This window comes from Eschrichtius robustus, chromosome 11 (genome assembly GCF_028021215.1).
Source record: "Eschrichtius robustus isolate mEscRob2 chromosome 11, mEscRob2.pri, whole genome shotgun sequence".
In the NCBI taxonomy this organism is placed as follows: domain Eukaryota; kingdom Metazoa; phylum Chordata; class Mammalia; order Artiodactyla; family Eschrichtiidae; genus Eschrichtius; species Eschrichtius robustus.
In genome coordinates this window covers 3,823,867-3,968,045 of record NC_090834.1, presented here as the reverse complement: position 1 = coordinate 3,968,045, position 144,179 = coordinate 3,823,867, and positions in this window count along the sequence as shown.

Sequence of the window (144,179 nt, the reverse complement as noted above, 5' to 3'; positions counted from 1 at the left end):
GTTACAGCCACAGCCATGGGTCCATGTCCCGGGTCCTGAGGGGACAGCCAAGTTCAAGCCTGACCTTGGCTGAAGTCCTAACAGTCCTTCAGCCCCACCCTAGACATCTTGGGCTTCCTTCCCTCTCTGGGAGGCATCCAAAGAGTCCTAGAGATGAGTGCTTTTCTTTGCCTTTTTCTCTGTTTGCCCAGGTGAGTACTGCTCTCTCTGACAAGCCGTAGTGCAGCTTAGGACTCACACCTTCCTGCGAAAGAGGGTGGGAATTGGGGGGTGGACACAGCTCTAGGGGCTGAGCCAGCTTCCTCTGCAGCCCATAGGCCAGCCGGGCCTCTTCTTTCCAGTCTATGAGTGCAGGAAGCACTCATAGACATTCCGTGTCCCCTTTGCTGGGGGTTGGGCCCAGCAGGTGGCATTTGAGTGACACCTGCTGTGGAGACCAGTGTGGCCCGTGGTGGACGGGAGCCACAAACACAACCACCTTGGGACTGGGAATAGGAGTCCCTGACTCCCGTCTTGGCTTTGTCATTGATGAGCTGTGTGATTTTTTGGGCCGAAGTATAATTTAAGGTGGCCTCTGCCCATTGTTTAGAATTTTTATTTTATTTTAAAAACGTTCTTTCTGACTTTTTTAGACATAGGCTTTAAAAAAAATCACGGATCACTCTTGCACATACATAAAAAAGGAAAATATGAGTGAAATAAACAGATTAAAGTGTTCTTAAAATGTCCTCATATTCCTGAGTTGCTTTTTGGCTTAGGCATTAAAAACCCCATTTTCCCACACAGTTGTCCTGAGTGCGAGGTAAGGATGTGATGGGAACCTTCGCTGATGGTTGTGATCTTGGGTGGCCTTGGCCCGCAGTGGCTTGAAGCAGGATTTCGGTTCCCGGCCAGAGATTGAGGTCGGGCCGCGGCAGTGAGAGTGCTGAATCCCAGCCACTAGACCAGTGACCAGTGACAAGGCCCTGGCCCTTCGGCTTTGCAGAAATGAATTCCCACAAAGACGGAAAGTAGTGAAACAACTGAAGTGTTTATTAGGAGGAAAAATAGTACGTGTGGATAGACACATGGGTGGACTCAGAGAGAGTCGTGCCCTCGTGGCAGTTTAAATCACTTATATGGGGAATTTCTTCTGTGTTTCCTTTGGCCAATCTTGCTTTGCCTGGTTCTGAGTCCGTATTTGGTTTATCTCAGGGTCCTCCCATGTGTACGCCCATCTCTTAGCCAAGATGGATTCCATCGAAGAGCCTTATGGGTAGGTTGACATCACTCCCCTTTTGACCTCCAAGGAGCTTTTCTGTGCATGTATAGTCAGTCAGGAAGGTCTCCTTGACTTCAAGAATGGGAAATATGTGGTCCCTGTCTCTTATCTGGGCAGGGCTCAGCCTCTCCTGTCTTCATCTTGGAGTATCTGCCCACAGGGGACAAGCTCCAGCTGCTCATCCTGGGGTCCATCTATCTCCTGCCTCAGTTGAAGGTTGATGGTATGGTGACAAGGAAGGCACCCAGGAATGCCCAAATTCTGCCTCCCTAATCACACTCCCAGCAAGCCTTCTAAGAGTCCTAAGGCACTACATACCCAGGGAGCAGTGGTTGAACAGGAAAACAAGTGTCACTTGGCTGTCAGTCCTGATAACTCTCATCAAACTAAGAACTCTGATCAAAGGTCCTTAGAGCCCAGGTCATGGGAAGCCTAATGAAGGCCTTTGCTTTGGCTTTAAGTCCCAGTTTGGGACTAGCCTGGGAAGTGGGGGTTAATGGGGGAGACTGGGGCCATCTCTAAGGTTTAACTGTCCATTTTGCACGAGGAGGTTCTTCCTGAAATCCTTCTGGTTTTCTTGTTTCTTTATCGAAGGGTAGCTCAGAGCACCATATATAGCCACGGGCTCTGGGGCCAGGTCCACACTCTGGACTGGCATGTGTGCCAACTGTTGGGCCAGACGCAAGAGCTTGAATCTCAGTCATGAGGCTGGGTCACACAGCCGGGAGAAGACACCTGAAAGGGAGTCAGTGGTTCTGTGGAGCTCCATTGTTTTCTGGAAGAGGCAGGCTGTTCAGTGTTAATAGCCACATTCTTCTTGCAGACAAGAGAACCTTTGGTGGGATGATTCACTGCCCCTCCCAACCTTGCCTTCCCTTATCACTTCACAGGATGCTGCACAGACAGAAGGTATTTAAACCTGTGGGCTTGGACCCGTTGGTTTTCTCCTCCCTCCTAGATAACCAGTTCTCTTTCCTTTTCACTATGGGACTAAGCAGGGAAGTGGGAGGAGGTTGGTATTAGTGATGGGAAATGATCCTTTCCCCCACATCAAGAAAATAATCAAACTTCATATCCCTAAGTGGCCTTGAGGAACCGTGGCTAAAGTTTCTTGCTCAATTCCCAGGAAGAGCTGAGAAACTACTTAAGACAAGCATGGGGTGATCCTAGTCGTCTGTGCTTTCCAAGCAAGTAGAGTGGATTGGGACACCCTGTGAAGCCAAACAGATATGAGTATGGATGTGTTTCAAAGTGGTTACAACCATGGGTTTGGAGCCACAGAGAGCTGGTTTTGACTTCTGGCCCTGCTACTTACTCTGTGAGATTGGGCTCTTAGCTCTCTCTAAACCTCAGTTCCCGTCTCTAGAAGTGGATGGCAACAATGCCCACCTTATGTGTGCAGTGACGCTCTTAGCCCAGTGCCTGGCACCCCCTAACAGTCAATAAATGATAGCTGTTATTATTACCTAGGGCGGGAAGGAGCCGATGACTCAGCACAGAACTAGCCATTTAGCATAGAAATTCCTCTTATAGTCCATTGCCTTCCCTACCACCATCCCCGCCCCCCCGCCCCCAGCACAATCTACTAATGTCTGTAAAATCTTGGCACAGTGCGATGTCTTGCCTTAAATGATGTAATGAAGGAGCCACTGCCGGGGTGTGGTGAGATGTAGTGAATGTGTGAAGATGTGGTCCCAAGTCAGGGGATGAGGATGAGTTTACTAATTCTTTCGTCACTAGATTATTATGACAGTCCCATCAGCCAGTGAAATGTATCATTGCCATGGTCCAGTTTTCTTCTAGTTTCTGGATAAAGATGTTAAGTCTTTGGTTTTTAAAGCTCCCCAGCACCTTCCCATCTCTAATTGAAAACAATAATTATAGAATGATGTTTCCAGAAATACCATCAGGAACTGAATGCTGATTTCTGTGTAAGAGCCCATCTGTAAAGGGGAATATTCTGGGACTTTATTAAACTCTTGTCATTAGGATGCTAGCATTAAAGTTACGGGTGGCTGCAAGCAGCTTTAAGGGTAAGGAAAACAATAAGAAGCCTTTCAGTGCCAAATAGCAGGTCTTTTCTAGGTAAATAGAGTCCGCTCCTAAGGAATAGTTCAACCAGCTAAGAATCTGGAAATCCACATTGTGGCCATTCATCACAGTTGAATTCCAACTTAATTCAGAAGTAGTTCAGGCTGAGTGAGAGACTGAGGCACCTTATTTCAAAGTTCTCCCTTCATTGCTCAGCTGAAGAGCCAGACCAAAAAGATTTGAAGATAAGGAAAAGTGAGACTCCAAGAAGGGTTGAACAGTTCTTTATCAGAAAGTCACAGAGTGTTGGCTCTGGGAAGAATCTCAGAGATGGGCTAGTATCCTGATCCAAAGCATTCATTTTACAGATGTAGACTCAGGTGTACACGGGTGGAGTGCTTAAGATCACTGGAGACCAGAGTCCAGATTTCCTGGTTGCTGATCCTGGTTCCTCTTCTTCCAGAAATCATTGTCACCTGTTTGTGGGTTGCTTGCTGGGTATGAGGGTATGGAGGTTCTAAGACACCTCCCGTTACACCATAGTACCGTGCAGTCAGATAAACAAGGTATGTTCACATGAAGTAGTAATAGTATTTGAGGCTTGTGTGATAGGCACCATCAGTGTGATGGGAGTTGAGGCAGAAGAGGAGAGATTTTTTTCATTTCTGATGGGCCAGGGAAGCTTTCAGAGAAGGTAGGATTTCAGGAGGGTCATAAAGAATGTGTGTGATTTGGATGAGAGGAGAGGAAGGCCATTCTAAGTAGGACAAAGACATGTTCAGAGGAGAAAAGTTAGGACAGTAAAAGGAATATTTACGAGTCAGAGGCAGTTTGGCTGAAGTGATCATTTTCCTGGGATCACAGGTGTTATAATTGGAAGATGTGCCAGAGATCCTGAGACCCAATTCCCTCATTTTACCGGTGAGAGTATTAGGTCCAGAAAGTTAAAGTGGCTTGGCCAAGGTTACATGGCTATGAAGAGCAGACGGGGGGTTACAACCCTGGCCCATGACTTCTTATCCAGTACGTTTCCCACTACACCCTGCTGACCTAGGGCAGTGATAACAGAGAGACAGAAAGACCACAGAGGACCTCGCAGGAGACACAAGACATTTGTGAATTAAGCACTGAAACCTTTGAATGTTTTTGAACTGGGCAGTTAACCCGTGGTCAGAGTGATGAGCTGGGGGTGGCATGCAGGATGGATGGGAGGGATTGAAAGGAGAGGCACAGAGAGAGTGACCAATTAAAGACGCCCAGACCTAGACCAGCTATGAAATAACACGAACTGAGGTGGTAGCAGGAGAGAAGATAAAGAGGGGAGGATGACTGTGAGAGAGATTAAGCCATTGGCTATGGGAGAGTCAGGGAACAGGAGAGGATGGAGTCAAAGGCCACTCTGCAAGTTCAGGGTTGACCAGTTGTCTGTGGAAGAAACCACCTTACACTTTCCCCTTAGCTCTTCACTCACTTATTCATTCTTTCAACCAATGTTTTTGAGCCTGTGGAAGGCATTCCATGTTCACCCCAGCCAGCAACCCACTGAACGTGATGCTTTTGTTGTTTTCTTGGGATCTGCCCCCTTGAACTCTTCTTGGTCAGAGTTTTTGGAGAGAACCGAGGCTGAGTCAGGAGAACAGCTTGGTTATTGAAAAGAAAAGAACCTGATTGTCTGGGAGGGTGTTGAAAAGCCAGCAAGATTTCAAACGGGAGGAGGATCAAAATGTCCTGGGAAGCGGGGAGGCGGGCCCTGTGCACACAGAAGCTCCTGGTCTTAGGGAGAATAAAAAATGCCAGTGTGATGTCAACGAAGGGACTCTTGTGCACTCAATAGCTGCCTATAGGGGTGGTGAACACACTTGGTCCTGGGGCCAGGCTGGGGTGGCTCTAGGCACGGGCTGCTGCCTCCCCGGAGAGTGGAAGGGCCTGTGTCTACCATCAGAATGGGGGCAGGTGCTGAGGGCTTCTTACGTCAAAGGGGGACCCCAAGACCACAGCTTTAGAAGACGGATTGCTGCTGAAGGCAGAGTCTGTGCTTTCCTCCCCATTCGCTCTCTCTCTCGGTGATTCGTACCCCCACCTGATCTTTGGATGCCTTTAATGACTATGCTTTGTCTTTCTCCCCTTGGCAGTTGTGGCTGTTTTTATCCCGAAGGTTTAGTCTTACCAACTGGACTCTTGAACAAATATGACAAATAGGTCAAAACACATGGACCAACTAACAGATTGGTTGTAGCTGTATTGAGATGCCTTCTCTCCTGTACCTGGGCCAAGTACAACAGTTCTAGGCAGACTTTGAAATGATTTAACTTATTTAACTTATTTTTATTTCTGTCTCCTAATAATACCAAGTGAAAATAGGGTGGAAGGAGGTCCATAAAATAGGTTGGGGAAACACGGTCAAAACCTCCAAGTCAAATAGCTTCCCATTCACCTTCCAAAATGCACGATTGCTGTGAATGTCCTCTGGTTGCCTCTTGTACCCTCTGAGGTCAGGGTGGTTTGGGTTTACAGAGACATGCTCTGGAACCTTTGCTCCGCTGCTTTCTAGTGTGTGAATCTGGTAAATTACACTGAGTATCTCTGGACTTTGGTCTTCCTCTGTAACATCGGTACGATCCCTACTTTGCATAGTGTTAGCAGCACAGTTTAGCAAGTCTCTAGCTAAGAGGAGGTGTGGATTAGGATTAGATCTGGGTGAGACCAGCTCAGAGTTTAGGACCTGGTGTTCAATTCATACTGGTATCTCAGAGTTATTTCCTATGTGGGATGCTGGGATCAGAGAAGATGGATCTCAAATGTGATCATCAGGAAAGAGGTGCCTGTGATGGGGGCTGCCATGCCCGAGTTCATCCTGAAGGTCAGCTCCCTAGATACCATGGACAGATGCCCATTTAGACGTGATTATAGGAAGCCCGAGGGCCGGGCAGTGAGTGGTTAGGGGAGTCGTGTCCCGGCACGGAACACTCGGTGACTTGTGCGAGCTGCAGGCTGAGTCGGGAATGCAACCCAGGTGTCCTGACTCCCCACCCCCTTCCCCACCTAATGATAAGGCCCCGTCCCTCTCCCTGTATCCGGGGTTGGACATGTCGGGAGCCAAGAGAGTGACCTCAGGGCGTCCGGTGAGCTCACTCTGCTGCTCTGGTCTGGATGTGGAGAAGTGCTATCGGAGCTCCTAGGGAAGGGCTTTGCACCCTGGTTTTCTCAGAGGCCAGTGGTGGGAAAAGGTCCTTCCCTGGAGACTAGAAGGACTTAGTGAACTTTGAGAAGGCTCCAGAGGCCTGGGCAACAAGGGCCACTGAAGCATTGAAGGGAAGGGAGAGAATGATTGATGAGGGAAACCTAAATGAGAGAACTTGCTGGCTTGACCTCAGCACCAACTGAGGGGCGTGGGAGAACATTCTGCAAATATTTCAGAGGCATCGGTGCCAGAGAACTCAGTGGCTGAACCTGGATGCAAGGGAAGGGAGGGAGCGTAGGGCTAAGTCTGTCAAGGAAATCTTTCCCAGAGCCGTCAGGAGGCAGGCCGCCTCCTCAGGGACCCCGTCTGTGTGGGCATCTCCCCATGGCACAGGGTTTAAGGGCTTGCAGGTTCCAGGATACAGACCACAGGGGCCAGGGAAATAGGCCCAGATCACTTTTCCTGTAGAGAAACTGGGCAGAAAGCATAAAGCAAGACAGGAAGTGGGGCTTCCCTGGTGGCGCAGTGGTTAAGAATCCGCCTGCCAATGCAGGGGACACAGGTTTGAGCCCTGGTCTGAGAAGATCCCACATGCCGCGGAGCAAATAAGCCCGTGCGCCACAACTACTGAGCCTGCACTCTAGAACCCGTGAGCCACAACTACTGAGCCCACGTGCCACAACTACTGAAAGCCCGCGCTCCTAGAGCCCGTGCTCTACAACAAGAAAAGCCACCACAGTGGGAAGACCGCGCACTGCAGTGAAGAGTAGCCCCCACTCGCCGCAACTAGACAAACACCGCGCGCAGCAACGAAGACCAAACAGAGCCATTTAAAAAAAAAAAAAAGACAGGAAGTGAGAACAAGGTAGATGGGAGAGCCTTGTCTTTCTCTCTCTGTCCTCTTCTAATCGGTTTTCTGGGGATCCGTGTTATCTGTGTCAGTTGTGGCCTCTTCCCCCTTCCCCAGGGCCCCTCCCTGTACCATCTTCCTAGCCTAGGCCTCCCCAGCCTTCACAGGCAAGTTCAATCTCCACCTTCTTCAGGAAGCCCATCCCAGCCTCAAATACTGTCATTATGCACCCTCCACCCTTGAAGAGCCACAATACTAAAGGTTCTGAGATGTCCTATGGTAAAGAAATATTTTGGAATTTGTTTATCCTAGTAATTCTTCAATCTGTTTGATCACAAAATTCTGGTTTTAGGCAACTATATTACATGCTGGCTTAGAGGTTTCCTCCTGGTGAGGAAGTCATGTACATATGACTGGCTCCCTCAATCACATCCTAAGAGCTTCAGTGGCGAAGACCACACGTGCTGCTTCCTTTGCAACTCGCATAGCACATATATCAGATCCTAGGTGCCCACAACATTTGGGCTTAATTAAAAAGGAAGAGGAACATCAGAAACCAAATGAAAAAACAAATGACAAAACTGGGGAAAATTTGCAATAAACGTAGGAAGGAATGATATCTTGAACAGAGAGAAATTTTTGACAATAAGAAAAGCAGTGAATGCTGCAATAGAAATGGGAAAGAAATCATGAACATTCAAATCACAGAAGAAGAAATACACAGAACTTATATACATTCGGATAAGTATTTAACCTCACAGTGATAAAAAATATGAAATAAAAAAATGAAGTGCCATCTTATCAATTAAGCTGGCAAAAAAGAAAGGGTTGGGTAGTGAGGATATAGGGAAATAAGCACTCTTTTACACTACTGGCTTTTTTTTTTTTTAATTTATTTATTATTTATTATTTATTTTTGGCTGTGTTGGGTCTTTGTTTCTGTGCGAGGGCTTTCTCTAGTTGTGGCAAGCGGGGGCCACTCTTCATCGCGGTGCGCGGGCCTCTCACTATCGCGGCCTCTCCTGTTGTGGAGCACAGGCTCCAGACGTGCAGGCTCAGTAGTTGTGGCTCACGGGCCTAGTTGCTCCGCGGCATGTGGGATCTTCCCAGACCAGGGCTTGAACCCGTGTCCCCTGCATTGGCAGGCAGATTCTCAACCACTGCGCCACCAGGGAAGCCCACTACTGGCTTTTTAAAAAAGCAGTAACTTTTTTTTCAAGGATGTGCTAAAAAATAGTAATTTTCACATCACAAACCATTTATCAAAAACGTGTTATTTCTGGCTGTGTAATATTCCATAATATGGAGTGTAAAAATTCATTTGGCTGCCATTTTGACTGGGCATTTAAGTTATTTCCAAGGGTTTGTCTGATCTTAGATTACTTCCTTAGCATCAGATTTTAATAATGTGCTAGTTATATACTGCTATGTACCAAATCACCCCAAAACTAACAAAATATTAAATAGTTCAAAACAACAATTATAATTAAATCTGGTTTCTGTGGGTTAAGAGTTTGAACAGGGTACAGTGGGGCAGCTTGTCTCTGTTCCATGATTTCTGGAACCTCATCTGGAAGCCTGGAGGCCTGGGTCTGAATCACTCCCATGTCTGGCATTGATGCTTCAATGGGGCTGTCAGCTGGGGCCCCTCCATGTAGCTTCCTCGTGTGGCCTGGGCTTCCTCACAACATGGCGGTGGGGATCCGAGGGCAAATAAGAAGGGTATGGTATTAGTTTCCCCTTGCTGCTGTAACAAGTTACCACAGACTTAGTGGCTCAAACCAACACAAATTAATTTTCCTATTGTTCTGGCAGTCAGAAGTCTGGAATGACTCTTACCTGTCTGAGGTCAAGGTGTTGACAGGGAGGTGCTTCTTTTGGAGGCTCCAGGGGAGAATTCATTTCCTGGTCTTTTCCGGCATCTCAAGCTGCATTTCTTGCATTCTCTGGCTTGCGGCCCCTTCCTTCACCTTCAGAGCCGGCCGCAGAGCACTTTGCTTCAGTGTCACATTGCCTTCTTCATCTTGGTCAAACCTCCCTCTGCCTCCCTCATGTACAGACAGTAGTGACTGCATTCAGGGCTCACCCAGGTAATCCAGGGAAACCTCTCATCTCAAGATCTTTGACTTAATCACATCCACGACATCTCGTTTGCCTTATAAGGTAGAATTCACAGAATGGTGGTTGGCAGAGGCTGGGGGGTGGGAAACAGGGAGAGGTTGGTCAAAGGGTACAAACTTTCAGTTACGAGATGAATAAGTGCTGGGGATCTAATGTACAGCATGGTGACTATAGCCACGAATACTGTGCTGTACACTTGAAATTTTCTAAGAGAATAAACCTTAAGTATTCTCACTAACAAAGAAACAAAGGGTGATTATGTGAGGTGATGGATATGTTAATGAATATGATTTTGCTGATCATTGCACAATGAATGTGTATATCAAATCATCACATTGTACACTTTAAATATATTACAATTTTATTTGTCAGTTCTACCTCAAAAAAGCTGAACAAAAAGGTAGCATTCACAGGTTCGATGGACTTGGATCTGCACAACTCTGGGGGCGCATTTTCAGCCTACTGCAGTGACTGAGGGTTTTCTTTCTCTTTTAGCTGGGTTTAGGGGAAGCCGTACAGTGGCATGGTGGGAGCTGCCGGTGGAGCTGGGGCACTGGGGCACTGGGGCAGCTGTGGTGGGTGGCGTGGAATCTGGGTTACTTGCACACGCAGCTTACTCATGCCCTCTGGTCCTGCTCAAGCTCAGTCCCTGAAATGCCCTTTCTGGTTTAGGGGGATTGTCGCTGGGAGCATCAGTGTTGTGACTTGGTAGGTCTGACGGAGCACAGCTTATAACGGGCAGCGCTGAGTGTGTGGTCACTTGGTGTCCTGTGGTCAAGCATCCTGTCTCTCCCAGGGCCCAGTCATATGCTAATGACTGTGCTTGAATGATTTATAAATCCCTGCTGGAGACAGCATAGACTTACTTCAGAATCCCGAAGGACTGAGTGGTGATTTTCCCACCAAGCTCACTGTAATATCTATTATGCTGAATCTTTTCCCAACGCTGCCACTAGCAACACCACAAGGTCTGCCAGATAAAATGGCCCAAGTGTCAAGGCTATTAGCACCATGGCTTGGACCTGCTGCAGAGAACTTTCCTGCTCTGGAACCCCCTCAAGGCTGCCAGCTTCCCATGTCATCCAGTATAAGGAGAAGGACAGCATTTCTAGATGTGGAATGTGTTGTGTTAAGAACCCAAGGAAGGGACTTCCCTGGTGGCGCAGTGGTTAAGAATCCGCCTGCCCATGCAGGGGACACGGGTTTGAGCCTTGGTCCTGGAAGATCCCACATTGCCGCGGAGCAGCTAAGCCTGTGCGCCACTACTACTGAGCCTGCGCTCTAGAGCCCGCGAGCCACAACTACTGAGCCCATGTGCCACAACTACCGAAGCCCGCGAGCCTAGAGCCCGTGCTCTGCAACAAGAGAAGCCACCACAATGAGAAGCCCGTGCACCTCAACAAAGAGTAGCCCCCGCTCACCGCAACTAGAGAAAGCCCGTGTGCAGCAACAAAGATCCAACACAGCCAAAAAAATTAAAAATAAATAAATAAATTTAAAAAAATCTATTAAAAAAAAAAAAAAAAAAGAACCCAAGGAAACCTACCAGGCACTGAGCATCCTTCTTTGTGGTGGGGATGCAAGATGCAGCAGTGCATCTTTTACTGTGGAAGGATATCCTGGATGCTTCTTACTCTTGTACCCTAAACACTTAATTGAAGTGACTGATCCGTGGATCCTCATAGGTTTTATAAACCACCCCTGGAGCGCATGTGTCTTCCCCGTGCCTCTTGCCTCGTCTTCCCAGCAAGCATGAGGTTGCTGATGTAGTGGGTCAGTGTGATACCCTGTGGGCTGTCTAGGCAGTCAGATCTCTCTGGGTTATATTGTGACAGAGGGTGGGCGAGTTCACTCAGCCCTGTGGAGAATCTGTAAAGGAATATTGTTTTCCGCCGCACACAAGTGCAAACTGTTTCTGATTCTCTTTATTATTTATTTATCTATAAGTTTATTTATTTATCTATTTTTTGGCTGTATTGGGTCTTCGTTGCTGCGCGCGGGTTTTCTCTAGTTGCGGTGAGCGGGGTCTACTCTTGGTTGCGGTGCGTGGGCTTCTCATTGCGGTGGCTTCTCGTTGTGGAGCATGCGCTCTAGGTGCATGGGCTTCAGTAGTTGTGGCACACGGGCTCAGTAGTTGTGGCTCGCGGGCTCCAGAGCACAGGCCTCAGTAGCTGTGGCACATGGGCTTAGTTGCTCCACGGCATGTGGGATCTTCCTGGACCAGGGCTCAAACCCATGTCCCCTGCATTGGCAGGCGGATTCTTAACCAGTGCACCACCAGGGAAGTCCTTGATTCTCTTTTTAAAATTGGAATGGAAAAGAATGCATTTGCACAAGCAGTGGTCACATACCCTGAGGTCTTGTTAATCTGCTCCAGCAATAGTGTCACTTTGGACACAGCAGCTGCAATGGCAGTTCCTACACATTTAGGCCTGTGGTGGTTTATAGACACTCTCCGTAGCTTGTTGGTTTCTGCAGGGACCAGACTAATGAATTAAATGAAATATTATAGGGATCAAAGACCCAGCATCTTGTGGGTCATTAATGCTGACACTCATCCTGCCGTCCCCCCAGGGACATGATACTTTGGCTGTGATTCAAAGGTTCCCAATGAGCTTTTCCAACTCTGATAGCTCCTATCCCGTGAGCCAGGGATCCAGCGTGAGGGTTACTCCATCGGCCCAGTATCCCAGCTCCAGTGACATCCTCGGGGACTGTGCGCAGCAAGTCTGTGGACACAGGGCCTCTGCGAGCTGTACCTCAGCCAGGCCTGCATTTGTGACCTGGCTCCAGAGGCCTCATTCTAACAGGGGAGCCATTATGATGCTTTGGGTCTCTGGCTATTGAGGGTCCACTAGGACCCTCTGTTCAACAGTCCTGGAGAATTCTGGTTCTTTCCTTTCCCTTATATACGATCACCTGAGCAAATGGCAGTAAGACCCTTTGGGGAACCACAGGGTATGTATTTGCCGTGGAGTTGCAGGGTCCTTCCTCCTGGGAATCTAGCCATCTCTCCGGTCAGTGGTTCCAGGCAGCTGTGGAGCGAGTGATCCTGCAAAGGATTGTGTTTCTTATTTGAGGTGACCGTCTGCCTTCAGCCTCTTGCTCCTCCAGTGGTGACTTTTTGGGATTATAGATATTCAGCAGCACCCTTGTTGCCTCTGTTTCTTGGGAGCTTTGTCATTCCTGTGGGTATGAAGAAGTCCAGCTTTGTGACCGCCTTTCCCAATGTCAAATTCAACTGGAAATCCTATGTTTGCTAAATCCAGCAATCCCGGCCCCTCTAATCTTCTTAGTGATCGGTGGCCTGGGGAAGAATGGCCTTTGGGTTCTCTAGGGACGGACGTGATGCCTTAGCAGGGCTTCTGCCTCGCAGTCTGTATTGTGCACCCCAGCACGCCCACTCCCCCAGCCTCTTCTTGCCTCCCTGTGCTGTCTGCCAGAGCAGCTGGGGCATTTCCGTTCGCTGAGTGGCCGTTGCTTTCCCCTGGTCTTAGGAGCCATCCCAGCAGCTGTTTGCCCCATTCCCTGTGGTCCTTTCGAGGGTGTAAAATCCATTAATCAGAGAGAGTGCCCTGAGGTCAGTCAGTGTCTGCTTACCTGGTCTTACATCCTGGTCACTTTGTTTTTGTTTTGGTCTGTCCCAGTGTACTGATAGGAACATACCAATAATCCAATATTCTTTCATTTTTCCTTTTAAAAAAATTGGGGTATAGTTGATTTACAGTATTATACAGTACTAGTTTCAGGTGCACAACATAGCGATTAAAATTTTTGTAGCTGCGTCCTGGCTACTTTGATCTAGTGCCTTCAAGCTCAAGCCCAGGAGTGATCCCACGGGGCCTGCTGGCACGGGCATGCTGATTCTTCCACTTCCTCCGGTGGGTAGTTTCTTTCCTTCCCTCTTGGACACGGCGTATGTGACGTGTCTGTCAGAGTCACAGAGCTGAACTTAACTCTAGTTACTGTTCCAGCACCCAGGAGAGGGGATGGGGTCAGCTTCGAAGGGGGCAGCTCTTGCCTCGTGGGGAGAAGGAGGGCCCGGGAGCACCGTCCATCGCTGAAGTGCTAGCTGTCTGTAGGGAAGGCTGGGCCACCGCTGCAAGGCCCGAGGCTCTGGAAGGACGGGAGGTCTGCAGGGTCTACATCTTCCATCAGGACGTCCCTGGTTTTTCAGGGTCCCACGTTTTGCCCACCAGGGATCTCCCTTTTGCAGAAGAGACCCACTGGCTGAGTATTGCAATGCTTCTGGAGCTCCGTGTTTCTGGAGCTCTGTGACTCTAACAGACACTGAGCCTGTCACTTAGCTGCGTCTGTTTGTACACTGCAGGGGACAAGGTCCTCACTGGGGGCTCCCTCGATGGCCCCCTAGCTCACACACATAGCCATTAAATGTTAGTGGCCCTGGTGTCCGTCCTGTTGCAGAGCAACGTTGTAACGTAGCAGTAATTAGCCAACTCTGCTGTCTTTGTAGGCATTATCCCGCCCATATTTCAAAAATGCCACAGCGCTCCTCTCTACTGGGACGTTCCCTAGGGCACCACTGGTGGAATCTTTAGCGATGTGGGCCATCATCTTGCGCTAGACACCATCTGTGCCTCATCTACCAAAAAGGATGGTGGTGGTGGGGTCCAGTGCCCAATCCTTATCTTCTTCTTCTTGGACCACTCCTGGGGCTACTTGTGTGAGCAGTGTCCTCAGAGAAGCAGATGCCAGTAAGGATGAGAAAAAATGGGGAGGGGGCTGGGGGAGCTGGGGGAGGCTGGGGGAGCAGTCAGCCTGTAGTATCGGTCTGTCCCTGGGTGAAGGTGGAGGAAAGAGGGGAAGGTTGGTGGAAGCATCTCAGTCTGCAGTAAAGTTCTGAGAGAGACCCCAGGGGAGTGTTCAAGCCGAGGTGGCTTGTCAGAGGTGCCCTGTGTCTTCTAGTTGCTGGCCTGCTGAGAATCCCTGCCATTTGCTGGGAACAGCCAGTGGGACGTGTAGCCTCAGAGTGACAGTAGGGATGGAGTTCAGAGGCTGGTAGCTGGTGCTGTCAGCCAGTTAGTCTCCTACCACTGGGGGCATGAGAGGGGCGTTTCCATGGTTCCCACAGGGACCATGTCCTTATGATCCCTGGACTCCAGATCAGAGGCTGAATTAGCACCACCTTCATTATTGTAGAGGTTCTGACAGAGGCTGTTATACCCTTGCCTTGGTCTTTATCCTGAGCTCCCCATGCTATATTGGCCGCTTCCTATATTTGGTCTGTGCTGTGATTTAATCTGTTATAGGCTATATTTTAATTTGAGAAATTTTACTGGGTAGAGAGACTGGAGATAAGTTGTTTTGTTTATATTCTTTCTAAAATCTGAGTGCAGATTGATCAGTTATTTCAAAGTTTTCCTCTTTTTATAATATCATGTAGCGCTAAAGAAGTCAATGCATGTTTTCAACATGCTGCCCAAGTTCACACGTTCATTATATATATTTTCAATCTCCAAGTTACTGCTGGATGTAATTTTACCAAATATTTCACCGCCGTATAACACAAGTTGCCATTTTCTTAGCCTCCACCTACTGTCCAGTTTCAAAGCCCAATGCCATATATTTTAGCTTTTTGTTGCAGCAGAATCCCATTTCTATGCCAGTAAATATCAATTTCTATGTCATTAAATTATTGTTTCAGTAATAGTCCATAACAATCAATCAACAACATCGTATACAACAATGAGGCTTGATTGAGCTCATGCCTCTCTGAGTTAGCAGACACAGCCTGGACCCTGTTGGGGCAGCTCTACTCCATGGGTCTCTCATCCTTGTGGGACCAGCAGGCCAGCTTGGAAGGTTCTTTCCAAGGTGAGGGCAGAAGCACAGAACAGGTTCAGTTGTATAAGTGCTTCTTTTGTCCTTGGTTACTTTGCACTTGCAAACCTCCCATTGGTCAAAAGCCCGGGGGCAAGGATGCATCCTCTGCTCCTGGAGATGAAGAGAGGAGAGAATGTTTCTGAACAATGATCTCTTTGACCACAGGTCTTTACTCTATCTTTGTTGCAAACCATGTTTCCATTTTATTGTTTGGAGGTCAATTTTGCTTTCAAGGATCTTTGAAGTCAAAGAAGTTAAAAGTTTTCCTGGAACCAGAAGGCTAATTTTTGTAAACACTTGTGGGGCTACTTTCAAGTCTCTATGAATAGTCTAAGATTGAAGATAAAGAGGTGGTCTGAGAAGAATAGGTTCCTTGTTGGAATTCCACCCATGTTCCCTTTGTATCTTAGGACTCCAGGGGAAGCCCTCAAAAACTCTAGAACTCTCCTCAGCCACTGACCCCAGGAACAGATAGACAAGAGCTTTCCTTCTGGTACACGATGACTTTCTTTTTTTTTTTTTCCAGTTATCATTTATTGACCAGTGACTGTGTCAAATGCTGTGTTAAATGCTTCAAATGTGGTATCTCACAGGATCATCATAGTGCCATGAGGTTGGCATTCTTATTACCCTTATTATAATCTCTTCCGGATGTGTAAGTGATATGCCTTAAATCTCACAGCAAAGTAAAAGGGATTTGAACTTGAAAGTTTCTGCTCTGACTCCAAAGTCAGTGCTTCTAACCTTTTAATCTGAATCCTGCTCCTGTCTCCTCTTCCATCAAAACAGAGACATCTCTACTGCCCAAGAGGCTCTTAAGATCCCAATGAAACCAACAGAAACTGCTGACTCGGCAGAATTTAACTATAGACCACTGTCAGAGGTGTAAATGGTGCTGGGAGGTTAGCCTCGCATTGAGTGTCGCCATGAGAAAGTACAGCTTGCTGAAGGTTGGTTGCCAAGTACCGCTCTGTGCCCTGGTCTGTGTTGAGGAAGCCGCAGGGGCTGTGCAGAGGAAGTCAGCCCCTCCCTGCCAGATGCTCCTTTTCCTCTCTTCCTAACAGTAAATGCTGCTTCAGGAGGCTCTGCATTGTAGGGCGGGGGCCGGGGGTCAAGGGAGGAGGGGTGGTGAAGGATTTATTGTCCAGTGAACAAAAGGCCAAGGGACTCCCTTTTGGAAGTTTCGTTTGGGGTCTCAGGCCATCGATACAGAGCAACTCAAGCAGAAACCCCACGACCACCGTGTTCTGGAAATTTGCTCTAAGCTGTCTTCCTCTTTCCTCCATAATCCCTGCCCCACTCGGCTGCCCACTGCCCAGCTCAGCACCTCTGGCCGGCCTTCGTCTCGGCAGTAAACTTTCTAGCTCCATCTCCGAGGGAGTTGTCTTCATTTCAGGGTTGGAAGCTCCTCACCTTCAAATTACACAGTCAGTTTCTCGAGAAGAATGAGATAATGGACCTGAAAGTGCTGTAACAGGAAAAAGGAGAAGAATGAAGTAGAAACCAAAGTGTCGCCCCCCTCAAGCCCCATGTCCAGTGTGCAGTTAAAAGAAATAGAGAGAGCTGGATTGGCCAGAAAAAGTACAGGTGTTTGGGGGGAAGGGGGCAGGAAGGGAAATCTCTAACTTAGAAGTGGCCCTTCCTGTAGGGACAGATTAACTGGGGACCATGGGAATCTGAGCTTAAAATCCCTGAGAGCTGACAGCAGCTCATGATAGCAAGCCCAGGGCCTCACAGCTTCCTGACATGGAAACTCAGGTACAGAAACATCTCAAAGATTTAGAAGTTTACCTAGATCAACCCTCTCCTGCTCCCCAGTTCTCTCTCCAGCTCATGCTTGGTTCTCTTTGACAGCTCAGCTTGTCTTCTGCCCTCTGGTTGGAAACATCCAATCATGCTAAACTCCCTCTGTTCTGAAACAGAGCTTTCTCTCCTTGGGCAGGTCTGTTTTCTCTCCTTGGGCAGGTGATGGTGTTTTACCTTCACCACCCTTCCTGATCCACTATGCTCTGGAATTGGAGTTACAGCATTGTGAGCAGGGTTTGGAGGTAAAGGATGTGCTGAGGGTCTGGGAAATAAGGAAGAGAGGATTTACAGCATTTCCCTGTGCAGAGAGAGTAAGAGGCAGACGAGGCTGGAGAGGTACTGGGAGGAGGTGCTCACCGGCTGCAGTCAGCTGGATGTGCTCTGAGCCCCGGACTGATGCACGAGACGCAGGCATCCCAACCGCCCTCTTAGTAAATGGCAACCCCCCAGCAAGAGGCTGAATTTCCCCACATGAGGGTTTACAAGATCTTGCCTTGGCTCTGGAACACAGTTATTCCCAAAGCTCAGAAAGTCAGAAAATGATGGAGTAGCAGGGAGACAAAGAGTGGGGCAGTGGGAGAAAGAGAAAGAGGGAAAGAGGGAGAAATCCACAAAGACAGGAAGTGACCCTGAGAGACAGAGCATAACAAAGGGAGGGGCAGTGAGTGTGGACAGACAGGGAGAAAAGCGTGAAGTGTTAGAGGGTAGAGGACAGAGGAAGAGAAACTCGGTGACTGCAAGGCTGCCCAGGGCAGCAGCATCTGTGATGCACCCTCGTGGCTTCTTCTGGGCGACCTGACTCCTCCAGGACCAGGTCTCCAGGCTGCGGAGCTCAGCGGGCAGGGCAGAGGGAGGCGGGGGCTGTGTTTGGAGGGCTGTGGACGCTTCTGATCTGTCTGACCTGGTCCCTGAGCACCCCAGGAAAATGGGCGCTGGCTGGGGAAGGGGGGTCTGGGCAGAACCGCTGAGCACTGTCACCACCTGGCCTCCTGCTGCTGTCAGAGAGGCTGACGGGAGTAAAAGGTGGGCCCCCGCCCCCCCAGCTGGAGCCCCTCAGCGGCCATCCGGACAGCCCTGAAGCCAGGCAGCGGGCGGTCCCACCAGGGACCTGGGAGGGGAGGGGAGGGGCACAGGTGCACACGTGCAGGTGGCTCCAGTGCTTGCCACATCTGGATCCACTTATGAGATGAGAGGAGAGACACTCCAGGCTCGCCGCCCCTCCTCTTAGGGCTTGGGAAAATAGACTGGGGTGGGCTAGGGGTTACGGCCCAGGGTGGCTGGGAATTGGGCCTGGTGTGGGCTTTGTGTTTTCATTTTCATCAGTGAAACGTGTTTGCAGAAAACCTTTCTGAACTCTGAAGAGCTATTTGTTATTACCCCGTCCTCACCACAAGCCCTGGGGAACGTGGTCCCCAGCATAAAGAAGAGGAGGCAAGGGCAGGGGTGGGTCACAGGGTCATGCAGGAAGACTCCACGTCCGGGGCTCTGTCCATCTTGGTGTATTAGCAGCGGCTCTCCTGAAGGCCTGGGATGGTGTTAGTTCTGGACATTGCTAGCTGGGGGAGTGGGCAGGACGTGGCTTTCACTCTCCTTAGGTGCACAACCTCAAAGTTGAGTTATGTTTCGTTCGGCGGACAGTCCGAGGACCTCAAGCCCGAGAGGCAGCGTCTCAGATAATGCTGAGATACTGTTCCGAAGAGGCGAGGGGGGAGTCGGGATATATATTAGGGGTTTTTGCGACAGAAGACCAGGTAGTGGGAACATCAGAAGATTACTGTTAATCAAAGAAAACCAGACATCTCAAGTTAATGAAGTTAGCACTTTTCTATGTATGGGACGATGCAAAGTCTGGGCTCACTGACATCATTCCTTTGATGTGCACCTCGGCTATCTGGGGCCAGTATCCTGCGTTTTCACATCCTGAGTCACTTCAGGTGCACTGTTGTCAGGGGTGGCTGCAGCAGTTGACTGCTAGATAGTGGGCATCCTGTCCCGTACTGAGTTTCCTCAGGGCTCACCTGGGGAGGCTGTAATGTGATGGCTTGATGGCTGCAACGTCTTTGTTTACTGATATGGCAGCAGTATTTTAGTTCACAGAGGTCTACCTGCATTACCTGTGGAGCTGCATGGAGTAAAGGGAAAAAAACATTCACTCTCTTTGTTTCCCACCCCCAGGGTAAAGGCACCAGCTGCTAAGCATACGTCTAGCGTGTGACTCTTGCCAGGGCTCACATACCTAGGAAGGTACACTCTGGGCCCAGTAAAAAATCAGAGATGGTCTGCCTCTCACAGGAAACCCTGGGGTAGGGGAGAAACAACTGGATACCAATATATTGCACATTGCAGGGTGCAGTGGAGGGGACCTTGACGTCTTCCAGTAATCCCAGACCCTCCCCTGCCCAACACGGCCCGCCTCAGTCAGAACCCAAGGAACTTGGGTTGGTAGGATCCAAATTTAACCCTGCAAGTTTTTATTTTGTGCAAGCGTGTAAAGTTTGCTGCAGGAGGTTGAAACTGAGCAAACTAGTTCCGTCTCACAGTCGAGTTGGTGGGCCAAGACCAGCACTCCTGGACCCGCAGTAACAGGAGTGCACATGCACAGAGAGGAAGGAGCAGACACGGTGCTGTGTGAGATCAGAGGAGGGAGGCGGTCCCTCTGGAGAGTGAGAAATCAGGGAAAGCTTCTCGGGAGAGGTGGCAAGCAGGGGGCCATTTCAGATCTACGTGGAGCTTCACAGTTTGTAAGACTTTTGCATGCATTACTTTGATATACAATGTTACGGTAACAAATGTTGGTGAAGTGGAGGAGCAAGCAATAGCCTGCTGCTGAAAGCATAAATGGAGCATAAATGCGTGTAATGTACTGGGAAGCAACCTGACACCATCAGATTTCAAAATTGTAGGAATTTACGCTGCAGACACACTTGACACATACGGGCAGATGGGCGTGAACAAGAGACCCACTCTCACAATGTTCGTAGTAGCCAAAGACTGAAAGCAACCCAAGTGTTCATCCCTAGAGATCAGATTGTGAATTACAGGACATCCAAGTCGTGGAACCCCGTGCCGCCGTCAGAAAGAATAAGGTAGCTCCGTACGTGTTGTCGTGAAAACAATCTCTAAAATGTAATTTTAAGTAAGACGTAAAGCAAGGCAAGGAGTGGAATGTACAATATATTCTCATTTGTGTAACAGTTGGGCACGTGTTTATGGAGGAACAGGAAATTTCCAGAAGGACACACAAAAAGCTGTTAACAGTGGTTATTTCTGGGGAAGTAGGGTGAGGGTCTGGAGTGGGAGATGAACTGTGAAAGCATTTTCAGTGGTTGTGAAACGGATCGTATAGTTAGAAGGGTACACTGAACGTATGTGCTATCTGAAAAGTCATTACAAAACAGGGCAGACTGAAGGCATTTTGTGTAATAAATTCTTGTACTCAGAATTTAATAGCATTTGCATATAGTAATATGTCACTTTTCCTGTTTAAAACAACCTCTGTGAGGCAGACAAAAGTATCTTTTCCCGTCCCAGCTTCTCAGGACTGGCAGGGGCTGGGTGCTTGGTGGGAAGGCCTGGCAGTCTGCGGAGGCTGGAGGAGGTGGGGCAGGAGCCCCGAGCCAGGTGCTGAGCTGGGGTTGCCAGGCCAGGTCTGGAGTTTGTTAGCTTCCGAGGACTTATCCAGGGTTTTGGGGAGTGACACCATCCAAGACTTAACAAGGAGGAACTAAAATCGAGTTGACATGTACACACTGCTGTATATGAAATAGGTAACCAACAGGACCTACTGCAGAGCACAGGGAACTCTACTCAACACTCTGTACTGACCTATATGGGAAAAGAAATTGAAAAAGAACACATACGCATACATGTATGTGTACAACTGAATCACTTTGCTGGACACCTAAAACTAACACAACATTGTCCATCAACTCTACTCCAATATAAAATAAAAATTAAAAGAAAAATCAAACGCTCCGATGGCCAGCAGGTCCATCAGCCAAGCAGAGTAGCCCAGTTGAGGTCGGGGGGGAGGGGCTGGTTTTCCCGGCTGGACTCCAAGAGCAGCGAGGGCGGCACCTGCTGACCCTGCGGGGGGCGTCCTGTCCCCATTTTACAGACGAGGAGACTGAGTCCCACGGGGAGCAGGCCACACGGCTGGTACTTGGCAGGGTGCGGGGATCGGACTCCACGTTGCCTGGTTACAAAGCCCGTGCAGCCCTCTCTGCGTCCCGTTTTACTCTCTCTTTGTGTGACGCCCGCTAGTGGTCTGGTGGCCTTGCCTGCCAATTACTCTGGGAGCTGGTGACGCTGGCCCCGCCTCCGAGACGGGTGTGGAGGGGATGCCAAGGTGGATACACGTGACTCTGGAGGCCCCCGGGCCCTCTGGTCCCTTCACCTGCCCTCCGTCCGTCATGGGGCCTCCCCGTGCGTGAGGAAACTGCAGCGTCGAGAGTGAGTGGAAGCTTCCCCGAGCACGGCCCGGGGGGCGTGTGGGCTCGGGAGTCAGAGCCCTGGGCCTCCCTTTGCTCCTCTCTAACCTCGTGGGCCTCTGAGCGGCGTTGCGCGTGCCCAGCTTTGCTGGGTGTCTGCACGCAGCTTCTGAGGCACGGAAGGCGCTGATGGCGGTGCTCCCTTCCTGCCTCCGCGGATCACACCAGTTTTATTTTTCAGTCTGGCACATCCCACTGATGAGCGCCATTTCCTGATGTCTGACACAGACTCCAGAGCAAGATTTGGCTAGAATCCTAAAAAAAAAAAAAAAAAAAAAAAAAAGAGGAAAGAAAGAAAAAGAAAAAGAGGAAGGGAGAAAGAAGGAAAGAGGGAGAGAGAGAGAAAGAAAAAAAAAGAAAGAAAAGAAAGAAAAGGAGAGAGAGAAAAGAAGGAAGGAAGGACGGAAAGAAGGAAAGAAAGAGAGAAACAGTAGATGCTGCAGGGTGGCCTGGGTTCTGGACCGTGACCCCTGGATTTGTACAAAGGCACGAGGGATGCCAGCCATCCTCCGGATACTGCAGAACTGGTGAGGAGCGGGGCCATTTTCACAGTCTCGATTCGGCTGTGTGCTGGCCGGGATGGCGGTCGGGTTTGGTCACAGGGCCTTATTTGTTTTGGTGGAGCCACAGGCTGTGACAGAGGCCTGCAGGGCCGCCTTCCTTCTCTGGGAGTTTGGTGGGAAGCACCAACGTAATAATCCTGATTTATGTCTCTAGCCAACCCCCAAGCACAGCTCCAGCCCTGACAGAAGTAATTCTCCCTTGAACAGAAACGGGTGGGAAAAGGGCCAGTTTGCGCCTGTGCTGTACATTCTTCTCCTTGACAGGACGGGGCTCCAGGAATATTTCACCTTCATAATCTTGGCCACAGTCGGGGGTTTGCGAAGCTGTCTAAATCCAGTTTATCAGCAGGAATAAATGCCCTCAGACTTAAAAAGTGGGAAGCTGAACTTGGCTCCGTTGGGCTAATGATTTATGGAGAAACGGAGAGCTGGGAATGGAGGAGGTGATGGGGGGCGGGGGGAGACAAGGTCTGTGGGGCTCCACTCACAGCCTCTAGAAGCAGCGGCGTGTCCTGTAACGAGAGATCGGGTTCCAAGATATATTTCCTCCCGTGAAGGATACGGCGTCTGGCACCCGTCACGTGGTAGGGACAGAGGAACTCCGTAGGGATGCAGCTGCCTTTGGGGTGCTTGGGAGGTGTGGGATGGACCCGAATTGGGCCCAGGGCTGGGTCTGCGAGAGCTGTGGCCTTGAGGTGTGCGTCCTGTCCCTGTGGGACCCGCTGCACCTGGGTTCCCTTGTCCGCATCCTCCTGCAGCTCCTGAAACTCCATTGTCTCCATAAATCATCTCAGACTGATGTCCCTATGGAGTGTCCTCTCCCTCTACAAGGACCACTCCAGGACCTTATGTGGCCCAGCCAAATCAATGGTTTTCCTCCTTGTACATTTTGCCATGTGTTCTGTCTCTGTGACATCTGTGAGGTGACCCCCAACTTCGTGCAGGTAGAATCTCAAAGAATAAGCAGTGTGCTTGACACAGTGGGATCTGGGGTCAGGCTGCCTGGGCTGGCATCTCAGCTGTGCTACTTAATAGATGTGTAATTTGGGTGAGTTTTCCCCATGCCTCAGTTTTCTCATCTGTAATATGCGGACAGTAATCGTGCAAGTAAACCCATTATTGAGAGAATGAAATTGAACCATAACTTAGCTCAGTATCTAGCACGTGGTTTTCGTTCATTACACGGTCTCATCAGAGTGATTGGTGATGGAGATGGTGATGATGGTGATGATGATGGTGATGGTGGTGATGGGGAGGATGGGGAGGATGGTGGGGAGGATGATGGTGATGTGATGGTGATGATAAGACAAGCAGGGCTTTACAGTCACTAAAAAATACTGTGAACAAATGACTGTTTTAAACTGCAAACCTTTTTGCAGGTTCTGTAACTAAGCTGTCTTTTGCTTTTTTGTAGTTTTTGATAATCAGCACCGGAGTCTCCTCTCAGCTCCTCCATGGGCACAGCGCAGTGAAAAGAGCATGAGCTTTGGACTCACACGGGCCCGGCACAGAACCGTAATCATGGATAGTAATCCCTCTGAGCCTCAGTTTCCTCATCTATGAAATGGGAGCAGTGATGGCAGCTTCACACAAGTGTGGGCGGAGGGGTTGAGACGACCCGTACAGCCCACTGACCACAGCAGAGCATGGTGAGCGCCCACCTACTAGTTTCTTTTTCCCTCCCTTGCTCCATAGGTTCTAGGCTTCATCTGTCTAAATCCTCTTTCTCTCTCAAGATTTGTTTGAGACCTGCCTGCTCCATAGATTCTCCCCCAGATAACTGGACAAATCCCCTGTCCTTAATACATTTACAGCTTCACGTCACTGAGTTGGAGATGCCAGGTCACTTTGACCTGCTGGGCTGGAACGCCATTGCTTTGGGTTTTGTAATCCTGAGGCTGATTCCCTTGGACTCAGAGAATTTGCCCAGAAAATGTAGATGTAACTTGCTTCCCAGCTAGAAGGAAGACTCTTCGAAGGTGGTTTTCTGTCTCACCCGCAATTGTGGATCTCACTCCTAGCACAAAGCCTGACAAATAGTGGACCCCAGTATGTGACTGTGGAGTGAAGGAAGGAACGCATGACGCTCTAGAGAGGCAGGGAGACCCTTTACAGTTCAGAGAGGCCTCCCTCGCCACTCTGGGGGAAGCTCTTACCCAGCACCAGCTGTGTGGTTATGTCAGAGGGGCTCAGGCCTCCAGTGTGGCTCTGCAAACAAGGGGAAAAAACCAAGAGCTTTCTGATTAGCCTGCTCTGTTTGGATTGGCATCAGGTTTTCAGTTGGAATGAGAGCCTCGGACGTGAATATCGGAGTCATTCCATACGAGAGGAAGGCTTGTTGGCTCAGCCTCCAACTTTGATGTGGAGCATATGGGCCTGGGGGGGGGCGACCTCAAGACAGGAGGGGGGAAGGGCACAGAGGGACCGCTCGCGTTTGGAACTTCCCAGGTCCTTCCCCGGTCATTCCCATCGGCCGGGAGTTCTAACTTGCCCGGCGTGGTCAGGGGTCAGGAATAGCAGGTTCTAACCTGGGCTCTGTTGCTAGCCAGCTGTGTGACCTTAGGCCAGTCACTTTACCTCTCTGGGCTTCAGTTTCCCCATCTGTAAAATGACAGGGTAGATTAGATGATCCCTTCTCATTGTTCTATGACGTTTTTTTGTTAGTCTGCATTTTGTCACATCCTGGCCAGGAAGCACTGACATTTCTGATGTATGTTGAAGAGTTGGGGGAATTGGGAGGAGATACTGAGAAATGGAGATGTAAAACACACCCTGAAATGGAACCCAAGGCTCCTTTCCCCGGTCCTTGGCACTGTAACTACCTTCCCCTCTGCTTTTGCCTGTCCTCTACCGGCCCCCAAAGATGAGCCTCGTGGGAGATGCCGCAGGTGTGGGGGAAGCGCTGGACGTCCCTTAACCTGCGAGCCTTGGTTTTCTCATCTGTGTGGAGACACTGCCGCCACCTCCTCTACTTGGGGGCGGTGAGGTTGGAGCAAAGTTGAATGCGTGCTGAGCCTTGGAACGTGTCAAGCACCACGTAAACATGAGGAGTGGCGATTGTGGCATAGAGCTGGCCCCACTGGGAAAAACAGGGTGAACGTCCCTCTGCAGGCGGCCCCTTTCTTCCTCGAAGATGCTTCTGCTGCTCTCGGTCAATGGCCTGCCGTGTTCGGTTTTCCCTGCCCCTTTGAAGCAGAAACGCTGCCGTCTGAGTCTTTATTTCTCTGCACGCTTTCCCACTGGTGCAGAAAACGCATTTTCCATGTGATTTGGCTTACCTGGCTTATCGTGTGTGACAGCATCTCCAGGTCTTAGAAGAGGAGCACTTTTCTCTCAATCCCTGGGGCAGATGCCAGGGACATCTGGGGTCAGTTTGATGCTCTCCTTCATGACCCGGGCAGAGCTGGGTGTACAGAGGTAAGGGCACTGCTCCTGTGTTTTGGTTTCACCACGTGTTAGTTGAGCGTTGGACGGAACCTCAGGTAACATAGCCCAGCTCCCCTCTTGGACCTGAGAGTGAGGGTCTGGCCTGAAGTCATCAATCGGGCTAGTTTAAAAGGCGCAGGGACCAGGACTCAGTCTCTGGACCACTTCTAGTGCTCTTTCTAGGGTACTACATAGATTCCTTTCTTCTTCTTTCACTCACTCCCCATCCCTCCCCAGTCCTCCCTTCACCTTTGTCCTTTTGCTCTCTTCTCCGGAGCCCATTTGCTGTAACTCTCAGAATGGAAAAGTTTTCTGAGTTTCTGGGGCAGGCAGGCTGCTTGGTAGGGTTGGGTGACCCCAAAGCAGCTGGGGCGTGTTCTCAGGGTGTCACATCACTGGGGAGCATCCAGGGCATCTGTTCACTACATCAGCTTCTTCCCAGAAATCCTGGGGATGCAGCAGCCGGAGATCCCACCCGCAAGCCCCACGGCTGAGGGGTCAGAGACACGCCCTGTGAACTGGGTTCTGTGGTGCAGGTGCCCCCGTCCCCCGCCCCCTCCCTCACTGACGTGGAAGGAGGGCTGGTGTGTGTTGAACGCCTGCAACACAAGTGTGGGCCAAGGTCTCCCCCCCACCTGCACCCTTACCCACCCCTGCCATCTCGCCTCCATTCGGGGCATCCCGTCTACTTGGCAGCCGTCTCCAGGGTCACCCAGATAGCGCCAGCCCAAGTTCAAGAGCCCCTTGCGGCCCAATACTGCGTTGGCTTGTAAGGGGAGCTCACCCTGGGTAGATTTCACCCTCTGGCAACAGCTGACTCTGTGTATTCAGATGAGAACAATTTTCTTCCCCTTGCACTTTCAACAAGTTCAACCTCAAGGCACCACCCCCCCCCCCCACCCCCGCAACCCCGCCCCGCTCTGCTGCCCCAAACAATAAAAGGCAGAAGGAGAAGGTACAGGGTGGGGAGACCATCTGCGCTAATTGAGCTGTCTGCTGAGCCCGGGTTTCCTGGATCTGGGCTGTCTCAGGGCCCAAATGGGCCAGTTTGCGGCTAATGGGAAAGGGAGCTGTTTTATTTCCTAATCACTCTTAGAGATAACTGCTCAGTGCATGGGGGAGACGCCTCCGCAGGAGAAGCTGACTGGCAGCCCCGTCGCCATCCTTCCTCCGGGGCTGGGCTGGAGCTGGCTCAGCAGGAAAGCCGGCGGGGCTGGGGAGCATCCTGATGGCCTCAGTGCTGTGTCTGTGATGTGTGACGTACCAAAACAAACAAGTCGGGATGCAGGGTCCAGGCACAGCCTGGCGCTAGGCTGGAGCCCTCACCTGGGCACAGCTCCCTGTTGTTCTCTTACCTCTACACTCCCAGCCAGTGACCACCCTGGAGAGGGGCGATTGGCTCAGAGCCCCTCCCCATGGAGGAGAGGGCTGGAGTGTCACTGCCTTTGGCCTTCCGTGGTCCAGACTTTCACGTGAAAAGACAAGTGTGCGGTGGGTGTTGCTCTGATTGGACCTGGCCACTCTTTGGTGTTGAGGTCACGTGAGCGCAGGGCTGGCAAGCTGGGCTCGTTTCATCCCGGGACGTGACGGCCTGGGATCCGATCAGGTTTGGGAGGCTGAAGGGAGGGCAGATGCGGAGGCAGCACGAAAGCCAACCTCACTGTCATTTGAGAACATTTTCTTCTCCCCAGCTTGGCGTTCAAGGCCCTCGGCTCTCTCCCTGCTTGTCCTGCCAACCTGGTGTCCTTCTCCTTGTCCTGCCCCCAGCCCTCACCCACGTTCATCATTCCACGAACGTTCCCGGGACTCCAGGACGCCTTTGCTGTCACCGTGCCTTCTGCTGCCACTGTCCTTCCCTCATGTCCAAACCACAACCATAAACTGAGACCTTGGTTATACTCCATTTCTTTCCCGACTCCTCGTATGCCCCTCTGAGCGATTCCTCTGGACCTTCTTTATCCCGCCGTTAGAGCGCCGAGGACGGTTATGTCTGTTGCTCATGAAGGGTCCTGTCTCTCTCTAGCTGGGTTGAGCTCCCTGAGAGAGAGATTTCCTGTTTCCTCACGGCTGTGTCCCCAGCTGGGCTGGCACAGGGCCCTGTGAGTAGGTGTGAGATCATTGCCGGGAGGGATGAGCCCTCCTGAAGCGTGCATCACCATACATTTGCATAGAGCGTGCAGCGCGTGCACGTAGCGCGCCGTAAAGATGGAGTTCCTGCTCTCGGTAGCTCTTAGCCTTGTTGAAGGATAGATGATTTGCAATGCTGCGTTAATTTCTGCTGTATAGCAAAGTGATTCAGTTAGACAGATATATAATTCTTTTTTATATGCTCTTCCATTATGTTTTGTCATAGGATATTGAATATATTTCCCTGTGCTCTACAGTAGGACCTTGTTGTTGATCCATCCTATATATGCTAGCTTGCATCTGCTAACCCCAGATTCCCCTATCTCTTTCTTATTTTCTAGATGAAGAGACTAAGGTCCCAACAGGTGACTTGCTGATAGTCATGTAAGCAGTTAATGGCACAGTGAGATCTGCTCACTCTGGTCACCTTGTCTTGTGGTTTCTGGAGAAGGCTTTTCTATCAAAGCTCCTGGGGTTTCCAGGGATAGTTCTGGATTCCCCCACCTTGCCTTGTCTGTCTCACCTGCCGCGTTCTAGTTTGAAAATCCTGGGAAGCCTGCTCTAGACCACTCTACGCCAAATCCTGGAGGGGAACCAACTTAAACTCAAAACAACACTTGCACTGGAACCCCAGGTCCTTAGGCCCTTCCATAAGCACTGCTGGATTCCTAGCTCTGTCTCCTGGGGCATGACCTTGCAATGGATTTTAGATTGTAGTTGATGGGAAGAAAAAAGAAAATTGAAATGAAAACTAAATGAGAATAGCATATAGAAACTTGGGGAGGGCAGATCTGGGAGCTGGGACCCTGGGTTCTAAAAGGAGAGAGATGTTCTTCCCGTGAGCAAGTCATCTGCAGGCTTCCAATGAGTCTCTTGTAGGGACAGGGACTCCTATGTCCCCAGACTCCCTCCACTAAGAAAAGGAGAAGGTTCTGGACTGGAGCTTTCTCCAGGTGTTGGGCTGATCGAGTTGGGCTCAGGCTCAGGGCTGGTGAACGAGGCATCTGAGAACAACCGGCAAGTCCTCAGAACCTCTTTGGCAACTAGATTTAGGAACCCGTTGGGGTGAAGGGGAGAGACGCAAATATTCCCCTTCCTCCCTGACTCAACAACCTTCATGAGCCTCATTTTCAAGCTCTGAAAAGAAGTGATTTCTAACTGTCTTTTCCTTGTCCAGGGCTCTTTGGAGAAAATAAGACAAACAGGGTTAGAAGGAGGGCAGCCCAGCCAGGCGGGTGTCCCAGCTGGGGATGTGCCCAGGATGAGCCTGGGCACCGGTCTTATGGGTACCCTCGTCCCAGTGGGCCTGGGCCAGCCCAGGTTTTCTCTCCTCCGCTGGAAGGTGATGGGGGGAACCGGAGGCCTGGGGGCGTTCTTGGGTGCTGCCCCCAGCCTCTGCTTTCTCCCTTTCTCTGAAAAATGTGTGTTGTATTATTTGACCGGAGAGAACATCCTTTGAAGAGACTGTGAAACCCAAAGAAAGTCTTTTGTTTGCCATCCAGGGACCTTCTTTGAGGGCTCCAGCCACAGGGGTCAGAGCTGGCCAGAGGCCCGAGGGCAGTCTTCCTTGAGTCTCAGATGTGAGCTGTGGCTTCCAGGTAGGGGCCGAGATTTGGATTTGCCTTGTCCCCACGTGGCTTTTGGCTGCAGGGCTCAGGGAATCCTACTGCCAGGAGGGACTCACTTCCACAATCTGTCTGGCTCAAGGCCTGATGGCGCCGTCCAAGCAACCGTGGCCTGTGGACCACAGAAATGGTTGGATGTTGTGGTGTGGGCCCTGTTCAATCAGAAGCGTCACCAGTGAGAAGAGTTTGGAGCATTTCTCCGTTGCACAAGTCCACCTTGAATTTTGCCTTGCCCTACCCACGGTTTCTCGGTCACTAGTGTTTATTCCCACTCTCTCTGTGCTCAGAAAAGAAACTCTTAGGTCTATTAGCTACTTGAAGTGGGACAGGATTTCGGGGATACCTGAGGCTCAGAGGTCAGGAGAAGGAATGGAGAAGGAAGTCTTAAGACTTGTGTTACTTTGTGCAGTCAGACAGACGTTGAAGAAACTGTCATGTCCTGATTTTTCCAATTGCTATGACGCACAAACTCTCTTCTTAATCATTTTTTTTTTTTTTTTTGGACTGTGTGTTTACTTCGGGCCCTGGATCCTTTGCCTGGATTTCTTTAGATTGGCTGTGGAAACCAAAGCCCAGGGAAATTAGTGCTATTATTTCTAAAGCCTGCCATGGACTTGTTTTCTGACCTTAGAGACAGCTGAGAGAGCCTCTCTCCCTACATCTTGAATCACGCTGTGTTACCCGAGGGGAATCAGATTGGCTACTTTTTCTAAGATCTCTACCTATCAGGAAGAGAAGCAAGTGGGCTAGATTCTGCAGGGCTTCAAAAGGCCAAACCGGGAATAAGAAAACTCAGCTGGGTCCAGAGCCGGCAAAGGTGATGAGTTGTGAGGTGTCATTGGAACCAGGCGAGTTGGAGTCCCTGGAGATTTTCCTGAGGGCATTGTGTCCCCAAATTCCACCTTTTGCCTCATCTGAGAGGGTCTGGCTTGGCAGAATGATTTTCCAGGAGTGAAATTCCCTCTTCCTTTTTACCCTTCTCCCTTCAACTTAAAACCTTGTCTCTACTCCACTGATTTCTCCAGGTTTTCCATTTTAGAAACAGGGCCTGTTAAGCATAAGAAAACCAAACGTCTGCTGGTTGTCATGTGTGCTTCCAGAAATAGTGCTCAGCTGCCATTTAAGATCTCAAAGTCAGAATTGCCAAGCAAGCATCTGAAGTGGGCTCGAGGAGTGGGGTGATTTGCAGTGGCCTGGTGGCTATTCGACTCCACACATGGACCACATGTTCCTTGGGTAGTTGGACTGTCTCTTTCTCTGGGTCCCTCTGGCTAGTCTGCAGCTCAGCAGCCCCCAGAGGATACAGAGAAAGATTTGGCCCTTAACTGACCAGAGATTAGCCACCATTAACTGCAAGACAGTTAGGGGTCTGGTGTAGCCCAGAGGTCAAGAGCAAGTGCTGTGTAGCCAGACCCACCTCTACGCTTCCTTGCTGTGTGACCTCGGGCAAGTTATTCAAAGAAGGTCCCTGGCGGGTGTCCCAGCTGGGGATGTGCCCAGGATGAGCCTGGGCAACGGTCTGTTGGGTACCGGTCTGTTGGGTACCCTCGTCCCAGTGGGCCTGGGCCAGCCCAGGTTTTCTGGCCAGCCCAGTTACTCAAAGAAGGTCCCTGGATGGCAAATAAAAGACTTTCTTTGGGCTTCACAGTCTCTTCAATAACTAAAGCCTCATGCATGAGTGGGGATAATAATATGTGCCTTATAAGGTTGCTGTAATGATTAAATAACATCGAGGAGATGCTTAGCAGAGTCCTGGCTGAGAGTAAGCACTCAATACACGGTCGCTATTAGCAGATGTAAATTTACCTGTGGTGACGCTCCTTTCCTGGTGTGTACAAATCTCCCAATGTGATGAGCAAGAGCTGGCTTGCTTGTCCGGGTCACCCACTAGGCTGTGAACTTCTTATTCTGTTCAGTGCATTTCCTTGGAACCTAGGAGATGCTCTCTGTTTGTTGAATAAGTTAAAGAATGAACTGCTTCAGTAGGTTGGGAGAGAGACAACTCCTAGGGTGAATGTCTAAGTGCTTCTTTGGAGAGGACAGGATAATGTGACCTGCCGAGACCCCCCCAGCACCAATTTGCTTAGAGTCTCCGGCAGCTGGAGATAATGCTGAGACCAAGAATTCGCCCAGGAATGGGGGTCTCGGGGAGCCTTGTGGTTTCCTTTCTGCCCCTAACTCAGGAAGGCCCTTTCACTGCAGTGCAGACACTCCCAGGCCCCTCATTCCACACCAAGCTTGGGGTCACCGTTCACATTAAAGTCCCCCGTGGATGGTGCCGGTGGAGCTGTGCCCTGCGTGGCCGAGTGGCTGTACGTGGCCGCCCTGGACGCTCCCAGCGTTGAGAACAACCTAGATTCCTTGACACTAGGACTTGCCTTCCAAAGGATGATTCACTTTCAGTGACCTGAAAGAAATGAGGGAGGTAGAAAGAATAAAGGTAGTTGCAATAGCTCCTCTGGAGATAGGACTGCAGGGCCATGGGGGAGGGGGGAGGGCACGGCGAGGGTTCCATGTCCTGGAGCCGGCTCGCGGGGTCACAAGACCTGACGGAGGGCATCTCTTCCCCACTCCGTGGTGAGAGCGTTTACACCACGGAAAGCGGCACACGACAGCTGGTTGTTACATATGCACAGCGCACCCCTGATTTCGGCTGAAGGCCAAGGACGTCCGTAAGAAGCAGGAGAGAGGATGGCGAGGAGGGTAGAAGGAGATCCGGGGTGTGTGTCAGCCTCCCGGGCAAACACCAGTGGGAAAACGGAGTTTCCCTAGCGGGATGCAGTTTGAAAAGAGCTCACAGGCCCAGCCCGCTGAGAGCAGTTGTCTTTTCAGTTTGAGCGCTGTGATAGCACGGCAGTTTGGCAATAACTCTTTCTGGGGCCGACCCTGCCTTGACAGATGGGGGATGCCTTGGGCCCGAGGCAACTGGACTTTCCCAGGAAACAAAGGTGGTGGAGAAAAAGGTGGGAGCAGCCAGTGCTGCAGCAGCCCAGCCCCTGGGTCCACACGACTGCCCCCGGCCTCCGTGCGGGTCCTGCTTGGTGCCGTCACCTCCCCGTCTTAAGTGCTGGGAGCTCTCCCCAACAGGTAAGACCCACATAATAATCTAAATTTCAGTTTCACTCAGCAGTGCCTGACATGCAGTGGACATGCTAAAAAGAAAGAAAAAAACCCTAATATGGATGGATGGAGGGTTTGAGTATGCTCTGAACTGTTTGCTTATGTATATTATCTCACTTATTGGGTTGGCCAAAAGGCCATAAGATGTTATGTTATGGAAAAACCAGAACGAACCTTTTGGCCAACCCAAATTGTAAGCCTAAGAGCCCTGAGAATCGAGCACTGTGATTCTATTCCCATCATAGCAAAGAGGCCCTGAGACACAGGGACCCCCCCTGCCTAGGGAGGGACAGACCCACGATGCCAGCACAGCCCCCGTTTTTACCTGCTGTGCTGGACACGTGGTTGGGATTTGAACACATGTAGAGGAGAGAGAGGCAGATACAGTGTGACCTGTGTTACCTGTGCTGTCTCTGATTGGTCCTGGCTCTGAGGCTTCATTTTATCTGGGGGGCTCTGACACCCCCTGGCACAGTCAGGCCCACTGTAACACCCCACTCTCCTCCTGGGGGTTTTAAAAAATGTCCACTGGTTCTGTGCTCTGGCCCCCAGATCTCTTTCTGCCTCTCATCTTCCATTTGTTCATTCAGCCGCTTGTTAAAGCCAGCTTATTCCTGGGAAAGGTATACCGTGTGTGTGTGTGTGTGTGTGTGTGTGTGTGTGTGTGTGTGTGTGTGTGTGTGTGTGTGTGTGTGTGTGTGTGTGTGTGTGTGTGTAATAACAATAAGAAACCCAACTCCTAAGCCACAGGTTTCACTCTGCTGCTTGTTAATTTTAACAAGGCAGCCGGAGGTTTGGGCTGAGAGCTTGCTTTTGTATCAGCCACAGCTTTTCCTCCCCCTGGATTTCCTGTGTGTAGTTTCTGAGGTAAAGAGTCGTGGTAGAGGCGAGCCTGAATCGCTCCAAACTAACAGCAGCAGCTCTCAAGACCTGGGCAAAGGGAGCCTCACACGGGGCCAACCTTGGTCCTTCAACATAAGAACCTTTTATAGCACACTGGTTCTGGGCCGGGGCTTGGCTCAGCATGGGAGACACAGCACAGATGGAGACGATCAGGTCTCCGAGAAGCACAGTCTAGTGGTGAGGGTTAGCCGTGCCCGAAGGGTTATTACAAAACCCTGCACGATGCTCCGGCAGTGGCACAGGCTGAGGCTGGAATGCAAAGGAAAGAGCAGATTCTGGACCTGCAGTCTTCTTGGAGGAAGTCAGATTTGAATTGGCCTTTGAGAGGTAGGCAGGTGCTTTTATTTGTTGTTTTAGTTTTGCCTTTTACAAGCAGGGAACAGCCCGTTGAGTGAAGGCCCAGAGGTGAGCAGCTGTGGAAGCAGTGACCACCCCTGGGGAGATGAGATGAGAGTGCAGGTGAGGGTGAAGGCAAGGTGAGGAAGACCCCTGGGAGCCAGGTCGTGGGGACCACGTAAGGTCATATAAGGAGTCTGGATTTTTTTTTAGGCAAATGATGGTCACTATGGACTATCATGTGTTGGAGGAACATGACCAGAACTGTGCTCTAGAAAGACACCTGGTAAGTGGTCCTCTGGGTCCGGAGGTGGGGGTCGTCACTTAGGAGGCTGTTGGGATGCACACAAGGAGGAGTGAGTGCCGAGCGGATGGAGAGGAGGGATTGGGCGCAGGAGACGACTCGGGGGGAGGCCAGGAGCTGCTGACGGTCACTCTGACGTCTTGAACTCAGGTGATGTTGACGTTAACAGACAACAGAGATGAGGAGCCAAGGAAGGAAGGGGAGGGGGCTTTCTGAGGTTGAGTTCGAGTTCAGCTGGTAAATCGCTGAAGCTACAGATGCTGCAGATCCAACTGCCAGCTACAGGTGCGGTCAGGATACTGGCTTTGGGTTTCTCCGCATGGAGGTGAAGCAGAAATTCTAAAAGAGGAAGATGATCTTCGAAGGCAACACAGGTGGGGTGATTAGAGGGTGAGGAAGGGAATCAGGAGAGTTTAGGGCTCCAAAGCCGAGGCTAGGAGAGCCTTTGAGAAAGGGAGGGGGTCCGTGTGCTAGGGGCTGCAGACAGGTAGGGATGAGAGGTGGGAAGACTTTGCCATTAGGAAGACACTGCTGACAACCTGGGGAGAGAAGATTCAGGAGGGTGGCAGCCTCGGAAGTCACAGCATGGAGGCTTGGGTGGAAGGTTCGGAGGTGTTGCCTACACAGTATTCATTCATTAGTGCATTCATCATAAATCCTCTGAGTGCCTGGTGTGCTCCAGGCGCTGAAGTAAGTAAGCACCAGGGCTACCGCAGGCAACAAGCAAGATGGAGACATTTTCTTTCTTCCATAGAGCTTGCAACTCAATAGAGTAAGCCCCCTGCATACGAACCTTCAAGTTGCGACCTTTCAAAGATGCGAACGTGCGTTCGCATGTCCAATTAGATGAGTTAGTTCACGTGTCTGGTGTACATTGTCACGTGCGTGCATCCTCTACAAGTGGTTGTGCTTTTGTGTACTTTACTGTATGGTACTGTACAGAGTACAGTATCTTTATTTCAAGCCCAGGATGTCTGGAAGCAAGCATAAAAGCAGCGGTGATGTAGCTGGTACTACTGTACTTCTCAAGGTACTGTCCTGTAAGATTAAAAATGTTTTCTTTAGTTTTCGTGTTTGTTTGTTTTTTTATGTATTATTTGTGTGAAAAGCATTATAAACCTTTTACAGTACAGTACTATATAGCCGATTGTGTTAGTTGGGTACCTAGGCTAACTTTATTGGACTTACAAACAAACTGGACTTGCAAACGCGCTCTCAGAACGGAAGTCGTTTGTATGTAGGGGACTTACTGTAGAGGAAATAAGCATTAAACCCAGAATTACTAAGAGGTTATTTAATTGTATTATGACCTCTTAGTCTGAGGATCAGGAAAGGCTTCTCTGAGGAAGTGCCATGGAAACTGAGACCAAGGCGGAGTTAGTCAGGCAAAAGAGGGGGGTGGGGGGAGTGGAGGGAAGGGGAGGAGGGGGCAGAGCAGAGGGCCCAGAGAAGAAAGGGGCTTGGTGAGAGGGAGGGACGAAGGGGAGATCCCTGGGGCTCCCTGAACAGGAGGGTGTGGCTTCCTTTGGAAGTTTGTCAGTGGAGCCAAGACAGATAATGAGCGTCTTGAGGGGCAGAGGTCTACGCGAAGCTGTGGTGGTGATGAGGGAAAGTCAGGGTGGTAGGCGGACCAGAATGGGAGACTCTGCTGCTGGTCTCCAAGGAGCAAACACGGAACTTTCCGTGGAGGGGGCCGCGTGGCGGGGACTTCCTGGGGCCCCCAGGACCTGAAGGCAGCCTCAGGATGACAGCCAGTGAGAAGCGGGGGCCCCGTCATGCGTCTGCAAGGAAGCCACCTCTGCCCACAACCTAAATGAGTGGCATTAGATTCTTCCCAAGTCGAGCCTCCCAGTGAGAATGCAGCCTCCATCGCCTCCTCCTGAGACCCTGAGCTGAGCCCGAAGCCCTGATGCCCGAAGGCTGTGGGGTAATAAAAGGGTGTTGTCTTGTGTGGCCAGGGGTGTAGTAATTTGCTACCCAGCAATAGAACACTAATACGCTCAGTATCTTAAGGCTGAGGTGTTGGAGGCTGTGGGCATGGAGTCGTAGAGGACGTGAGAATAAAATGTTGAGAGCATTGGGAAGGGCTGCCAGCTCTGTGTCTGGGTAGAAAGGTCATGGAGGAGGGCAGGTAAAGAGAGGATGGAGGGAGAGAACTAGGCGAGGAGGAAGACGGGAGTCTCTGATTCTCAGAGACATTCCTGTATAGACTTATTTTATCTTTTCCCCGTTTCCCTTCCATTGAGAGTGTCCTCTGCTCTGAGACGTCCCCTCCTCCCTCCTCACCGTTAGGCTCTTCCCCAGTGACTTAACGTGAGATGCTGAGCTAACTAGGGCCTGGTTGGGGCAACGCTGATAATCATTTAAAAAAATGTTTTCCTTATTTTTCTTTCCTCTGAAAATATTATTTACGTGAAAGTGAATTAAATATCTCAAGTCTATTTTAATAAATTTTAAGTTAAAAACTATAATTCACCCAGAATTCTACCATTTTAACCTATTTACTGGTGTTATTTTTTGGGTGGTTCTTTCCAGCCTCTTGACACACAAGTATACCTGTACATAGTTGTGATCACAGTTACATAGAAAGCTGAAATTATTATTTATATTTTGTGATTGCAAGACTTACACACGCTCCTTAAACGTGTACATATAATGTTGAATTTTCCCTTACCGTAGACATTCTTCCATGTTTTTTCATAATTTTTCTCGTTATTTTATGGCTAATAGTCTATAGAATTGAAATAATTTACTTTAATATTTGTAGGTTGCTGTGGTTGTTAAATTTTCTAGATTATGCTTTAAAACCACCTTTATGCAAATAACTTCTTTTGAGAAAAAAATTTAGGATAAACTCTTATAAGTGAAGTTACTGAGTCAAAGGTAAAAAACATTTTTATGGCACTAGATGTATATATACCCATTAAAAAAAAACGTCTAAAAGTAATTGAAGTACTGTTCTTCCTTGTATCACAGAGTAAGCAGTTATCTGAGATAATTCCCTTAGGACTTAGCCCTATGACTGGGTAGTGATTTAGGAAGGTGACCCTCTTAGGGCATAGGGGTCTAATTCCCACAGATCACCCATCCGTCAACCTATCCCTTCCCTGTATCCACCCATCTACCCACTCACTTATCCACCTACCTATCCGTCCCTCCATCCTTCCATCCCTCCTTCCCCAGTAAGCATCCCCTCTTAGCCCGGCACAGTGCTCCTGCTGTTATTAAGGGAAAGTGATTAGGGTTACTCCTGTCTTCCATACATAACTCTGTCTGAAGTTTTTCTGACTTCCTTCCCCTTCTCTGGTTTGCCTTTGATGTTCACTTAATCAATCTTCTGGGTTTAAAAGTTTTGGCAGAAAGAAAACCTTGGCCCATCTTATGTGCCTCCCTCCTCATCCTTATAAGGACACTTCTGCTCATGCTCCAGACAAGTAGTGAAGATAGAATAGTATTGTTTCCACCTTAAAAAAACAGCTCCTGCCTTTCACAGGAAGAGAACGTTAATCCGTGCTGGTGATATGGTCCTTTCCCTGATGCCAGGCCTGCCAAGAAATATGACACAGTAATCTTATTAAAACAAGGCGTATTGTTTTCCACAGTGTGAAGAAAATTAAAGGGAGGCCATTAACTCAATGGTTCTTAGGAGGATTTTGAGATTCTTCCTTTAGGTTTTACACCCCACATACTTCTGTTTTTCTTAAATTTCGCTGTGGTAGGTTGGGCAGTATCTCTGCAGAGCTTTGGAAAGGACGTGAGGAGAAACAGAAGACATGGACGGTGCAGCCAGACCGGGGGGTGGACCTTCCCTCCCTCCCTGCCCTCTTCCTTCCTCTCATCCCTCTTTCCCTCATTCCTTCCTTCCCTCCTTTACAGCATTCCTGAGCCGAGCCATAGGAATGAAATTACTTACATCAGCAAGTCTCCTGTTCATTCTCAAGCATTCTGGGCTTCTATATCTGTGTGTGTAAAGCCCGGCTCTTCCATCATTCAGAGGAGGAAATGATTAGGTTTGTTTCTCGGGAGCCTTCTCCCTCTTCTAGTGACCAGCGAATACTTTCTGACAGAACCTGCTTTGGTTCCCGTCAGTCTTCCCTACCGGAAAATGACTCTGTCTGAAATGAAATGCATTATGTGTCCAGCGCTGTGTGACCTGCCACCGTCCACGCTAAATGTGTCCATTTTTAACTAGACCCCCGCGTTTCTTTGAAATGATTATTTATCCTTCCCCAACTTCCCTTGTCCATTTGCTCTCCTCCCTCTCGGTGTTTTTCTTCCATGCTTTTCCTTGCAGCCTAACATTTTCAGTCTTAACCGAGCTCCTGGGTTGTCTTCGTTTAGGTGAAGCCTCTCTGAGGACACTTTTTCCTCCATTGACTTTTTCTGTAGTGTTTCTCTTTTAGGTAATCCTGGCTTTATGCAGAAAATCAGTCAATAGATATGTACTTGGTGTGTATGTGCAGGACACTGGTGGGTGTCTTGGAGGAAAGAAGAAACTTGGTTCTGTCCACAAGGAGCTTGCAGAGTATTTGGGGAGAGGACCTGGGCAGTAGGAAAGCTTCCCGCCAAATCCCCCAAACGAGCCAAAACCAAAAAACCAACAACCCTACGGTTTGGTGTATTCCTGTGAAGACTTCTCTTCACAGCTCTTCCTCCACTGAGCTCGTCCTTCCCTACGTGGGAGTTCTCCTCGAGGGCAGGGAGTCCTCTCTATAGGCCCACTTAGCTCTGGTCATTCACCCCGAAGAGCCTTTACTGAAGCCCTTCTGTTTGTCAGTGCTGTGTTACGCCGGATACTGGTGCACAGCTGCTGGTCAAGCCAGGCAGCTGAGCTGTCACAGGATTTCAGGAGAAGGAAGAGGTCACTTTGGGTTGGGGTGGACGACAGGGTGGGCATTAAGAACGTGAGCATTGGGTGCATGGGCAGGGGGGCCCACAGAGGCTTTCCAGGTGGGAGAAGCAGGGCTAACAGGAACACAGGCGCTGGGTGGTGTTAACGCAGGTCCTGGGGGGAGTGGGGAGGACGGTCTGGTTAACGTGGAGAGTTTCTGTCTGCGGCAGATCAGGTGGGGGAGGACGGCTTTTGTGCTGGGGAAGGGCCGTGGCTGCTCGGCCAGCCATGCTCCGTCGCCCAGCTTCCCACCTGCTTGTCGGCACTTTCTGTTGCTTCCTGGCCCCTTCTGTCCTTTTTCCTCTGATGGACTGGGGCTGGGTTTCTGCAGGCATATCAGATTGCAAGTTCTAATATCATGTTTGGATACTGTGCACCGCTGTGCTCTTAATGCAAACATCTGGCTTACCTCAGCGTAAACCTGTCTGCTCTTGAGGGCCCCTGTGCCTCCGTGTTTACAGAAGGCTCTCGACTGCTTTACATATTTACAACTCTCAGCTTCAGTTCTCACACAGAGAAGCCCAGTCACAGATATCTCTCAGAGAGAACTCATAAAATCATGTCATGTGAGGGCTAGATGGGGTTTTAGAGCTCAGACCTCCTCGTTGCGTGGGTGATGCCACCAAGGCCCACAGAGGGTGGTTGTTTATCCAGGTCCATGCTGCCAACTTGCTTAGTCATCACTTATGTGCCTATTGTTCATGTATTTAGTAAAACATTGAAGAAGTGCCTATAAAGGCCACATGCTGAAGCAAATGTGAATAAACCATGAGGAACAGACTTGAGGAACTCACATTCTAGTGGGACAGACTTAGGAAGAGATCATTACAAACCCGTGATAAGTGCTATAATAGTGAAATGAGCAACGGGGGGAGGAAAGGGTTAGCTTTGTCTTGGCACACCAGGGAAGACATCACGGAAGGGATGTCTTTATTTTTGTTATTCATTTATTTTTTTTTTATTGGGGTATAGTTGCTTTGCAATGTTGTGTTAGTTTCTGCTGTACAGTGAAGTGAATCAGCTATACGTATATACATATATCCCCTCTCTTTTGGATTTCCTTCCCATTAGGTCACCACAGAGTATTGAGTAGAGTTCCCTGTGCTATACAGCGGGTTCTCATTAGTCATCTGTTTTCGGAAGGGATGTCTTTAGAACTGGACCTCGAGAGATGAGGAAGGGGTCACCGGGCAGAGATGAAGCAAGGACACCCCAGGCAGGGGGGAAGAACAAAATCAGCCGAAAATCATGGAAGGGGATGAGTTGCCCTGGTCATGATAGGGTACACTGTGGCTTGAGGGTGGGAGACACGGCCACCGAGCAAGGTAGGGGTCAGATTGTGAAGGGCTGGCGGGCGTGTGGTCCTTGCTAAGGTAGCACTGAGCTGGTGAAGGTCTTTCATCAGGAACTGGTCTGATTTGACTTTTTTTCTTTAGTACAATACCATCTATGATATTGTGGCAGAGGACGTGGAGTGTGAGAGACTGATGGTAGAGAAACGAATCAGAGGATTGATACTTAAAGTCAATCCTGATGTGGTCCTGACTTTGTTTGGTGGTAACAGATTTGCAGACGGTGGACCTGATTTGGGCGATGTGTCTAAGTGGAAAGGACAGGAGTTGGTAACCAAATGGATCTGGGGGATGAGAAGGAAGGGAGAGAGGAGGGTGGCAGAAGTTTTTAGTTTGATGGGCCGGCCATTCATGATGGAAGCATGTCATTAGCTGAAGGGATGCAGAAGGATGGGTGGATATGGGTGGGGAGTGAAGGGGGACATGCAGTGGCTGAGTTGGTTACATGCTTCCAGGAAGAGAGGGGCAGTGGGGGCTGGAGATTTGGGTCTTGGCATTTAGATCTGGGTGTTATCACATCACAAGTAGATGTGTCAGGGCTGTAACCCAACGTGAAATTGACGGATTCCCGGTTCCAAAGTCTAATCCAATCACCAGGCTGCTCATCCTCCCTTTCTCTATCCATGTCCCAGTTCTTGTTTGAATCTGACTGGAGTGAAGGGAGTTGACTAAGTGGCCTCTCTCACTCCAGTCAAGACCAAGGAATCTCTGTTGTGTGTCTTTTCTCCCCGCCCCCCCGCCCCCGAGTCATTTCCCAGGACTGATGGCACCTCAGGACTCCAGGGGAGGGCCTGTCAGATGGAGTTTATCTATTTAATGAAAAGGACTTAATAGTTTGGTTTTGTTTCCCCTGGTTCTTTATTTTTCTTTCTACCTCCCTCTCCTTCCCTGGGCTTTGCAGGGGAGGGAATGGGTCAGCAGCTTGGCCAAAACATTCTTGAGTATTTAATTCTTCAGCTGTTTTACAAGCCTGCCTGGTTTATGTAGCTAATCTCTCTCGTGCTTGTCCCTAGAGGAGTGTGAGTGTGTGTGTGTGTGTGTGTGTGTGTGTGTGTTGGTTGATGCAGGAGGCGGGGTATGGCCGTGGGGCCCTATTCAGTCAAGAGGCCTGAAAGCATCATAAAGTCTGGGGTGCCTGCCTGTGCTCAGCTCTTCTGTCCTCGTCCACTGGGTCCGGGTTTCTGTGCATACGCTCCTCCCGCCTTCTTGTTCAGTCTGGGGAGCTTGGTGAAGTTGTTTGTTTCAAGGTTTGCTGTGAGGTCTGAAGACTCTGCAAAGATATAGAGAGACCCGACCCCAGGGTTTGGCTGTCTGTGGGCATCCCTGTGTCCAGAGCCGACAGTGAATAGCCACTTGCTTAGTCACTCCCAGGCTGTCTCTTTCTTCCTTAGAATGACACTGACCACTAGGGAGTTTTCTGCTGACCCAAGTCTCCCACTCCCTACTGCCCTTCTTTTGCAAGAACTGTGACCAGCTCTCACATGCAGCATGCTCTGAATTCCCGAGTCCAGAGACAGCCCTCCCAGCCAGCCTATCAAGCTAATATTAATTGGAACTTTTATAAAGGGCTCCCGATCAAGGAGTGGAGGACACGGTGCGACAGCAGGGGAACGGGCTTGGGAATCAGAAAAATGCAGGTGGTGGTGTGGTGGTGTCTTCACTGTAGCAGGCCTGTTTCTCCCTGGCAGAAAACGAGATGACTCCGTGATTCTGAAGTTTCCCAGATGCCTTGGATTTCATCTTAGGAAAGTATGTACATTCCTGATGGATGGGCAGTGGGAAAAGAATAGTTTTTGATGCTTCTTATATGCTAGGTCTTCTGTGAATGCTCATAGACATCATCTCACTAAATGTGACAAATCGTTGAGAAATAGACATTACTATTATTATTATTATCATAATTATTATTGTTATTTACATTGTACATATGAAGAAACTGAGGGTCAGATGATGTGTCCAAGGTGGTTCTGCTAAGAAGTGCAGGGCCGAGCTGGGTTTCTTAGACCCCACACTGTAGTACTGCATGATTTTTATGGCATTTTCTCCTACACTCACATATCGGATTCCCTCCATAAAAATGTGTGGCCAGGCTAAGTATGATTATCCCCATTTGACAAATGAGGAAACTGTGGCTAAGAAAGGTTAAGTACTTGGCCAGAGCCGCAGGGCTAATTAGGAGTAGAGGCACTCTTAGATCTTGATCTGATTCTTAGTCCAGACTTTTCCTGCCTACTCTAAACTGCCTACTCTTTCTTGTCACTGCTGTACTCAGTCTTATTCCCGGGTCTTGTTTTTTGAAGTCTGAAAAATTCCCCTGTATTAATCTCCAAATTTAAAGTGTAACTTAAAGAGTCCCAGGGAAAACAAATCAATTGAAGTGCTTTCCGTTAAGGCTACAAAATCCACCCCAGAATTAATGGGACAGTTATTGTTTATAAAATGCTAACTTGATTAAAAACATATTTGTTGAGGATTAGCAAGTCTGTAATAGCTATAAATCTCCTTCATGGTGATTAAAATCTTAAAGTATGTTTCCAATAACAATGCAATTATTATATGATAATTGCCTGAGTAAAATAGAACTAAATGCATATTTGGTGAGTATAGATTTCAGTCTTTAACACACGGTGAGCGTGGGATTGTGGGGTTGGGACAATAGGAACAACAAAGGTCTCTTTAAAAGAAGAGAGTGAATGGGAATATGAGACAAGTAGGCAAGGCCCCCCAACCTCCTACCCTCTGTGCCCCAGACCTGCCTGGGCCTTGTTGACTTTTCACATGGTGTCCATGCCAAGTGTTTTCACTGCATTTCCAGAGGTACCTAAAGTATTTCCTGGGCGTGAGTCAAGGAGGAAGAAGCAAGGGGGCAGGGCCAGCAGACTGGGCTGTGCGGCCAGCCCAGGTGGCTTGTCATCCCTTGCCCTGCCCCAGCCAACTCTTTGAGCTGCTGTTGGAATGGTATAAATAAAAGGAATTACATAATAGTATCATTTTGTGGGAACAAGGTTTAACAACCACCATAGAACTGTTGGGATTCCAGTGACAAGAGTTTTGCTGTCACTGTGATCTTAGGGGACATTATTTATCATACACTGAGATGGAATCGATGGCATATTAAGCTATTCGACAGATGGCGTTTCCTATACCAGATGTGACCATGTGGTCTTAATCATGCACTCTCATATGTCAGGCCTTACATTATTTATTCATTCATTCACCCATTAAACACGTATTTATTGAGTGCTCATTAATTGTCAGGCACTGGTAGGCATTATAAGTGAATATACATGAGGGATAGAATAAGCCACACTCTGCCGATGTGATTTTAGGGTGTGGGGAAAAGTTCTGGACTAAACTGTCCCATTACTTTTTATTTCATTTATTCAACAAATATTTATTGAAATCTTCTTAAATACTAGGAATGAATCTAGATGCCAGGTCTATGGCAGGGAGCAAAACAAATTCTTGTCCTCATTGGGGATACCTTCTTGATGCCTGAAATTAGTTTATAGAGGATAAAATGTTCCGTTGCACAATAAGGAAGAAGCCTTGAAAAGGTCTTCATGTTAGAAAGAGAAAAGTAAAACTATCTCGATTTGCAGATGACATGATCTTGTGTATAGATAATCCTAAAATATGCACAAAAAACTATTAGAGCTCATAAAAGAATTCAGCAAAGTTGCAGGATACAAGATCAAAATACAGATATCTATTATATTTTAATACACTAGCAATGAATGATCCAAAAATAAAGTTAAGAAAACAATTCCATTTACAGAAGCATCAAAAAATAATAAAATACTTAGGGATAAACTTAACAAAAGCAGAGTAAGACTTGTACATTGAAAACTATGAAGCATTATTGAAAGAAATTAAATAGTACCTAAGTAAATGGAAAGATACCTTGCATTTATGGATTGGAAGACTTAATATTGCTAGGATGGCAATAGTTCCCAAATTGGTCTTCAGCTTTAATGCAATCCCTATAAAAATCTCAGCTGCCTTTTTTTGTTTGCAGAGATTGACAAGTTCCTAAAATTCATATATAAATGCAGGAGACCCAGAATAGCCCAATCTTGCAAAAGAAGGAAAAAGTTGGAATATTCATACTTCTCAATTTCAAAACTTATGACAACGTTTCAGTTATGAAGATTATATGGTACTGGCATAAGGAGAGATATATAGATCAAAGGATAGAATTGAGAATCCAGAAATAAACCGTTACATTTATGGTCAATTGATCAAGACAATTGAATGGGGAATGAATAGTCTTTTCAACAAACAGTGCTGAGGCATTTGAATATCCACATGCAAAAGAATGAATTTGGACCCCTACCTCACATCATATACTCACATCATTAACTAAAACTGGATCATAGACCGAAACGTTAAGACCTAAAACTGTAAAACTCTTAGAGAAAACATAGTCATTTTGGATCAGACTGTGGTTCCTTATATATGACACCAAAAGCACAAGCAACCAAAGGGAAAAAAAATAAATTGTACTTCATCAAAATTACAAACTTTTGTGTTTCAAAAGTCACAATCAAGAAAGTGAAAAGACAACCCACAGAATGTAGAATATATTTGCAAATCATATATTTAATAAGGATCTGGTGTCCATAATAAAAAAAAAAAACACCTTACAACTCAACAGTGAAAAAGACAATCAGCCTAATTAAAAAATGAGCAAAGGATTTGAATAGACATTTCCCTAAAGAAGATATATAACTGGCCAATAAGCACAGGAAAAAATGTTCAACATCATTAGTTATTAGGGAAATGGAAATCAAAACCACAGTGAGGTACCATTTCACACCCACCAGGGTGGCTATTAGAAAAGTAATGGACAATTACAAGTGTTGATGAGGATGTAGAGACAGTGGAACCCTCATATCTTTCTGGTGAGATTGTAAACTGGTGCAGCCACTTTGGGAAACAGTTCGTCAGTTCCTCAAAAAGCTAAACATAGAGTTATCATATAATCCAACAATTCCACTCCTAGGTATAGAGCCAAGAGAATTGAAGACATGTATCCACACAAAAATGTGTACACAAATGTTCATATCAGCCTCATTCATAATAGCCCCAAATAGGAACAACTCAAATATTCAAAAATTGACGAATGGATAATAAACTCTGGTATATCCATACAATGAAATATTATTCAGCCATAAAAAGGAACAAACTACTGATCCGTGCTACAACATGGATAACTTTGACAACATTATGCTCAGTGACAGAAGCCAGACACAAAAGATCTCTTATTGTATGATTCCATTTATATGAAATGTCTGGAAAAGGCAAATCCATAGAGACAGAAAGTTAATCAGTGGTTGTTAGGAGTTGGGGGAAGGAGAGATTGAAGAATGACTGCTAATGTTTATGGGTAAGGGGTTTCTTTCTGGGGTAATGAAAATATTCTGGAATTAGATTGTTGTTACAGTTGTACAGTTTTGTGAATACACAACCACTGAACTGTACACTCTAAAAGGGTGAATTCTATGATACGTGAATTGTATCTTAATAAAAAGTGTGAGAAAAAATTCAAAAGACTTGAAATGCAAACACTCCTAAGAGAAGCTGTAAATGACTGATTTTTTTTATCTATTGCAGTATCTGGTACACAGTAGGTGTTCAACATATATTTGTTGAATAAATGAATGAAAAATCAAGTTTTTTCCCCTAGGAATCAGGTTTTGATGAGAGAAGAGACAAAAGGCAAAGAGCAACTTGAGGGAACTACAATACAAAGCAGGGGTGGGTGGGTGTGGCTGGAGAACAGTAGCTAAGACATTTCATCTTTTCATAATTTCGCCTGGGCCTGGGGCTGTCTCTGTCTGCTCCTATAGCCTCCCTTCTCTGACCTGGTTTGGTTTTGCCCCTCCCCTCCCAGGGTATCCCTAGTGCCTGTTACGTAATAGGATCTCAAGGAAGACTTGTTTAATAAACAAATGATTGAAACTTCAGGAGCTTGTTCTAGCCTCCTTGGTCGTTTTGGGGAGAGTTGGGGCTTGAGAGAAGTTGCAGTTCTTTGGAGAGAAAGCCAGGTTCACCTTTTGCAGCAGGATCCTCTTACTGGACAGAAAACTAAGCCCTGGCCCCTCGGCCCTCTGCACAGCTGTGTGCAAGGCTTGGAATCCCGTTCCTCATTCCCAGGCGACGTGGCCTGGAGCTAAGCCAGGCCGTCGGAGGGAAGGGATATTCCGGAACAGCAGATCCTGCAGTTATCGGAGGACTTGACCTGACTTAGTGGTGGGGAAAGCCGTGGTGGGTTCAGTCCTTTCTCTAAGCTGTGCAGCTGAGAGAATTGGCCAGCAGTTACTGTGAGGGCTTTGCGGACGTGTTCATAGTTCGCTAAGGACTGTACTCGGTCGACAGTACACGTGTTACACGGATGGCTTCGTACATCTGTGTTGTTAAAGAAAGTATGAATTGTACAAAACACACATTTATGTGTATGAGAGAAGCGTGTATTCATTTAACGAATACTTCCTTACATACCTTAAAGAATACCATTAAGAAACAAATTCATTAGAATAATGTAAGAAGGACAGGACCAATTTTTCGTCCTGCTCTGTGACTAAGTGTGGGTCTTTGGACACGTGACCTTACCTCTCTGGCTCCCATGTCCTCATCTGCAGAAATTCAATGTTTCGTTCCTAGCTCTTGAGTCTGCCTTTTTCTGCTTACGTGCCAGAGGTGATAAGGGCAAGGAACATGAAAGCTAAAGCCTTTTTAAAATAATTATTACCAAATAAAATCAACATGAAATGAAGTTCTCTTATAAAATCAGGAGCCAATAATAATAATAGATTTTACTCTGCTGTAAACTAAGCATGCCTGGGGTCAAAAAGTGGGACCCAAGAAAAGCCTTTAACTCAGCTTGGGGAACACCTGAGTCAGTCCCTCTGCCATTAAGCATTGTATGCAGGGCTGATCTATGTGCCTTTTATTTCTCAAGTTCTAAAATAATGTGATAGTAGCTAACTTATTTTGAGTACTTCCTGTATGGCAGGTGTTGTGCTAAACAGTGTGCTGGTTTTATGTCATTTAATCTTCATGACAATCTTATGAGGTAGGTATGATTATTCTCTTCCTTTTACAGATGAAGAAACTGAAGCACAGAAAAGTGTCTTGCTCAGGGTCAACAGATAGTGAATGACAGAGAGAGATTTCAAACACAGGCAGTGTAACTGCAGACCCAGCACTCTCTTAACTACTGTACAACACTGCCTCCTGTCTTGGGATTCTAAGACGTGAAATCCTGAATCTCGTGAGATCCCTCCCAAAACTATAGAGTAAGATGTAGGCTAGTAGTAGGGTTAGTGGTTTATCATCAAAGGAGGAAGAACCATTTCTTGAACTATATCATGGTTTTGCAAGAGGATTCCTTTTGGTAAGTAGGATGGCTTAGATGGTGTTGGCTCAGTCATTGGCATGGGTCATGCGGAGCCTGGGCACAGCACCTAGACCCCATCCTCTGTGTCCTTCTTAGTTGATGGCAAGCCACAGGGCAGTCTTCAGAGTCTTGGTTTTCTATGGTAGTCTGCTCCTTGGTTCTGATTTGGTTTCTGGGCATAGAGAAAATAAACAGAGAAGGGAAGAGAAGAATGGAGTCCTTTTAGAGATGGGGCTGAAGGATGTTTCAGGGAGACCACTTATCACTGCGTCTGTGATTCAGAGACAAAACTAGCCAACAAGTGCCCACTGACATGGGAGAGCAGGCCTGAGGGAAGCAAGGTTGGTTCCACTCTCCATGGCGAGGTTCCCAGACTTTGGTTTATGAGCAGTAAATTCCTCCATGAGGTTTGTCTTTTCATTTTATTAGAGAAAGTTTTCCTCATAAAGTTCTCCCCCAGACCATCAAAACTCCCTCAAACTCTTGGGAACTGCATTCCATCTGCATGCCTTGTGGTTTCCTCCCCCCACCCCCCAGTGTATCTTCTTCCCTCTCTTGTTAGTAATTCCACTTCAGTCTCCCTCTCCATCCACTCCGTCCCAGTTAGCGATCCCAAGAAGCTTTGTTTTTCTAGAGCTGCCATTTTGAAAATGTTGCCTCCTGCTCTAGGAACTGCTTTAAGGGAAAGACAGATACTTCTCCACTTAGCCATAAGATGGGGGGGGGGGTCACCCAAGGATCTGCATTCCTAGCACAGTGGCTGGCACCTACTGGGCGCTACATCTACATGAACTATTGTCATCATTAAAAATCAGATTGTTCTCCTAAAACCGAGTTGACATTCTCAAATGTTTTGAATCTAGAAGACCTGAGAGTATGTGGGATTGCATGAATCACCACCGCGGAGCTATACAGAAACCGATTTTGTTATTCTTATTCCTGACAGCTCACCACAAAGTGACTTCCTGAAAACCCCGCAGAGCGTTAGCTAAGGCCCTGGGAAAAGGACTGGGGACCCCACCTCGCCCCTTGCTATGTTAGGCAGCAAACCCTGCTTTCCTCCGCCAGGACCAGCAACCCGACGACGTTCCCACTGCCGGATACTAGCTTCCCTGCCGAGTGAGGCAGGGTTGGAGAGGCAGATGTGAGCCAGGTGGGGCGCGATTTGAGTCGTATCCTGGGAAATGTGTGTCAGCAGCAGGTGAAAGATGTTAAGTTTCGTGTGGACTGTGCACCAGATGAAAGGTGAGCAGCACAGGAGCCCTCAGCTTTACCTTCGTGCCCAAACCCACTTTCTGTTACGTGGAGAAATGCACGGCGAGGTTGCAGGATGGAATGCAGAGCAGTCCTGGGGGCCAGGGATTAGGATGCGGTGGGGGGGGGGGCGGGGGCGGGAGTGCTGACATTAGGGTCCAGCTTCTACCAGTCATGGGACCAGGAGGCCCAAAGAGGCAATAATTGCACGGCGATGTGAATGTACTTAATGTCATTGAAATATATACTCGAAAATGACTAAGATGGTAAGTTTGAAGTTACGTGTATCTTACCACAATTAAAAAGAACAAGCTGAAAGCATAGAGAGTAAAGTATTAAACAACATTAACAACAACAACAAAGGCAATACTTTGCCCCCAGTTCTTAGCCTCAAGCAACATAATAGGGAACCAAACAGCTGAACTTGAGGACCAAGGGGGACGGAGTGTGTGCAGGCCCTCTGTGCAGACCGTACCGACGTGCACTTTGATTATTATGGCTCCGTCTGGGCCTCTGACCACTCATCTTGCCCAGCGTCGTCCCTGGGACCTAAGAGGAGGTCTTTCCTCACCAAAAATGCAGGCTCCTCCCAGGTTGAAATTTTCTTCCAGGGGTTCTGCCTAGGACCTAGCTGTCAGCACACACTAGCTCTCAGACACTTATCCTGCACGTCTCCCTGCACCGCAAAGCTTGGGCAGACATCTGTGCCTTCCTGTTCCTCACTTGAGACAGCCTGATATTTGCAAAGGAACACTGCTAAAAACTAACAGAAATCAATGAGGAAATAATGACCCAAAGTACAAATTGCATTAGTAGAAAAGAGGCTCTACTTTACTAAACACATATTACAGATTAGTCAGAAAACTAAGTGCTTGGCGTGTCATTTTTAATCCTTACGATACTGTGGATGGAAGTTACTAGTGTGCTTTTTTAAAGTCAAGGATACTTCTGCTCAGAGATCTTAGGCACAGAGTGAGGCTAAATCAAGACTCAAACCCCAGTCTGACTGGCTCCAAAGTCTTTACTTTTCCCTCTGTGCTGCTCCTAGATTTCCCATCCAAAGGCTTCCGTAGAAACGGCAGAGAGCTTTAGCAGATGCCCACGTGCCCATGATAACCATGTTCTATCCCTGTTTTCAGGCTCGTCTTTAGGCCTGTGTCTGCCCCCCTTAGCTCCTGCCTCTCTGTTCTAAGCTCACGGGGACAGGGCTTTGGTCCCTCGCTCACTGCTGCACACCCACTGCCAAGAACAGAGCTTGGTGCAGAGTAGGTGTTCATAAATACTTGCCGAATGGAAGAAGGAATGACCGATTTCTCGGTGACTTTGCATTCTCCCAGCACTCAAGGGCTGGTCTCTTTGTCCATCTTGTCCTGTTTCCAATATCAACTTGCATCTGTAACTCATTATTCAGACCTCAGTGACTTCCTTCTTCATATCAGTTTCCAAGTAACCCTGTTAGCTGTCAGTAAATTTGAGTTCCATCGAATGGGCAAGTCCTTTCATAGCCCACGCGACCTTCCTTAACCACCTGCAGAGCGCCATGGGCTGTATTGTTCACTCAGGGGAATAGTGATGGTGATTCTCATCACGGTAATGATGCATAAGTAACATTTATGGAGCAGTTAATACGCCACAGGAATCAGGCTAGGAACTTTCCATGCATCTTCCAGTTTAATCCTCATAACACCTTTGACATAATCATCCCCATTTCACAGATGAGAGAAACTGAGACTGGGAGAAACTGAGAGAAGCAGGTTTAGTGAAATGGCCAAGGTCATGCATAGATCTCTCTGCCTCCAAAACTTTAAACCACTTTGTACTTTGCAACCCTAAGTTTTTCTGCCTATCATGTCACAAAATACACTTAGAATAAGCTCCACCTGTTACAGCAGACCTGTGGTATCACAACACCCTACAACAACCATACCATCTGCACCATAAAAATCATCCTTTTGCACATAGACTTGGAAGAGCCCACTTGGTTGATGAGATTGTCCCATCCCCCCTCCTTCTGGGATCCTCCACCAGCGCTGCATTTCCTAACCCACTTCCTTCCTTTCAAAGAACGCAACCCTTCCAGAAAGCCCTCAAGCTGTATAAATGTTGCCTGGACCCCGTTCAAGATCAGTATTTTACACTTAATCTGCTTCTCGATGGAGCAATCAGGATCAAGAGGATTTACGAGGAGCGCTTCCCTGGAGCCTGACCTTTCTCTCATGTTTCATCATTTATTTATAGTCTTGTGTCTCCTGTGAACTTCAGCCCCATCCTGGGGCCTCCAGTTGTGTGATACTTTCGGATGGCCCATCACTGCTGGAGTGGATGTTCTTAGCGATGAAAAGAAGAGGTGGGGGTGGAGGGAAAGTATGGGGCCTTGATGCTCTGGCAGCTCAGTGTGGGCTGGGGCGTTGGTGTGACTTCTCTGGAGCTTGCGGTCAGCTGCCTCTCCACCACCTGCCTTGATTCGATTCTGGTTCTTGGTGGTCAGTTTCCTCGGGATCTCTAGAACCCAAGCCTTACCTTCCTTTGCACCTGGCTGGCTCATCTTTTGCATTGAGTTCAACATTGGAGGTGGAGAGGGAGGTGGGAGGAAGAGGAGAAGTTTCAGTCCCCTATGAGTTCAGTTGGAAAAAAGCATACGGGATTTGAGCACATCTCCGTATTACCCCTGGAACGGTTTCAGGTTTTTATAAAACCCAAGCAGCATCCGCTGATGCCCCTTCTCTTCAAGGTCAAACGTTCCATGATTCTGTAGTGAGCAAATCTGTGTTTCCAGATTTGTCCAGGACCCCGTCTTCCTCACCTTGACTGGAGCCTGCACGGTCCTGATTGAGGCTTCCTTTGCAGCCTCTTGCAGGCTCACATTCGGAGAGGTGGGGCTGCCCGTCCTTCCCTCCTGCTGTCACGTTGAGATCACTGCCCACAGGGACTGATTCTTTTCTCCAGAGAGTGTTTTAAAGTTCATGATGTTCACTTTTTTGTTTGTCTTTCTGTTTGCTGCAAGAGAACTCTGAATTCTGACAGAAATTCTGCCAGTTAGAAAGATAATTTTGCAAGGTCACTCAAAGTGTTGGGAAAATTGGATACCAGAATTTTTAAGATCCCTGGTCCACCAAGGGATCTTCAGGGCTCTCACAAGATCCAGAGAGAGACCCATATGACAGCCCTTGGGAACTTTCCCCCTTTAAATGCTTCTGTTTGTTTATTTATGTTTAAAATTAATTAATTAATTTATTTTTGGCTGCGTTGGGTCTTCATTGCAGTGCGTGGGCTTCTTGTTGCGGTGGCTTCTCTTGTTGCGGAGCACAGGCTCTAGAGTGCAGGCTCAGTAGTTGTGACGCACGGGCTTAGTTGCTCTGTGGCACGTGGAATCTTCCCAGACCAGGGATTGAACCCATGTCCCCTGCATTGGCAGGTGGATTCTTAACCACTGCGCCACCAGGGAAGTCCTGCTTCTGTTTATTTTTAATAAAATATTTCCACACATACAAATGTAAAATATAATGTATATAAGATATAAAAGATAATAAATACTCCTGGACCCATCACCCAACTTGAGAAATAGAATGTTGCCAAAATGCTGAAGCACCCCCGAGCCCTCCCTATTGGTTATATTCTCCCTTCAGGGGAATTTTATGTTTACTGTTCTTTTGCTTTTCATTACAGTTCAAAAGCTTATTTAGTAAGATGAATCTATTTTATAAATTCGTGTGCATTTGAACTTTGTATGAATAGTATCACATGGGATAATTTTTTGTGTCTTAACGTTTTGCAGATTCATCTGAATTGATGCATGTAGCCATAGTTAATTCATTTTCACAGGCATATATGACTATGTCACACTTTTTTGCCATCCCCCTGTCCCTGTGCGTTGGGTTGTTCTCCGTTATGCTATTAAACGTAATACTGCGGTGAATATTCTTGGCTGTGTTTCCTGGGAACATGGGCAGGATTTTCTGCTGGGTCACAGTATTTCGCTGCGTGGATCCTCTTCTTACTCAGTGACCTTGTTCCTGGTTGTTACCCTCAGAGCCTGTGATGCACAGGCTGGTGGTGTAAATGTAAACAAAGCACAAGGCCTTCCTTGGGCCACTACCGGTTTGGTGGAACCACTAATCCCAGCATTCATGCTGTCACCCCACTGGAACCCCGGCCCAGAGTTCTTGGAGGTCAGCTGGCCTCTCTCTACTGGTCATCTTACCCCTTCCCTGCCTCAAAATCACTATCTTTACCTATTCCTTCCCCCTGACCCCTGCCACCTTTTTGGATCCCAGACAGTCTCTACTTTCCAAGTCAAATCTTTGACCTGTCCTCTTGATTCTATCCAGTGGACCAAACCCCCCAACCACTCTTTCATACATTTTTATTTTCAGTTCACAGTTTTTCTGTAAAATTATTGTAGAATTAGGCTCTTAGTAGACACATTCCAGTCTTAGTTAGGATTGGGCTAGAGACTGGACAGGATGACCCAAGGCAGTCTCTGGACTCAGCAGTGTGGCTTATCCCATGAACTTCAGTGCTGTCAGTTTCATATGAGTGAACCTAGGCCTGATCTGCCTGCGTACCTGTCTGTCTGTCTCTTTCTCTCCTCGCTCCCTCCACCTCTCTTTCTCAAACTTGCATAGACGTTGTAAGAACACTGATAAGAACCTTTCCCACCATGACTCTTGGAGAGTAAGTTGGTGACGTGATACACCATCAGCTCTGAACACTTTCATGTGTATTTTCTGCAAACGAGCACTCTTATGCATAAGCAAAACACAGCCACCAAAACCAGGAAATTGAGTGATCCATCACCACCATTTAACCCTCAGGCCCCATTTGATTTCTTCTTACTGTCCTGGTAAAGTCTCTTATAGCAACAGGATCTGGTCTAGAACCAGTCACACCTCCTCAGCTCCTTCAGTCTACAGTAGTGCCTCGATCTTTCCTTGACTTCATGCTCTTGACAGTTTTGAAGATGAGCCCAATTATTTTGTAGAATGTCCCTCAGTTTCGGTTTACTGCCGTTTCCTCATGATTAAATTTAGGTTATACATCTTCGCTAGGAATTTTCCAGAAGTGATGCTGCGTTCCTCCCATTGTGCTACTAAAGGGCATATTATTTAAATGTGTCCCATTGCTGAGGATGTTAATTTTAATCACTAGATTAAGATGGTATCTCTTAGACCTCCTCACTGTAAAGTTACTTTTCTCCTCTTTATAATTAATGAATATTTCATGGGAAGCTGCTCTGAGACTCTGTAAATATACTGTTAATCATAAACTTTCAATCTATTCATCAACTTATTTATGTCAGTATGAACTCATGGATTCCTATTTTATTCAATGTATTTTTGATCTGTTGCTATTTATTATCATTATTTATTTCGGTACTAAATTGTCAAGCTGGCTTTTGTGTTCTTGTGACATGTTCCATCATTCTTTGAAAACTGCCTCATTTTCTGGCACAAAAAGTTGTTTCAGGCTCATCTTTTACTTTTTCTATTCTGTCTCAGAATCAGCCATTCTTCTAAGCAATCCTGGATTCTTTTAGTGAAAAATGGTATTTGGAAACCAAATTCTGGGTGTTAGATGACTTTACTGCTCTTGGGGTGTTACTGCTCCCAATCCCCTCTCAGAGGGAAGAGCCAGGGAACGCACACGTGTTTACATCTATGTTCCTCTGTGTATTGAGGACCATGAATTCACATTTATATCTCTAATTCCAGCCCATAGGGTTCATTCCAGTTTTTTTCCTTTCCATTTTGTTAACTGTGATGGTGAATTTCATGTGTCAACCTGATTGGGCCACAGGGACCTCAGATATTTGGTTAAACATGATTCTGGATGTGTCCATGAGGGTGTTTCTGGCTGAGATAACCATTTGAATTGGTAGGCTGAGTAAAGCAGATGACCTCCCCAGTGTGGGTGGGTCTGATCCAATCCAGTGAAGTCCCGAATAGAACATAAAGGCTGAGTAAGAGAGAATTCACTCCCTCTGCCTGACCATCTTCAGGCTAGGACATTGGTCTTCTTCTGCCTTTGGACTCAGACTTGGACTGAAACTTACACCGTTAGCTCTCCTTGTTCTCAGGTCTTTGGACCAGAATTACACCATCGGCTCTCCTGGGACTCCAGCTTGTTGACTGCAGATCTCAGGACTTGTCAGCTTCCATAATTATGTGAGCCAATTCTTTATGATAAATCTTGTTCTCTCTTTGTCTCTCTGTCTACATCTATATTTACATCTCCTACTGTTTCTGTTTCTCTGGTGAATCCAGACTAATACAGTAGCCCAGTGGAAAGCCTGGCTTCCATAATTCTCAATATATTTACTTGTTTGATCAGTCATCCTATATGTTAACCATTTCCCCTTACTTCCAGCACCCAACTCCCCCTATATGGAGACTGTCTTCACCTCTCTGAGGCTCTGACAACCTGTGCTGGCTGCCCTTTTGCACACATGGCCTCTTTGCCCAGCGTGGGCTCTGAGACCCCTCGAGGGCCCAGGTCACCCTCTTGTGCTGACACCTGGCTCATGTTGCTGTCCCTTCCCCACTGCTTAAAATGCCTACCTTGCTCACCTTCACCAGTAGCTTTAGCACTGAATTATTAGGAAGGATAGGGAAGGGGAGAGACAGGAAGGGGAGGGAAGAGAAATGGTGGTGAAAATAAAGAGGAGGAGGAACAGGAAGAGGGATCTGATTTTTCTTTTAAAATCTAGCTCCTTCCTTGCCAACTACTTATTTGCCATTGCCACCGATGCATCCTGTAGGTGCTTTAAAATCTACATATCTGAAGCTGTTCCTATTTCCTCTCTAGTAAAAACTCTTCTCTACTCTTCTACTCAGCTGATGGGAGTACAAATGGTTTATTCTTTCTGGAGGACAGTTTGGCAATATGGTTCAAAAGGCTTTAAAAAACCCTATACATTTTTTGACTTCAAACTGTACTTTTAGGAATTTATACTAAAGAAATAATTAAAGATGTACAGAGAGATTCAGCTTTAAAAATATTAATTATAGCTAAAATTGGAGTCGTGCAGAATGTTTTGTATCAAGGGAGCAGATAGAGTAAATTGTGATAAATCCATAAGGTAGGATCCTATGTAAACAGTATAATAATGCTGAATTACAGTTATTGATGGGGAAAGATGTTCACTGTATGTTGTTAGGTGAAAAAGGTATAAAATGGAATGATCCTAATTACAATGAAAATATTAGAAATATATATGTGTAGGTAAAGAAAAACTTTGGAGGGTATATCAAAAGGGAATGTTAACAGTCAGATTATGGACTTCTATTTTCAGGGTTTTTTTTCCCCTTAATGGAGTTTCCAGGTTTTTCTTTACTGAATACTTTTACTTATACAATAATCAAAAGTTACGGAAAGAAAACAACACACGGCCTTGTCCTGACTCTACCATCTCTGTTAATGGTATAGCCATTCTTGAAGTCATCAAACCCTTTGGATCATCCTGGATGACTCTGTCTCATCGGTCACAGAGCGCTGTTGATTCTCCTTTCACAGTACTTCTTGAGGTGTCCCTCCCTTTCCTGCTGCCACCTCCCCAGGTCAGACCTCATCACCTTCCGCTGATGGAGTTCCACTCCACCCTGACCCAGGCAGCCAGGTGAGTGGCCTTGGGGTAGTTCTGTGATCACCTTTCTTCCTGCACAGAAATCTCCAGTGGTCCTCTGCGTCCTGAATAAAGGTTGGATGTCTTAGCTCAGCCTTCCATAACCTGGTCCCAGCCTGTGTTTCCTTACACTGATTTCATAATTCAGCTCTGTGCTCCAGCAAACATGTTCTAGCTTCACTTTCTTCAAACATATATTGTATTTCCCAGCTTCTGTGGTTTGCTCAACTGCTGGCCATTCTGGAATTACCTTTTCCTTCTACCCTTATTTCTACTCATTCTCCAGTGCTCCGCTCATGTCATCTCTTTTCTGGTGTCTCTCCCCGTGGGTGCCCCTGGATGTAATTTCCCCATCTCTGAACAAGGTAGCATGTTGTGCCCTTCCCATTTTCTAGCCCATGTTCAGCACTCTCTGCTTTCTTCAGTTGGGCACACTGTCTCCCCTAGGGTATAGTTAATCCACCCCAGAATCCGAGCCTCCTTCCTCGGAATTCTTCAACCTTCCTGTCCATTTCATTCCCCACTTCATGTTGGAGAAAACCAGAAATGGAGATCCTAAGACTTGGACTTAACTCCTTAATCTTCTTCCTTGAAATTGTCTGCTTCTCAACTCACTGGGCTATAGTTTCCGCCCCTCAAAATGCTCTCAAAATTGACCTGGCAAAGATCATCCTGATCTCCATCTGCTAAATCCAATAAACTCAAGTATGTGAGGGGTACAGGGACTCTGTAGCCGGACAGAGTAGGGTTGGAGTCCCAACTTCCTCTTTCACTGTCTCTGCCTTGTGCAAGTTACATATGTTCTTCAAGGACCAGTTTCCTCATCTAGTAAATGGAGGGGAATAATTGTACCTTCTTACTAGGATAGCAGTAAAAATGACACGTGATGATGTTAGAGAGTGTTTGGACCCGTGTGTTGGACACTACGCAGTGCTCTGTAAACATTAGCTACTGTTAGGACACCATCAAGTCTAAGCACCTTGCACTGGCTTCTGCCTGCCCTTCACCCTCATCCCCTCTTGCAGCCGTGCCCTCCTGCCCATCCCATACGCTTTATGCTTCAATGAGAGCAGACTCCCTAGAGCTTCCCAAGCACACTCACTCTGTCCTATCTCTGAGGTTTTGTGTCTGCTCTTTCTTTAACCAAGAATATCCTTCACCCATTCCTTGTTTACCTGATTGAACTCCTATCCAGCTTTTTTTTTTTTAAACATTGAGGGTTCTTTTTTAAATTTATTTATTTATTTATTTTTGGCTGTGTTGGGTCTTCGCTTCTGTGCGAGGGCTTTCTCTAGTTGTGGCAGGCGGGGGCCACTCTTCATCGCGGTGCGTGGGTCTCTCTCTGTCACGGCCTCTCTTGTTGCGGAGCACAGGCTCCAGACGCGCAGGCTCAGTAGTTGTGGCTCACGGGCCCAGTTGCTCCGCGGCATGTGGGATCTTCCCAGACCAGGGCTCGAACCCGTGTCCCCCACATTAGCAGGCAGATTCTCAACCACTGCGCCACCAGGGAAGCCCCCTATCCAGCTTTTGAAAGCTAATTCACAAGTCATCTCCTAGTGAAACCCTACCCTCCTCTTCTCTGGCAGAGGGAGGATTTCCTTCCTCGCCTGTGCAGTCTTTGTACCTTGCCTGTGTTTCCATGTTGCGTCACCGCACTGCGCTAAATCTTACTGTTGACGTTGTCACCTCCACAGCTATAGCCTCCTTTGCTCGGTCCCCATTCCTCTTTGTGTGTGTGCAGCACGTCTTAGACAGTCAGTAATATTTGCTGTATGAAAAGCATGGAAGGAGGCAGAGCTCAGAAAGAGCAGAGACCGGACTTGAGATCAGGACTTTTTACTCCTAATGCCATTTCCTTCACTGACATCCCCCAAAGTCACAGGCACATCGAGTCAGTTTTTCGGGTTGTCATCTAATGTCTGATGGCCCTGGATTGACCCTGAGAGTGAGATTTACTGTCTACTATTATAAAAGCTTTAGACCCCAGCCCGTCTCAAAGGACTTGTGCAAAGAAGGGACTAAAGTATGTCAGAAACCAGCGGGGAGGTGGAAGGTTCTGAGGGTGAAGGCAGGAGCCTCCAAAGCCCCCATCAAAAACAAAATAAAAACTCTTTCTAAAAGCTCAGTAAAAAGAGAAAGACACTTAAAAAAAAAAACTGATATTAACGTGATCTCCAGGCTGTGTTTATTGAAACAATCTTAGGTCCATAATCAAAACAATGTTTTTATCATTTCCCGTCCAGGCTGGTCACAAGCTACAAACTGGATCGTTTGACACACATCTCTCGTGCACTTGAAACTCAAATTGAAACTCTGCCATTGTAACTGTACAAAGAAAAATAACTTTTCAAAGCCCCACATATATATTTTTCTGATTCATCCTTTTGATATTTTACTTGGATCAAAACCCAAATTCACTTGGTTTTCTCCAAGCACACATTTGGGCTACTTCCATCATTGTTCTTGGAAATGATTTTTCCTTTTGACATACTGTGCGTTCAATATACAACCTGGTCAACGCCATCACAGGCTGTGCCAGGGACTCCCTCATGGGGTGTCAGGAGCTTCTCTGAAATATTGTCTTCATGTAGGTTGACCAGCTGCTTAGTTGTGCAACGTTCAGGAAAGAGTGTGTGTGTGTGTGTGTGTGTGTGTGTCAGAGTGAGTGAGTTCGGTGTTTGCTGGGGGAAATGCTGGGTTAGCATGTTTGGAGAATTTCTGTGGCCTGTTGGCTGATATGAATAAATGTCAGAACATGTTTTGGGAAGATATGTGTGTATGTTTTCATTTATCTGAGGGAGGAACCTAAGCAGAGGAGACTGAACGTGGGGAGACATTGTGTCTCCTGGGTGATGTAGGCAGAGGACGTTTGTTAGGAGAAAAAGGAAAGCTCGTCAAAACTGGCAAATTTTGACTGTATGTCTGGGAGGGGAAGAGTCAGCTTCTTCCAGTGTCGTGGGGTTTTAGCCTGGCAGCTCGTAGGAACGGAGGCAGCCTGTCGGGGGCACGGGCAGGAGAATGGAACTAGCTCTGCTTTGGCCTCACGCTCAAGATGCCAACCTCCTTGTTTTCCCAGGCCATCCAGTGGGTGCACTGCCACCACCCAATAGAACTCAGCTCCTCTATGTAGCCTAAGCTCTGCTCTACCTCCTCCCGAGGCATTTCCCTGCCCCGTAACTGGCCTTTGCCCCTACCGTCCCCTTTACTCTTATGCCTGGTCTCCTCTTTCCTTTGTTTTCCTGTCGTATCTCTCTTTGTTATTGATGCTGGCTGTCTTCTGCTCTCGCGGTCTGTGCCACCTTAGTTCACGCCCATCTGACTTTATTTTTGCCCGTATTTTCCCTATTGCTTCTCACCTCTGCTTGTCTTTAGACGCCGCCTTCCTCATTCATGGCTGCTCATCTTCCCTGCCCTTCTTTTCTTCTCCCCCAAGCTCTGCATCTGTGCTATCAAATGGGAACCTGGGAAAATCACTGGGCAGGTAAGGAAGACCGCAGTAGAAGACTGAAGGAATATAAACGCCACGATAGGCAGGAACTATTAGAATTCCTTGGAAGAATTCAAATTCTTTTCACTTGGGCTGCTCTGAATACACAATGGGAGAATCAGAGCCAATCAAGTAATGATGCTGCCTCTGGCTCATTGCAGTTCATTTTTAATAAATGTTACAGCTGGATACAGTGACCAGATGAATTTTAAGGTCCTCCCAGTGCTGAGATTCTATGGTTGGTAGAATATTACAGCTGTAATATTTTAAAACCGTGTATTGTCTACAATCACGGGTGCTGTAATTGTCTAGTCTAATTATGGCTAAAGGCCATCCATTTAGGTCCTAGCTACAAGGACCAGCCACGTTCTAAGCTCTGCAGAGTCGTTGGACAGGCATTGCTTTCCTCTCCTCTTGTCGCTGCTGCAGCCAGAGCCAGGGAACTCTAGCACACCCAGACCTTTCAGAGAGGCCAGGGACGCTGCTTTCCAATTCCTCCCACAATCTGGGGAGGAGATGAGATAGCAGTGCTTTCATTCCAGTGTTGCTGTGGCTTCAAAACACCATAAAGCAAACCGAGAATGGCCCTGGCAGAGACTTCAGTCCTGGCCTCGGTATCCTCCCTGTCTTGAAGAAGCCCTGTCAGAATCCCCCAACTTCTCAACGAAAGTAGGTGGTGTGGACATGGATGTTAGGGCCCCCTTGAGGAGGAACCCCTAGTTCTTGGAGGACATCCTTCCTATGATCTTCCGCCAGAATTCAAGTGGCTACCAGGTAAGGGACCGGTGCTTGACTGGCACCTGGCCAGGTGTGATGGGGAATTTTATGGGTCACCTTGGCTAGCCCACAGTACCCAGGTATTTGGTCAAACACCAGTCCAGATGTTGGTGTGAAGGTATTTTTTTAAAAGATGAGATTAACATTTAAATCAGTTGACTTTGAGTAAAGCAGATTATCCTCCATAATGGAAGTGGGCCTCATGCAATCAGTTGAAGGCTTAAGAGGAGAGAGACTGAGGTCCCCCAAGGAAGAAGGAATTCTACCTCTAAATGGCCTTTAGACTCGAGATCGTAACATAACTTTTCTCTGGGTTTCCAGACTGCTGTTTTTGGACTTGCCGGTCTCCGCAATCACGTGAGCCAATTCCTTAAAATAAATCTCTCTCTCTCTCTCTCTCTCTCTCTCTCACTCTGTCTCTCTCTCTCTTGCTCTCTCTCTCCAGTTGACCCGTGAACAACATGGATTTGAACTGTGCAGGTTCACTTATGTGCATATTTTTTTCAATAAATACATACTGCAGTACTACATGCTCTGTAGTTGGTTGCATCCGTGGATGTGGAACCACAGAGATGGAGACTGACTGTAAAGGTATAGGCGGATTTCTGATTACACGGGGGAGTGGTACCCTAACCCCTGTGTTGCTCAAGGGTCAACAGTGTTCATATATACACATCCTATTGGTTCTGTTTCTCTAGAGAATCCTGACTAATACACCAGGCGAGGACTAATCTGGACAGAGAAGAAGGTGCCCTTTAATTCATTGGTTAATGTATCCCCTGCAAGAAGGTCCTTAGAACAACGCACTGAGTGTCCAGGATTAAATTTGATCCTGATGAATGACTGTGTTTGTGTCCCCACTTCAGGGTGACCAACCATCTTGGTTTGCCTGGGACTGAGGGGTTTCCTGGGATGTGGACTGTTTAGGGCTAAAACTGGGAAACCTAGGAGTAAATTGGTCAACCTACCCGACTTTCACAAATTGGGCTGCTGATTTTTCTCTATTCAAGTATCCAAACTTCTGGAGAACATTACAGAGGGCACCTCTGGTGGACTTACTGAGAAACTTAACGTCCCCCTAGATCTTGGTTATTGATACAACAGGTATACAGCACCTATCACAAACATGTCATTTCAAGGCTCTGGGGTTGCATCCAGGAACCAGTCAGAGCCTTACATAAACATGTTCTCCTAATGTCCCTGAAGCACTTTAATTATGAGTGTGCCTCCTGCCAGCGAGTGCATTTGTACCCTGGCTGTAGAACAGTCCTGAGATTCTCAGCACTGGTTGCCACAAGCCACAGCAGCCCCTGCCCAGGTCCAGTTCTGTGGGCATGGTGCTTGGGGAAGCCACAGCTGTGCATCCATGAGGCCAGGACCTGAACCCTGCCTTATGAAATACTGATGCTTTGTGACTTCCAGTTTTCTGGCAAAATCCCCTGTGACTGTCACACGCCCTCCAAGTGCCCCTGTGCTAAGTCTTTCATGCCACAGCCCCTTCTTGTGACTGGCTCCCAAGTGGAATGTCTGTGCCCAAGCCCCCCAGCAGAATCTACACAGGATCAAGGGCCTCCCTCTGCTAAACTCCTTTCCTTTGGGGTATGGTTCCTTGGCCCCCCAGTCTGTGAGACTGGATAATGGAAGAAGCTGGGGCTTGAGGATGTTGATGCCCCCTTGCCTGGTCACCCTGTTCCCCTCCTTTGGGGGACTGAGTCACAGCCTCTCGAAGAGACTAAGGTCTGGAGGGCCCCCATGCCTTCAGGTCCTCACAGGCCAAGCACTTCCATGTGGCATGTGGTTCTTGATGGGAAAAGCTATCTGTTGGGGATTATTGTGTTGTTATCTGCCAGACACTAAACTTCAGTGCTCAGAAAAGCCAAAGCCCCACGCACTCTCACCCAGTCATAGCCGCTGGCCAAGAAGTGCTCACCCCCCCAGGCATGGGTGTCTGCAGACAGAAACCAAACCTCTCAACGGCCTCTATGGCAGGTACTGCGTAGACATCTCCCTCTGTGCAGCAGATTTTACAGATGAGGAGATGAGCTCCTAGAGATGAACTGGCATGTCCGATGTCGTGCAGTTTCCTTCCTCTGATGCCTCACAGCTTAACAAATCACACATACGTGATATACTCCAATCTTGGGTTCATCCCCTGTGAACGTGACATGAGGATGGATGTGGGATAGACTGTAAAAAACAGCCACAAACACGCCTCTCCCTGTATGATAGCTCGTGCACTGTGAGCTTGCTCTTCTCCCATCAGGAAGTGGAAGCTTGCTCTTCTCTCCTGGAATCTGGGCTTGGCCAGCCAGCTTGCTCTGGCTGATGCGACATTAGCAAATATGCCGCGAGATGAGGCTTGAAAAGTGCTTGTGCGTCGGGACTTGCCTTCCCCGCCTGCTGGAAACCTCCTTCTGCCCTGCCTCGTGCTGAGACGTGAGATGAACCACCAGGAGGGCTGTGATGCCGTCTTAGACCCCCAGCTCCCAGCTGACCCTCCCACTGACTGTAGTTGCATGATTCCAGGAGAGACTGCTCAGCTGAAGCTTACTTAATTATGTGTAGATTTGTGAGCTAATAAATAATTCAGATGGTTTGTTATACAGCAGCAGATAACTGATACGGAAGGCAAAGGAGCAGCAAATGCACACCCACACACCCTCACACCCACACCCACGTTCACACGGCAGATAATCCCATGCCGAACTAGCGTTATTTTGCACTGCACCAAGCGGAGGACGCTCCCTGCTAAACCTGCAGAGAGAGCCCGCCTGGACCGCTGGGCCTGCATTCCTGTCTTTCTCTCTCTTCCTATTACTTCCTATTATATTCTTATTTCAGACTCTGTGTTGGGAGGGGTTGGCGGTGGCGGTGGAACGCTATGCCTGGGACTCTCTCCCTTCTACAGGATAATGAAGTACTAGTTCTCGGGTTCATGCTTCTGCTTTGCAAATTCTAAAGCTGCAGATGTTTCAAGAACGCACAGTTTTTCCTCCTTTCCTTCTTTCTGTTGAGCTCAGAGTTCAGTGTCTCCTTTTGCTGTGTGTGTGTGTGTGTGTGTGTGTGTGTGTGTGTGTGTTGGGGGGAGAATGGGAATGGGAGGAAGCGTCCTCTGACCCCTCTGTGAGTGGAGGGTGGGGTTGATGAGAAAACGTTGAGAAGTGTCCACTCCAGGGTAGGGTTGGTTTGTATATGAGTGTGAGGATGAATTTCCTTCCAGGTACTAATTCTGCCTTCCTCTCATCTAGTTTACCTGAGAGATTACAAGAGAAATTTGTATTTCTCTTTGGAACATAACGTAGGCCTTATTTCTTTTTTTTTTTTTTTTTTTAAACTTTACAAATTGTACCGTAATTACAGTGATGCTGTAGTAGGATGACACTAAGTATAACACTCTTTTTTTTTTTTTTTTTTTTTTTAAAGGGGAAGAGGAGGAAATGAGTCTTTTTTTTTTTTTTAATTGATTGATTGATTGATTGCTATGTTGGGTCTTCGTTTCTGTGCACGGGCTTTCTCCGGTTGCGGCAAGCGGGGGCCACTCTTCATCGCGGTGCGCGGGCCTCTCACTATCGCGGCCTTTCTTGCTGCGGAGCACAGGCTCCAGACGCGCAGGCTCAGTAGTTGTGGCTCACGGGCCTAGTTGCTCCGCGGCATGTGGGATCTTCCCAGACCAGGGCTCGAACCGGTGTCCCCTGCATTAGCAGGCAGATTCTCAACCACTGCGCCACCAGGGAAGCCCGGCCTTATTTCTTATGACCTAAAAATCCTGTCTGTTTAAACTTTCCATCCAGTGAAAAACAATACCATTTATACGAGGTATAAGTGTCCTTTCCCTCCCCAGACTAAGTTTCTCATCATTATTGTATTATGTTTAGGCACTCATGGAGTGCATTGTAATTTAAAATAAAAATATCTCAGATTGTCACTCAGTTTTTCATACTATGTCCTTTATAAAAGAGAATGTCAGCAAGATTTGGTTCGATACTTTGGTTGAAACCATCCAGCAAACATCTAGAGCAGGAGATGGCAAACTTTCTGTAAGGGTAAAGTAGTAAATATTTCAGGCTTTTCTTTCATGTGGTTTTGGTCAGAGCTACTCAACTCTGCTCTTGTAGCACCGAGGCAACTCTGAGGCAACAGTAAATGAATATGCATGGCTGTGTACCAGTAAAGCTCTATTTTAAAAAGCTGGTGCAGGCTAGATTTGGCCCGGTAGGTCATAGTTTGTCAACCCCTGCTCTAGGACTTGGGCTTTCTGAGCTGTAGGCACACAGTCCTTGGGCTTATACATCAACCTTCCCAAGAGGACTTTGCTTATACGCACTGCGACGCTGGTGTTGGACCTTCGGTAGTATCTAATCTCATCCTTTTATTTTACAGGTGAAGCAATAGGGGCTCAAAAAAGTGAAGCAAGATCACCCAGAATTAGGAAACAGAACCCATCCTCCCGACTCTTAGCCAAGAGTACACCAGTTGCAAGGTATCCTTCTTCGAAAACTTCCAGCAAGTTTCTAAGTGCCTTTAACAGTAAGAACAGCTAACATCTGTATGTCATTTTATGACTTACTATGGTAGGACACGGTATCCTATCTTGTACGTGAACAGACTGATCTCATTGACTTAAGTGACTTGCTCATGATTGCAGAGTCAGTAAGTGATAGATCCAGACACAAGCTTGTGCCTTTGGACCCTAAGACTGGTGCTCTTTTTAGCTACATCAAGCCTGATTGCCCCGTAGACTCAGTTCTGCAGAGAATGCTCCACTCGCATCGGTCTGGCAGGGTGCAGAACCAGTGAAATAGGGAGAAGGTGGTACCTTCCCGTTTAATTGGGAGTTTTGGTCCTGAATGTGCTCCTGGGTAGAGCAGTGGAGGGGATCCTTCTTCGCTCCTGCCTTTGACGATTTGATCCCGAAGTCTGCGCCTGGCTGGTGTGAGACCTTACAGTGATCCCAGCACTTGAAGTTTAGTATCTCCAGTGTTTCCTGGCACTGCCCCAAGACATGCAAGGATCTGGAATCCACATCAACTTTTGCTGCATAGGTTCTCAGAGATTAGAGAATGCAAGGCACTTGCTGAATAGTGGTCGTTAAATACAGAATGATTCAGGCACATAAGCTTAGCCCTAGAAATGCTTTCTGCAGCCTGTCTTTTTTTCCTGGGGGGAGGAAGTGGTGAGTTTGTGCATCCTGGAGGCCAGGTACACCTGGGACAGTACAGGGTACCCAGAGACAAGGCACTACCTGGTATCTGTCAGTCCCTTCTAACCTCTCTGTGACAACCTGCCAGGGCTGTGGTGCCTGGCAGCCTCCTCCCCATCACATTCCTGAACACTGCTGAACCCGGCCCAGCTAAGCCCAGCCTGCCAAGCAACCCGGCACACAGAGCGCGGTGAACTGCTTGGAAGAATGCAGGGGCTGAGGCCAAGGCCTGCTTGGGTTTATTATCATTTATTGTGGTGTATTTATTTAATTATATTTGCAATTTCTTCGTTATTTTCCTTCCTTGCTCTTGGATGGCTTATGACAAGACTTTCTGGCATCACATCTAATTATACTACTTTAAAATTCTCCCTTCACTTTCAATCTACTGGCGAATATTTTTCAACAAACTTGATGGGATTAAAACTAAATCGGCCAGATGGCTTCTTTGCACCTAATTTAGCACAGCCCAATGGTGCCAGATTTCCAGGGCACAGGGACCCTTTATCCCCTCACTCACTTCCTTGAGCTGCTCAGCTCTGTTCTGCCTTTTATATTTATCAAATCTGGAAGTGGATTTAAGGAAATGCACAGATGTTCCTGAGCTAAGAGGAGCCCTGAGGCTTTAGGGTTTGGCAGAGAATTGCAGTAACGTGCTGGGAGAGGCCCTAAGTGGCATGAAAGGTCATCCTTTCATCGTCCAGTTCTGCTCCCTAGAGCCCAGCTAATAAGGGGGGTAAATGGGCTAGAACTGCGAGGCTGGACCTGGGTTTCATTTTCTGTCCCTATTATGTTCATTGTCTAAATTGGTTAGAGGATATGAGAATTTTCTGGTTAACGCTTAGATTTGTCCATCTATCCAATATTTCCTAAGTTCCTCTAACATGCCAGGCACTGATCTAGAAGCTAGGATGTCATTGTGAGTAAGAACGACAGTTTTGCTCTATCAGAACCTGTGGTTTATTTAGGGGAAAATATTAAATAAAGGTGGTCCAGGTGTTGGTAGAACCCTCCTTTTTTCTTGGAACGGGACTCTTTCATAACCCACAAGGAAATTAGGAGTTTTGGACTTATCCATCTTTCTTCTCCATAGGTGTAGGTTCTTCCTTGAATCTTCAATCTCAAATAGCATTCACTAGATGAACACAGGGGTTCACTGACTCTTTGTTTCTCAGACTCCAGCCCATGAATGAGGATGCAGGGGGATCCAATATTGACCAGAGAAATTTGCTGACCTGCCAGTTCCCTCTTTAACTGTAATGTTAGGTAAAGATATTACTCTAAGGTAAACATAAGCTTTGAACATCAAGCAACAAAAGACAGCGATCATGAAGAAGTAGGAAGCATATGAGGGGAGTCCTACAATTGCCCCAGCTTACTATCTGGAAAATGTTTTCAGGTCATGATACAGATGAGAGGAACCCAGGCAGGGCAGTTTCTTTCCTAAGTTGAGAAGGTGGAGCTGGGAGTGCAGGAAAGCCAAGACAGCTAGGATTATCAGGGAAGATCACCAGAGAGGAGAGAGCTGCACAGAGAGGGTGTCCCCTTCAAGTGTTCAGCTGAGTACTGATCAGGCCATGCACATGAGAAAATTATCCAAAGTTGGGGGAAGAATCACCTTGAAAGGATTAGGGAAAAACGATAACTGAACATCACATAGGGTTAGAGTATTGCCTGTTTCCCAAATCCGCGGTAGAAAATCTCATAATTTAAGGGGTATCAGGTAGAGTTTTAAGAAGAGTCTTCCTCAACAGTGGGGAAGATTACTCCTACACTAAATGCAGCTCTGGTTTCCACCTAGCAAAGTTTGAAGCAAGTTCTGAAAGGGTCAAATGTTTTCAAGTAACTTAGCCATATTCTAAAATCCAAATTTGGAATATTTATAAGGATACAAAAATATCTAGCACATGACAAGGTAAAATCACAATGTCTGGCATCCATTAGAAAGTTACTAGATGTGCAAAGAAACAGGAAAATGAAACCCATAATGAGGAGAAGAAAAATCAATCAACCAAAAGTGACACAGAAATGACACAGATGATAGAATTAATAGGAAAGGACATCAGAACAGTAATTGTGACTGTATTCTGCATACTCAAAAAAGGTGGAGAAAGGATAGAACACATTAAGTAGACACAGAAAAAATGTTTAAAAAGACACAAAAACTTCTAGAAGTGAAGGTTGCAGTGTCTGAGATTTAAAAATACACTAGGTGGGATCAATGACAGATTAAATATTGCGGAAGAAAAGATTAGAAACTTAAGGACATAATAATAGAGACTATATAAAATAAAACACAGAAAAATGCTGAAGAAAAAAAAATAGACCATTAATGAGCTGTGGGGTGACTCAGAGGGCCAAATAGCTACATAATGGAGTCCCTCAAAAAGAGGGCACATTGTAAAAAAATTGAATAAATAACGGCAAAATTTTGTTCAAATTTACGGAAATAATAAATCCACAGATTCAAGAAGTTAAAGTATAATATGAAGAAAACTACATGAAAACACGTAATCAGTTTGCTTAAAACCAGTTATAAAAAGAACACTTTAAAGCAACCAGAGGAAAAAGACACATTGTATGTAATGTGGAACAAATGGAAAACAAATAAATTTAAATTCAATCATATAAATGTCAGTGGTCTAAATACTTTAATTAAAAGGCAGAGAATATCAGCTTGAAACATAAGACACAACTTTATGCTTCTTAGAAGAAAGCCAATTTAAGTGTAAGAACACAAACATATTGCAAGTGAGGGATGGAAAAAGATATACCATGATAATACTAATGACAAGACAGCTGGATTGCTACATTATGATCAGATTAACAAGGATTTCGGAGTAAAGAATATTACTGGGATACATTGGGTCATTTCATAATAATAAAAAGGTCACTTCAAGAGGACATTATAAATCTAAATGTTTACGCACCTAATAACAGAGCTTCAAAATACATGAAGTAAACACTGATAGGTAGGACTGCTAGATGAAATACACAATTCTAACATTATAGTCAGAAATTTCAACATCCTTCCATCAATAATTGACAGAACAAGTAGGCAGAATGACTAATTATAAAGAAGACTTGGAAAACACTATCAACCTACTTGACCTTAAAATTTACATTTATAGAACACTCCATCTAACAAAGCAGAATACATTTCTCTTCAAATGCACATAGAATATTGACCAAGATGTGTCATATTCTGGGCCATAAAACAGTCTCGATATATTTTAAAGGATTCAATTCATGCAAAGTAGTTCTTTGAGTATAATTGAATTAAATTGGAAATCAGTAACAGAAAAATTTCTGGAAAATTCCTAAATATTTGGAAAAAACATACATCTAAGTAAGCAATGGGTCAAAATGGAAATAAAAATGAAAATTAAAAATTAATTTAAACTGAATAAAAATAAAAACACAAAACATCAAAACTTGTGGGATGCAGTTAAGGCAGTACATTGAGGGGTGTTTATAGCAATAAACACCTATATTGGAAAAGAAGAAAGGTTTTGAATCACTGATGTCAGCTTTCACCCTGAGAAATTAGAAAAAGAAGAGCAAATTAAACCCAGAAGAAAAGGAATAATAAAGATCAGAGTGGAAATGAATGAAATAAAAAAGAGAAAACTATAGAACAAAAAAAACCCCAAAGTTGTTTCTTTGAAATGATCAATAAAATTGATGAAACTCTAGCCAGACTTACTAGTAAGTAAAAAATGAAGAATATGCAAATTACCAATATCAGGAATGAGATAGCTGATAGCACACTGGGTCCTACAGATGCTAGAAGAATAGGGCAATCGTATGAACAGCTTTATGTCAACAAATTAGACAACTCATATGAAATGGACAAATTCCTTGAAAAATATAAATTACCAAAACTCATTCAAGAAAAATAACTTGAAACCTTCCACAAAGTACACTACAGGTCCAGAAGTCTTTTTGGGTGACTTCTACCAAACATTTAAAGAAAAATACCAATTATAGACAAACTACTTTAGAAAACTGAAGAGGAGGGGGCACTTCATAACTATTATTATAAGGTCAGTATTAGTCTGATATCAAAACTAGGTAAAAACATTATAAGAAAAAATTATGGACAAACATGCATCATGAACTTGGAGGCAAAAATGCTTAATAAAATGTTAGCAAATTCAATCTAACAATAAAGTAAAAAGAATAATGCCCCAAGACCAAGTTGATTTTATCCTAGGAATGAGAAAGTTTGATTTAACATTAGAAAATCCATGTTATTAACCCATTAAAAAAAGGAAAAATATATGAGTTTTTCCATAGATGCAGAAAAACATTTGACAAAATTTAATATGCATTCATGATTAAAACTCTCAGCAAAGTGGGATTAGAAGAGAACTTTCTCAATCTGGTAAAGGCAGTCTACAAAAGTCTCTTCGATTAACATTATTCTTAATGTTGAAAGACTCAGTGTTTTCCCTCAAAATCAGGAACAAGATAAGGATGTCCATTTCAACAACTTCTGTTCAGCATTATATTATAGGTTCTAGCCAGTACAATTGGGCAAGAAAAAAATGAAAGTCACCCAGATTGGAAAGGAAGAAGTAAATTGTCTTTATTTATAGAAGACATGCTTGTCTATGTAGACAATCCCATGCAATCTACAAAAAAGCTACTAGAACTAATAAGGGAATTTTGTAAGGTTGCAGGGTATAAGATCAGTGTTTAAAAATCAATTATATTCCTATATGCTAGCAACAATCAAAATTAAAATGAAAATACCATTTACAATTGAATCACAAAATAGAAATGCCTAGGGATAAATTGAACAAAGGATGTGCAAGATGTTTACACTGAAATTACAAAGCAAAGCTGAGACAGAATTAAAGAGGAATTAAATGAAAGCTATATTTTGTTTATGGATTGGAAGACCAAGCATTGTGAAAATGTCAGTTCTCCCCAAATTGATCTACGGATTCAATACAATCCCAATCAAAATCCCAGAAGGCTTTTTGTGTAGAAAGTTTCAAACTGATTTACAAATTCACTTGGAAAAGCTTTTAAGTTTAATTAGGTCCCATTTGAAAAAAAAATTTCACTTGGACATATAAAGGACCTAGAATAGTAAAAAATAAATCTTAAAAAGAACAAATTTGAATTAATCCTTGAACACACTTTGAGACTTATTATAAAGTTAACAATGTGGCATTGAACTCAAGGGATGCAAATAGATCATGGAATGTAATAGAATCCAGAAATAGATCCATACATGTATGACATATACAGTCAATAGATTTAAAATTTTATTTATTAACAGCCTTTATTTTTAGAGAAGTTTTAGGTTCACAGAAAAATTAAGCAGAAACTACAGAGAATTCTTACATATCCTCATACTACCTTCCCACCCCCAGTTTCCCCTATTATTAACATTTTGCATCAGTGTAGTTAATATGTTATAATTGATTATAACAATATCGCTTAAAATAATACTGATACATTATTATTAACCAAAGTCCATAGTTTACATTAGGGTTTACTCTTTGTGTTGCACGTTCTGTGGGTTTTGCAAAATGCAAAACGTCATATATCCACAATTACAGTATCATACAGAGAAGTTTAACTGCTCTAAACCTCCCTCGTGCTCCACCTATTCATCCCTCCCCACGGATCTTTTTATTGTCTCCATAGTTTTACCTTTTCCAGAATGCCATATAATTTGAATCACACAAGTATATAGCCTTGTCAGATTGGCTTCTTTCATTACAAATTTGCATTTAAGTTCCTCCATGTCTTTTCCCAGCTTGATAGCTCATTTCTTTTTAGTGCTGCATAACATTGCATTGTACGATGTGCCACGGTTTGTTGATCCATTCACTTACTGAAGGACACCTGGGTTGCTTACAGTTTTTGGAAATTATGGATAAAGCTGCTACAAACATTTGTGTGCAGATTTTTGTGTCAATCTGTTTCCAGCTCCTTTGGGCAAATACCAAGGAGTGTGGCTGCTGGATTGCATGGTCAGAGTGTGTTTAGCTTTGTAAGAAATTGCCAAACCATCTTCCAAAGTGACTCTACCATTATTGGCATCCCCACCAGCAATGAATGAGAGTTCCTGTTGCTCCAAATCCCTTGCCAGCATTTGGTGTTGTCAGTGTTTTGGATTTTTGCTGTTTTAATAGGTTGTGGTGGTATTTCGTTGCTGTTTTAATTTGCCTTTCTCTGATGACATAGGATGTGGAATACCTTTTCATATGCTTACTTGCCATCTGTATACCATCTTTGCTGTGGTGTCTGTTCAGGTTTTTTGCTCATTTTTAATTTGGCTTATTCTCTTATTGTTGAGCTTTGAAAGTTCAGTTTTAAGAGTTTTTTGTATGTTTTGAATACTAGTCAATTAGCAGTTATGTGGTTTGCAAGCCGTTTCCCCCAGTCCGTCTTGTCTTTTCATTTTCTTCACAGAGTCTTTTGCAGAGCGAAGTTTTAAAATTTTAATGAAGTCCACAGTTCTTTTAGCTGCAGTCCCTTTATTATGCAGGAGCCCTAATGAGATGGTGGTAATGTGTGGGTGAAGGGGGGAGGGGAAGCATTCTGTGATCACCTGACTATGTCTCAGTCATAATCATGTGACCGTGAGCCTGTACCTCTGGGCAGTGACCTTCATGACTGCTTCTCAGCTTCTCCCTGTGCCCTCTCAGGCAAGACTGGAAAGCTAGAGGAGGCTGGAGTTTGGTTTTCCCGTCACCACGTTGACAGCCAGAGGGGCTGGTGTTGGGCATACTGCTTCTCCTAGCTCAGTCAGGCTCTGGTGGAATAGTCTCCCTTGAAGGCAGACTTTTGTTAAGGAGAGAGAGAGAACTCTGGACATGTTACAAAATGATTATTGCTCTCCAGTTGGAAGTGTGAGGAGATTTTTCTCTGATCTTTGCCCAGAGAACTTCATGGGGCTCCTGGAGGGTAAACTGATGAAGGTGTGGGGGGCTTGCCTAAGACTGGGCTCCCAGGAGCTTTTAATCCCTCAAGCTAGACCACAGCTCCCTCTGCAGAAATTAGTTAATTATCCCTTAAGTGTTCCTACTGGGCTCCAGCTAGGGCTTTTGCTCCTGTAAGTTCTGTTTCTCTGTATCCACCTGTCACTGCGATTTGCCCTTTGACCTCAATTCTCTGACAGATCTAAGAGGAGCGGTTGGTTTTTAGTTTGTTAGCATTTTTTCTTGTTGTGAGGATGGGGATGCTGACTTCCAAGTCCCTAACATGTGTGACTGGAAACCGGAAGTTGTCCCTCGATTTTTGACAAAGGTACAAAGGCAATATTGACAAATAGTAATGGAACAATGGGATATCCATATTTAAAAGAAGAACTCTGATCCATTCTCTGCACTATATGCAAAAATTAACTCAGAATGTATCATAGAACTTGCAGGTAAAACTTAAAACTGTGAAACATCTAGGAAAAAACTAAGGAGAAAAATCCTCTTAAACTTGGGACAGGCAAAGATTTCTTAGGTACAACATCAAAAGCATGATCCATGAAAGAAAAATTGTTAAAATAGACTCCACCAAAGTTAAGTATTTCTGATCTAAAGACACCACTAAGACAGGCAAGCCACAAGGTAAAAGTATTCGCAAAGCACATAGCTATTAAAGGACTGGTACTCAGAATATATAAAATCTCTTTATTAAGAAAATAAACAACCTAATTAAAAAATAGGCAAAAGATTTGAACATGTGCTTTACCAAAGAAGATATATAGCTGGCAGAAAAGCATGTGAAAAGATGTTCAGCGTTGTTTGTTATTAATGAAATGAAAACACAAATTAAACCTGCAATAAAATACAGCTACAGCCCTATTAGAATGTCTAAAATTTAAGAGCTTGACCATACCAAGTGCAGACGAGGATATGGAGGGCCTGTATCTTTCATACACTGTTGGTGGGAATGTAAAACATGCATTCCCTATGGAATGTTTGACAGTTTCTTTAAAAGTGACACAAGTACCATAGGACGCAGCCATTATCATCCTAGTATTCATCTAAGAGAATTAAAAGCATATGTCTATACAAAGGCTTTTACTGAATGTTCATAGCAACTTGTTTGTAGTAGCCTAAAACTGGGAACAACTCAAATGTCCATTAACAGGTGAGTGGTTAAGTTGTGGTATATTCGTACAATGGACTACAGTCATCAATAAGGAAGTAATGAAGTATTGATACACCTGCAACAACATGTCAGAATCCCAAAATAGTTATCCTGAGTGGAAGAAGCCAGACATAAAAGAGTATATAGTGTAGGTTTCCATTTATATAAAAGTCTAGAATATATAAACTAATTTATAGTGACAGAAGGCAGATCAGTGGTTGTCTGGGGATGGAATGTCAGGGTGGGGCTGAGGAAACTTTTGGAGTGATTATATATCCATTTGTACATCCATAGACTATATAAGCATATGTCCATATAATATATATTACATATATTTATACACATACACACACATATATATGTGTGTGTATATATATGTATCATTAGCTTGATTATGGTTTGGTTTCATGGGTGTATATGTATGTAGAAATTATCAAATTTTTACATTTTAAATCATGCAGTTTATTATGTGTCGATTACCCAAATAAAGCTTTCAAAAAAAACCAAAAGTAACTAAGTGTTGGTGGGAAACTCTTCCCAGATTAGGGAACAGTATTGTGAAGTCCCTGATACAGGAAACAGCTGTGAACAAAGAGGACCACTGACTCTTCTAGTGAAAGGGACCGGTGAGGTCATCTTATCCATCCCCCTGTCCCCATGAAGGTAACAAGGGAAAGCTTTCCAAAGACAGGATTCTGTACTACTTTTAAGATATTTTGTTTTTAAAATTACTGAATTTTGATCATGTTTGTATCGGGCCACATGGTATTCAACAGTATAGCAAAATCCTTCTCCCACAGAGCTCACTTTGCATGGGAGACAGACAAGATGATGGAGTTTATAAACAGTATGTGATGCAGAATGGCACAGACGGGTGCTGTGAAGCAGAGAGAAGGGGCGGGGGTGGCTAGTAGTTTGTGGAAGGCCTCCCAGGAAAACAGCAAATGCTGTGCAAATTTGTGTCCCATCCCCAGAGGGAGATTGCAGAGCCTCTGGTCATTAGCATTCTGATTGGGAGAAATTCCCCTGTCTAACAAGAATCCCTTCATTATAATTAACATTATTTCTTGTTTTCTCCTAGAAGAGACAGAACTAGCATATCAGTAGGTTATGACATATCACCTTGCCTACATTGGAGGCATGAAAAATTCATTTGTACATTTAAACTTTTATATAGTCTCTGCCCTCAAGTTGAGATAACTGTAGATTCACATGCAGTTTTAAAGAGCAATACAGAGAGATCCCGGGTACTCTTTGCCCGGTTTCCCCAATGGTAACATTTTGCAAGGCTAAAGTACAATATCACGATCAGTATATTGATGTTGGTAAAATCCACCAATCTTATTTAGATTTCCCCAGTTTTACATGTACTCGTTTGTGTGTGTGTGTGTGGTGTGTGTATTTAGTTCTATGCAGTTTTATCACATATGTCGGTTCTTGTGTCCACTCTCACAGTCCTGATATAAAATAGCTCCTCATCACAAGGATTCTTTGTTTCCCCCTTTAGAGGGAAACACCACTTTCCTCCCACTGCCCAGCCCCTACTGTCTCTAACCTATAGTAATCACTAATCTCTTCTCCATCTCTGTAATTTTGTCATTTCAAGAAGGTTGTATAAATGGAATCGTACCACACATAATTTAGGGGGATTGCCTTTTCTTTACTCAACGTAATTCTCTTGAGATTCATCCACACTTTACTGTATAAACATAGCTCATTCCTTTTTCTTGCTGAGTAGTATTCCTCAGTATGCATGTACCATCATTTGTTTAACCTTTCACCCGCTGAAGGACTTCTGGGCTGTTTCCAGTTGTGGGCTATTATTACAAGTAAAGTGGCCATGATCATTCATGTGCAGGTTTTTGTGTTTATATACGTCTTCAATTTTATGGGATAAATGCCCAAAGGGACAATTGCTGGGTTGTATGGTATTGCATGTTTAGTTATATAAGGAACTGCCAAATTGTTTTCCTGAATGGCTGCCACATTTTACATTTCCATCGGCAATGAACGGAGAGGTAATTCTGTTTCTCTTCCTCTTCACAAGGATTTGATATTGTCACTGTTTTTTGTTTTGGCCATTCTGATAGTTATCTGGTGATATCTCATTGTGGCTTTAACTTATATTAGTGTGTGACTGTGAACAAGATTTAACTACAGAAAGGAAAAAAAGAGAAGAGTAACAGGTGTTCAATAAGAAATCTTTGGGTCACTCTGTTCACCCAAGTTGAGGAAGGACCTCATAAAGCCCTCCAGGGATAGATTGAAAGAATGTTCTATGGGGTACAGAATAAAGAATGCTGCCTGCCAGGTTGGGTTTAACAATACACTTGCAATGTATACAGGGAGCTTAAGGAGTAAAACCTGCTTTTAAAGAGCTTGAAAATGTATGCACGTCAGCATGTTTATGCATCATGATCATTTTCTAAAATGGAGAGGACTTGAATCTTCCAACTTGCAATCTCAGTTCAAAGATAAGCTTAGGACAGCATTGTCCAAAGTGTATTCTCCAGAACTCTTGTTCTCAGAGATGCTTATAGATGTTATGGGAAGTAGGTGAAAGCCAGTAAAACTGGCCTTATGAGAAGTTAGAATATGAGTAATCATGTGAAACTCTTGTAGGAGCATCTACTCTGCAAACGAATAGGTATATTCAAGCCATGAAATCCCTCTCTTTTGAGGAATACACTTTGGTGATGCTGACCTAGGGAAAAGCTTATGCTCTGCAAATGTAATATAAAACCGAGATTGGAAATCAGTCGGCTGTCAGGGAGCAGTTAAGCAGGGTTCTCTGCTCAGGATAATAATGGTAAAAATGCATACCTTTGTATATTATTTCTTAACTTTATTAAACAGCTCCAAGAGCAGGGGTCTGGGCTGTGGTGTGCCAGAAGCCAGGGTCAGGCCTGGGAACCCCTCCCTCTGATGTGAGAGGGGGTGTCTTGGGGAGAAGCCAAGTGAGAAAGCATGGTGGGCTGCCCAGGAGAAGGCTCCGGGCAGAGAGGAAGAAACTGGGTGTGCACCAGCGGGAGGAAGCTACATTTTTCAATAACATTTTTCACAGATGCTATCACCTTTCTACTGTTCGACTTCAAAATTGCAACTGTTCTACATCAGTAAGAACAAAGGTGGGAGGAAGAGCCTGGAGGAAATCCCTTGGCCAGTGAGTGCAGGGGTCACATCTCTATAGGGATCAGAGCCAGGAGCCTAGGCAGGGACAGAGCCATTAAAGGTGGCCACGTATGAACACGTCCCCTGCTCACCTTGGACCCATTTAAGAGACTGTGTGTGCTCCTGGGTTGACTCAGACCTAAGGCCCTGATTGTCTCATTTCTCAAGCGGGAAGCAGTCTCAGGACCATTTCTTTGGCTTCTACCCTCTCGGGAGACCAGGCGCTATGGAGTGATTGGATATTGCAGGGATCTGACGTTTCTTTCACTACAGACTCTAACACCCCATCCCGTAATGTCTAGGCTGTCGGACAGCTGTGCCGGGGCCCAAGAACTCTACGTCGTGGCTTCTGAGCAGGCGGATTTGGTCCAGAGGGTATGCTGCTGCTGGTGAGTCCTTCTCAAAACAGAATTTTTTCTCTGGTACCGCGTGGTGGTTTCAGAATGGGGGCTGGAAGGTAGTTGAGGTGTTACACAGACCAAATGGCTTTCTTTGTGTTCAGAATGAGTTGGGCATCTTTAGAAAGCTGTTCTCTACTTGCCATCTTTCTAGAGACAAAGTTGTAGGTGCCTCTGAGCAGAGACTTCCTAAAGATTCATCCTGCACAAAACTGGTTCCAGAGCTAAGGGACCACAGGAAGAGGAGGTGGTAAAGAAGGAGGACTATACTGAGATCTGAATAAGCTTGGAGGAGGCCAACTTCTCTCCCACTTTCTTCATTACAGAGAGCACTGGGGCTTCTGCAGGGAGGAGCAGTGGACGAGGGTTACCATGGGGTTGTGAGGTCACAGCCATCTGTGGACCAAGGGGAAGCATAGGTGGAAGCAGTCCTGACTCCCTACCCAGTCCCAGGGGGCTCCCAGCCCTTCCCTTACAGCTTGAAGCAGACCGTTGCCCCCATACTGGGATTCCAATGCCTAGTTTATTTTCTGGAGCCCCCTGGGGCTGGGTGGTGAGTCAGGACAGCTGACCCAGGCCTTGGTCTGTGGCTTCTGTAAGTTTTATTACGTTAATATAGAGTCAGAGACCAATGATCCTGACCCCCTCTGGGATGCAGAAAATCCTTAGAACACAGACAGGACCCAGCAGTTTCCTGGCAGTTGGATGTAACATCTTTCGAAGAGTGGCCTTGCCTCGCTGTGGAATAGGCACCAATACCCAGCCTAGAAGCCTTTGCTTCTCCAGGCACCAGTGGGTAGTGGGTGAGGGTGCCTCCATACGGGGTCCCTTTTCTCCCTGGCCTGGAGGGCTGGGGGCCCTGCAGGTGGTGAGCAGGCAACTGATGGAGCAGTGTGGTCCAGGGGTTTGGGCCACCTCATGGCGCAGGGCCTCTGGCAGCCTTCTCAGAACTGTATCTGATTTTTACCCGAGACCCTGGCTGAGAATCCAGAGCTCTGGGGCTTAGTGAGCCCCAGATGTGTCCATTCTCTGACACAACCGGTGAGTAGCTTTTCTGGCTACCTTCTTCCTGGCTGCCAGGAGCTCTGGTAGACTTTTTGCAACAGCTTGCCATTCAGAAGAAAGGAACTGCCCACATTTCTGCATTCTCTGCCATAAATGGGAAAAAATATGACAGAATTTGAATTGCTTTTCTCCCCCGTGGGATAGAGTATTTTACGTTTGATTATTTTCACCCTGCTTCATTCCACAAGGCATATGAGGTGGCTTACACAAATGCATCTAAAGGAATGAAAATAAATAATCGAATGAGTCAGGGTGATGGGAAAATATTAATAAAGTGAAGCCATAAATAATTCTATCACCCAAAAATGCACACGCTGTGGTCCCGTATGTATCCTAGGGTTGGGTCACAAGTTTGTACGTATGGTGAAGGAGGTTAAAGTCCTAAAACACAATTCACTGAAAATTTTAACCAAGGAATAAACCATGCAGTGTTTGAGTCCAGAACAGGACACAATTTGTATATCTAAGAGCAACTTTTTCATTTTTCTTTATTAGTTTTAATATGCTATTTGATTTATACAAAAGGATATTCATAACCTATATGTAAGTTATACATTACAGTAATATAAGTATCCATGAACCTGAAGGATACATTCCCTAACTTGTATCTACCCACGTGCTCCCTCTTCCTCCCTTTGTCCTGCTTCTTCTCTCCCGCCAGAGAGAATCACTATCTGAAATTGTCTTTACCATTCTTTGGATTTTTCATTTTGTTTTATCCACAATGCATAAATACAGAAATGATATTTTGTTTAGTTTTGCTCTTTTTAAGTTTTGTTAAAATAATATACCAATTGAAGTCTTCTGGGATTCTTTCTTTTCCATTCAACGTCGTTTCCAAGATTCCCTCATGTTGTTGCATGTGTGTGCAGTTCATGCTTTTTTACTGCTTTGTAACCATGCTTTTTGTGAATATACCATGCTTTATCCATTCCCTGTTGTTGACCCTATCGGTAGCTTCTCGTATTGTGCTATTATGAACATTTGTGCTGAATCTTTTTGGCAGATGTCTCCTGGTGCATGTATTCCAGACTGTGTCTAGGGTTATATGTGTGAATAGAATTATTGGGTAGGCTTTGTAAGATAATGCCAAAGTGTTTTCCAAAGCTGTTGTACCAAGGTACAATCCTGCCAGTAGAGTACGACCTTCCTCAAATCCTTATCCTTTCCAATATTTGACATTGTTAGACTTATTAATTGTTGTCAGTATAGTGGTATGAAAATGATCTCATGTGACACTAATTGCATTTCCTTGACTGGTAAGACAGTTGAATTTCACGTATTGATTTGTTTCATGTTTTTCCTCTTCTGAGAAGTATCTTTTTCTTATGTATTTTGCATATTCTTTTATTGGGTCTTTTTCTTATTGATTCACATGAATATTTTATGTATCTTGTCTTCGGCCAACTTTTCATTTCCTAGCCAGGCGATTTTGTTTCTGACTTCAATTTTTTTTCTATATGCTGATTACTCACAAGTTTAAGTATTCAGCCCGAGACTTCCTTTTGAGCGCCACACCCATGAGCCCAACCGTGTACTCAACATCTTTACTTGGATGTCCCGTAGGATTCCGAGGTTCAACGTGTCCAAAATTGAGCTCATCATCTTCCCACCCTGGCCGAATTCTTCAATTTTGTTTTCTATCTCAGGAATATCACCACCAACAACTCAGGTGTCCAAGCCCCAAACTTAAGTGTGGTTTTTGATGCAAGCCTCCCTCATATGCTATGTTCAGTCCATCAGTTAGGATACTAATTCATAAATATCCCTTGAATCCATTTTTGTCTCTGAAACCTGAATGCTACTTCTTTATTCAATGATCACAGGAAACCCTAACCCTTGCAGAGCCCTCCTAACTGGCCTGCTGGCCTGTCATCTTGCTTCCCTCCAATCCACGCTCTGCAGTGCAGCCAGGTGATACCTTTCCAAAGCACATGATGTGGTCAGGTAACCCCCTGGTTATACAGTTTTCATGGCTTCTATTTCCTATGAAGGTCCAAGCACAAGAGACTCCTCGTCAGGCCCCACTTCACCTCTTGCTCCTCATCTGTGGCCAAATCCTCTGCTTGCCCTGTGCCAGTTGTACCCAGATATGGTAGAAACTGTGTTACCTGATAAAATTAATAAAAATTGTTGGGTAAAACAGAGAACCATAAAAATGATGTATACCTGGGATGCATATTTTATTTCAAAACACATAAATGTACATTTATTCAGCAATGTTTTGAAATAGGGCCAAGACCTTTTCTTGGAGTGTCTGTAAGTTGATGGGTGTTGAGAGTCATCTTTCTTGCATGAACCACACCAATAATGGGTTATTTATGATTTCCAGTTGCAGTCTTCCAAAAAGTGTATCATAGACTTGACACTTGAGAAGCAATGTGAGTGCGTAATTCTTCTATCTTTTAAAGACTTTTTTTCCTCCTCAAGCTATTGAAGTTGTTTTACCCATACCTAATTTGATAATATTTTCTTTTTAGGATTCACCTTCCTGAAATCTTTTCAAAGCATTCTACTTAGAATAAAAACAGCAACTTTCTTTTCACAATCACATTTCATGAGTTTACATGGTATTTAATTAAATTGCATTAAAACTGACATAAACAGCTTTGGGAACAAACACAACTGACCCTTGATAAGCATTTAACTCATCTGGGGGTGCAGAAGTGCACAGGCTTACAACCGTGAATGCTCAGTGTGCTGTGGGCATCAGTCAGTTTGTTTTACAAAAGAGTTGATATAAGGGAAGGCTGCTTTAGAGAAGGTCTACTCTATTTGCAGTTCTTTAAATGCTCATCTCCAGGCTTTTGCCTAAGTCGTTTCTTCTGCTTGGGATCCTGTTTTCCATTTAAGTTCACTCCTAATTCTTCTTCAAGTGTCAGTGTACTTATCGCTCATCTGATAGCTTTCTCCGACTCCCTAGGACTTGGATAGAAACCTCTCTGTGTGCTACCATGGGTTTCTATCTCCCTCTCTGAGGTTCCTCAACATTTGGGGTCAGATTATTCTTTTGTGTTGGGGTCTGTTCCGTGCACTGTAAGATGTTTAGTGTCATCCTTTGCCTCCCCTAGATGCCAGTAGCACCCTCCCCCAAGCTGTGACAATCAAAGATGTCTTCAGATGTTACCCATGTGCCCTGGGGGACAGAATTGCCCTGGTAGAGAACCACTGCCCTAGATTATAAATGTTTGTTGAACGACTGAATGACTTTATTACTTGGCCTGATACAAAATTGAACAGCAACAAAGCAGCCTATAAATTCAGGAAAGTACTCAGGTGCTCTTTCAGACAGTATCTCCATCCTGCAAAATACATTTCAGTGCACTTTTTATTTGGAGCTTTGCTGCCGGCCTAGGAAGTTGTTTTTACTGCCTGCAGGAAAATGCGATGATGTTTTGTATATTTTATGTTATTTTTAGCCTGCTTTGCCATCTGCCCAAATCTTAGGCCTTCATAGTGGGAAAGACATTCTACCGGTCAGCTGAGATCTACAGTACATTTCCAGGTACATTTTGATCTCCGTGCTCCTGAAGTTTGTGTAGGAATGACTCTATGTAAGAAAGGAGGGGTGGGTTAGACGCACAGTTAGCTTAGCACCCCATCCTGTTCAATAGTCTCTCTGTACCGTACCCCTTGCAAACCAGCTCACTAGACCTCTAGGTGGGAATCATTTCCATATTTCCTGGACACCGTCCCACCTATCTATGGGAACTTTACTCATTTGTTTGACAAATATTTTTGAGCACCTAATATTTTGAGCTAGACACTGGATTAAATGCTGACCATCATACATATGTTATGTGATTTAGCTAAAAATAAGTTTAGGTGATAGAGACATTAGTCCATCGTTGGACTCAATGCTGGTCAGAATCCTCCGTGTTGTTTAGTTTATGCCTCCCTCGATTTAAGGGAATGTTGGGTGGTGATGAAGAAGACAAAGAAATGGTTAAAAGGCTGACTGTCTTGCTTGAGGAATTGCCGTGAACGCTGAGGTTCTCGCCTGTGGGACGTCAGCAGCGAGGTGACAGGTCTCATCTAGAAAAGGGGTCCCTCACAGACGCACGGGTCCAGGCAGCACGGACACCACGGATGCCTTCCTGACCTCTGTGCTGTCGGCCCCACTGGTGACAGCGGTCCCACCCACTGTCTTTGAGACCCTCCCTTCCGCCCTGCTGTGTTTGTGCTGCACCTGGGCCTGCAGGACCAGCCCGCGGAACTCTCACTGGGAAATCCCTACCTGCTGAGCTCTGCTTGGGGAAGGTAGGTTTACCTGAACGCTCCCAGGAATAACTGTTGTGCTTTGTGACTTTTTCCCTCCTTGAGCTGTTGGAAATACCGAGTTTGATGACGAAGCTGTGACGGGCACACTAGCTTTCTGTTAGCTGACTGCCTGCAGAGGATCAGAGGGAAATTCCTGCAGGGCTCCCTGCTCTGGTCCACCCTGGCTTCATTTTCCATCTCTGATGCTTCCAGCCGTGCAAACATACACAGCGTCACCATGGCGACTCCGGGACAGATACACGCATGTGAAGAGCGCATGAGGCAGATCTCTCCTCTGATGCATTGTTAGGAGAGGAGAAAGCCTTTAAAGGCTCTCAGAGCCACCCTGTTGCCCCCTGATTTTCACACAAGAGCAGCTACCTCACTCGTCAGCATAATATCCTTTCCCTTGTATTTTGCTTTGCTCGCGGAAGTGACCTCAAGCTCAGGGAGATGTCACTCCAGGATGAACAGAGCCTCGGACCCCTAGACCCACCTTACGTGGTTTGCCCGCTGTTGGATGGGGCTGTGGCCTCCACACTGGACTGTAAGCTCCCTGTTCTCCGACCAAGACCTCTCACCTCTGTGAGCGTCTGACGTTGACCCTCCCACCTCTATTCCCACCATGCCCACCTCCTCACATCGGGGTCATTGCTCCCCTTGCTTCTGTCCGCTTTCCCCCCGGCCCCCTGCCATCCTGTGTCCCATCCTGTGGGACAGTCTTTCCAGGGCTATTCCTGAGGGAGCTGGTTATGACCATGTCACACTGGGTTCTGGTTCACGTCTGACCTTTTTTTCCAGGTGAAATCAGGCTTAAGTGAATACAAAGCAATGACAGGGAGAACGGCTGCAGCCTGAAGAATACACAGCAGCAGCGAAATGGGGGTGAAAATGGGCGGGGGTGGCTCAGTGGGGGGCACTGGGGGCAGAAGAGAGGTTGGCGGGTGCGGGGAGCAAAGGGCAGGGCTTATCTGTCAGCCCCACCACACGGGGTGTGTCCAGAGGGCCAACTCTGATCACTTGCTAATACGTTTTGGGTGCTGTGCTGGGGAGGGATGATGCCCTCTGCTTCTGCACTAGAGGGTGATTGATGGTGGTCACTGGCTGATGCCTGTGGTTGGTACGGCAGGCGAGGCTTTCTTCCCCTGAAATAAATGAGTGTATCTTCCCTAACGGTGGGGAGGAAGAAAGTCGATGACCAGGTATCTCTTTGGAGAAGGAACAGCAGATCAGAATAGGTCAATTTTCATCAAGTCAGCCCTCGGTTCTAGAAGGAGAGTCCACCTACTTTGTCATCAAGCCCCAGGTTCTCTGTCTGGCTTTCAGGATTTGCCTTGACCTGGCTCAGACCAACTTTAACTCCACCTTCTCAGCACACCCCTCCTGCTGTGCCAGGCACATTGCCTTTTTAGTTCTTGAAGGCAGCATCCTACTGCCTGCTTCCGTGTCTTGAGTCCTTCCCCTGCTTCCTGAAATCACTTGCTGTAAAGGCCGAGCTCAGGACCACTGCCTTCACCAGTGTGAGGACAGGTGCATCCTGGGGGGGCTCTCTCCTGCCCCCTGCAGCCCTGGCCCCTATAGTCCGCACACACGTCTTCCCACACGGCCTCCTGTGTGTAAGGCCTGTCGTGTGGTAGACGGAGCTCCAAGCTAGAGACTGTTCTGCTTACCAAGCCCCAGGGACAGGGCCAGACTTGTGGGGAGTGCTTTGTTACCACATGCTGAGATTCCGTCTTCTTCAGAAGTTTGCATTGCCCCTATGGTGCGCTCTTGGTTACCTACCCAATCTGCATTTCCTTCTTCTGCCTTGGTCACAAGACCCGGTGTTACTCTAGTAGCCTTATGCCCAGCTGAAAGGCAACCTTCCCCAGGCTACTACCCAGCTAAGGGTTAAAACAAAAGGGAAGCAAACACTCTGGGGCAGGACTCCCAGGCAAGTTTCTTAAGAGGAGGACAGAGTTAAGTGTCCTGCAAATATTTCTTTTCCCAGTTTGCAGCTTTTATTTTCTTAACAACGTTTTCCAAAGAGAAAAAGCTTTCAGTTTTGGTGAAGTCCTGGTGGTCACCTTTTTCTTTTATGCTTCACGCTTTTGGTGTCATAGCTAAGAAGTCTGTCTTACCCGTGACCACAAAGACTTTCTCCTGTATTTTCTTCTAGTATAGTTCTAGTTTTAGCACTTACTTTTCAGCCTCTGGTCCATTTGAGTTAATATTTATATAAGGTGTAAGGTGAGGGTCAAGGTTAATTTTTTTCTCTTTTCATAAGGATGTCCCATTGTTCTGAGTGCCATGTGTTAAAATGACCCAGGTTTTAATCTAGCATTAGGGGCCTCTGCGGCTGGGCTTCACGGGGTCCTAGAACCACTTGAACTTGCTTGTGACATGTTGTGAGTATGTGCACATATAACTTAGGAATGGGAGGATGGAAATGGGGCTTTCACCAGGTTCTGGAAGGGACCCCTGACCCCCAAAAGGGTGCAGGTCCCCACTGTCACGTAACCCAGCCTTCTTCACCTCACTGAACAAGGGCAGCCACAGACTAGAAGAAAGGGACGTCAAACAGTGCGTGCGAGCCCCTTTGGACTTCCTGGGAAGAAAACAATAAGATCCGTTGGGAGAAAGCCTGTACAAACATACACACATTGCTCTTAATAATAGTATGAGAGCAGAGGCAGTAAATCCTTGTAAAGTCTGGTACTAGGCATCTTTAACATAACACATAATTCACAGCGGCTGTGTGTTTGTTTCTTCTGGACCACTGTGTTTTAAATGGAAGAACCTCACTGAGCAAGAGTGTTTAAAATGAAACTGTAATTAAGGGGATTTTGTGAAAGTGGCCGAAATTAATATTCAGAATTCAGAGTCTTGTAATCCCCAAACATCAACCAGCTCTCATCACCGGAGAGCATCGCTCGCCGACAGGAATGGTCGTGAGGCTCTGAAAACAGCGGATGCTGAACCCCCGGAGCCGCAGGACACCCGCTGCCCTGGGTCTGAGCAGCGGTGGCCACTCCCCCGAGGGTGAGGATGGGACACACATTCCTGACGGGAAAGAGAGCTGGACACTCATCAGCCTTTCATTCCCCGGGGCAGCTTCTTGCCCCGCATTTTCCAAGATTTTGGTCAGACCACCCATCAGCTGACCTTTCCAGGTCTCTGTATCCTGGGGAGCGTCCACTGTGACTCAGACCACGACGCTGGGGCCCCCCTGATCCACGGCAGCCGCAGCCCCGAGCGCTGGACGGAATCTTGGATGTTGGCTGCTCTGGCCCTTTAATTTACGGTGAAGAACATCGGCGCCCAGGGAAGTGAAGTCACTTGCCCAAGTTCACAGCTGTAGAGGCAGAACTGGAAGGAGAAGCTGGTGTCCTGACGGCCACGCCAGCCTGCTTTCCACTCTCCACGGAGGAGAAAAATGGAAAAGCAAACAGACCACGGAGTCAGCCGGAGCTGGGTTTGGGTTCTGACTTTTTCCTTGTAACCTGTGTAACTTTGAAAAGTCACTTAACCTTTCTAGTTTGCAGTGTCCTCATTGGAAAACAGAGGTAAATATTCAGCAAATATTGATTAAGCACCTTTCCTGGACCAGCACTTGCTGCTTTTGGTCCTGGGTACACAGGGAGGGAGACAGGCCAAGTCCCTTGGCCCGAGACATGGCCCTTGTACCCTAGAGGGTGTGAAGGGTGGAACAGGGCCTCTCTGAGAAGGTTATTGTCAGCATTAAATGAGGAAGGGAGGGTGGGGTGAAATGGGAGATTGGGATTGACATATATACACTACTATGTATAAAATAGATAACTAATGAGAACCTACTGTATAGCACAGGGAACTCTACTCAGTGCTCTGTGGTGACCTAAATGGGAAGGAAATCCAAAAAGAAGGGATATTTGTATACGTATAGCAGATTCACTTTGCTGTACAGCAGAAACTAACACAACTCTGAAAGCAACTAGGCTCCAGTAAAAATTAATTAAATAAATAAAAACAAAAATAAAAATTCACTTATAAAAAAAATAAATGAGGTGGTAAATGTGAGTCTCTTAACACAGTTCTTGGCCAAGTAGACATTTAATAAATGGTAGCTATAATTGTTAGTATATATTCCAAATATACGTATGTATGTATTCACAGTCTCCCAAAAGAGGGCAGACTGCTGGGGTGGCAGGGCCCTGTCTCAGTTTCCTGTCCAGGATCAGTGTCTAGGCTCCCCAGGGCAGCCTCTGACAGTCTGTTCAGGGACTAGAGTACTGCCTTCACCTACCTTCAGATTCTCAAGTATCGTCCTCACTTCTCTAACAGCCTAGTGATTAATCCAGATGCCACCCTCAGTTTCTCAGTGGGGACCGCTCCTGGAAGTCTGCAGGGGCTGGTGACCCTCCTCCAGCTGCCTGTGCCCCGCAGCTGGCATTTCCCCTGTGGCCCACTCAGCTCCTTTGCACTCCTCTGGCCCTGCTTTGGTGCTGGCCTGACCTGCCATCTGGCTCCCTGATCCCTCATGTGGGACAGGTTTGCTCTCTCCTGCCCGGCGCTGTTGTCCTCCCAGGCCTCTCGTAAGGTGCAGGTAATGCGATTCCTGCCAACAGTCCAGCACCAGCCCTTAGAGCACCAAGTATTACTCCTGGCTTCCATCTCATCCCATCTCCAAGCCCACAGTCTATTCTGCAGTAATGGGACCTATGGGTGGGGAGAAAAGCCCTTGGCTTTAGAAGCTTGTAAACTGTACATCCACCAACCCTCACATGTGGGGCAGGGTGAGCTGCGACTTTGGTTGGTGGGTGCAGAGACAGCCGTTCAGAAAGGAGAGAAAATGAGAATTAGAATGACCCATCAACACTTAGCAGGGGGATGCTGAAATCACGTCTCTCCTTCCACTGTCAAATCTCCATGATGTTCTTGTGAATGCTCCCTGATATATCAGAGTCTATTATAACAGTTCAACCCAAACTAGAGAAGGTTAGGGTTATAAAAAGAGCAATATAAATTTAAGAGAGTGTGTTTCTGGATGGCAAGCCAGTTTCTGAACAGTTCACGTCTCTTCATCTTGTCTTTAGTGAAGACAATTGAGAATTAGGTAATGATAATAGCTAACAATTATGGAGCACTCAGAGATACTAAGTCCTTTAGCTATATTAACTTATTTAAGCCTCAAAACAACCCTATGAGGTAGGCAGTACTGTAAGTCACTGTATTATAGGTGAAGAAACTGAGGCATCAGGAGGTTAAGTAATTGGTCCAAGGATATGCCGCTGAGGTCCAACCCCTGGCAGTTTAGCTCCTGAGCCATCCTGCGCCACCACCTATGATCCATTTATTACTCAGTAACTCACACAAGAGAAATGCTTTTTATCTTATCCCAGGCAGGAGCAGTAATTTCACACAAGTGTGCATTCCAGCCACATTCTGTTGTCAGAAACGGTTACCGGGGCAGCCGTGGAAGGGGAGGAGCAGGGGCACATGCCAGGCTGTGGTTTTCCTTCCTGTTGCTTCTGGGCAAGAAGGGCATCTCCATCCTTTCTTCCCTTGGAAAGCTGGGTCATAGCCTTCCATCTCTCTGTAGTGGCAGCCTCTGATCCTTCCACCTGGGAAGGCTCCCTCCTTGTCCAGACTGTTTCTGTTAAAAAAACACTCGTTGAAAAAATCCCAGAAGATTTGTAAATCAAGGTGTACTTGAATGAGAAGTGATTATTCTGATTGGCAAACTGGGGGTCAGGAGCTGGGCATGGATAACGCAGCCCCCTTTCTCCGCGTGCTTCCTGCATCTGCCGATGCACTCGCCTTATCCTCGCTTTCTACAGCAGAGACTTGAGAGGGTGGGTTCTGCTCCTGCAGGTGAGGCATACCTGGTCTAGGGCTGCCGTGGCTGGGTGGTTAAGTCTGGTGAATTTCAGAGTTCGGTGTGGGGGAGCCCATTGTTGCTGCACGTCTAAGCCATGTTTCCCAAAAGTTACTTTGGTAGGAAAATTGGTATTGTCATCTTGCCTTTTAATTTGGTTCCAAACATACACAGGGAAAGGGGGAGCTAACCATTTCCTTTCCTATCACTAGAGTTGGCCAAATCAATCTTGAGGTATGGTTAAGAATATACATAGGTACATATACACAAATATACATGGATAAAGAGCTGTGACTCAAGAATCACAAGTGTTTCAAAGAAGGATGCATGTGGTGGTTTTACTTTCTTCCCCTAGGCTGAATCCACTATGCTTGGGAGCTGGACTCTTAGGAGGTAGAGAAGGTCTGAGTGTCCTAAAGTAAATTATCTGTTGTCCATGGAGCTGAGGTTTCCCCAATCTGACTTTCAAGTAGACAGGATAGAATGCAGAAGCAGGCTCAGAGCAGAGGCAACTCGAAAACATAAGTGGTAATGCCAAAACAATACTGGGCTGGACTCAAAAATAGATATATGAGTTTTGGTTAGCCTGGGTTTGGTGATCTCAAACCTTGACATACGGGAAACAGTTAACTAGAAAGATGAACAGATGTGTACCATTTGGACAAGAATTTGTTCACTACCACAGATTGCATGCAATAAATGTCATTTCCTGAGTGCCCATTATGTATAGGCATTTCCATATCCACTCTTTCAGTTATTATCCTGACCAACTTATTGAGGAAGCTGGGAAGCAGAGAGGTTGAGGTTAAGGGAATTGTACAGAATCATAGAGCAGGAGATGAGATTTGAGCTCAGGTTTCAACAGGGCACATCTTTTTTTTCCATTGTATGATCTAAGGACACAGGATTCCATTAAGTATGGAAAAATGACATAGTCACTGTTTTTTAAGGAGCTTAAAGTTGAACTGAAGACAAACACACACCCATGATAAAAAGATTAATTGTCAAATATGCTCAAAGAGCTAAAGAGCTAAAACATGAACAAAAACTAAAGGAAATCAGGAAAACAGAATGAGAATACAAAAAAAAAGAGAGAGAAATTTTTAAAAATAAATTTATTTATTTATTTATTTTTGGCTGCGTTGGGTCTTCGTTGCTGCTTGTGGGCTTTCTCTAGTTGTGGTGAGTGGGGGCTACTCTTCGTTGTTGTGTGCGGGCTTCTCACTGTGGTGGCTTCTCTTGTTATGGAGCATGGGCTCTAGGCACGTGGGCTTCAGTAGTTGTGGCATGCGGGCTCAGTAGTTGTGGCTCGTGGGCTCTAGAGCACAGGCTCAGTAGTTGTGGCACACGGGCTTAGTTGCTCCGCGGCATGTGGGATCTTCCTGCACCAGGGCTCGAACCCGGGTCCCCTGCATGGGCAGGCAGATTCTTAACCACTGCACCGCCAGGGAACTCAGAGATAGAAATTATATAAAGGAACTAAACAGAAGTTCTGCAGCTGAAAACTATCATAGCTTAAATAAAAAATACACTGGGGGGGATAAAGAAAAAGCATATGGGAGATGGTGGACTAGGAAGACCCCGAGCTCCTCTCGTCCTACAAATACACCAAAACTACAAACACATATAGAAAAACTCTCTCTGAGAACAACCTTAAGACTAGCAGAACAGCTTTTCTACAACCAAGGGTATAAAGAAAAACCCACACTGTGACTGGTAGGAAGGGAAGAGAAGTGATCTCGTTGGGACCCGCACCCCTGGTGGACAACCAGAAGAGGAGGTGGCTATCACAAGCTTGGGGATCCTCCCTAAGGAGTAGGGGTTCGAGCCCCACATTGGGCACCCCAGCCCCAGGATCTGGCACTAGGAAGACAAGCCCCCTTGGCTGGTTTTGAAAAACAGTGGGGCTTACTGGAGGGCTGTAGGAATCAAGACTTCACTCTTAAAGGCTCACACACAGACTTGCTCACTCCCAGGGAAATGCAAATCAAAACCAAAATGAGATATCATTTCACACTTGTCAGAATGGCTATTGTTAAAAAGACAAAAAATAACAAGTGTTGTTGAGGATGTGGAGAAAAGGGAACCCTCTTGCACTGTTGGTGGGAATGTAAATTGATGCAGCCACTATGGAAAACAGTATGGAGGTTCCTCCAAAAATTAAAGATAGAACTACTACATGATCCAGCAATTCCATTCCTGGGTAATTATCTGAAGAAAACAAAAACACTAATTCAAAAAGATATACGCACCAGAATGTTCATAGCAGCGGTATTTACAATAGCCAAGATACTGAAGAAACCAAAGTGCCCATTGACAGGTAAATGGATAAAGAAGGTGTGATCAGCTATAAAAAGGAAAGATAGATGAGCCATAAAAGAGAATGAAATCTTGTTATTTGTGAAAACATGGGTAGACCTAGAGGGTATTATGTTAAGTGAAATAAGTCAGACAGAGAAAGACAAATACTATATGATTTCACTTATATGTGGAATCTGAAAAACAAAACAAATGAACAAATATAGTAAAACAGAAACAGACTCACAGATACAAAGAACAAACTAGTGGTTACCACAGGGGAGAGAGGTGTGGGGAGCGGCAAAATAGGTGAAGAGGATTAAGAGGTACAAACTGCCAGTTATAAAGTAAATAAGTCACAGGGATGTGATGTATAGCACAGGGAATATAGTCAATATCTTATATGAACTTTGTATGAAGTGTAACCTATAAAAAAACTGAATCACTATGTTGTACACCTGAAACTAATATAAATATTGTAAGTCAACTATACTTTAATAAATTAAAAGAATAAAGGGGAAAAAAAGTGAAAAATTCATGAGGGGGTTCAACGGCAGGTTTGAGCATGCAGAAGAACCAATGCAGAAGATAGGATGATTAAAATGATCCAATCTGAGGATCAGAAAGAAATAGGGACAAAGAAAAGTGAACAAAGCATAAAGGATTTGGAACTATCAAGCAAATCAACATAACATTATGGGGTCCCAGTAGGAGAAGAGAAAGGAACAGAAAGATTATTTGAAGAAATAATGGCTGAAAAGTGTCAAATTTGATGAAAGACGTAAATCTACGAATGCAAGAAGCTCAACTAACTCCAAGTAGGGTAAACTCAGCGACCCACTCTGAGGCACATTCTAATAAAATTGTTGAAATTTCAGAAGAGAGAAACTTGAAAGCAGAAAGAGGTAAACAACTTGTCATGTAAAAGGGATCCTTAATATTGTAGGTTTATTACCCAATTTCTCATCAGAAACTTTGGAGGCAGGATATAGTGGGATGATATATTTCAATTGCTGAAAGAAAACATATTGCAGTTACGAATTCTGTATCTGACAAAAATGTCCTCCAAAAATGAGATATAAATTACGATGTTTCTAGATAAGCAAAAGCTAAGGGGTTTTATTATAACTAGATCTGCTAAAGGGAGTTCTTCAGGTTGAAATGAAAGGACACTAGACAACAATTTGAAGCTATAGAAAGAAATAATAATCTCCTGTAAAGTTAAATACATGGATGAACATAAAAGCCAGTATTATTGCAATTTTGGTTTTTAACTCCACTTTAAAGTTTCTACAACATTTGTAAAGCAAATGTATAAAAAAGAATTATAAACTTATGTTATTGGACAATGTATACAGATGTAATTTGTGGTGTTACTAACATGAAGTGGGGGGCAGAGCTGTATAGGATTAGAGTTTTAATATGCCATTGAAGTTAAGCTGGTACCAATTCAAATGAGATTATTACAATTTTAGGATATTATAAGTAATCCCAACAGTAACCACAATGAAAATATCTATAGAATATACACAAAAAGAAACGAAAAAGGGATCAAAATGTGTCACTACAAAAAATCAACTAAACAGAACAGAAAACAATAATGAAGCAAATGAGGGACAGAAAACAAATGGCAAAATGTCAGAAGTAAGTCATTCCTTATCAGTAATTACCTTAAATATAGATGGATTATACTCCCCAACCAAAAAGGCACAGATTGAAAGAATGGATTAAAACATATGATCTAACTATAGGCTGTCTATAAGAGACTCACTTTACATCTAAAGACACAAATAGATTGAAAGTGAAAGAATGGAAAAAAAATGTTCCATGTGAAGAATCACCAGCAGAGAGCTGGAGTGCCTACATTAATATCAGAAAGAATAGACTTTAAATCAAAAACTGTTACAAGAGACAAAGAAAGACAATGTATGTTAATAAAAGCATCAATTTATCAGGAAAATCTAACAATTATAAGCATACATGCACCAAACATCAGATCCCCCAAATATATTAAGCAAACATTGACAGAATTGAAGAGAGAAATGGACAGCTCTACAATAATAGAGACTTCAATACCCCCACTTTCAACAATGGATAAAACAACCAGATAGAAGATCAATAAGGAAATAGAGCATGTGAAGAACACTGTAAGCCAATTAGACCTAGCAGACACATATAGAACACATCACCCAATAATAGGAGAATACATATTTTCTCAAGTGTACATGGAACATTCTCCATGATAGATCGTATGTTAGGTCACAAAACAAGTCTTAATAAAGTGAAAAACTTAAATCATACAAAGTGTCTTTTCTGATCACAATGGGCTGAAGCTAAAAATGAGTAACAGGAGGAAAATTGGAAAATTCACAAACACGTAGAAATTAAACAACATAGCCTTAAACCATCAATGGGTCAAAGAAGAAATCACAGGGAAATTAGAAAACACCTTGAAACAAATGAAATGAAAACACAACATACAAAACTTCTGGAATACTTTAAAGAGAGTGCTAAGAGGGAAATTATATCTCTAAATGCATCCATTAAAAAAAGTAAGATCTCAAATCAATAACTTAACTTTATGACTTAAAAAACTAGAAAAAGAGCAATCTAAACCTAAAGCGAACAGAAGGAAGCAATTGATAAAAATTGGAACAGAGATAAATAAAATAGAGCCAAGAAAAACCATAGAGAAATTTAATGAAACCAAGAGTTGTTTCTTTGAAAAGGTCAACAAAATTGACAAACCTTTAGTCAGACTGACTAAGAACAGAAGAGAGGATACTCAAATAGCTAAAATCGGGAATGAAAGTGGGGCTACTACTACTAACTTTACAGAAATAAAAAAGATTTTAAGAGAATGCTATGAACATTTGTACACCAACAAGTTGGGTAATCTAGATGAAATGGACAAATTCCAAGAAACACAATCTACTAACAATGATTCTTGAAGAAATATAAAATACGACTAGTAAGGTGATTGAATTAGTAATTAAAAACCTCTGAACAAAGAAAAGCCCGAAGAATGGCTTCACTGGTAAATTCTACCAAACATGTGGAGAAGAATGACCACCAATCCTCAAACTCTTCCAAAAAACTGAAGAGGAGGGCACACGTTTTAGCTCTTTCTATGAGGCCAGTATTAACTTGATACCAGAGCCAGGCAGAGACAATACAGTAAAAGAAAACTACAGACCAATATCCCTCATGAATATTGCTGGAAAAATCCTCAAGAAAATACTAGCAAACCAGATTCAGCAGCATATTAAAAGGATTATACAATATGACCAAGTGAGTTTTATTTCTGGAATGCAAGGCTGTTTCAACATAAGGTAACTAATCAATGTAATATATCACAGTAATAGAATAAAGAAATAAAACACATAATCACCTCAATTGATGCAGAAGACCATTTGACAATATTCAATACCCTTTCATGGTAAAAAAAATACTCCATAAACTAAGAATAGAAGGAAACTTCCTCAAGGTGTTAAGGCCACCTATGAAAAGCCAACAGCTAATATACTCAATGGTGAAAGTGATAATTTTTTTAAAAAATCAGGAACAAGACATGAATACCTGCTTTCATCACTTCTACTCAACACAGTATTGGAAGTTAGAGCAATTAGGCAAGAAAAAGAAACAAAAGGCATCTAAATTAGAAAGGAAGACATAGAAGTATTTCTGTTTGCAGGTGGTATGATTTTTATATATAGAAAACCCTAAGATTCCCCCCACACACAAAACTGTTAGAGCTAATAAACACATTCAACAAACAGTGGGATACAAAACCAAGATACAGAAATCAGCTGCCTTTTTATACACTAGCAATGAGCAATTTGACAAGGAAATCAGGAAAACAATTCCATTTACAATCGCATCTAAAGTACATAAAATACATAGGAATAAATTTAATTGAGGAAGCAAAAGACCTGTAAACTTGAAAATTAAAAAACATTACTGAAAACAATGAAAGAAGATATAAATAGGTAAAGAGGCAGCCTGTATTCATGAATTGGAAGATGTAATATTGTTCAGATGACAATAGTACCCAAAGTGACCTTCAAATTTATGGCAATCCCTATCAAAATCCCAACAATATGTTCTGCAGAGATAGAAAAATTCATCTCAAAATTCATATGGACTCTCAAGAGACCCCAGGTAGCCAAAACAATCTTGAAAAAAAAGAACAAATTTGGAGGAACATTTAATGGGGAAAGGACAGTTCTCAGTACAACTGGTACTGAGAGAATTAGGTATCTACAGGCAAAAGATGAAGTTGGATCCATCCCTAATACCACATACAAACATTAACTCAAAATGGAATAAAGACCTAAACATACGAACTGAAACTATGAAGCTATGAAATACAGGGGAAAACTTCAGGACATTGAATTTGACAATGATTTTTTGGGTGTGACAGCAAAAGCACAGATAACAAAAGGAAAAGAGATAAATTCGAACTCATAAAAATTAACTTTGGGGCATCAAGGGACACTGTCAAGAGAGTGCAAAAGCAGACCACAGAATGGAAGAAAATATTTGGAAATTGTATGTTTGATAAGAGATAATATCTAGAATATATAAAGAGCTCCTACAACTCAATAATGACAGCAAAACACCCAATTCAAATATGGACAAAGGGCTTGAATAGATATTTCTCCAAAGAAGACATACAAAAGGTCAATGAGCACCTGAAAAGATGCTCAACACCACTAACCATTAAGAAAATGCAAACCAAAACCAACAATTAAATTCTACTTCGTATTTCTTAGGATGACTATTGTAAAAAAGGCAAAAAAGGAAAATAAGTGTTGTCGAGGATGTGGAAAAATTTGAACCCTTTTGCATTGCTGAAGGGAATGTAAAATGTTGCAGCTGCTGTGGAAAACTATTCTGTGGTTTCTCAAAAAGTTAAACATAGAATTACCACATGATTCAGAAATTCCACGTCTATGTACCCAAAGTTATTGAAAGCAGTGACCCAAACAGATGCTTGTTCACTAATTTTCAATAAAACTTTATCACAGTAGTCAAGAGGCAGCAACAACACAAACGTTTATTACCAGTGAATGTGTCATACATACGCACAGTGGAATTTTCAGCCTTAAAATGGAATGAAATTTTGATACATGGTACAACATGGTTGAACCTAGAAAATGTGCTAAGTGAAATAAGCTAGACACAGAGGAAAAGTATTGTATGATTCCACTTACATGAGTATTTAGAATAGGCAAATTCATAGAGACAGAAAGTAGAGTAGTAGTAGTTTCTGTTTGGGATGATGAAAAAGCTCTGGAAATGAATAGTGGTGATGGTTGTACGACATCATGAATATTCTTAATCCCCTGAATTGTACATTAAAAATGATTAAAATGGTAAATTTTATGTTATGTTTATTTTACCACCAAAAATCACAAAAGAAACCATTTGCCACCACTTAAAAGACAGCAATAATGTTATATGATGAGTAGATATATTTTAACTTGTATTGTCCCAGAAACAATTGTTCATACTAAATCATCCATATTCTTTTGCTTGGTTCTTCTTTATAACCAATGATATCCCAGGTCTTTGCGAGATGGCCAGCTGAGCTTTGTGGTCCATATGTGAGAGGATTCTCTTATCCCCTCCACCCCTCACTTGTCATATATACAAATCCAACATATTAATATTCACTTAAAAAATTGAGATGTAATTGACCTATAACATGATATTAGTTTCAGATGCACAACATACTGATTCAATATATGAATATGTTGTGAAATGATCACCACCATAAATCTAGTTAACAGCCATCACCACATACAGTTACAGTTTTTTTTTCTTGTGGTGAGAACTTTTAAGATCTGCTCTCTTAGCAACTTTGAAATGTACAATACATTATTATTAACTACAGTCATTTAAAAACATATGTGTTTATTTAGGTTTTAGAAATTAGATGTGGACAAAGCGCATATATTTATTGTGGTCGTGATTTTTAAATTTTCCTCTCTGAACAGCTACTTAAAATTGATGATTTATTTTATAATCAATGGCATATGTAAATAGGAGAAATATGGTGGTAACCCTAAACTTTAAATGGTGTGTGAAAATCATAAGGAAGTAATCAGTCAAGAGGGAATTAAGTGAAAGAACTTAAGTGAGGGAGACTTCTTGGTGCTAACTTCTGGGGCTGGCTGGAAAGTGGCAACACAAAATAAAGAAGGAAGAAAGGTTTACATTTTAAGAGAACAGACGAGTAGAGAGGTATCAAGAAATAAATATGTCAGTCTCCATTCTAAGACCTTTATATATGTATGTTCACCCATAAACCTCATGACAAGCCTAAGAGGTGGATTTTACTATTAACCACACTTTACAGATGAAGAAATTCAGGCACAGAATAAGTAATTCCTGCAAGGTCACATCTCTAGTAATTGATGCAGCTATGATTTGAACCCTCTCACCACCGCTAGCTCTGCCTGCTCTTGCTCCTGGTGAGAGAGGAATCCTTGAAAAAGGAGATAAGTATTTACTGAACATTTAGGACTATTAGCAAGCGAATTTGTAATGGTTGAACACCATTATATGGTTGAACACCATTATATGGTTGACTGTTGGCCAAGGAGTACGTGAGAAAGGACCTTCCTGTAACCGGTGAGTAGGCTGATTCTTGAGGGTGTATTTTGATTTCTGTATGGTGGAAGCACGGTTGGACTTAGACCTGTAGTGGGTGAAGATACCTCCCTGTGTGTGGGAAAGGGTCTCTCCAGGTGGAGTGAGTCACAGTGTGTTTTGAGTGTGGGGATATGAGAATGGCTTGGATAGGCAGTGTTTACTAGGTAGTCATAGCTAAATGATTAGGTGCTTGCTTTCATGACCTCCATTTTCAAATAAGAAAATTGAGCCTTAGAAAAACAGAGTAACTCTCCCACAGCTGGGACCCCAATACAGGCCTGTCTGACTTGATCCCCTGAGCTCTGAACTAAAGAGTTAGGGAAGCCTGCATCCTCAGCCAGACACATTTCTGGAGCTTTTCTCTAAAAAGCTTGGCAAGCTTTGTGTTATGTTTTTGTAAGGGAGGCGATGTCTTGTTCTTTTATGTGCTGATTAATGCTTCAGAGCCATTCCAAAGGGAGGTCTCCAGGGATACAGGACTTCCTGTGTTACCCACAAGCTTGATATGTATATCTTTTATGTCTTCATATAATTGGCTGATAAAAATGTTGAATAAGAGATGACCAGAACTGGGCGGCATTTCAGAATAATCTCAAAAGACTGACATTATGGGCCAAAATCAGTAAGATGAAATTCAACTGGGTAAAATGTCCAGGCCTCACTTAAGGTTAAAAATAAATTATATAAATACAAGGTGGTACAGAACTGGTTTGAAAAAGCTTGGTTGACTGCTCTTAAGATAAGACCACATTGTGAAATAATGAATCAAAGAGGGTGGATTCTTAGGTGGCATTAAAAGCAGGATTCATATCCAGAGCAGGGGAGACGGTACACCATTGTCCGTGGTGCTGGTCACGTGGTTTAGGTCCACCCAAAAAATCAGATTAATTCTGCATGAAGAGGGACCCTGACAACCAGAGGACTGCAGTCAAAGGGAGTGGGATGGTTAAGTGTTGAGAAAACCATGACCAATGAGAAATAATTCAGGATACTTGAGGCAGAGAAGAGCCTCGATAAGAGAAGCCTTTGAGAGCAGCTAAGTTACACATTCTTCACTGGGAGCTCACTAGAAATTCTGAGGCTCTCCTGCACCAGCAAGCATAGGTATGGAGAATCCTGGGGTAAGGAAGGGATAGAGAACATCTCGTCTTATTCTAAACAAACATGTCATGCTGCATTTCAACTCTGTTGTGAGCGTCCCGTGTTGTCTCGGGGCGCGCAGTGAGTCAGTCACATCCTAGAATTACAGTGGGAAGTGGGGCCCATCCTGCGGTGTCCATTTGATGGCCCCGCCCTGAGGTCCAGGTGTCAGGAGGCACTGGATTTCTAAGGGAATTAGCCCGAGGGGTAGACTGTTTAGATGCCTCTGGCTCTCCACGCTAAGACTCTCTGTAAACCTCTATGATCTGAGCTGACCACAGGTAGCTCCGGATACTTAAAGGGAGCTTTCAGAATTGAAGAGTTTCCTTTCTCTTTCAGCAAAGTCTATTGTCCAGCTGTGAGAACCCAAGAAAGTCATCTTTTATACTCATTGCTGAGTAACAGCTTCTTTGTTCCAGTAGATATGATTGATTCTATAAGTGGACAGCTTAAGAGCGCCATAATTTAATGGAAATTAAAAAATACATTTGTTTAGATATTATTCCTAAATAATAAAGGAGGCAGGTAACGTGTGGTAGGGAAAGAGAGTGGTCTTGGAGCTGGAAGACACTAGGGTTTAGACTACAGTGTTGGAGTTGAGCCTACATCTTAGCATTTTTAATAAAGAACTGACGATTTAATGAATAAGAGATAAACTTTTTCTAGAATCAATACTTTTGTTGCAAGGATCATTGTATAAATGATTGCAGTGGCACAATAACCTCGTAGAAGTTTTCCTTAAAAATGCAGAAATGCCTTTCATTTCTCTGTTTCTTACACCTACCCCCAACCAAAGTCAAATGCTGGAAAACAGGAAGTACTTGATAAATGTCTGTTGAAAACAGAATATGTTTTAAGAACTGAGCTGTTTTGTATAGACTATATGCATACTAGGAATTAAAAGAAGGTAAAAAAACTATGTTTCATCTGGGCAAGTCATTATGAACTTGGGTTGAGGCATAATGGTGAGGGTTCATGCATGAATGGTTAAGAGGTCCCTGTCCTTGTTATCATTGAAATAACCTTTATATTTAGGGGATTTACGTGGAAACGTTAGGTTTGTCAAGGAGCTGAATTATTCAGCTCTCCCCATCAGAGTTTAGAAAAAGTCCTCAATAGTCTATAAACTCACCTGTACCCATGCCTGTCTTCCTTTCCTTTCCTTCAGCCTTGGAGGACAAGGCAGTGCTTTTTCAACCTTTCTGTGTTCTTGGCACACCTTTAAATTAAGAGACTCAAAAAAAAAAAAGTATAACGCCAGCAAACAACTAAGGGAAGTGACTACATGAGGCAAACAAAGCTTCAGTGTGTACAAAGGAATCCCCAGTTATCATGCTTTTCATTGTCTTTCTTCAGCACCAGGTTGCTGTTGGAATGTTTACTGCCCCTACTGAGCTCTCTTGCATGGTCTTGAAAAGCTCTAGCATGTTCCAGGAAACACGCCACCCTTCTTTTGCACCGGCTTGTCACTGTGCTCCGTCTCTCACTTCTTATTTACAGGAAGCTGTAAGCAGCTCTCGGCCACCCTTCCAAACCTTCTCACTCAGCATTATGCCGGGCAGATATTGGCGATTACAGTGCGGATAAGCAATTGTGATACAAATAAATCTCCCACACTGATCACAGCGGTGTAGGGCACGGAGGTGAGGCATCCCTTCTTCCGCGCAGGCTAACCCATGGTCTGTGTCCTTGCCTTGTTCCCTCCTGACTCCTTTGGGACTTTGTCATCTGTCATTTCTTTCTCCTTTATTTTCAACGCCCCCGCATTTTGACTTCAAATCTCTCCCCCTTCTTCACTCTGTCCTCCCAGCGACCCTCTCTTTTTACTAACTTTTGGGGAAAGTGATCTATGTTCACAGGCTCATTCTGCATAATCCATTCGTTTTCTCAAACCTCTGGCAGTCTGGCTTCTGTGTACGTTCGACTGCAATTGCTCTTCCTTGGTCACTGCTCACCTTCTCGCTTGCAACTCTTTTCTGGGCTCTTTCAGTCCTAATTTACTGGAACTCTGCAGCATCTGCTCATCCATCACTCTTTCCTCTTCAAGATCCCTCTTCCCTTGGCTTTTTTTGCGCCACGTGTCCAAACACACCTTCTCTTTCCCTCACAAATCTTCCTTCCTTCTGCCTACCCTGTAACTGGGTGCTCACGCTTGATCAGCTCCTCTTCCTAGGCTAATGCTCTCCCCGGGTGATCTTATCCACTCACAAGCTTTTCATCATCGCTTATGTGTGGATGACTCTCAAGTCTAAATTTCCAGCCCAGACTTCTCTTCTAAGCTTCTAATTCAACATGTCCGAAGTGGATCCCTTCTTCCTCCTCTGAAATACACCTGGAATTTTCTATCTCACTTGGGGGCAACAGCCATAAAGTCACTCAAGATAGAAATCTGATGTTATCTTTGGCTCTTCCCCCCTCCGATTCAGTTATCAATTCTCACTGTTTTTCTTTTCTCAGTAGTTCTTGAACAATTTTTTTCTGGTTCATCCCAACAGCCATAGCTTTATTTCAGACCCTCATCTCTTCTGTCCAGATGGCAGAAACAGCCTCAACACTGATCCTGCTGTTTCCAGACCTCTCCCTCGCCAGTTCGCGCTCCACAGAGCCATGAGATTGATCTCTTTAAACCTAAACCAGGCATATCACCAAACCCAGTGACTTTTTGGACCACAGGCTCCAACCTGACCTAGAGTCTCTCCATCATCTCCCTCCCCATCTCATCTCCCACCACTTCGGACCTGACTCCTCCCCCCCCCCCCGCCCCCAGCAGTGAGCACAGCAGTACATGTGTCCTTCCCATGAAGCTCAGATCCCTCCACCCTGGTCTTCCCTGCCTTTCTCGGCTCCGATCAAAAGTTTGCTCCTTTCTCCTCCCAATCTCTTCCCTACTAGCTACTCCCAATACAATTCCCAGCCCCTCCTGCTCACCCCTCCTGTGTCCAATGAAGCAGATATTCCCAAGGGCTCAAGAAATTTTGTCTGTAGACAGATGTCACTCACCACACTGATTTGCAAACTTTGTTTCTATAACAATAATTATTTTAAAAACGACCAAAGTAACACGATGTACGCAATTCAGAAAGCTTAGAGGAAAACATCATTCAAAGTCCCTCTAGTCCTAGAAACTCCATTATCAAAACAGTGATAGTTGGGGGCTTCCCGGGTGGCGCAGAGGTTAAGAATCTGCCTGCCAATGCAGGGGACCCGGGTTGGAGCCCTGGTCCAGGAAGATCCCACGTGCCGCGGAGCAACTAAGGCCGTGTGCCACAACTACTGAACCCACGTGCCACAACTACTGAAGCCCGCGTGCCTAGAGCCCATGCTCTGCAACAAGAGAAGCCACCACAATGAGAAGCCCGTGCACCACAACGAAGAGTAGCCCCCGCTCGCCGCAACTAGAGAAAGCCCACGCGCAGCAACGAAGACCCAATGCAGCCAAAAATAAATAAATAAATTTATTTGAAAAAAATAGTGATAGTGGACGGTGGTTAGGACTCTGTGCTTTCACTGCCGAGGGTGCAGGTTTGATCCCTGGTCGGGGAACTAAGATCCTGCAAGCCGTGGGGTGCAGCCAAAAAATAAAAAAATATATACAAAATAAGCAGAGATTCTAAGTCTCTGCCAAAAAAAAAATAGTGATAGTGCAGATCCCCTTTCTGTGTGTGTAGGGGCGTATGGATTTTTATAGAATAGTGGTATCATGCATCTTTCTTTCAAAATATATTGAGCACTTAAACATGCTCTGAGCACAGGCCCTACCCTCATTCAGCTAATGTCAGACATTAATCAAAGAGTCACACAAATGAACACAAAGTCTGGTTCTGTTTATATAGTTGAAGAGGATGAAGGAGAGGCACATGGAACCTTGAGGGCATAAGATAGAGAGACACTGACTACTCAGGAGATGAAAACGAATGAGTTAAGACCTAAGAGAAGCTAGGAGTTAACCGTCTCGGAAGGGTTGTGTATTGTCGAGCTGTCTGCTGTGAATGCTTCTTTTTCTTTCATTTTTGCACTTAATAAACTGCAAGCATTTTTGTGGTTAAAATTCATTTGTGACACTGAAGTACTTTAGGCATAGTATTCAATCATATGGATATATTGCAGTTTTAATAAATTTCCTAACATCAGTATTTAAGTATCCTACTTTTTATTATGAATTATGCTGCAAGGAATATTTTTGCACATATATCTCTGTGTGTGTCTCTGATAATTTCCTAAGGATATTATTTCTACAAGTGGGAGTGCTGTGTCCCAGGGTGTACTTATTAAAGTTTCTGCAATTGACTGCCAAATTGCATTCTGGAAAGGCTCTCCTGATCTACTTCCCTTTCACCAGCCGTGCGGGGATGCCGGCTCTGCGTGTCCACAAGCTCTGGCACTCTTCTCTCTTTTCAATCTTGACAGATTTTAATTATTTAAAAAAATGGCATCTCACTGAAGTTTTTATTTTTTTTAACGTCTTTATGTCTTTGCTTGCCATCGAGGCTGAACTTTTAAATAGATTTCTGTGTGTGCAAATTTCTTCTGCCAATTGTCTATTTGTGTCACTGTATTGTTTTCAAATTGTCTCAGTATTTTTTTTCTCTTTAGCTCGTTGAAGGCAGAGCCACTTTTGGCCCAATCTGTTCCCTCACACATAGTCGGTACTAATAGGAGGCTGTTTTTAAGTGACTGGTTTCTGGGGCTTCGCCAACTACCTGGCCCGAGTGAGGGTGGCAGCAGACAAGGCAGTAGACTTTATCTACTCTCTTAGATAATCACCCTGATTAGAGAACAAGATCTTCCCTCTGAATCACATGATTTGGTGACACATACAAGATTCACTTCTGCTACTACACAGCCCCATGTACCTAATCTTAAAGATCCCTAAAATATAAGGAAGAACTGAGCTCAGTGGTCTAACATGTCTCTTCAATATTATCTTCTCCTTTAAACCTCCAGCTCCCAAGAGGTCATGATGAAGCCAAGGAGAAGGGCAGTGGGCAAACACTGGATAGCTGGGCGAGGTTCCAAGCTAAGATGCTGAAATCTCTAGGGCCTATGAGTAATCAGTCTTCAGTGTCTGCGAGGCAAGGATGAGGATGGCGGAAAGGATATAAAAGCACACAATATATGCAGTGATTTGAAGATATGTGTGTTTATCCAATAAAAGAAATGATTTCAGGAGTGAGAAAATATAAAATCTGTCCTCAATTGCACTTTAAGTATAAAAGCTATAAAAACACAAATTTTTATAACTCAAATTGGATATGACATAATGGGTTAATAAAGGAACGTGATTTACTTTGCACAAGCCACTACTGCTTATAAGTTTATTCATTCATTCATTCATTCATTCATTCATTCTTCGTTCATTTTACAAATATCTTTTAAGTTCCTAACAGGAGCCAGACACTGTGGTAAGTGCTGAAAGCTCAAAGGAGAACAGGACAGCCATTATCTGTCTGGAGATGAGAGAATCGGGAATATCATTGCGTCAGGATCAGGAATTAGCTCTGCTCTGGGGGGCCATCAGCTGTAGTGTGTAACATGCTGACTTCGCTTGAGTGCCTTCGTTTATCGTAACAGAGGGAGATAAGGGGTTAGAAGAATTTGTAAGAAACACTGCTAATGCCAGTGCTGGTGGTCATTCAGTAGTCATAGGAAGAGCAGGCAAAATCTTTTGGGTAAAAGGAAAGTGTAACCAGACACTGGATTTGCTCAGTGGTGTTTTAAGTTTTAAAACTATCCACTTAAGGCTTTATTGTCGAAATGTCTTCATGAAACAAATTGAAAAAAAACCACTTTGTTATCTTGAGTCTAAAGCTCTCTCACTTTAATTTCCCTTTTTTTATTGAGTGAGTCCTACTATAATGCCTTATTATAGAAGGCAGGTTTTCCTGGGATTCTACTTTGAACGACGGGACAGCCTGCATTTGAGGTCTATCTCTTGCTCTGTGTGGCCAAGTGTCAAGGAATGCCAATGACCAGAAGCTGCAGGGAAGCAGATTTTGGTTCAACATAAGGAAGAAGAATTTTGTTAAGGAAGAAAACCAGAAAGGATTACCATTTCTTTCAGAATGCTAATGAGTTGTCTCTATACTAATAGCAATGATGATAAAGATAAGGATGATAGTTTGGGATTCGCAGATGCAAACTGTTATATAGAGAAAGGATAAACAACAAGGTCCTAATGTATAACACAGCGAACTATATTCAACATCCTGGGATAAACCATAATGAAAAAGAATATATATATATGTATAACTGAGTCACTTTGCTGTACAGCAGAAATTAACACAACATTGTAAATCAACTATACTTTAATTTTAAAATACAGCAAATAAAAAAATCATATTAAAAAAAAGAGATGAGGACGATAGCTACAGCAATGACACTTTCTGTCCACGTACTACGTTCCCATGTGCTGCGCTACAAATTTTGCATACATTGTTTCATTTAATCTCAAAAATACCCAAGACGTGTTACGATCCATATGCATACATAGATGATAAAAGTGAAGATGAGCTAGGCTGAACTACTGACCCAAAGTCACGAAGTTAGAAAGGGACAGCACCAGGCTCTGAACACCTGCTTTGGAGCCCCAGCTCCAAAGCCTCTGTTCTCAATTATTAGGCTGCTTGGTCAGGTGTTCATCACTGGAGGTGTTCAAGCATAAATTGGATCATTGCATGAATGAAACTATAAGGAGAGGATTCAAACTTCAGATGAGAATGGGGGTCACTGGGCTGGGTAACAGCTAAGTCACTAATTTCTAAGCACTTTTGGTAATGGATCCTGTTGAGAATTTGACAACAGTCTGTGGGGCTTTCTCCTTAGAAAAATCCATGTGTGCACACAGAGGCAAACCGTCACAACACAACATTTTGGAGAGTGGGGATGCTCAGGAATCCCTTGGCACCATCTGTGGGCCCTGGGTAGAAAGTCCTTGATCAAAAGACACTTTTGCTCTGGGACATGCTTTTGGAGGTGAATTTCCCTCCAAGTTCTAACTACAGGTGTGGCGATGGTGCCACCACCATATGGCACTAATAGGAAAAAGCAAAACAAAACACTGAGGTAAAACAGAGAAGCCCTTTTGACACGTTTCTCAAAGCAGGCTTTATGTGCCATTGGAAATCTCTCCCTTGGCTGTTACAACTTCAGGTGCATTCTGAATGACTCAGAAATAGAGACACAAACCATATGTAAAGCCTCTCCTCATATTATTATTTATGGGGCACAAGAGCCTGTACCTCCCCAGCAAGCCCCATTGCCCATAAAGATGGGAAGTAAAGCCTGGGGAGGAGGGGCGAGATCGTGGAGGGAAAGTGTCTTGGAAGGAAATATTTTTATGTGTTGTTGATTTCTGGTTCCTGCCTTGCCTCGCAGCGCATGTGTTTCCAATCTGGAATGAGCTCCTGAGCTTAATATCTAGAGAGAGGCCATCAAGCCCAGGGCCCCTCCTCTACCGCTCCACTCCCTGCTCCCCGCCTGCGCTCCAGCGGATGGGAGCTCTGGTTCTCTGGGTCTGGAAGACATTCCTCAGCTGGCCCGGGCTCTCCGAGTCTGGCACCCGCCTCAAAAACACATACGCATGTGTGTGAGCACGTGTGCATCGTATGGGGTTTCATTCTCATTTAAACCTGCTCGTTTGGACGTTTGGATTGCAGAAGTTTCCGGGGGATTATGGATGCGTGTTAGGGCCTTCTGGGTCCCCTGGGGAAGGTTACAGTGTTTTTCCTCTCCTCCCACCAGCTCTGCTATTTTAATGCACTGTTACATGCTGAATTGCTTTCGCACCGTCCTCGGAACGGACCTTTCTGCACAGGTTCCTGACGATTTCTTTGTGAGGCTCTGCAGGTAGGCAGGTTTGCAGAGCAGGAGAGAGGCCAGAGGATGTTCAGCAAACATGTTTTTGTGTGGCTGTAGCCCTTGTTTCTGCTCTGCTTTGACTCGGGCCCTCTAACTTGTCTTCGAGCCATTGGTGAAAGCCTCCCAATTCCTTTCTCTGCCTCTACTTTTCTTCTCATTCAATTCATCCACCCTGCTGGCTGCCCAGCAACCTTTGCCAATCGCAAAAAATGTCATTATATAGCTTAAAAGCCTCCAGCGCCCCCCTGATATTTTCTTATAAACAATAATCACAATAACTTCTACCAGTTGTGGGCTCTTACTCTGTGCCAGGCACCTAGCCAAGCGTTTTTCGCGCAGGACTCCCGATGTCTTCCAAACCACCTAACCAAGTGGGGCTTACTGTTCTCACTTCACTGATGAGAAGCTTGAGAGTCTGTACCCAAGGTCACACAGCTGGCGAGCACTGACATTGTGCAAAGTTGTGCAGCTCATACCTGTGCAGGGGCGCCAGGTGGCTGGTCAACCTCGCCAGGCCTCTGCTTGCCAAGCCCTTTGCCTCAAGAAGCCCCTTTTCTGCTTCACTCTGTATTTAGGGGGCAAGTTTCATCCTTCAGGTCTTAACCAACTACCTCCTGTGATTGCTGCCTTCTGGGCTAGTCCATTTGCTGCTGGTGCTGGTAGGGATACAGAGATAATCAAATAAGGCTCCTAAGCTCAGAAATGCACAGTTCTGTTGGGGAGATGGTACAGTGATGGCAGATGGCCAGTGGATAATTCCACTCCCATGGGCTAAGTGTAAAGGTAGGACTATACACAACACACTCTGGGAACGCAGAGGAAAACCGTCTTATCCACCTTGGTTGGGGAGCAGAACACCATGAAGAAGTCCAGGAAGGCTTCCTGGAGGAAGATGATGTCTGAGAAGTCGTAACAGCGAGGCCCAGTTGGCCAGATGGAGGTGGAGGCAGAGGAGAAGAAGGAATGCCAGCGGTAGGAACACGAGCACAGAACGAAAGTGTGAGGAACAACATGTTTTGGAAAACCCCTTTGTGAGTGAATTTGCAGTGGAGAAACTTTAAATCTTAAGGGAAGATTCAGTTGGAGACCTAAGTCAGGGTAAACCTATGAAAGCACTTTACAAAAAATTTCCCATTCTCTAACATAAGGGTAGAGCTTCCACACAACTTAAATTATCCTGACGGCACCTGGTTCCTCCAGCCAGGTCCCAGGGGTGCGGGGAGGCTGGGGTGCTTTGGGGGAAAGAGCTTTGAGGCACCTGTACTGAGCTGCACATCATTTGGGGGCAGGTTTTCTTACACTTCCTCCCAAGTGTCTGGGACTTTTTTTTGTCTTCACTCTGCTCACTATTCGCTTGGTGCCAAAGCCCACCCTGTTGCTTGCCCATCACACCCACCTCTGCTCCAGTTTCACTCCAAGCTCCACTGGCTAGGGAATTCTAAGGTCCCCTCCACTTCCTTATCCCCTGGGCTTCAGTGTATGAAATCTACTCTCATTACACATCGTTTCCCTTCTGTTCTTGAACTATTTAAAAATGTATCCAGGGACTTCCCTGGTAGCTCAGTGGTTAAGAATCCGCCTACCAACGCAGGGGACACGGGTTCGATCCCTGGTCCGGGAAGATCCCTCATGCCGCGGGGCAACTAAGCCCGTGCACCACAGCTACTGAGCCTGCGTGCCACAACTACTGAAGCCCGTGCACCTAGAACCTGTGCTCTGCAACAAGAAAAGACACTGCAATGAGAAGCCCGTGCACGGCAACGAAGAGTAGCCTCCACTTGCCGCTACTAGAGAAAGCCCACACGCAGCAATGAAGACCCGATGCAGCCAAAAATTAAAATTAATTAATTAATTTAAAAAAATGTATCCAAAGTGATGCCTGCATAGAGTCAAACAGTGTGACAGGGATGATAAAGTGTTTCAAGCCCCACCTTCTCTCATTTATGTATAAGTTGTGTCGTTTGCAACTCTCAGCTTTTTCATTAGGTATTGATAGTCATGTTTCCGAGTAATGTGCTATTATTTATTGTTGTTGTTTTTTCATTTAAGACATCACATGTTGGCCTCTTACCATAGTAGATGAGAATTTTAGTTTTATCACAATCTGCCCCTGCAACACATACATAGTTTTCCTTCCTATATTCCATAATTCACAATTTTGGTTAAACCAGTACTACACTTTTACAGGATTATGGTTATATAAATATTAATCATTGAGCCACAAACTGTAATAATTACATTACTTTCTTTTATAAAACTTTTTTTATGGAGTCATTTTTCTTCATTAAAATTTCTATGAATCTATCAAACTTAGGCCTCCAACTCTTAGAGCATTGTAAAAGCCCTCTCCACAGGGTCGGAAGCACCAGGCAGATCATTGGTCTCCCCGCCCCTCTCAGGCCCCTTCCTGTGCCTGCCCCGCCTCCTCCTGCTGGGATCTGCACTGACTCCTCTCCAGGCCTGCTGCCTGGCAGTCCCTGGGTCCTCCTTCCTCCGTCCCCACCGTCCTGCTCTCTTCTGACTTAGACCCCCTATTCCCTGAATATTGCATCTTCTTTCTTGCTTTATTTTCTCCTTCCTCCACTATTGTTGGTGAAGCAGTGGCTTCTTGAGAAGGGTACATGGGCGATAAAGAGTACATGGGAGGTAAAATTTTGAAAACATCTTTATTCTACTCTCACACTTGACTGAGTTTGACTGGCTTTAGAATTCTGGGTTGGGAACGATTTCTGCACATACTTTGGAAGGCATTGTTCCATTGTATTTTAGCTTCTATTGTTGCTCTTGGAAAGTCCAATGCAATTCTGATTCCTGATTCTTTATATACTAATTTTTTCTCTCCAGTATATGTGTTACTTTTTTTTTTCTCTTTCTAGAGGTTTTTAGGGTCTTCTCATTATCTGGCCCTTTCTGAAATTTCACAATGATATGTCTTACATGGATTTTTTTTTCATACTTGGTGGACTCCTTCAGTCTAGAAACTCACTTTGGTTTTGGGAAATTTTCTTGTATTATTTCTTTAATTACTTCCTCCCTTAGATCTTATATGTTCCCCTCAATTGGAAATTGAATATAGGACTCTCTGGATTTGTCCTCTAATTTCTCACTTTTCCTCTCCTAGCTTCCATTCTTTACTTTTGGTTCTGGGAAATTTCCTGAAATTTAACTTCCTCTCCATCCAATTGCTTTTTTGTATTTTTAATTTTCACTAACACTTTGAATCCCCAAGAGCTCTTTCTGCTTCTCTGAATGTGACTTTCTTCCAATAGCATCCTGTTCTTGAATGTGGTATCTTCTCATCTGTCTGAGGATGTTAATAGCTTGTTTTGTTAAAAAAGTGTTGCCTGGAAATAGAGACACAGATGTAGAGAACAAACGTATGGACACCAAGGGGAGAAGTGGGGGTGGGGTGGTGGTGGTGGGATGAACTGGGAGATTGGGATTGACATGTATACACTGATATGTATAAAATAGATAACTAATAAGAACCTGCTGTATAAAAAAAATAAATAAATTAAATTAAATTAAAAAAAAATGTTTCATTGGGATATAGCCTCTCCCATTCAAAAAAAAAAAAAGTGTTGCCTGCTCCCTCCATTGTCTATCTGTCTGTCTCTCTGTGAATACAACTTTTCTGCTTAATTCCTGTCCTCATGTTAGAGGCTTTCATAAAATGTTTAGTGAACTCAGCTGTCTTTGCTTATTTAAGAGTGAGACACTACAAAGCTTTTGGAAGTTCTAGGGTGGGGCCTCAGCTTGATGAGGGGGGCGTTTCATTGTAACATTCTTTTGCTGGGAAGGAGGAGGGACCCACAGTCTTCAGTATTGTAGGCTTTTTCTTTTATTCAGAGAGGACTCTTCCGGTCTCCTGACTAGAAAGGCACAGGCCTGTCTTGCAGGGTTCTGGTGTGTCAGGGGGCACAAGAGTGGGGGGCCTCCCTGTTCAGTTTGTAGACCTTCACATCATCCCTCTGTTTCCACAGAGCTCGCTGGCTCTGCCCTCTGCCACGTGTGGTGTCCCCAAGTCCAGAACCTCCCTGTTGCAATCCTTGCTTCTGGTGATGGGGAGAGAGTCATATGGTATCTACAGGGTTGGAAAGGGGCCGGGGGTGGGTCTAACTCCTCCTAATATAGACTTTCTCTTTTCTCAACCTCCAAATAACCTCATCCACCAAGTTCTGAGCCTTTCTGAGGTTCTGTGTTCCAACTGGGCTCCTTGCTATCTCTCCCTCTGCGGTCACTCACTCTTTTATTTTTTGCCCCTCTGGTAGCTCAGTTCCTGTTCATCCATCCACTTCCTATCTTCCAACGTTTTGTTGATGTCTGTCCACTGCTGTTGTCTCTCTCATTCTCTGTGTCTCCTTATGATTTCATAATTTTACCTTCATTTTATTAGCATTTTAGAAGAGAATATAGGTTAGTGATTGTGTTCACGTTGCCATATCAAAGTAGTATTTTGCCTTCCTTTTCCTTTCCTGATCTTTAATCCCTCTTTTTAAAATTATTTACAATAGTAGAGAATGCAATTTGAATATGTTGGTACTAAAAAGCTTGTGTTGGGACTTCCCTGGTGGCGCATTGGTTAAGAATCCGCCTGCCAATGCAAGGGACATGGGTTCGAGCCCTGGTCCGGGAAGATCCCACATGCTGCGGAGCAACTAAGCCCGTGTGCCACAACTACCGAGCCTGCACTCTACAGCCCGTGAGACACAACTACTGAGCCCATGTGCCACAACTACTGAAGCCTGTGCACCTAAAACCTGTGCTCTGCAACAAGAGGAACCACTGCAATGAGAAGCCCATGCCCAGCAACAAAGAATAGCCCCTGCTCACTGCAACTAGAGAAAGCCCACGTGCAGCAACTAAGACCCAACGCAGCCAAAAAAAAAAAAATTGTGAGTAAAGGAAAGTTGCCAATAGGTTTTGGTGTCTGAAATAAGTCCAAGGGAGTAAGAATTCTCAGTCCCCAAAGGAGGCAGTGTGATCTCTTGAAGCACGACACTGGATGGTGGTCAGGAGACTTGAGTTCTTCCAATTTTAATTCTCCCACTAGATAGCTGTGCAACCTTGGGCGGATTAGTTCTCCTCTCTGGGACTCAGTTTCCCCCAGAAGAAGAGTGTTCTTGTTCTTTATTACTAAGTCCCTGAGACTGAGCACTCACCTAAGGAAGAGCAGTTGTTGGCAAGGAATCGTGCATGAAGGCAAACACCCATAAAAGGGTCCACGTTCCAATGAAGTCCTTACATTTTTATGAAGTTTTCTCTATGTATTCTCAAAGAATCTTCTTAATTTAGGGGAAAATATTTTTTTCCCACTGTCTCTGAGATACTCTCCCCGTTCCCTGAAGCTCTGGTGCCAGCTGACTTCCAGGCGAAAGAACCTGCCTTTTCTCAAATAAGAAGACATTCCTAAAAATAGAGTAAGTTCTTTCTCTAGGAAGAATTTCAGTGAATCATGCTCCTCAACCCCCGTTTAGTGATATATTTATTTGTGCACTTGGATGTTCAATGCCTGCTTTCTCTGCTAGATCTTAAGTTCCATGAGGGCAGGGACCTGGTGTGTCTTGTTTCTTGCTATACCTGTTGTTCCTTGCCCAGGGCCTGACACATGATGGGCGATTTAATGAATAAATTGGATAATAACAATTCAGAGATTCTAAAATCACCCATTCCCTAGAGAAAGGGACTCCCGACACAGCAGGGAATTTAATTGTAGATGTGCTCTTATCTACAGATGAGGGAAGGTGTGGAAGAGCAACTTTTTATGGTGGATAAAGAAGAGAAATAGGGATTTTATTTGAAACCAATGAGGAGTGCTCTGGAGATTTTGAAGGAAGTTGGGAGTTAATTCATTCTGTTTGCTTTTGGCCCAGAATATGACCCTTGTATGATTACTGATTTGGGAGTGGTATAAAAAGAATAGAAAGGTTACTCTATCCTTAGTGTATTACATGTATTGTTTTAGTTAATTCTCTCAGCAACACAGGAATGTAGGTATTATTATCCTGATTTTACAGATAAGAAAACTGAAGCACAGAAAATTTATATAAATTGCTCACAAATACAGGTGGTAATGTTAGAGGTAGGTTTTAAACTCAGAGAGTCCAACTTCTTAGCATCTTAAAAAGATTAAAGATAAGGAAGAATTCTTATATTTATCCTCATTTTTACTATTTCCAGCACTCTTCATTTGTTTGTGTAGATCCAAATTTCCATTTGGTGTCATATTCTTTCTACCTGAAGAAATTCCTGTCACATTTCTTTTAGTGTAGGACTGGTGGCAATGAACTCTCTCAGCTTTTTTTGTGTGTCCGAAAACATATTTTTTAAAATTCATTTTTGAAAGGTGTGTTCACTGAGTATAGAAATCTGGACTGATGTTTTTTCTTTTAGTGCTTTAAAGGTGTCTTTCTACTGTCTGGTAGCCTGCACGGTTTCTGACTAGAAGTCTGTGATAATTCTTATCTTTATTTCTTTACAGGTAATGTATCCTTTTTCTCTGGCTGCCTTCAAAATTTTCTTTTTATCTTTGGTTTAAAGCAGGTTAACTATGATATGTCTGTTTGTGAGTGTGTGTATGTATGTGTTTTAATCCTGTTTGTGATTCTTTGAGCTTCTTGGATCTGTGGTTTGTTATCTTTCGTTAATTTTGGAAAACTCTTAGCTATTAGTTCTTCAAACATCTCTTCTGTCCTGTTCTCTCCCTTTAACTTCTGGAACTCCAATTGCACATATGTTAGACCATTTGCTATTATCTCACAGCTCCTGGGATGCTCTCTTTTGTTGTTTTCTGCTCTTTTTGGGGTCTCCATTTCAACCACTTGGGAGGGGAATTGCCTATTCCTTTGAAGTTCCCCCAAGACCCTCCTCTCTTCTTTCCAAATCAATTTCTTGTCTACCAGAAAGTGTATTATCAAACATTACCTCTTCATTTGGTGACAACTGAATTACTCCATTTTGTGTGATGCAATAACAGGAAATTACGTGGATATAGACAGAAACTCTGATTTATCCATGTAGATTTGGTCCACACAACAAGCTGAGAAGCAGGCATAGAGAATCTAAGTAATGTGGCCAAGGTCACACAGCTGGTAAGTGGTGGAGTCAGGCTGACTGGGTCCAGAGACCCACGCATATACTCACTGGTTTATGGTGCTTCTCTAAAGTCGCTCAGCTAGAATTGTGAGAAACAGACCCAAGTGTGTACCTTCCATTTCTAAATACCAAGTGCTTTCCACCATGTTAGACTGGAAAGATCAGTTCGGATGAGGGAGTTGACCTGAAGGAACTCTTGTGCTTTTGGCCTTGGGGGGGTGGGTGTGTAGAAGGATAATGAGATCTGACATGCCTCTTTTACCAAATTAGACTCTACTCAGTGGGAGCTAATTGTCCAGGAATCTTGTCTTTCTTCCCTTACAGAGATCTCTTTCCAGGACAAAATCTGTTCCCAGCTATTTTCTCAGCCTCAGAACTGAGGTGAAGGGACCACCACTGGTGGAAAGTCCCTCTCTGACTTTAGTAGCCCATTTCTGAGGAAGGGCAGAAGGCCACACTACATGTGCAGGGCATCACAATTGTTATCAGCTCCAGAAATTGCCCAACTCTAAGGGTGCTGACAAGGGCAGGTGGTTCTGCAAGATGGTGCTTTTTAACAGCAGACATGGCCAGGGAAAGAAGCAGCCTACGGAAGCAGCTGTGATGTCTCAGGGGCTCAAGTCGCTCCAAGGCATTTCCAAGAACAGAAAGCCTAGGTCCTCTGGGTGCTGCTGGTCTTTGCAAACGTCGGTAAGCAGTGTTCATGGATTTCTAAACTCCTCAAAGCCCAGGGAATAAATATTAGAAAAAGCCACAACAGTTTAGGCAGTGTATGCCATAGAACGTCAAGCTGGTAAGGGAATGTAGGGAAGCCACTAGGGTGGAGGTGGGCTCCAGTGATTTGTTAGCTGTCTAGTTACCTACGTCGATGCTCTACTAGGAATATGTGAAGATAAGATAGATATAAAAATGGACATTTATGATGAAGAAAACAGTGTAATACACCTTAAAATAATCACAGAAATAGTTATCAAGTATTTACTGTAGAAAAGATATGATTCCAACCATTTTGTAGGCTCAAAGATTTTTCAGATATTATCTCTGGCTCCTAGAAACATGAGCCTAACTGGAGAAAGAAGATGTACACATAAAAAGCTAGTCCTGTATGACAGCATATGGGAGAGGCAACATGAAATATTTATCCTAATATAGTCACGCTTGGTTTCAAATCTTTTATTCATCCTGTGGTTTTAGCTAACTACCTGAGCCACATTTTCCTTACTTTTAAAGTGGGAATACTGCCATCACCTCATACAACTACTAAGTATTAAATGAGGAAAAACATGTAAAACACCTAGGTTGGCCTTAGGCATGTATTCAGACCTTAATGGTTGTTGGATCTAAATGTAATAAGTGGTTGTACTAGTTTGCTAGGGCTGCTGTAACAAGGTGTACAGACTGGGTGGCTTAAACAACAGAAATGTATCCTCTCACTGCTCTGGAGGCCAGAAGTCCAAGGGCAAGGTGTTGGCAGTGTTGGTTCCTTCTGAGGGCTGTGAGGAAGACATGCTCCATGCTTTTCTCTCAGCCTCTTGTGGTTTTCTAGCCATCTTCGGTGTTCCTTGGCTGGTAGACACATCACCCAAATCTCTACCCTCATGTTCACGTGGTGTTCTTCCTGTCTGCATGTCTGCGTGTACTTTTTACAAGGACACCAATCATATTGGATTAGGGGCCCACCCTACTCCAAATATGGCCTCATCTGAACTAATCACATCTGTAACAACCCTTTTTCCAAATGAGGTCACATTCTGAGTTATGTAGGACTTCAGCATATGAATTTGGTGGTGGGAGTGGCTCTGTGCAATCTAACCCATAACGGTGGTAAAGGAAAAAATATTCTAGAGAAGGCAGAGGAGATGGAGATAGATCACTGGTATCCAGGGTGATCAGTGAAACCTTCTTAGATCACGTGGGACTTGACCCAGGACTTGGCAGTTGGCAGGGACTTGGTGGTGGTGAGGCATGGGGGGCATGATGCTGGGGGAAAATGTGGTGAGCAAAGATGTAAAGGCGGAAATGTGGAGGTGTGATTAGCTGGATGGGAGAGTATGGGCCAGGGAGTACTTTGGAGGCCCTTGACTGCTGAAGTAAGGAGTTTGCACTTCATACTCTTGGCAGGAAGAAGCCCTTGAAAGCTTATGACGCATACCACAGAGACAAATCAGCAGTCCTAAGAAGGCCTGAAAAATGTAAATATTTGCCCCAGTTATTGAAAATGACACTAGAGACCCCTATTAGTAGTGCATTCACTAAGAGTCACTTTGCAGTAGTGGATTGGATTGTGTGAACTCCTCCGGTGTCCACTCTGGAGCTCTTTGCATATATGCGGCCCCTTGGCTGTTGGACTTAGGATTATGGTCTGTAACCAGATGAGAGCTTGTCTGTGGGCCAAGTGACCCGGTTTATATGGCAGGCGGACCAGATGAATAGAATACGTAGTGTTCTCAGGGCTGAAGGGAGGATACACAATGGAGATCTGGCAGACTGTGTTAATAGGGAAATGCTGGTGAAGAAGGGGGAGCTCCAAGGAAGGGACAGTTGGCTCACTGAATGGAGAGATGGCAGAAAACACAAAGAGCAGTTTTAAGAAGCTCAGGTGTCACAGGCTGCCGCGGCTCACTGCCTAGGCTGTTCATCCTCGCTCCATTAGAATCTCAACACCTAGGTCATCCAAGAACCAAAACCTCATGGAAAAGTGAAAAATGTACTCAGTCCATCAATCGTTTGGTCTATAGGATGCCAGCTGATTTCAAGGGAAACTACTGTTTAATCTCAGTTGTCAGTTGCCATGGCAGCAAACCAGCACTGCCCTAGTGTCTGACACATCTGACCCGTCACTCAGCGCAACAGCAACATCTGGCACCAAGCAATTCTTGTGGGCAATTCCGCAGTCACCACGGACTGTGTAGGTTTGGTAATTAACTTGTCATCACCCTCCACTGGTGGCCAGAAATTTCCACCGGTTCTGGATGGCTTAGTTCAGGGTGTGAGCCATGGTGTGGGAAGGTTTTCTTGCCCTGGCTCTTGGAACCAAGCCTGGCACTTCTGTTGGGAGAGTTTGCTGCTTGTCTGTGTACTTTCAGTTATGCAGAGTTCTGCAGTACTATGTTCCTATTACAGAGAGAACCCAAACTCAAAGCACATGTAAGCTGACCAGACCCTTCTAATGTGTAAATACTTAGATTTTATATATAACTGGCATGAGACTCACGGTATGTAAAAAACTGCACTGGGTTCTCTGCACCTGGGTTTCTTTCCCTAAGGTCCCCTACTCACTTGAGAATTGGATACCAAACCTATTTCCTGCCTGTAGTGACCCTTGGCTCTGATTATCCCCCAACATGAGATAACACATGTAAAAACACACTTGTTTGGCACTTGACATATTGCAACCTCTGAATAAATGGTGGATAAAAACAATACTTACAATCACTCCCAAAACAGAGGCTTCCCAAGTCAAGAAATCACCTTGTATTTTGGGTTTCTTATGAACAGTCATATCCAAATGGTAACGCTGATGGCAATTCTCAGGGAAGGAAGAGGTGTTGGCTTCTCTGGTGTGGTCAGCAGTCAGGGTATCAGCTTTAATTGGTGATCAGGAAGGAGGTGTGTGCTTTCCAGATGTGACAGGGATTGGTGGTCCTTCTTGTTTTCTTTCTCAGCTCTAAGTCGTTCAGTAGAAAACTCCAGAGCTAGAAGACATTTGAGGGTAATAGTTGATTGTTCCTAGTTTTACCCATTAACGTTTTTCAAGTTAGAGAAATAATCATTCACCTTTTTGTCTGTGGCTTCAGTATTGTTCTGGACACAATGAGATCCAGAGAATACAGAAGACATGATTCCTGTGATCAGAAATCTATCATTTAGTTAGCTAAAGAAGACATTCATACCTGAAAACAATAAATAAAGAACCTCAGGAAAAGATTTTCAGAACTTCCCAGGTACTACCCAATGCAATCTATAGATTCAGTGCAATTCTTATCAAAATATTGGATTGGCCAAAAAGTTCATTCAGGTTTTCTGTAACATCTTATGGAAAAACCCAAACAAACTTTTTGGCCAGCCCAGTACCTTGCAGAAATAGAAAAATTTATCCCCACATTCAAATGAAATCTCAAGGGACCACAAATAGCCAACAAAATCTTGACAAAGAACAAAGTTAAAAGTCTCACCCTTCCTGATTTCAAAACTTACTACAAAGCTGCAGTAATCAACATAACATGGTACGGGCATAAAGACAGACATATAGACCAATAGAATAGAGAGCCCAGAAATAAACCCCTGCATATATAGTCAAATGATTTTAAACAGAAGTTCCAAGACCATTCAAAGAGGAAAGGACAGTTTGTTTGTTTGTTTGTTTTTCAACAAATGGTGCTGGGAAAACTGGATATTCACCACAAAAAAAAATAAAATTAGACACCTACCTTATGCCATACACACAGATTAACTCGAAGTGGGTAACAAAATCTAAATGTAAGGGCTAAAACTATAAAACTCTTAGAAGAAAACACAGAGAGAAAGCTCATGATACTGGATTTGGCAATGATTTTTGTGGATATGACTCCAAAAGCACAAGTAACAAAAGAAAAAAAATAGATAAATTGGACTTCATCAAAATTTAAAACTGTGTGCATCAAAGGACACGGTCAAAAGAGTGAAAAGGCAAGCGCCAGAATGGGGTAAATATTTGCAAATCATATATCTGATAAGGGATTAACATCTAGAATATATAAAGAATTCCTACAACTCAACAACAACAACAAAAACAACGCAATTAAAAAATGGTCAAAGGACTCGAATAGACATTTCTCCGAAGAAGATATACAGATGGCGAATAAACACACAAAACATGCTCAACATCAGTAGCCATTAGGGAAATCCAAATTAAAACCACAATGCCACGCCCATTAGAACAACTGTTATAAAAACAAAACGAAAACAGAAAATAACAAGCCTAGTAAGGTAGTGGAGAAATTGGAACCCTTGTGCATTGCTGGTGAGAATATAAAAGGGTACAGCCACTGTGGAAAACAGTATGGCAGTTCCTCAAAAAATTAAACATTGAATTACCAGCAATTCCACTCCTGGGTATATACCCAAAATAATTGAAATCAGGAATTCAAACAGATACATGTACACCAATGTTCACAGAAGCATCATTCACAGTAGCAAAAGGTGGAAACAACCCAAATGTCCTTTGACAGATTAGTAAATAAACAAAATACAATGGAATATTATTTAGCCTTTCAAAGGAATGATAATTATGAAACATGATACAGCATGAATGAACCTTAAAGATATTATGCTAAGTGAAATAAGCCAGACACGAAAGGACAAATATTGTATGATTCCACTTATATGAAGTACCCAGAGTAGTCAAATTGATAGAGACAGAAATGGTGGTTACCAGGGGCTAGATGGGTGGAGGATGGGAAGTTATTGTTTAACGGGTATGGAGTTTCAGTGTCAGCAAGATGAAAGGGTTCTGGAGATGGATGGTGGTGACGTTTTCACAACAGTGTGAATGTATTTAATCCCATTGAACTGTACACTTAAAATGGTTAAAAGGATTTTATATTATATTTTACCACAATTTTTAAAAATTCCCAGGGAATCCAGATGAAAAAAATGAGCAGCCTGGGAGAGAATGGAGAAGGATGGCTTCTTGGAGGAGCAGGGTCTTCACAGAAGTAGTGACTGCAGATTGGCAGGGGAAGACTGAAGAGCACCTGTCAAAGGCTCAGAGTTGGGTCTGGTTATGGGAAAAAAATGTTTGCAAACCATATGTCTGATAGGAGTTAATATCCAAAATAAACAGGGAAGTCATACAACTCAACAGCAAAAAACCCAAATAACCCAATTAAAAAATGGGCAAAGGATCTGATTACTTTTCCAGAGAAGATGTATGAATGGCCAACGGGTACTGTACATGAAAAGATGCTCAACACCACTAATAATTAGGGAAATTCAAGTCAAAACCACAATGAGATATCATCTCATTCTTGTCAGAATGGCTATCATCCAAAAGACAAAGCTAACAAAAGCTGATGCGGAGGAAAGGGAACCCTCGGGCACTGTTGGTGGCAATGTAAATTGGTGCAGCCACTATGGAAAACAGTATCCTCAAAAAATTGAAAATAGAGCTACCGTATGATCCAGCAATTCCACTTCTGGGAATGTATCTGAAGAAAACTAAAACACTATGTCAAAGAGCTACCTGCATCCCCATGTTCATAGCAGCATTATTTACAAGAGCCAAGACATCAACAGACCAGTGCATAAAGAAGTTGTAAGATATATATATATCTATATATCTATATATCTATATATATCTATATCTATATATATATAGATATATAGATATATATATATATATATTTGTGACAACATGGATGGACCTTGAGAGCATTATGCTAAGTGAAATAAGTCAGAGAGAGAAAGACAAATACTTATGATCTCACTTATATGTGCAATCTAAAACAACAAAAACAACCAAACTCATCAAAGAAGAGATCCCATTTGTGGTTGACTGGAGAAGGGAGTGGGAGGAGGGGGAGTTGAATGAAAGTGGTCAAGAGGCACCAACTTCCAGTTATCAGAGAACTAAGCACTAGGGATGTAATGCACAATATGATGAGTATAGCTAACACCGCTGTATGGTGTGCAGGAAAGTTGTTAAGAGGGTAGATGCTAAGAGTTCTCATCCCAGGAAAAGAAATTTTTTTGTATCTGTATGAGATGATGGATGTCAAGTAAACTTACTGTGGTCATCATTGCATGATATTTGTGAGGCAAATCATTATTCTAAACGTATACAGTGCTGTATGTCAATGATATCTCAATAAAACTGGAAAAACCCCAGTAGGATCTGGTTAAGATACGTGTGGAGGGTACAGAGAGGCCTGGTCTGGCAGGAGCAGGAGGCAGGTCGTGGCTCGCTGGGAGGTGAGGCTGGATAAATGTGGGGCGGGGGGCGGGGGGTGAGTCAGCGGGAGGGCTGCCTGGTGGTGGCTGGGAGAGACCAGGCCGGCACATGCCAGGAAGAGGAAGCATTGCCGCTGTGTTATCAGAGTGGCCTGGCAGAGAAAGAGCAGGAAGAAGGAGACAGGGAGAACGGCCAGGGCCCTGCTGAAGCCACCAAGCCCAAGGTGTCAGGGTTCGGGCTAGGGGATTGGTAGGCGTGGGAATGAGAGGCCCTGGTGAACCTTTGCAGCCGGGCATGATCCCCACCTTCTCCTCTTGGTCGCCAGTGGTCGTCTGGGCCCTCCGCAGTGAAGAGTGGAGGGTCAGACCTTTGAAAATGTGAGTCAGATGTGTCTGAGGGATAGAGAGAGGGCTTCTCTGGGGGAGTTTCTCCAGATTATGGTCTAGTAGATGGGAGTCGGGTTAGACGATAACTAGGGCTTGAGTATTAATTTCTCAGTTCACACCATAGCCAGGCACTCTGGAAGGTACACACAACAGTGACCAGGATGACAGGCACCTGCTCTCACGTGGCTTCCTGCCCTCGGTTTGTGTCGTCCCTGTTTCAGTGAGCTCACTGTGCCAGTGCCTGGCTTAATACCTGGTGTAGAGTAGAGGCTTAAAATGACACCTGTTGTTTTCACTGCTTCTCATGGTTCTAGGTGTCCCATCAAGTCATCCTTCATCACTTCGTCACTGCTCGTGTGTGCTCTTTGCACGCACACCTCTCTCCCCTGCTCTTTCTGGGGGCTGTAAAGCTAATCCTGGATCAGCCACAGGCATGAGCTCACCGGGCGTGAAGTGGGATTGGCGTTGCCTAGCAACTGGGAAAATAGCTCCCGTGGGCCCCACGGGGGCTCCAGAACCTCATCCCCGGGGCACGTGGGAACGGAAGAGCTTCAGTTGAAATAAAGATACAACCAAACCAAACTGGTCCCCAGACATCACGCTTCAGGTGCCTGTGTCTCAGGGGAATGATGATACTTGCATCCTGCTTAACCACCTTTTCAAGCTCCAACACGTCCCTGCAAGGGTCAGATAGGAGGGATGAGCAATCAGGGCTGGAAAATCTGTAAACCCTGCGCACAGAGATTCACACACACACACACACACACACACACACACACACACACAGCGATGTAGAAATGCACACGCTCACGCACTTGGCGCTGACTTCCTGTTCCGTCCGTCAGCACTGAGTCCGGGGAGCTGATTGCGTGTCAGAGGCCATCAAGCATCCTGCGTGTTTGGATCAGTGAATGAGGACACAAGTCACTCAGGTCAGAGATGTTATGCAACCCTGTGTGATGGATGCCTGCTCCCCTTCCTTGTCTTTCTCCAACACACACACTTCTGTCTGAAAGACAGACGCCTGCTGTCAGCCATACCACGTGGGGAGGCGGCGGGTGCTCAGGAACTAATTCACGTCTGCAGCCACGGGTAGTCCTGGTTTGCTTGTGGAGGTGCTTCAGGGACTCCGTTCCTGTAGAGGGATGATTTTAGGGTAATGAGAGATTTATCAGCAGGATAGCTATGCTGAAGAATTTTCTGCCAGATTGCTAGGTCAGAGGCAGGAGTAGGGCAGAGTGAGTGATGCAGTGACCCCGTAAGGATTGCTTTGCCCCCCTACCCCCCATCCGTGGAAGGTGGCATGGTTAAAAGCCTAGAAAACAAGGCCTGGAGAGATGAGGTCTCCACCTGTAGGTGATCACTCGTCCCACCAGGAGGAGAGTGAGGTTGGCTGGGCTTTCATACTGCAGGTTAGTGTAGTGGGCCCTGGGGCAGTTTGGCGGGGAATGAGTCCTCGGTCTGCCCCTCACTGGCTATGTGGCCCAAGTCCTCCTAAGGACAGTGAGACTCGTGATGCCTCGTAGGGTGGGTGTGGGAGATATTGAGGGTGTGAGCGTGGTTCAAAGCCCAGACCCCGGAGCCCTGGTAACTTTTCCCACTCTGAAGACCTAGCATTTGTGTGAGCTTTCCTACTTCCGGATCCACAGCCGCTCACCTCGGTGCCTTTATCTGGTAGAATATCATCAGCTCTCCTGTCCCTCGGTCTCTGGCCTTGACTGTTTGACTCTCACTTGATCACTTCCTGTCTTTTGGCAGGTCCTTTACGTCACCATCCCTGCCCCCCACCCACCCGTCATTGTTCTGACCCTGTGACCAACTCCTGGCTTGTTAGAAAATTCTCAAGCCCCAAGGCGACATATAACATTTATACGATAACTTAATAATGGCAAGGTTTTAAAAATTATTAACCCAATTCATATATGCTTAGACTCAGTGCTTTTACTTCTTCAGTCATAATTTTGAGTCTTGGGACTGGGCTAGAGCCAGGGTTTCTGGTTCTGCTCTTGTAACATTTTCCTCCTGCAGACCTGAGGTAGGAATTAGGGTGACCCTGAGTGGATTGTGAGCCAGAGCTAATCCAGGATGAATCTGAAATGAAAAGGGGTCTGTAGAAGTGATCATCTCCCCATTCGTACTTCCAATTCACTCTGAATTTCACTCCAGTTTGGCTTTACCCTCACCACTATATTGAAATGGCTTTTGCTAAAGTCAGGAATATGTGCTCTACCTAATGGGCATCGTTAAGTTTTTTGCACTGTTGTATATTTTAATACAAACTTATATCTATTCAGAATATAAGGTATGTCTAATTATTCAAAGTCCCAGTGGCTGAGATTATCACAAGCATTAGAAAGAGAACGCATACTTTGTAACAAACGTGAGCTTAGGCACAGTTTTACATAGACTCTTTTACCTTCAGGAAATCCAGAATCTCTAGAAATTATTAACATTATAAAGAGGTTGATTTTTATAAGTGTTTCCCCTCAACTTTGGCTAAATGTACCCACATTAAAATACTGACATTGTCTTTGATCCTGAAGGAGAACTGTATAGTGTATAGACTTGCTTTAAACCTTACTCAAGAATGATATTTATGCAGAGCTCTCTGTGAGATATACACTCATATATGTTAGGAAGATAGCATTCTGAATTTTCACATTCCCAGGTAATGTTAACCAGACTAAAAAATAAGCAGAACCAATGCTATTATATATGTCCTTTTGCTGGGAAATTTCTCAAGTAATGGGGTCCCATTCAGGAAATAATCCTCAAAAATACAAATTCTTATACAAAATTTCTCTAAGTAAGCCTCTTTTCAAATTCTTCAGTTGACAGCAATACTTAAAACTCTTTCATTGTAAACTCTTAGCTTGCAATGTTTTGATTTTTTCCTGAATCTTGAACATTCCTAAGTGCCATTAAATATATTATCTTCTGCTTCTTCTTAAAAAGAACTGATGTTCTCAGAAGGATCATTATCAATGTCCTCATCTGATTCAGAATCGACCCCTTTAGCTATTTGGTTCTGGGGCGAGAGTTACCTGGATGATGAGCTCGACCACCTTTGTAGGAAAAATGTCTTCTTCCACATCTGGTCCTCCTCCTCAGTCACCTCCGAGTAACATTCCAGGAAGGCAGCTGTGTTCTAGTCTTAAAGGCGTCTGCTAGAGACATATCTCTCGATGATGCTGAGCTTCCACTTTGAGTAGAAGCATCTAGAACAGTGCCGGGTTTACCAGTTTATTATAAAGGATACAACGTGGGAACAGCCGAATGAAATGGAAGAGATGCATAGGGCAAGGTGGGGAGGAGTTTCCACCCCACCCCCACCCCCCCAGCATGTCCACATTCCCCAGCCTGTAGGCTCCACACCACTCATTTCCCCTTCCTTGTCCACATGGGGCTTTCACACCGCTGACCGCTCCCTCCTGGGACACTCTGTTGCCTTCTGTGACACCACACGCGCTGGTTGGCTTCCTGCTTCTCTGGCCATTTAGTCTCTGTTTCCTTTGATGGATCTTCTCCTTCTGCCCAGCCTTTAATCTTAGAATTTCTCAGGTCTTGATCTGAGACCACCTTGTCTTCTCATTTACTTCCCTCTGGGAGATCTCACCCACATCCACGGATTCAAATACCATGCACAGGGAGACTACTCCCAAACTTATGTCTGTAGGTAAGACCGCTCTGCTGAGCTCTGCGCTCACACAGGCAGCTCGGGTCCATTCTACCTGCTACCCAAGTCCATGCACATCTCCCTCTCCTCCACCCCATCCTGTGTCCACACTCACTGTCCTCAGGTGGATGACTGTGACGGCTCTGAGAGGACTCTCCGCCTCCACTCCCATGTCCTTTGCACTCAGCCGCTAAAGTGATTATTTATAAATGCAAACCAGACTCTATCGTTTGCCTGTGGGACACTCTTCACTGGCTCATCATTATTCCTAGAATATTCCAATATTCTTTAAAAAATTTTTTTAATTTAAAAAAATTTTTGTCCGTGCTGCATGGCTTGCGGGATCTTTGTTCCCCAACCAGGGATCAAACCCGAGCCCTCGGCAGTGAAAGCGCAGAGTCCTAACCACTGCACCGCCAGAGAATTCCCAAATATTCCAGTATTCTTAACATGGCCTCTTAGGTCTTGAATGATCCCACTCCTGGTCATGTCTTCGGCCCTCTGGCTTTCTTTCGGGTTCTTGAATTTACCACATTTCTATCCGTCTCAGAGCCTTCTCACATCCACTCCCTCGTCAGTTGTGCCCCTTTTATACGCTGGTGTGGTGACATGGACTTTTCCTTCGTGGCTCTTACCACAATTGGCACTAAATATCTGTGAAATTATTTGTTTGTTGTTTGTTCCTCCCACCGAAATGCCCCTTAAAGCCAGACACGTGTCTCTTTTGTTCAACTGTTCATCCCTAATGCTGAGCAGAGTTTTTTTACTCAGTAAATACTTCTTGAAGCACCGAATAAACCAATGAGGGGATGAGGGGATGGGAAGACCCTGGCACCCGGCTTTTGCCTGAACCTCAAAGTGGTTGTTCGGGTTGGTGCCTCTGGATAGAACTGAAGCCTGTCTTGCCTCCAGATGTGGACTGTAGACTTCACAGGGGGGACTGTCTGTATTAAGGTCTTTGGGCATCCCCGAGGACAGCATTGTGTGTGCATAAGCTTGGTGGCAACCCCGTGAGCCTACAAGGTGTCCAGCTTGGTTCCATTGTGAGGAGGGAGATTGTGTCATTGCTTCACTTTGACAAGTAATGAATTGGTAGCATGATGCTGTGAAAAGAGCAGAATTCAGGCTCAAGCAACAAATAAACTTGGGTCTGAATCCCAGTTCACCAGCCTATTATCTTGTAAAATCAGACAAGTTATTTAACTTCTCCAAGCCTCCAGGTTGGGTACCTATGTCATTGGGTTGTTGTGAGAATTAAATGATATAATCCACGCTAAGTGCTCAGCTCAGGGTTTGGCACATAGAACTGGTTAAATGTTGCTGTTGTTGTGCTTTATTATCAGTGGTCCCAATTCTCTAACAACAAACAATTATTAGATAACGATTAATAATAACGATTTGACCTTGGCTGGGGTGTTCCCTCGAACTGTAAGAGTATCATCTTTTCTTGGACCAGATGACCTCTGTCGTCTCTCCAGCTTTAAGATTCAATGATTCAGGGAGCTTTGAGGACTCATGCATTCTGGAACTCTTTGAAACACTTCCATGGGAGGGGTAAGGATCATTTCTCTTTGCAGCCGTGCTCAGTTAGTTGGATTGTCCTGGAAGATATGCAGGAATGACACACAGGGGAGGGGAAAGTCCCGGCCACTCTGGCTTGGTCCTGCCTGGAACCTGGTACTTGTGGGTGGGACTAGAGACAGATGTGTCATGGCAGCCACATTATGAACATCTTACTGGGAATGATGGCAGGAGAGGAACCAGAGGAGCAGGATGACCTGAATGTATTTTCTTGGAAAGAAGATTTTGTTGGCAGAACTCCTGCTTTGCCTCATACATGGGCAGACAGGCTAACGGAGCAGGAGGCATGGGGTTTGAACCACTCCCTTGCTGCTGGCCAAGCCCAAGAGCATCATCTCTAAGACCGTGGACCTTGGCTCCAACTCACACTTGCCTTCTTCAGAGGTCCCGGCTGTCCTTCTGCCCCTTTGGTGATCTGCCATTAATCTGATACATGTGGACTCTGAATCCATTTGGATGAAATATGTGGGAGGAAAAGAAAAGAATGCAGAAAAGGACAGACTTTAAGTGGGAAGAGATGGGGGGTGAAGAATGGAGGTATCCCAGTGTAACAAGATAGGATTCTATCCGGTGGAGTGACAGAAAACCCCAAGTTAACAGTGATTTAAGCAAGGTGAAGGTTTATTTGTCCCACGTATGAATGTTAGGAGGCAGATTGTACTGTATTGTGGCTCCACAATGCTCAGGACCAGACTCCTTCTATGTCCCTCTTCTGCCACCTTCAGCACGCACTTTCCAACCTGTGGTCCAGGCTGCTTGCACCTATGCATTCTAGGCAGCTGGGAAAGGAAAGAGGGAAGAGGAGAGGGGGAGGGCACATGCCTTCTCTTTAACGGCACCTCCCAGACATTGAACACATTGCTTCGACTTATATCCCGCTGGCCAATACTTAGTCACATGGCCTCATGCAGCTGCAGAAAGGCTGGGAGATGTGGCTTTATCCTGAATGGCCACATGCTGGCCTAACTTTTGTGGGGTTCTATTACTGAAGAAGAAGGTGAGAACAGCCTGAAAACAAGAACGGCCCCTGTAGAGTGATGTCATAAGAATAGTCACGGTCAGCCTCGGGCGTCGGCTCTGGAGCCAGGCAGCCAGACCTGCCTGGAATCTTCATTCTACAGATGCTCGCTGTGCAACGCTGGCACATTTCTGAATCTCACTGAACATCAGTCTTCTCTTCTGTAAGTCACACTAATAACAACTACTTCAGAGAATTATCACCGGAATTAATCGCGGTGATGTTTGTTAATTGCCTGGTATCCTTCCTGGCAAGCAGTTGGAGCTTACGATAAATGTTAATGATGACCCTGTGTGTTTTGGATGGGGATACTCCCCAGGGATGTCCTTTTCCTTTGGCCCAACTGGAAATGAGATTTGTAGCTGGCTGTCATCCTTCTTGTGACCATGACCCACACCCTTCAGAACGACCGTCATTTTCTCTTTAGATAGATCCATCTCTTGCTTGGATTTTGAGTTCCTCTGGAAGCCAAGATCTCCTGGACAGAATGGAGCCCTGACGTTTCAAAAGTCATAGCTTACAAGAAGAAAACATCAGTGAATTCCCTCTTTAAGAGTGCTTCATTCCCTCAGACGTGCATTTAATTTAGGCTTAATAAAGCAAGTATTTAATAACTGCTTATTAAAACATATCTGTGGCTTGTGGTGTGCCTCCATTTCCATCTTCTCCTCCCCCTACTACCTAGTGGTCAATGTTTGTACTCCTCCAAAAAGATTTTTGTTAATTGCTATTCATTGCAGGAAAAGAACATGCCAAAGGCTACTCCTTCCACCTCTGTCCCCTTGATGAGCATACCCCAGCCCGTGCCCCTAAAATACAAGGCGTATGGTGAACTTGGATATCTGCTGGATGGCTCTCTCTTGCGGGCTGTGCATCTGGCCCAGGTGCTGTGCCTGCAGCTGGACTGAGGCAGGGCTGGGCTCTGTATGTTTCCTTTGCACAGGACCGGCAGTGTCAGGTGTGAGTTCTGATCAAATTGAAGGATAATTGAATGATACTTGACATTTATGCAGAGTTTTGCAATTCATAGAACATTTTCCTATGTCAGTATAAATAACAAGGACAATACCAACCATTTATTGAATATGTATTCTAAGTATTTCGTATACATTATCTCTAAATTTTACCATCCAGCATGATGGGCATTATTTTATACCAGTTTTACAGATTAGTAAACTGAGGCTCAGAGAGTAGAGATGACTTAACAAGGATGCAAGCTCAAAGGAGGCAATTCTCAAAAGAGGCAAACTTGGGGCTCAAATGATTTTCCTGATTCCACGATACTTTCTTACCTCTTAAGGGAGCAAAGTAGAAGAAAGAAGAAAAGGACAGACTGGGGCCATACAAGCTCTGCCTGGAAGGAAAGATTTTAGAACCACGGCTGAAGAGTCCCTGCAGAAAGATTCTGCATGTTCTAAACAGCCCAGGAGCCACTCATTCTTTTGCTGTCTCCCAGGCTCCTTTCGAGCTGGGGTGAGGAGGGCAGCTGTCTCTGACGGTTACTGGCTAGGAAGGCTGGAGAGAGAGATGCTGTCTTCAGACAGGACAGCTGAAGCTCAGCACCACTGGCAGGTGGTCACATCAGGGGGAGCTGGCGGGACACCTGATTATTATTAACAATGCCATTTTTCCCCCTGTTTCATGTTACAGTTTCCTTGGCCTCTTTCATTCTCCAATTGTTTCTCTTATGGTGAGATTCATACTTCTTAAACATCAATACATTTGCTTTTTCCTATAATTTTTATAAAACAGTTTCAAAATGCATTATCAATATTACTAGTAACATAAAAACTACTGAGTAGCATTTAATATTTCTGTTATCATTTAGATGCGCTGTGCAGTTGGGCTATTTTGTGTTTTTGATGTTCAATTTTATGGCTTGTTTTCTTTTCCTGTTTGCCTTAATGGTATTGTTTTTATATCTAAAGCACTTACTTATTTTTTAAATTTCATTTTTGTTTTCTATTGGAGTATAGTTGATTTACAATGTTGTGTTAGTTTCAGGGGTACAGCTAAGTGATTCAGTTATGCATATACATATATCCAACATTTACTTATTTGAAGTACAAAATATTGAAAAACATATGCTCAGAAGATTTCACTCTCATGCATAACTTCTGCAGTCAGTTTTCTTCAGGGAACCACTTTCACTCGTGTCTGGACTCTTCTTCCAATGATTTTTGCAAATATGTGTGTGTATGTATATAAGTGTGTTTTTCGCAGATACTTATCTATTGAAAAGAAGATATTCTTATTTTTTTCCTCATTAAGATAACACAGAATGTTTAATTGTTAAATCAGACTTAACGTGGATCTAGGTCTTACCCGGTTCCAATTTATATATGATACAAAGACATAGGCAAGAGCCACATTCCAGCCAAGCAGTCTTCCTTGGAAGAGGTGCCGGACCATCCATTGCTCTCCAGTGCCTTTTCTCTTGCAGGAGGATGTGTTCTGCTTCACGTTTAACGGGCAAAGATTCAGCAACGAACATGGAATGTTGCTGCTTTGGCGGAGAACTGTGCAGGGTTCCCGCGTGAAGGTTAGCTGATTTCCAACACCGAGGGTAGAGAGGGTGTTTCTGGAAACTCAGTGATGCCATGTGATCACTGTTTGGTCAGTGCCGTTTGGGGCACTAGGTGCGCATCACTGGGGTAAGAGCTTTACAAACGCTGTCTCATTAAATTCTCACAACATCCTTGTGAAGTCAACGTTATGATCTGTTTTACAAATGAGGAAAATGAGGCTTTGAGGTTAATGCCCGAGGATGCACAGCTGATTAGCGATAGACCCAGGATTTGCCTCTAGTTAGATTCCAATGAGCATGTAACTACTGTATTAAATGCAAATAAAGTACTTATCACAGTGAAATACTTAGTAAAGAGCTGAGGGCCTGGAACATAGCAAGTACTCAGTTACTGGTAATTATTGTCGAAGCAACAGAGTTTTGAGCTCACCGGGGGCAGGGATGGACCATTGCATATATATGTATTTTTTCGTCTCCAAGTGTACAATGCAGGACCGGCCCGTAAGTGCTTCACAGTTGCTGACCGACAGTGGCTTCAGAAGTAGGACCATCAGCGGAGAAGGAACAATGTCACTTGAGTTCAGTGCTAGCTCAAGGCATGCAGTGTGGACATGTTTGGTGACAGTTGACGCTCGCCTTTCCCAGAGGAGCCCAGACTGCTGGGTTAGAGTCTCAGGCTCTCCTGGGGGTGAAAGAGCCTGGGAAAAGCCACGAGAAGGAACAATAAGGTCATTGCCAGCTGTAAAAGTTCTAGGATTTGGTTTCCAAAGAACAGGGAGAGAAAATGGGCTAACTGAGTTTTCAGATCTCAGTGCATCCAAGGGGACTTTCCTGATTCTTGTAACCAGCCACTAACTGGTGAGTCAAGTGTGCGGTCAGGAAGCAGGGGAGAGGCCAGTGTTGAACACCCTTTTGGGGGGGAAGTGTCCAAAAATCATTCTGGCCTAATTTACTCTCAATCTTTGTAGGAAAAACTAGGGGCACTCAAAGGAACATTGCATGTTCGGACCAGCATTTTCCAGCCTGGTCAGCAGCTCTCCCCCAGTCACACTTGCCATCCTCTCCCTGTGGTGCCTGCCTCATCCCAGGAGGCTCGGGTCCAGGTCCACCCCCCAGCCATCCGGTCCATCAGCCTGTATTGTGTTTGGTCCGCTCTTCAGCTGAGGGGACCCCTCAGGAGCCACGATTAGCTCCCCACTAGGGCAAACTCCATTCTTGTCCAGTATGTGGACAGCGGGTCAAGCCAGAAAGCTTGGGTAACCTTGAAGCATCTGCAAGGGCGTCATCCCAGCCCGGCTCTGGGACACCCGCGAGGTCCACCTGGAAAGGACTGATGGGGCTTTGTGAACAGGCCTCCCCGTCTTCATATGCTGACAGCTAGAGGGAGTTAAAAAGATTTCTTTTGGGTTTATTTTGGGGTGGGTTTGAAAGCTCCCCCCTCTTGCTCTGTTTTTCTTTTTAGACAGCTTTGCACAAGGGGCAAGTCTCCTGCCAGAAGGCCTCGTAATGCCCCTCTTCGGGGACTGAATTTATCCGCTCAGCTGTCCCTTGTAAATTTATTCCTGTGTGAGATTTTTCCCAAACCATTCATTCCTCCGCTTAGCTCAGGCATCTGGAATGCAGAAAAAAAAAAATACATTTTTCTTTTTCTTTTCTTTTCTTTTTTTTTTTTTTTTTTTCAAGAATGTGCTTTTTGTGTGCTGGAGGGGCTGGGCTGAAGAGAAAACAAAACAAACGTGCGCCCCGAGGCCCATACACCCACGGGTGTATGTGGAGGCATGGGGGCCGCTCTGGGTTGGTGGGTGGCACAAGGCCCTGGAGGCCAGCGAGGAGACGTCTGCAACGTGGGCCTCAGGTCCCCAGCCTGGGCCGGCCGGCCAGAGGAACACCTCACTGGGTGTTTCCATGGCAACATCACAGTTTAACTGGAATGGAAAGCCTCGTGCTTTAGAGCCAGGAGCGGCTCTCCAGCTGCACGTGTGCACCAGGCAGGTCCGTGGGGAGGAGTGGGGTGTTGGGAACTTTGACTTTATTTTTCCTCGAGTGATTATGGTCTCTGAGGCAGGTGAGGGCTGTGGAAGGGCTGGAGGTGACATATGTGCTTAAAGAATTTGGGTTGCCTTGGGGACAGTGAGAATTTTTCCTGCAAGGCATGACCTCTGGGGAGACCCTGCGTCTGGAGCAAACAGAGAAAGGCGTGCTGGCGTGAGCAGGGTGTGAGCAGCTGGCCTGCCGGCCTCTGCACCCCCAGGATGTTTCTCCTCCCGGGGTATCCCAGCCCCTGCGGATGGTTGAAAATTTATCAGCAATGGCAGGAGAGTCAGGACAGGAGTTTGCCCCGTTTCCTGGAAAGGACCCCAGTGCCTTGGCGCAAAGAGGGTCTGCAGTGAGCGTTAAGCACAGGAGGTTAGCGGTCCGGGCTGCGTGCTTCTCCAGCCGCAGGCAGATGGACACTTGTGCCCCAGTTCTGGGTTCCTGCCCGTGCCCGCAGCATTTTGTGAGGGCTTCTGTCGAGAGCAGCTGCACGGGAGCACGGAGGTCCCTACCCCACCCAGAATCTCAGTTTTCCCTTATGGGCTGGCAGACATGTTTTAGAATCAATGAGCCTACTGCGTCTTTTTTCTGCCTATGGAATATATGTGCCTTTTGGATGCAGGCGCCACTTATATCCCTACAACACAGGGTAAGATTGGGGGGCTTGCAGCGCTGTGCTGATTTTTCTCACATTCTCAAGGGCCTGCCACCAGTCTGGGAGGCTGAGCTAATTTGCATGCTTATGGTTTTAGGGAGGGATCCCTTCTTCTGTTGTGTGCTTGGAGACCCCCTCCCCTTTATCTGCAGCTGGGTTGATGGGGCTCAAATGACTGTATGCCATGTCCAGGAAGAGGCAAAAGAGAAATGGAAGACGAAGCGTCTGTCTTTAGGGAGATGGTGGTCTGATGGGGAGTATGGGAGGACCTGGAGGGCCACACCAGACTGGAGGACAAGTCAGAGAGGGGCAAGGCACAGGCTTCTCAAGCTTCAAGGTGCCTAAGAAGCAGCTGGTCCTCTTGTTAAGGGACCCATTCAGTCACTGTGGGCGTGCTGAGGTTCGGCCTTTCTGACAAGCTCCAAGGTGATGCCCATGCTGCTGGTCCGTTGGCTGCCCTTTGGGTAGCAAAGGCTACAATACTCATCCCGTGGGGACAGGAAGGGAGTTTTGCACGGTGGAGAATGGAAGGATATTCTCAGTATGACTTTCCTGCCATTGTCTGCTGGCAGGGTGGTAGCTTTTCTTTTGTGAGCCCATCTTTCCTGGTCTTGTCCTCCCACAAACACTAAGCAAAAACCCACAATTCAAACACCAGTTGTCAGTGTCAGTGTGCCACTCCTTGGAATGAATGAGTTTAGGGGCAACTGTGGAATTGCAATATCACTTCATGGCTAAGGGTTCAGCCCTTGACGTCAGACAGACCAGGATTTGAATCCTGGCTCCGTCACTTCCATAGCTATGCAAACTTGGAGAAGCTACCTGTTCTCTATACACTTAATTTCCTCAACCGTGAGGACTAAATGTAATAATGCATGTGAAGCACCCAATTTATACTAGCGATTACCATGACTGGTTACTCAGTTATTGATACGTGTCAGAAGTTACGAGCTGGAGGCCCACAGGCTATATCTACCCTTTCCCCAGACCCAGATGGGTTTTGTTTGGCCCGTGCAGTATTTTAAATAACATTGACTTAGTTGCCAACATCTTAAAATTGGGAAATTTCACCTAACAATTGGAATTTGAGGCTTATGTTGAAAAATCATTAGCTCTGACAAACCTGGCACCAATTTCTTGCATGGGAACAGTCGCCTAGTGGCGGGGCTGAGCGGGGGCTGGCAACTTTCCATGGGGTCCACGCCTCCAGCTCACCGCCGTCAGCCCCGTCCTCTCGTTTGCATTATCTCCTCCCTGTGGGCACGTGCCCTTGGGTCCCCACCCCTGTAGGGTCCCTTCTGACTCTAGAATTCTAGTTACTTTGGCTCACTGATGTGTAATAGGGGCTTCTGGAACTCAGCAAGTTAAGGGGTACCTTGCCAATGACACACCTACTGCTTAAATGAAAGAACTCTGGGGGCCTCTTCTTTGCCATCCAACAGAGCGGCGGCCTTTATTGCTGTCAGTACCTCGGGGCCAGAACCGTCTGGCTCTAGAAAGCCTCCCTCATCCATCACTGACCACTGGTCATCCCAGTAGCCTGTCTTCCTTGTCTCTCCCCAGAGTCTAAAGTGCTCTGACCTTGGCCTTGCAGTTTGGGTACGTGCGTCTCTTGCCCTGGTGCTGACATCTGGGTGGTATATGAGCATCCTATGCTCTCGTTGGACTCTTGCTTTTTTTTAGCGTCTCCAGAGCTGCCTGGACCCAGTGCCCGTGAACTTTGCTCCTGGAGTTAACGGCAGCGCTAGACTCTGCTCCTGGCCGTGGCCCGGAAGTACTCCTGGTGCCCGTGTGGGAAGGGCCATGATGGGAAGGAGGCTTCTGGTTTGCTCTTTCTCTTAATCTCCCAGCTTTTAATGTTTTACGGGCCGGAGGTGGAGCTACATGGTAGAGAGGAGGCACGGAATGAAGATAAAAGCCCTGAGCCTTTGATTCTTTTCTTCATGGGCTCTTAGGTGGACCCACAAGTTCATGGAAATTCCGTGAGCGCTGAGGCCTAGGCAACTCCCATAAAGTGCGTGAGCCCTGGGGAGGCGCTGGCCCGGATGCGAGGACTTCCCAGGGCCTGAGGTCTGGGAGGGACCGCTTGGCTGTTTCTGTGAGTGGATGGGCTTCTCTGATCCTTCGTGAATAACCCTGCCTGAGTTCCGGCCTCTTCCCCACAGCTTCCGCCCTCGGGGTAGGGGGTTTCAGGAGTGCCGTAGCTATTGGCTCTGTGAACAGTGAGAAGGAGGTGCGGCTGCCCTTTGGAAAGGTGACTGAGGACTCTGTTTACCAAATTCTCCAACTCCGGGGACAAATGCTCCATGAATGTTAGTTTGTAGGTTTGTGAGAGGCAGTGGACTAGGGACTTGGTAAACGAGCTTCGACGTTGTTGCCGTCAGCTCTAGAAAGTGGGCACAGAGCAACAGGGCATTTTCACAAGAGCCGAGGAAGCTACTCGTTTGTGCAGAATCAAGCTTGCTAGTCAGGTCCCTTCAACCAACTTACCAGGAGAGCCAGAAAAATCCCATTTATTTTCTAGAGTATGGAGCGCCTTTAGAGAATCTGCTCATGTTCAGTGATGTAAAGACAGCTCGCCTGGAGCAGAGGCCGGGGTACATCCCCTGCACGTCTGGGCACGAGCGGCCTTGTCCTCTCCAAGTGTCCGGCTGTCCGGGCTCGTGCAGACAGGCCTCCCGGGGGCTGATGGGATTTGAACCCGGTGGCCCGAGGCTGGCCCAGAAAAGAGGCTGCTCGGCCCCCCTGCATCTCTCACGGCCCCACCTGCCTGAGTCTGTTCCCCACAGAGGCCAGGTTCCTTCGCAGCAGGTCACCCGAGGCTGCGTCCTTTCCCACCACAGATCTGCAGCAGCAGCATCTGGAGCTCTGCAAATGCAGATCCACTGAGTCAGAGCCTGGAAGGGGCCGGGATGGCACTGCTAACAAGCGCCCCAGTGACTCTGAGCTTCAGAACCACCAGACTCACACGTGGACTTCACAAACCCACACGGAGAATGTTTCTCATTCCTCCACTTAAAACAGTCTTTCGTAGTGTCTCTGCTTAGAGTAGGGAAGTTCCAGGAACCTAGTGCCAAGCCCCAGAGGGGACAGGCTGTGGGCTCCCTAAGCATCCCATGCAGCCTCAGGTCCGGCATCCAGGGCCTCGTTACCTGGGACGCCTGCTGCGAGGGAGCGTCTGTAACCAGCTCTAGATGTCCTTCCCGTTAGGCACCAATTGCTTTCTTTAAAGGCTTGACCTGAATGTCCCCTGGTTCCAGGTGGAATGCATTTTCACTTAAAACCATCAAATGTTGGCTCTGAAGGGAATTTAGAGATCTCTTCCAGAGCCCCCATTATTATACATGAGAAATTATAGGTTGGAAACAGACAGAAAATGCTATGATGATATATCCCTGAATCCCCATTCAAGGAGTTTCATGGAGAGAGGGACTTAGGAGGAGAGCAGTCAACTAGGAACAAAATCATTCTCCCCAAATCCAGCCGTTGCCTGGGGAGAGATGACCTCTAGTTTCCTGAGAAGCCTTTTAAAGGGGAGGTGGCTGCCAGGCAGGGATTCGGAAACCTGTGCTTCCCAGGCTTTCCTGTCGGCGCAGAGAGGACAACTCGCCGGGCTCCACCCTGCCCGAGGAGACTCTGCACCCAGACACGCTCCAGCCCCTAACTTGCGTGCGGTACGGTTTATTCCGTAAACAGTAAGTGCCGGTTACGTGCTGAGCTCTACTCTAGGCCCTGGGATATGCCATGAACAGGAAAGATGGGAGCTACTTTCACCGAGCTTACACGCTAATTCGAAACGTCCTTAGTTCGGTTTCTGTATTTTTAACTGTCCAGTGCCTGCCTTGGGAGAGCGTTTTGATGCTTGGATGTTTGAGAAGGAATAATTCGCTCATTTTCTCATTCCGGGGATTTTCACAGGCAGGACTGCAGTGTCAGGCCTTCAGTGCTCCCAGTGGGCCAAGTGCTGCTTCAGGTGCTGGGGATTCGAGCGTGTACAAGGCAGACACGGTCCCTCTCTCCTTCTCGCAAGGAGCTTGCAGTCAGGTGTAGAGAGACGGGAAATCAGTAGATAAAGAGCAGGGTAATTATGGTGGTGAGTGCTTGGGTGATAGGACAGGGAGTGACTGGGAGGAGGGGGTGACAAAAGGGGTTGCATCGGAACGGAGATTTGAATGAGAATAGGAGCCCGTGCAGAAGTAGGACAGAGAACAGCACGTGCAAAGTCCGGAGCAGAGAGAAGGGGAGAGGCAGGGGCTGGACCACACGGACCTCAGGGGGCCTTGCTGGTGGAGGTTGGGGTTTAAGCTACAGGGACGTGATCTGATTCACATTGTTAAGCGGTCCTCTAGTTGTATTGAAGAGAAAGGAGGTGGTGAGGTGAGGAGGAAGGCGGGAAGTCTGTTGGGAGGCACTGCAGTCGCGCGGGCAGGAGATGACAGAGGCAGGAGTGGAGGTGGAGAGCTGGCGTCAGGAAGGATGTGTTTTGGGGGAACAGCTGGAAAGATTTGGGGCTTGAGGGCTTCTTGCGTGAGAACCCTTTGAAAAGCACGAAATATGTAAGGGAAGATTAGAATTTTCTAGAGTCACTTTGTGAGCTTCAGAAGGGCGGGTGCCGTGTCTATTGTGTGCACCACTGTGTACAGGACAGGCTCGCAAGTAGACGCATGGCAAACACTTCCTGAATGAGGAAGTGAGAGGAATGGTGATCAATGTGGACGTTTCCTTTTTAAAAGTGAGATTAAATTAACCCAGAAAAATTAGCATAAAATGAAGTACATGTATCTTAACGTGTTCTCCTTGATGAGTTTCACTCTGGTTTTCTGTGGCCATGTTACCAAGTTCTGGCTCGTGTTTCAAGCTGCTTCTCTTCTCTGCCCATGACCAGACTAAAATGTGACCTCTCGAGTCTTGGTGGATGGGGCTTCTGGCGTGGAGCCGTTGGAGCCCCTCCGGTCACTGATCATGAAGAGGGCATCGTGACCACAGCTGGTGTCCCAGCATCTCCACGCTCCGGCCGAGGGCATCCCATGAATGAAGACAGGAAGGAGTTGCTGAGTTAGCTATTAATCCAGTTGGGACTGAAGGTTTCTAGGAAGAGCAAAGGGCTCAAGTGGGTCTCCAGCTGTCTGGATAGAGCAGAGATCTGGGCTGGTGAAAGGGGCAGGAGAGGACTTGAACCAAGGGAAGGTTGGTGCATCCTGGAGAAAAATGACTCGAAACTAGGCGGTGGGGAAAAGAGATGCTGGCCGTCCCCCCAGGGCTGCGCTCAGCACACTCCCTTGACAGGTGCGCCACCGCCTTGGCTGTTTCTCAGCTCTGATGGGGCAGGGGTTAGCTGATAGATTGTTGTTTGGTAGAGATGCAAATAATTGCTGTTGGAGGCAAAGATAACCACAAAGGTTATTATGGTTTGTGAGCATGTGAGACATTAGCCAGTTTAGGTTTTAACCTAGTGATCTTATCCTAACTTTTCTTTATTCGACTGCCTATGAAAAAATCAAACTTTTCAAATTGTCATCTGCAGCAGTTTGAAAGTCTTACTGCTCCCCTCATTGCTTAATGGATTGTATAAACTCTGTGCCACGTCTTCATTTTATATTGCCCGAGAGTCATCATGTCACCTCTTTGAAAATGGCCTTTGTGTCATCTCTTCTTCTGAAGCTGTATCGTCTCCTGCCCTCACCCGGTACCCCCTCCTCTCCCTGCCCCCTCCTAGGCAAGCTGGTGGGCGTGACAGCGTGCCTGTCTGTTCACCGTGTGTGGAGGGAGGTGGTGTTTAAACACGGCACTGAGGATACAAACACACATGGTGAACAATCTGTTTAGGTTTCCATTTGCCAAGTTGTTCCAGGGTCCGGGGTTGCCAGCTCGGGAACCAGTGACTCATTCTGAATGGAAACCCTGCACAGCAAAGTGAGGCTCCATTCTACCCCCGACAGGGCTGCCGTGACCCCACCTACCTGGCACTGTCTCCCCCCTTTTCATGTGCCCATGGGAACCTGGACTTTACCTCCACAGGGGTTTCCTCATCAGACCTCGCAAAGTTGCCAGGTGGGGTGGAGGGAAAACAAAGGTGGCTCTTGAAGCCCCAGGAGCTGGCCTTAAATCCTGACGCTCCTAGGGTGTGCAAAGGGCTGAGGGGCAGGTTGAGGTGAAGCAGGAACAGTCTGCGGCTTGTCAGGAAAGGAGCAAGAGAGTAATTCCATGTTAGCGCTGACTGACCTTGGGCAGCCTATGACTGCATAATTGCCTTGTAAAACGGCGTGGAGAAGCCGTGTCTGTGGAAGTGGCAGATGGCTGGGGGCCAGGAGTCCTCCCACATCTGGCAAAGCCACAAGCAGCGCAGAGTGGAGGGTGCAGGAGCCGTGGGTGGAGATGGGGGTGGGGAGGGGGAAGAGAGCAGGCAGGGCATAACCCCGTCACCCTCATCTGTGTCCCATCTGGTGCATTTTGCCTCCGCTTCCATGTGCTCTGTCAGGATGGCAATGACAGCTCATTCTTTGTTCCAGGTGAAGTATGAAGTGCTTCACATACGTCACTCAATCTTCACAGCTGCCTTATGGAATAAGTATTATTATCACAGAAGAGATCACTGAGCTCAGAGAGGTTAAGCAATTTGCCTACAGTCACACAGCAGGCAAGGGGCAGAGATAGGACTCGAACCCTGGTCTGTTTGGCTCCCCAGCACCTTATTACTATGTTATACTTGCCCCTTCAGGTTAGATTGCGAACTGGGTTGTGAAAAAAGGTTTATAAGGGGATGCAGTAACTGCCAAGTTCTTCCCTCTGGCAGGACTGAATTTTCGGTGCGACTGCGAGCTTAATGAGAGCAAAAGCTCAGGCCTTACACTGCTTTATGTGCCCTCAGACTCCAGAAGTGCTAGGCGTGCACGGAGAGGACAAAAGCGATATTACTGCTGTGAACTTTCATTAGGAGGGATAGAGTTCTGTTACGGGTTTGGAAAAAATCCATCCTCTCAAGAGACTATATAATGCTCAAAACAGCTTTAGAAATTCTCTTTGGAAATTGCTTTCTGAGCCTCAGGCACATAAATATATTTTTATATATATCCTCAATCATGGCAAGCCTGAGTCCTTGGAGGCTAGCTTTAAATGTTCTAGAAATCCAAAGCCTGTTCTGAGCCAGATTTGGTGAAGGAGGTGAAGGGCCAATGTCAAATCTTCAATTTTGTTTCCAAACAAGCTGGTGTTGGGATAAAGCAGCTCTTCTGATGGGCTCTGAAGACGCATCTACGCGAGAGGAATTTTAACGAGGTTTGAGCAGACGCCTGTATGTTGGGTCCTGGCCTGCTCGCCAGCGTCATCTGAAACTGCCTCCTGCTCACCCTCTGTCCCCGTCACCTGGCTTCCTTTCGGTTCCTTGGGGCCGACACGTGTCACCTGCCCGAGACCTTCGCCCACATGGTCATCTAGCACTCTTTTTTCCGGGCTTGTGTGTCCAGCCTGAGCTTCAGTGTCATTTCCACGGCGTGACCTCACCTGTCATTCCCTCCGTGGCGCCCTTTTTCTTTGCAATTGTGATGACCAGCTCCAGTGTGTTTTTACTTGTAAAGCACCTCGGCTGTGACAGCACCCGCGAGCCCCACGGTGGCAGGCACTCTTTTGTTTGGCTCACCGCTGTGCCCTCAGCATTCAGCACGAGGCATATTTTTGACGTTCAACCAAAGAATAAATAAACAGGAGCCTCCAAGTCACCCTAAGTTACCAAGCTGCTGCTCTGCCCGCCTCTGAAGGGCTCCCCCTCCATCCACAGCCACGGGGCTCCTTCCTCTTCGTGCTTCTTGAAAGACACTCCTCAGGCTGTTTTTACTTGTCTTTTCTTTTCAGGCTAAATTTCATCTTCTGCCCCCCTCTCTGGAGAGCTCCACCCAAAGTTTCCAAGGGTCCCATGCTCATTTCTACACACCTGCTCTCTGGGCACCGGGAACCCATCTCGAGGACTAGAGCGATCTTTTCCCCTCTTGCTTCTCTTCCTGTGCTTTTTCTCTGGAATGTTCTAAATTCTGTCCAGTCTCCTGAAAATTCAGAACCTGTAAAGTGGTCTTCACCTTCTCCTTCTCTTCTTCCATGTTCAACTTGGCACCAAGAGAACTTAACGCTGCTCATGGAATGTCACTTGCATCTTGAATTCCCTATCTATTCTGATGAGAAAATTCCAGGGTCAGCCCTCACTATTTTTCTTTCTTTATTTAAAAAAAATATTTATTTATTTATTTACTTTTTGGCTGCGTCAGGTCTTAGTTGTGGCACACGGGATCTTTCACTGCGGTGCGCAGGCTTCTCTCTAGCTGTGGCTTGCGAGCTCCAGAGCGTGCAGGCTCAGTAGTTGTGGCGTGCGGGCTTAGTTGCCCCGAGGCATGTGGGATCTTAGTTCCCCGACCAGGGATCGAACCTGCATCCCCTGCATTGGAAGGCGGATTCTTAACCACTGGACCACCAGGGAAGTCCCAGCCCTTGTTATTTTTCATTCGGACGATTGGAACAGCCTCAGAACCTGCTCCCACCCCGGGTATTCTCAAAGTGTGGTCCACCATCGCGTCCTTCACTGTCTTCAGCCCGGGTGTTCTCAGAGTGTGGTCCACCGTCGCGTCCTTCACTGTCTTCAGCCCGGGTGTTCTCAGAGTGTGGTCCACCGTCGCGTCCTTCACTGTCTTCAGCCCGGGTGTTCTCAGAGTGTGGTCCACCGTCGCGTCCTTCGCTGTCTTCAGCCCGGGTGTTCTCAGAGTGTGGTCCACCGTCACGTCCTTCACTGTCTTCAGCCCGGGTGTTCTCAGAGTGTGGGCCTTGGCTCCTCAGCATCACGTCATCTGGGAGCCTGAGAGAAATGCAGATCCTTGGGCACCACCCCAGACCCACCGAATCAGAAACTCCTGAAGGGGGGCCGGGGGAGCACGCCGTGTTTTCCTCAGTCCTCCGGGCGATCCTAACGCTCGCTGGAGTTTGAGGACCTCTGCTCTAGCTGTGTCTGGTTTGTCATTTATCTCTGAGAATTACCATCCTTTTTGGGCCTCTGTGCCCTTGCTTGTACTTTTTCATCCGAGTGGAAGGATTTGCCTTCTTCACACCATCCCGCACTCTATGCTTCTTCCACCTGTCAAGTTCCTGTTCGTGATTCCAGGTCCTGCCTGAATGTTACTCCTCTGTGAAGTGTTCCCTGATTCTCAGTCAGAATAAATGGCTCTCACCTTTGAATTTTCGCTGACTGTGCCCCTGAAGTCTTGAGAAGCGTTTGCTTCTGCCTTGTTAATTGTTTGTCTTCCCCACTGGACCGTGAGCTCCCAGAGACCGGTGTTGGTGATGTTGTTGTCCCAGTAGCCACGGCCTCCCATGTAATAAGCATTTTCTGAGTTGACTTCGGTCAATGTCCTATTTCATGTGCATTGTCAGGAAAGGGTGAGGTTTGTCTTGGGTAGAGAACCAGGCCAGAGACCAATAGCATCCCACCCCTCCAGGAACCTGATGTCCCAAGTTAGCTGCTCTGTGGCTCCTCCCATGCAATTGGGTCATCCAGAGTTGGGTAGCTTGATTTTGGAGACATACCTGCAATGGCTGGAAGCCTCTTTCTCAAAGATAGGATATCTGGAGTGAACAGAACAGAGAGCACATCATCAGATGGTCAGAAGGATGGTGATAGGAACGACTCAGGACTCCAAGCCCACATACCTAAGCTAACAAAACAAGTGGAGACTGTCATACCCCCGCCCCTCAGTAAAGAAACAAAGAGCTGTAGCTTTTTGATCTACCAGGTCAGCCAATTGTTCCTGGTATGGACATGGCAAAGCACTTTTAATTATGAGGCCATTAAGTAACATTTGATCTTTTTTTTCCCCCTTTGCTTGTAATGAGCTGAATTGTGTCTCCTAAAAAATCCGTATGTTGAAACCCTAACCTCCAATGTGACTGTATTTGGAGATGGGGCTTTTAAAAAGGTAATTAAGGTTAAATGAGATCATAAGGGTGTGGCCCTAATCCCCATAGGACTATGTCCTTATTAGAAGAGGAAGAGACACCAGGGATGCCCCCCAGAGAGAAGGACAAACAGATGAGAGGACAGAGCAAGAAGATGGCCATCTGCAAGCCGAGAGAGGCCACAGGAGAAACCAACCCTGCCAACACCTGGATCTTGGGCTTCCAGCCTCCAGAACTGTGCGAAATAGATGTTTATTGTTTAAGCAGTCCAGTCTGTGATATTTTGTTATGGCAGCCCTAGCTGACTAGTACACTGCTGCTTTCATTTTTTTTCTCCATCCTTTTCTTTTCCCGACTCTTATATTCCCATCTACTCAATCTCTATCTTTCATTATTTTATTTTCTTTATTTCTTCATAAAAACAACAACAAACCTGACAAAAGAGCATAAACTAATTCAGAGACTGTGGTTTCAAATTTTATTGGGTGGCTCAGAATCAGCAGACTGGAAGTTTTGGTTTCCCTGGTAACAAATCTTTCATCTGAAATCATGTGTGCCGTTAGAGCTTTAATATATATGTATGCAAACGCCGATAAATATATATATATCTGCTCACAATTACATGTCACTTTGGTGAGTCTTGTGGGTCCACCCTTCCTGATATGATTCTGGGCTTTCACTCAGTTCTAATATGACTGGAGACTAAATGATTAAAGAATTTAATTTATGCCCCGACTTAAGTGAGGGGCATATTTCCCAATTCTGTCTCCTATATCCTCCCTCCACCCAAGATCTTCAAGTCCCAGAAAATAATCTAAGAAGGGAAATCCTTTGCAGTGCCTTTAACATGACTATTTCAGTGATCTCTGGAATAGATACTGCGTGTTACATAAGTGGGAAAAACGTGAGGATACATGCAACCAAGATGGAATTATTTTAGAATGGAGAGGAGATACAATTAGCCAATTGCTAATTTTTTCCTGGTGTATGCCAGGGCTAGAGATTACATCCTGGCCCACTACAATAACTGAGCAAAGAAACAATAATGATGAGGACAATCACAATTTAAGAAATTTTCACCTTACCTTATATAGTTTTGTCATTTATAGATGATACTATGAAAGTCCTGAGGAATTAGTATTATTGATTCAATTTTACAGATGAGGAGAAGGCAAGATCAGTGGAGGTATGGGGTTTGCCTGATGTAGCACGTAATCAGCAAGTGTCAGTACCAGGACATGAACATCCAAGTGTGATACATCTTCCACTGGTATCTGTAAGGGCTTTGACTTTAAACTATTCCTTCTTTCTTCCTCATTCTTTACCTCCTTGCCTTCTGGGATGCCAATTTCATGTTTGTTAGGCTCTTTATATTCTGCATATCTCACACTTCGGTCTGCCCTTCAGTATTTTTTTTTTTTTCTATTCACATGTCTTTAGGTTCACCAGCTTGACTTCTGCTGTTAGAAACATCCAATGAATTCTTACTTTCAGGTATTGCCATCCTAGAATGTCCACTTGCTTCTTTTTTTGATAGATTCCAGTTCTCTGTTGAAATTCTTCATCTTTTCAGCCATCTT